The sequence below is a fragment of the Arachis hypogaea genome, chromosome 13 (assembly GCF_003086295.3).
Source record: "Arachis hypogaea cultivar Tifrunner chromosome 13, arahy.Tifrunner.gnm2.J5K5, whole genome shotgun sequence".
Classification (NCBI taxonomy): Eukaryota; Viridiplantae; Streptophyta; class Magnoliopsida; order Fabales; family Fabaceae; genus Arachis; species Arachis hypogaea.
In genome coordinates this window covers 137,146,439-137,290,617 of record NC_092048.1, presented here as the reverse complement: position 1 = coordinate 137,290,617, position 144,179 = coordinate 137,146,439, and the positions used below count along the sequence as shown (strand labels likewise).

Below are 144,179 nucleotides of genomic sequence, written 5' to 3'. Positions count from 1 at the left end.
TAAAATTTTTATTTTTCAAAATTATATTATTTTTTATTAATAAATTATATTAAAAATAATTTTTTATATGTATAAGTAATAATATTTATATTTGATAAAATAATTTTTAAAATTTAAAATATTATAATAAACGTAAATATAAGAATTAAATTTATAAATTAATTAATATATAAGAATATATTATAATTTTTAATTTTAATAAATATAAATTAATTTTTAAAAATATCTCTCTTTTAAAAACTGTGAGTACATATTTTATTTATAAATATAAATACAAAATAAACAACTTATACTTTCAAAAGTATAAACACTTTTTTAAAAATTTTATCAAAAAAAGTCTAAAATATGTTCAACAAACAACTATTTTAAAAATAAAAAAATAGTAAAAATAATAAATTTTTTATTTTTTTTACAAAATACTAAAAATAAAAAATATTAAAAATAAAAATACAAAACAAACACATGCTAACGTATCTAAATTAAACAAAGGATGTTACATAAATAATATTTAATATATATTATTATTTATGTTAATAATTTGGATTTATAAAAACAATTTATTATTCTATTTTTTAGACTCTAATATTTATAATAATAAAAATTTAAATAATATCACATATTAATTAAAATCTAAGTATTTAATTTAAAATATAAATATATAAAAATTTAAAACTTTAGAATTGCTTAAAATTTTTTTTATCCAAACAGGGATAAACTCATATAAGTATATAACATGAATTTAATTTTAACCCTTTTTTTCCCCTCCTTCTTCGTTAAATTTACCTAAAAAATCTAACTTAAACGCGCGCATGCAGTCTATATCCTGAATTGCCGAGGATATACAAGAAATCCAAAGCCCTAGTTATCCTATCTTGTTCACATCAGATAATGAATAAATAGATCCTAACAGTAGTTTCTCCTCATTCAAATAATTTTGTGAAAGAATTTAAGTGGCAATAATTAATGGCAACAAAAGAAGAAAGGTTGTTAATGGCTGAGTTCAAAGCCTTCTTGTTGGATCGCATAGCGCTGCTTTTAGCCCTCATCGTTATTACGACCACCTGCAATGCTTCTTCCTTTCCCAGCCTCTGGCAGATTTCTCTGACAACGGCCTTTGCCATGACACCGGCATTCTACTTGTATCGCTGGCTACACTCCACGACGACGTATCCGCCGCTGTGGATTGAGAGAAGCCTCTTCTTGGTTGAGCGGTTCTTGCTGTTTCTTAGCCTTGTTTTCGTTCCCATGAGGCCACTTTATACTCTTCTCACTTGGGTTTTTTTTGTGTTATTGTCTCTTTGCGTTGGTGGAGTGTACTTGGCAAGCTACCTCTACCGGGTTATTTATTCTCTCACTTGGGTCTGCAAGTTTGTAAGTACCTGAACCATGCTATTCAATTGTGTTTTCTAATTTCTTCTAGCATTTTATTAGGGTATTGCAATGTTTTAGTCAAGAGGAAGTATAGGAGCTAATGGAATATGTGTATAATGTATACAATGAAAGTTTAAGAAGGTTATTCTAGATAATATGAGTGTATTGTGTTTGAGAAATTAGTATTTTATCATAAATGACCCTCTAGCGGAATTCGTTACTTAATGTAACTTGTGACTATGTTTCAATCATACACATCCTGAAAGTAGTTCTTTTCTAGAGCTTGTTTTTAGATTTGAATTTTGCACTCACGAGGAACTTTTTTGTTGATTATTCAAGAAAATAAAAGGAATCTGGTTTCAATTATTTGATAATAGGTCCGCATCATTGGAGTAAAAAATGTTACCAAATTAATGGCCTGAGATTGAAATTAATTATCTGTGTATTATTGTTGGTAGGGTTATACTGATAACTATCTTGGTGCATATGCATATGGTGGCATAATAAGTAAAAAAGGAGAAGAAGTATACAATGAAGACAACGACATAGGCGAAGAAGAAGCGGAGAAAAATAATGACAACAATGACAAAGATGACGTTGTTCACATCAATAAAGAAGAAGAGGAAGAAGTGAGGGCAGAGTGTTTGAGAAACAATAGAAAAGAAGAATGCATGAGATGTTGTGAAAGTGAGGTAATGTTGCGCAAATGGGATTTGTACAAAGAAGAACTGAGAAAGTGGGAGGAAGAAGTAGTAGATTGGTACCAAAGAGAACGAAGAAAATGGGATGAAGAAAAGGCTCAACTTGTTGGAAAACTCTCAGCAGCAATAGCAACTGCTGAACTCTACCGAAACCTATTGCATGATGCCATGGTTATGCACTTCATGGAATAGTAACAATAATAATTTAGTGCAGAACATACAAAACTGCTACTTTCTTTTTTCTTTTACAGAAAACAATCTCCCTTGTATATTTTAATTTTTTTATTGATATTAACCAATATTTTAAACCAAATTTTTATTTTATATACTGTTAGAGTCTAGAATCTAGAATTTAAAATTTATAATTTAATATAAAAATATCTTTAATGGTCAATTATTAAAAATTTTATCAACAACCTAATAGGCTAATATTGCTCTTATCAAAATTGGCTTTTAAAAGGTATATACCTTAATTTCTGAAGCTGCATTGTAGTATTCATGTTTAGTAAAATCGTAGTAATTCTAATTGATGATAAAATAATTTTTAAAATTTAAAAACATCATAATCGACATAAATATAAGAATAATATTTTTAGATATTAATTAATATATAATATTAATTATATTTTTTACTTTTTAATAAACATGAGTAAATTTTTTTAAAAAAATTAGGTACTTTTAAAAATATCTTTTAATTTTTAAAAGCTATGAAAACAAACGCATAATATTTTTATTTACCAAACATACGATGAAAGGTTTGTGGAGACACCTTTCTGAAAATCTTATCAAACAAAGCCTATCTGATTATGAAAAATATTATATTATTTACTTTGTTGAAAAACATATAAAATAATGTCTATATAAATATACACATAACAAAGAAGCGGTGATTGATATAATGATAGATTTTTTTGTGTTTACGGAACTTTAAATTCTATACAACAAACAACTTTTTAATTTATATATTTAGATTTAATTTGAACAAAAAAAATTAGAAATAGTTTATCAAAACTGTTATTTAACAGATAACAATTTAAAAATTATAGTATTTATATTTGATAAATCAAAATAATAATGACTTTTAACAAATACAAATAATAATAATTATATTTGAAAAAATAAATTTTAAAATTTTTAAAAATTATAATAATATAATAATATATTTAAATATTTATTAATGTATAATGTTATAGATAAATACAAATTAATTTTAAAAAATTTATCTTTATGCACTTTTAAAAATATCTCTAACTATTAAAAACTCAAATTACGAGTACATAATTTTTTTTATTTACCAAAATATAAATACCTCTTCCAAAATTTTTAACAAACCAAACGAAATCTTAAGTCTTTCTAGAGATTTTAAAATCTTATATATCTCTTCTGAAAGATTATTCTATTTTTACTTTTTCATTCTTATCTTTTCTATTTGTAATTCTTTAAATTTAAACAAGTATTTGTAATTCTGAATTTATATGAAGAATAATAAACACGAAAAGGCACTGAGGTAGTAGGTTAAAATAAAAATATTATGTATATACAAAAAATTAATTATTAGATTAGTCATTATATTTTATTTGTGATATAATATATATATAGTCACATATTTTAATATTTATTTTATATTTTAATATGTATTTTATATAAATAATTAATTTAATTGTTATATGAGTATCCTTTTGTTACTAAAAAGTTCCATATATATATATATATATATATATATATATATATATATATATATATAGAATATTGTTTAAGTAAGAATAAAAATAATGTATGAATATAAAAAAAATTGATGGTGCTACATGATCAACTCATTTGAATTATTAAGGTTAATGAAATTGGTCTAATAATTTAGAGATTGATAATAAAAAGAATTAGTTGAAAAAAAAATAACATGAAAAAAAAACTTAGTTGAACTTGATTATTAAAATAACTTATTTTATCTAGCATTCTTCTAAAAAAAATTATGCAATAATGAATAAAATATATAATAGTATATGTGGTTTCGTTTGGATTGTGTCGCATTTGAAAAATTAGTTCCGAAACTTTAAATTCATTCAATTTGTTAAAATTTAAAAATGACATCTGATTTAATTTAAAATTTTAATTTTTAGTTTTCAACTTTTAGTTTGAGTTGAGTTGGATAACCAATTTTCCTTTACCGTTTTTTTTTTTTGTTTTAAGTTGATGGCCTTTTTGAAATTCAAGTGACTCTTTGATAAACTAGGATAAGATAACTCTACAAAAAATTTGGATAAGATAACTCTACCAAAAAAAAAGGATAAGATAAGCAGTTTTAATGTAGATATGATTGTTGAGATTATAAATAAGAGAGCAACAGAGCCTAATTGAGTGCTTCACCTTCTTTTACCCGGCGTAATAACCTTTGGTAAGCAGTGTCAAGAATGACAAACAGAATGAGAGAAAAAGAAAGGTTGGACGTTGAGTTCAAGGCTTTTTTGATCGAGCGCATTGCGCTGGTTTTCATCGCCATCGTCACTGCTTCAATATGGTGGCCATGTGCAGCACACACCGTAGTCGCTTGTCCTAGTACTGATGATCCTCACACGTGGTCGTTTATTTTTCTGGTGTTGTTTACCTACACTATCATGCCCGCATTCTATGTATTTCGGTGGTTCTATACCGTCGTGGCGAACACTGAGATGTCACCGTGGATAGAGAGAATCCTCTTCATTCTGGAGAGGTTGCTAGTGGTGGTTACGCCTGCTGCGGTTCCCCAAGAATCCATCTTTGTTAATCCAACTTTCTTAATGTATTTCTTGTCTCTTCTCGTTACTGGCGCATACTTCATCTGCTACCTCCATCGATTTTTATTCTTTGTAAGTAAATTATTTATGACTGCAAACATAATTCAATAGAAAATACATATTCTTTGTCATGTCATCGAAATTAATTAACTGCGTATTATTTTCAGGTTGAGTGTAATAGCTTCTGTTTTGATGAAACCGATATAAATTCAGCCAAAAAAGAAGAAGAGGAGGATCATGATAATGGGAAATACAACAAAGAGAAAGAGGAAGAAGAAGAAGAAGAGGTTCACACAAGTGATGATGAATTTAAAGAGGAAGAGGAAGAGGAAGAAGATGATGCCGAGTCTACAATTTCAGAGTGGTTAAGTAAGAAGAAAAATAAAGAATGTTCCAAGTGTGAGGCAATGTTAGGTGAATGGCACTTAGTATTTGAGAAGATGGAAAAATTGGCCACAATGATTATGGAAGATGCCATGACCGAAACAAAGAAAAGGCAACAACAATTAGAAGAATTTTATAAAAAAGAAAAATTAAAATTGGATCAAGAAATCCAAACTTTAAACCAAAAAGAACAGGAATTGCTCGATACAATAGAAGAAGCAGCCAAAGATTTGTACGAAAAAGAGAAAAAAGAGCGGGAGCAAGAGAAGCTTTTATCAGCAGTAAAAGAAGCCGAAAATTTTAGACAACAAATGCTGGTTGAACATTATCGGCCACACAATAGTTGTGCATGGAACTGTTATTGGTAGTTAGTTAGAATTAGTCCAAAATTAAACTCTTCTTTTAGAGAAAATAAATATTTAATTTGATTACTGAAGTTATTCTCAAATTTTAATATAGTCTTTAAAATTTCAATTGTCTTAATTTAATTTTGTAGTAATTTTTGTTTCAGAGTTAATTGAAAAATTTAGGAACAACTATAAATTGAGGCAATTGAAATTTTAATAACTAAATTAAAATTTAAATGTAATTTCAGGATCAAATTGAATATTTTTTTCTTCTTTTATTTTTAAATGCAACTAAAATTTTATAATTTACTGAATTTATGCATTAGGATATATTTTAATTTTTAATAAATTATTAGAATATGAAATTTATTTTATTATTTATTTATTTTTATTTTTTTTACTGTTCTCCTTTTTCTATCCTTCTTGTGTCATGCTTGTCACCACTCCCCGTTTTAGACTGTCATGATGATGATCTTGAAAATTGAATGACTACTTTTTATGCTAATTAAATAAAATTAAACTAATTTTAAAGGCATCTGCATTCAACCTTTTTCTATATGTTCCGATGATCCCACTATAAGAACATTTTAATCTTTTTTTTGGAGGGGAGGGTTATTGTAATTTTGTTGTATTTGGTTTCATGATACATCAATTATTTGGTGTAAAATCTATTTAGGAACTACAAAAAAGATTGAAGTAGAGTAGATTTGAATTAGGAAAAATAGTTTAACACTCAATCCTGACTTAAATCACAAATGACCTCCCAAAATTTTACTCTCGTTCATTTGATCTTATTTTGTATGTTTGTAGTCCTATAAGGTTCTTCCTAAAACGCTTATTATTAAATATGAAATATTGTACTCCATATTAATTAAATAAAATTTAGTTTTTTATTTATTATATTTCATATTTAAAATTTAAAATTTATAATTTATGATTTAAAATTTATAACTTAAAGCTAAGGGTTTAAATTTCTAATTTTAACAGTTAAATTTTAAAATTCAAAATTTAAAATTTAAAATTTAAAATATATGCTTTATAATTTAAATAGCATTGCACTTCTTATTTTTTTCGGAGCATATTAACATTTATGGTCCTGTAATAGTCTAGTTTTAAAACCAGCCCTATAGAAAACTATTAGAATAATGCTAGACTCTAGAGGAATTATCAAAATTTATTATTTTTAACCATTAGTTAATTATTAATATCTAAAATTATTAATATCTAAAAGTATGAGATATAAAGTATATTATTGAATAATTAAATTAAAAAAATAGACTAAAAGAATTGAGTTAATGATTAAATAATGACAAAAAAATAATAAATTCTGATGGCCATATAACATTTTTCAAATTATTATCCTTGACTCGAGATATTCACTTCTAAACTTTATTTGTTGACATTTTGCAGAAAATAAATAAGAAAAGGACAAATACATCCTTGACCTTTTGATCCGTGGACATTTAAGTTCTCGAAGATTTGAAAAACATTTAAGTCTTTAACTTTTTAAAACCTGGACATATCGATCCCTCATGTTCACTTGGTCTGTCAGACCTAATGAAAAAATCAAATGTGACTCCCGTTGAACTAATCTGATTGATACGGGTGCACACGTGAGAGAGTTTTTAAAATTGGACAAATTAGACTCAAGGATCGATGTGTCCAGATTTTGAAGAGGTCAAAGATGTAATACCCTCTTACCCTAAGTCTTCCCTCTCGCCGTAAAGTAAAAGATAACAAAGTGACACGACAGTTCCAAAGCTTATAATATATAATATATACTACAACAAATAAGGGTTTTCGCAACGGTCAAAAATCATTCCTAAAACCTTAAGCAACGGTTTTTGACCTGTGGCATATGCGACGGTAACAAAAAAACCGTCGCCATAGTTACTGGCATAGACAACGGTTTAAAACCGTTCTCGTTCATAATGTAACGGTTTAAAACCATAACTGAATAGGCAACGGTTTTAAACTATTGTCGTTTTATTATTCACAAAGCCAATAGTTTTAAAACGTTAACATTAGTGTCATTTTTTGGCAACGATTTTAATATCATTGCCATTTTGTAGTCGTCTTTAACAACAATTTTAACACACATTACCTTTTGTAACTTTTGACAACGGTTTTTTGTAATATATAATTCTTTATTTACAATAGTTTTCTCATGAATGAAATTTGTTCAACCTTTTTTTTTAGTATCAATAAATAACGTAAACTATTTGAATCAAATTATTAAAGAAAATTAATTGAACATTTACCATCAAATTTGATTTATAAAGTATTATGTAAGATCCACAATCACATTATATCATCATTGCAAATACCATAATACTAGTCTAAGTCATAACAACCTCGAACTATATCATCTAATTTTGCAAAAAAAAACAATAATAAAAGAGAGTTGAAATAGCTAAGTAACAAGTAGGTTTATCGTCATCATGTCTACAAATTTATGACTTTTACTCGCTAACATTTGCTCTTCAAAATTTGTGACTTAATTAAGTTTGTTTTCCCTTTCAACATGGTTTTCCTATAAACAAAGCAAAAAATAGCAAAAGTGTGAAGTATGAAGTAATCCAGCACACTACATCAAATTAAGGGTTAAAACATAAATCACCAAAATAGAAGTTTTGAAATAAAGAAATTTATTCAGATCAAGTTATCAACAAAAGACTTGACATAAAGTGAGTCATACTTAAAGTGAGCCTTCTTGTTCATTTTTTCTTCTTCATCAACTTTTTTGGTCTAGGAACACATACATATAGGGTGATCGAAGTCAAGTTACCTTTAAAGTGGGTAATGGGGAGTTCAAAGATGAATGAAGCAAGGGTAGATCCCCTGCATCTATGCATATTACTTCTCCAACAGGAAAATTTGACCCATATCTAGCTCTCCCTACAATAATATGCATTCAAAAACCCCAGAATAAAATAAGATTCAAATATCCAAGTTTCCAAATTTGAATAGAATATAAAAATATAATTTGATTAATTGAACATGCTTGCCTTAAGTCCTAATTAAAATATCAACTCAGAAAATCCTTAAGGGTTGGCATCCAAATACAATCCATTATAAATAACACTGGAAGCACAACTAATTTTGGCTAGCATGATATTTATTGTCAATTATTGACACACGTGAAGTTTTCGAAATAAGGAAACAAATAGCATAAATTTTTGTATGGAAAGAGAGAGTAAAACTTTAAATTGAAATATCAGATTTCCATGAAACAAGTGAAAGGCAACAGGGAAATTAAAACTTAGGTAAGAGCTCACACCTGCCTTATTTGAGTTTCTGGTGGCAGCGAGCCATATACTACTGAACAAAGATGCTTTCCTTAATTCTCAATTTTCTTCTAACCAATATGAATGCCAACTTTACCCAGTTAGTCCATTGTTTATATAAGACAAGCAAATGAAATATGCAAGTAAATTCACAAAAAAAAATATTATGATATAAAAATTGTAAGATCTCACCTTTAATTTGTAAATGTCTCGGCGCAAAAAGGTTACAATGCAATCACCATTTCTTATACTAGAATAGGATCCAAGAGGGACCTTCAACAACACTAAAGGTGATAACCTCTCAGATGGAAAATAAGTCCTTACCTGAAACATAATTCCAATAAAAGCCCACAACTTGAACTTGTGGCAGGGAACAGCAATGCAAAGCTACATTCAGACAAATGAGAATTATAAATGAAGGTGTTAACTTCAGGCAACTTTGGCAATTAACTTGAAAAGCTGTTGTATCCACATCCTATTTTTACTACGGAGAAACAAATGAAAGGCTTTATTGAAGACATAGTTCACATGCTACAGATGGTTTCTAATTTCAGCTCCGTCACAATGAAAACACTTGTTGGAAATTAGGAAGCAGAACAGTATTTGTTTGTGTCACATGAGAATTCATTTAGAAACTGCCAGGTACTTGAGGTTTTTGGTAACTAGAAATCTAGAAGTCAGTCACAAATTTGTGTCTTATATATCAATCCTTCCCCAATAGTCACACCACTTGTTAAGGGTAAAACGAGAAATAATACTTCAGATGTAATGACTACGACTGGGGCAACATCACCTTCCTTCAACTTCTCAAACCAGAACAAAGAAAATAATGGAAGTTCTTTCATTAGATAAAATAGCATTAGAGAGAGAGACACACCTCGTGAAACACGGCAGAAATCAGGAAAGCAATTAATACAGCAGCATCCTGTATGAAATTGTGAAGATCAAACACAGAATAATAACTGAATGCTAGGGCACAACCAGTCTACAAGCTACACAGAACACAATTTGAAAAAACGATTCACAATGAAAAATTGACTTGCCTGAGCTATAGGATTGTTACAGAGCAATAAGAGTTCAGAAATGGTGGTTCTGGTAGCTAGGGCACAACCAACTCACATGAGCGACGGCGGCGACCAGGAATTCCGACGGCGGCGGCGGCGGCAGAAGAACGGCTCCTCCTCTGTTGCGTCACTTTCTCACACGCGTCCCTTCCTTCCTCTCTGCGGCAGGATCAACAGCGACCTCCTATCCTTATTCGGTTCCTTCCAGCGACAGCGGCGGCTTCCAACAACGGCAGCGGCGGCAAGGCACGGCAGCGGTGGCAAGGCGCGGCGACGGCGGCAACGAAGACGATCTCCTTCTCTTCCTCGCGTCGCGCGTTCTGTGCGTCTCTCTCTCTCACTCTCGTTTTCCCCTCAAAGTCAGCGGCGACGGTGGCTGTGGTCACCACCGGCAGCGCCTCTCTCCCTTCCCCTCTCCTCTCATTTCCGTTCTCTGATCCCCCCCCCCTCGCCTCTCTCCCTTCCCCTCTCCTCTCCTTTCCGTTCTCTGATCCGCCCCTTCCCTCTTCGAGCTCCCCCCTCTCCCCCCCACCCTCTCCTTTCTGTATGTGACTGTATATGTTTACATAGGTTAAATTAGGAATTTATTTGGGAATTTAGTGTTAGATAAAATATAGGACAAAAAACCCTAATAAGCCAAGACAAGTTGCAAATTACCTAAATAAGCCAAAGTGAAATTCGTTTCATCAATGAGCCAAGTCCTATCTTTATATAATTCGAACCAGCATGGTTTGAAATACTCTTCTTAATAAATCGAACCAGGTTAGTTCGAATTAGGCTGACGAAACTTTGCATGTAATTCGAACCTACCTGGTTCGAACTTCAATCCAACGTAATTCGAACAAGCTTGGTTCGAACTATAGCCAAGTTTGCAACGTATGTAATTCGAACCAACCTGGTTCGAATTACCCTTAGCGTGGCTCCTTCATAATTCGAACCGACCTGGTTCGAATTACTAGTGATTCGGCTATATAATGAGTTTGAATCACCCTCATTCGAACCGTTCTTCCTTTTCCCTACCCCACCAAATCTCAGAGAAAACGACCCAGATTCTCTCCAACGAAGACCTGAACGGAATACTCTATTGATGGGGGACGATCCGGTACAGTTATATCGCCTAGACGGAGTTGCTCATATAGCCGGGATCATCAACGACGAGGTTAGTACGGAAATATTTTTTATGCTAGCGATATATGTGACTTAGTGGTTTTGATGCTAGCGGTATATGTGTCTCTTGGGGATTACTTCGTTGGTGTACCCGCCCATGACCAGCCTCAGCAGGAGGGTACCCCTTGGGTTATTCCGAGATCACAGTGGTCAGATTTCCTTGGCTCAGATACGCTTGATGCGGACTTCGGGGGTCCACAGTTTCTAGCGGACATTACCGCCATCATGCAGGAGGACGTGCCGGTCCGGAGGCGTGGTGAGACCTCAGGCACTAAGGCACCCTTAGACGTTGATCTGAACGAGCCTCCTATGGCATCTGTTGGTGATCATTTTGGTTTGGGAGGCACCCCACCATCCGCCTACGCTGCTGCATCAGAGTCTGTTGCCGGGCCGTCTGCGGCAGCCTCCCATTTTACGCCACCTGCACAGCCTGGCCCTGATAAGGACGCGGATGATATCGAGGATGAGGAGCCGTTTATCCGCAGGGGTCAGCGGGCACGGGTACCCCGTCGTTGCGGTACGGGCTCGCATCTGTTTAGATGAGTCATGTATCATGTATTTTGTTTCGTAGGGTTTATTCATGTATCACAGACATTGTACTTTTGTTGTTATTTTAGAGCGGTTTTCCTTTGTTGTTTGTTCATCGAATTGTACTTTGAAAACGGGTGTTTACCGGATTTATCAGTGACTATATATAATCATTGCATCATATAACAGTCTAATATGTACATTTATTTATTAAATTTTGAATTTAGGGTACTTGTAGCAAGACTCAAAGTGATACACAACATATTCATTACTTAACGCAGCATGCTGAATACATTAAAGTAAAAAAATCATTGGCATAAAACTTAACTAAAATAAGTACTACCGCTAAGAACATGGCTACTAATAGCCCCCAGTGTGAGACGATCCACTCAACTGTGGGCAACTCCGACGTGTGTGTCCGAGTTGGCGACATAGGCCACATCTCTTTGGACGGTTTGGATCTGCCTCGTCCATATTTGTTCGTATCCTGGTGGACCTTGGACGACCCTCTCTCGCACGCCTCTTGTCAGGGTCCGGTATCACAGTGGGCCCGTCGTATGGTGGCCAGAAACCCTCTGGAATCGGAGGGATGAATCTCATTCGATACACACTGAATACCGAACTAATCCTATACACGCTGTGAACAAAAGTGGTCCAGTTTACCCGTGAGTAGGCACAACATGCAAGTGCGTGCGGACATGGGAAATGAAGCGCCTGGAAGTACCCGCAGTCACATGTCCGAGCGACAAGCGATACTCTGTAGCTACCCAATGAGAAGGAACCAGTCGGAGTGGTTTCGGCAGCGGTGAACTCGGAATTATCCCTGTCATACAAAGTCACCATGAAGCACCTCGCTGTCTTCAAGTTGGCCTCAATACACTTGGCCAAGTGCTGACTGAATTATTGTCCGGTTCCCATCTGGGCCTCAACCTCTCTCCCCTTGCGAACAAAAAGTTCCGCAAGCCTTCCATATGTTGCCTTCACCAGCGAGGATACAGGTAGGTTTCTGACACCCTTCAGGATTGAGTTCACACACTCGGAGATATTCGTCGTCATGTGACCGAATCTCCGACCCTCGTCACGATGTTGAGTCCACAAGGAATAATCAATCCGGTTTGCCCACTCACACATCGTCGGGTCTTCAGACCGCAGAATATCAAACCAGTAATCAAACTCAACCTCGGTCTTGGCATACGCCGCATTCACAAGAAGCCTCCGTGCGTCTTTGCCCTTGAAGGTAAGGGCAAAGTTGGCAGCTACGTGTCGAATGCAGAATGCACGGTATGCAGATGGAGGTAACCAACCTCTATCAAGAGCCTCAAGCGCAGCCTTGATGCCGTTATGCCTGTCCGATATAACCAGCAGACCCGACTGCGGTGTCACGTGCAAACGAAGGTGGGAGAGAAAGAATGCCCAAGACTCAACATTCTCACCCTCTACTAGTGTGAATGCAACAGGTAGAATGTTGGAGTTCCCGTTCTGTGCAATTGCGATGAGCAACGTTCTCCTGTACTTGCCATACAGATGGGTGCCGTCAATGCTGACTAGCGGCTTGCAATGACGGAATGCCTCGATGCACAGTGGAAACGTCCAGAAAAGTCTGTGAAAATAAGCTTGAGACTCGTCTACCTGTCCTCCAACTCGAACGGGGCTAGTCTTTAGGACTGCAACAGTACCAGGCATCGTCAATTGGACTCCCAACACCCACCTGAGCAGCTCGTTGTATGACTCATTCCAGTCACCGTAGATGAGGGCAACAGCCTTCTGCTTTGCCATCCAGACCCTCCTGTAAGTCGGCCTAAACCCAAAGTGTGCTGCCATGGCATTCAGGAGCACCTTGATGCTGACGGATGCATCCGCTCTAACCATTGGCATAATGAACTCAGATATCACATGGTAATCCAAACTCATGTGGTCACTCGAGATGGAGGTGGCAAGACAAGTATGAGATCTATTGTATCGTTTGACCTCCTAAATGCCCTTGCGCTGCCGGAGACTCAGTCGAATCAACCATGTGCACCCATTCCCAAACTCAGAACACTTGCCCACATACCGGCGATAATCAGACTCGACTATCTTGTACTGTACCCCTCGTCGGATGCTGTAAGTCTTCACACTTAACAGGGCCTGATCTTTATTCTGAAATTGCTGACCAACCTGGAACTCTGTCAGACCAGCAGTCCCTTCCGCATCTCTAGCTCCGAATCCAATAGAGTGCCCAGAAACCCCCTCCTGCCTCATGGCATCCAAGTCCAAAGATGAAAAATGAGGTGGATACTGCTGTGTGCCAGAGCTAGAACCACCTACCGCCAATGCAGGCTCACTCGCTCCAATATCATCGCCGCTGTCATCGTCAATCATATCCGGCTCGACGTCATCCTCCTCTGCATCACCCAACAATCCGTCTCCAACGCCAACTGGTGCAACGCCCAGTAAAGCATCTGGCAGATTCTCCCTTGAACCAACCTCGTCGCCTACGCTGCCATTGAGATCAACAGCAAAAGACGGGGAGGCGACAGGTTGGACCACTGGCTGGTACATAGGGACGGAGGAAGAACCAAGGGCAGGCCGAGAATTAGAACCGGCTGCCGTGGCTAAAGTGGTGGTATTCCGGTTCGAACCCCCTAAGCTAGATACCACATCAACCAGCTTTGCCAACAACTCTGGTGTCCTCACCTCCGGAAACTACCGCCGACAAAGATACATTACTTGCAAGTCCTCGTCACCACTGATCATGAAACAATCATACTTCACGGTATCCTGGAGGACCGTCACTGGAATGCGATAGTAAAACTTCTTAACCCGCTTCGCACCTTCCTGACCAAGTTTCATCAGCACAGATCTAACAAGGTCATCATAGCTCGTCGAAGGACTCACGACAATACAGAGAGGATCCTTATCTGTGAATTTCACACCGGAACGAGTTTTCCTCTTAATGGATCCTCTGTGGTGAACCAAAACAACAAAACTCTCCTCACTAGCCATCTTACACCCTCTAATGAGAGCAACTCATGTTTACAACCATATATATACTGCTCTGTCTCCCACTAATTCGAACCAGCCTTCATCGAATTAGGAATTTTGTAATTCGAACCAGCCTGGTTCGAATTACTTGATGCAGCTTCTCTCTCTCTAATTCGAACTAGCTTGGTTCGAATTACGTGCGTTGCTAGTTCGAACCTACCTGGTTCGATTTACTTTGTTCGCTTTCCTTGTAATTCGAACTGCTCTGGTTCGAATTATTCATGGATGCAGTTCGAACCTGGCTGGTTCGATTTATATAAATATATGGGTTAGCTCATTACTGAAACGATTTTGGTTTTGACTTATATTCGTAAATCTGGCCTGCCATTGGAGGATTCTGGTTTTTTGCCTGAATAATAATTTAAAATTTAAATATAATATTGTAAAAATTATTTTTAAAATATAAAATTTTATTCATTAATATCAATGAATTTAAATAATTATTTTTAATTTTAAATTATAAAATAAATATATTAATCACATTTTATAAAATACTGTTTAAATTTAAAAATATTAATTATTTAAATTAAATAATATAATTTTTTATTTTTTTTATTATCAAACTTTTAATTTTAATTTATATAAAATAACTAATCATAATAAAAATTGTACATAAATATTAATTAACTTAAACTTAAAATATTTATAAAAATCAATTTAATTATTCTTAATAAATTAATTTTCAAAGAACTCAAATTAATAAAATAAATTATAATTTGTTCATAATAGAAATCACTTAAATTAAATCTTATATAGTTCTTCCGTTACTGAATTTTTAATTTCAAATTATGTGAAATAACCAATTATAAAAATTATACAAAAAATATTAGTTAACTTAATTTTAAATATTAATAAAACTAATTTAATTACTCTTAATTGATTAATTTCTAAAAATAAAGAGTTCATATTACGACGAATTGGAGCTCGGTGGTATAGTGAGGGTTGCGTGAAGTTATGCGATGATGGCTAATGTACGATGATGAATGGTGGGCTATGGTAGTGGGTTATGACTCACTAGTAAAGAGAGAAAAGATAATGAATAATGGGTTATGGTGGTGGGTTATGGGTCGCTAGAGGGATGGAAAAGAAATGAGTAGAAAGTTTACGTTAGGGTTCTGATTGTTTTTTTTTTAAGTGTAAAAAAATATTATATGTTAAATTTTATAGCAAAAATTGAATGGAACAAAAACTAATATATTTTTAAATTTATGCTTTCCATAAATAATATTTATTAAATTATTTGAATATTGAAAAATTATTTCTTAATAAAACAATTGATGTAATGGTAATAAATCGTTCTTTAAAATAGTCAAAAAGAACGATTTTATTTTGTTGCTATAACATAGTGAAAAATTGAACTTCGACAGCAATATTGTAAAAATTGTTCTTTAAGATCATCTAATAGAACGATTTTAAAGTGTTACAATATTGGCAACGGTTTTTATACGTATCCTTTGTACAAATATTTAAACAACAATAAAAAACCGTTGCCTAAAAACAAATCATTGTAATGATTATAAAACTGTTTTTTAAAATAGTAAAAAAAAAACGGTTTTATTTTGTTGCTATAACGTAATAAAAAATTGAACTTTTTTAGCAACAGTTTAAAAAACCATTCTCTAAAACATCTAAGAGAACGATTTTAAGATATTACAAATTTTGGCATTGCTAAAACCCATATTTGTGGTAGTAATTCAAGACTACTTTATATAATTAGAAGTACGATGAAGGAATAAAATCTTAAAATCTTATAAAAGAGAATTACAAAACACAAAGCATTTATACTCAAATTAATTTTACTTTTTATTTTTAAAATATCATTTTTATATTTTTAAATCTTTTTTGGACAGTATAAAATAATTTTATTAAAATAGTTATTTCGATTCTTATAAAGAATTTAAATATATTTTTAAATTTTAAAAAATTTAAATATTCGTGGACTAGTCAGGATTAATATGTCATTTTTTTTAAATTTTAAAAAATTGCATCTTTTAACTATGTAAAGGGTTGCGGGTTTACAAGTATATGTATATATGTAAAACTCTAGAAATTTGGTATTATTGTTTTTTACTCATATAACCTCAACCATAAGACAGTAGTTCAATTGGTTTTTTTAATTGACAATTTGATTGATTAATGTAAAAAGTAATTATTTTATTTTATTATGTGTCAATATATCTAATTAAATATCTATGTAAAATATATTGAAATTGACAAAGTATAAAAAATATTTTTTCTTAAAATATATAGCTGAGGTTTTAGGGATGTGTTTACATGCCATAATACATGCCAAATTATATACACATAGTAATGTTCATCAGTAGAATTTTTTCCTTGAACTAAAATAAAACAGCGGTTTACGTAAAGAAAAAATATGAGAAGTCAATAAATTTAGTGTATAAGGTATATAATACGAGTAAAATTAAAATTATATTAAATAATAATTAAATTAATTAATTTTAATCATTTTTAATTTAAAATTTAAAATAAATAAAAATTTGTAACAGTTACGTATACCGTAAAAACGGTTTCTCTCTTTTCAATGTGATGTAACTTCTTTCTCACTCAGTCTCCTTTTGTCTCATCGGTGTCGTGCCGTCATCGATAGTAGCCGCCGTCGTCCATAACTTTGGCAAACGCTGTCGTGCACACCGCGAACGTCAAACAACACCGTCGCGCAATTTGCATCATTCGCATAATCCCGCAGCGCGCCAGTTGTGTAGTCCCTCTCCCGTAGTCGGCCCAACACCGTCCAGCCGACGCCGCTAATAAATGGTGCAGAGAATGAATAGCTTTTCTTCAAAGTAGCAGGGCACAAACTTACGATGGTTGAAGGTAATGCCACATACATAAAACCAATCAACACAAACACCATTGTCATGGTACCCGGTCAGACCACAAATGTTCTTCTAAAACCCAACCTCGAGACCAAAAAATTCTTACTTACAGCCTCTCCTTTTATGGATGCCCCCATCCCCGTTGACAACAGAACCGTCATTGCCACGTTACATAACCAAGGTATTTTAGTTTTTAAATTTGATTAATACTATGGAGCAGATTCACAACCTCGCCTAGTCGAAGTTGTCGTTGCGCGGCTGCTCTATCACTGGATCTCCTCCCTTATCTTTATGTGTCGCCGTCGACTTTATCCACCCCACAAATGTGTTGAATGTTCAATTCACTAAGTATGTAGATGGTTATTTTAATTATTAATTAGATGGTTATTTTATTCGATTCAATTTACGTATATACAATTAACAAATGTTGGATGGTCATTTCACTAGGTAGTTAGATGGTTATTTTAATAATTACATGGATGGTTGTTTGATGACGATTCAGTAATGGTGATGGAAGAGGGGGCTACAAGGGTGAGCTAAGCCTCAAAGTGGTCCCTGAAGTTACACTCGTGCTTCATAGTAGTCCCTAAACTTATTAATTACCCAAATTGGTACCTGAAGTTAAACGCCGGGACTCAGTATTGTCCTTCCGGCACATTTCCTCCAGGTGGCGTGATCGGAAAGCTGATGTGGCTAATTTGGTGACATGCGGGCAAGGCTAAAACGACGTAGTTTTGATGGTGGCGCGTAAATGGCCGAAACGACGTCGTTTCACTCCAAAAGTTGGTTTTGAAGACTCCCCTATCAAACGTTAACGTAACGCATTCTCTTCCCTCCTTCAAAATACAACACAAACCCCTCCTCCCCTTCACTCATCAATGGCGGTGGGTGGATTGTGGTAACTGTTGCGATTTCTATGGAGCACGACTACTATATAGGATCGGATATCGTCATCTGCCTCAAACAAAGACTGTATCGAAGGCTTGTCTCTCTGAAAAAGGTAAGGAAAAAAGAAAAAATATAATGTGATATAAGGAATGCTCTGTTTTTTGTTAAGATTGTTAGTTTAATCTCTTCAGTAGTTAGAAACAATTTTTTAGAGTGTTATCTGTGGGTATGCATGTTTGTGTTTCGCAATATTTAGCTAGGGTTTGATCGCAACTAGTTTTCTGAGTGGTTAGGCTAATGAAAGTGTTGACTGTATGAGGGCTGTTTGTCATGGAGAAATGCTATTTCTTATCTTTTATGCTTTGCTGCATTTACAGTTAATGTGGTTTCCAACTTGTTAATATGGTTGAAGATGATGATGTTGATCATGAAATTTTGTTTTTAAATTGCAGATGGGAGATCCTTAGATTACCATCATATTTCACCATGGAGGGTTATTCGTCAGAGAGCGTGATGGAACTGTGAATTACAGTAGTGGACAGATATCTGAGTTGCCGAGAGTTGACGTAGACACGGTGGATGTATTTTTTCTCCGAGACTACTATAAGACACTTGGGTATGACAATGTGACTCACTGTTGGTGGCTGGTGCCTAATAGGCCATTGCAAAGTGGTCTTAGAACTTTGACACATGACAAAGAGCTCATGGAGATGTGTTATGCTGCTCAGACCAACAAGGGAATTGTCCATGTGTATTATGAACATGGGGTCTCTGAACCTGTGTTTGATGAGAAAACAGGACTACCATCATCCAAAGGCAAGGAGTTAATAGTGCTACCAGACCCTATTCCACATACATACCCCAGCATCAATGTCACAGCCAATACAATTTCCACCACATCACCACCAATTCCAACCTCAGAACCAATAAACACCGCAATTCCTACTCCAACAACAATCCCCCCAACTATGCCTACTGGTAAAGGTATTTCAGGACCAAAGCATAAGAGTCACACTACTGCATCTTCTGTTAGTCATTCCAAATCACCACCCAAAAAAATGGCAGCACCCACAGCTACTGCTCCCACTGTTAAGTCCACCCTACCACAAAAAATAATGGCCAAACCCACAGTTGCTACTACTTCTAAGCCCAACCCACGAACAAAAAGAATGGGCCAGTCCACTGCTGCTCCTACTACCAAGCCCCACCCACCACCAAAGTCAACAGCCCAGCCCACTTCAAAACCTGTAATAAGATCAGCATCACAAAAATCAAGGAGGTCTGATATACCAAAGAAAGGCCATCAAAAATTAAAGAATGCAGGATTACATGCTAGGAGGCCTTTAACAAGATCAACTGCAACTGGAACTTTTGGAAGAGCATCTGTTAAGGGAAAGGATCCTGAGACTGTGTTTGTTAGCTTGTCTAGTGAGGAAGAATCTTCAGACTCCTATGACAGTTATGACAGTGTAGAGGACGAACCATATATGCCTGCTACTGTTGATGTCTCTAGTGAGAAAGAAGAAGTGGTTGGGAAGAGATCAATTGGAAAGAAGACTGATGCTAAAAAGAGGGCTACAACAGATAATAAAGAAGTTAATGAGATGGTTGAGGATGATGAGATTGTGTGTGCAGAGTCAGGGTCTGAAGATGATGAATTCTTCTTTGGCCCGATTCCTAAGGTGTGTGAAACGGGAGCATATTATGATGCTCAAGATAAAGCTTATGATGAATCTGATGGTGGAGAGTCTTGGCACTCTGAGAAAATGAAGACTCCACCAAACTCTGAGGATGAGTTAGAGGAGGTTGAGTCAGATGAGGTGTTTCCGGTATTTAGGGAAGGAGGAAGGTTTGGTGAGCTTAAACTAAAGGTCGTTGGGATGAAATTTAATTCGAAGATGGAATTCAAGGAAGCTGTTCGTGAGTACTGTATCCAGGAGGGAAGGCGGATCTGGTGGAAGAAGAATGACAATTTAAGGATGAGGGCTGTTTGTAAGGGAGAGGAGTGTGGCTGGGTAGTATATGCTTCCAGGGACAGTGAGGGTAACTGCTGGCAGATCAAGACATTTATGGACGATCACACTTGTCCTAGAGAGACTAAGAACAGGCTAGCTAACAGGAAGTGGCTGGGTTGCAAACTGGTTAGGAAATTAAGAAAATATCCCAACCTTAGACATTGTGAAGCTGCCCAGTACTTTAAGAGCAAGTGCGACTTGGACCTCAACAAGTCTTCACTAACAAGGGCTCTAGGGGATGCTAGGGCCATAGTTTATGGAGATGCTGCTGCCCAGTATGGTATGGTTAGGTATTACGGGTTGACATTACTGAAAACTAATCCTGGCTCCACTGTTAGTGTTGGTGTTACACCTCATCCCAATCCTGATGAAGATCCAACTTTTGATAGGATGTATATTTGCCTTGATGGGTGTAAAAGAGGGTTTAAGGCTGGCTGTAGACCGCTTATAGGGTTGGATGGAGCATTTCTAAAAACAAAATATGGTGGTCAAATCCTCTCTGCAATTGGTCAAGACGCAAACAATCACATTTACGTGATTGCTTATGCAATAGTGTCCATCAAAAACATGGATAATTGGCGATGGTTTCTGGAATTGCTGCACCAAGACTTGGGTGACTACAAGCAACATGGTTGGTGTTTTATTTCAGACATGCAAAAGGTATGCATATCTATTGATAGTTATCCTAAATAATAGTAGTGATTCTTAGATATACCTGCTGCTGAGTAGTGAATAATAGTAGTATAAATTGAATAATTGTTGTGTAAATTAAATAATTGTTGAATTGAATATCTGCTGGTGTATAAACACAAATCTATTTACTCGGATTGAGTCATTGTTGTATGCTGCATAAATAATTGTTTAATTGAATAATTGTTGTGTAAATTAAATAATTGTTGAATTGAATACCTGCTGGTTTATGAACACAAATCTGTTTGTTCAGATTGAGTCATTGTTGTATGCTGCATAGTTGATGGTTGAATAATAGTAGTATAAATTGAATAATTGTTGTGTAAATTAAATAATTGTTGAATTGAATATCTGCTGGTGTATAAACACATATCTGTTTACTCAGATTGAGTCATTGTTGTATGCTGCATAAATAATTGTTTAATTGAATCATTGTTGTGTAAATTAAATAATTGTTGAATTGAATACCTGCTGGTTTATAAACACAAATCTGTTTATTCAGATTGAGTCATTGTTGTATGCTGTATAGTTGATGGTTGCAGTATAAGGGGTAGTATCTGTGTACTCAGCTAAGCTAAGGACCAAGTTGATGTCACTTACACAACTTGAGGGACCAGTACGAGTTCATTAAAATAACATTAGGGACCTTTTTGAGGCTCGATTTGAAACTTTGTGACTGGCTTGTTGGATTTGTAGGGTCTAATTCATGCAGTTCAAGATGTGTTCCCAAATGTCCATCACAGATTCTGTGTATGGCATTTATGGAGGAACTTCAACAAACAGTGGAAGGATAATCAGCTTAGAGGTTTACTTTGGGAGTGTGCAAGGTCTACGACTCAAGAGGAATTTGTCGAAAGGATGAAAAAATTGGAAAGGCTAAATAAGGATGCTTGGACTTATCTATGCAAATGGCCAAAGAATTCATGGAGCAGGGCATTCTTCAGCATTGCACCTAAAATGGACAACATCTGCAATAATGCATGTGAGGTTTTCAACTCACGGATCAAAGAACCTAGAGCCAAGCCTATTATCACACTGTTGGAGGAGGTCAGGATGTACATCATGAGATCTATAGCCAGAAACAAGGTGAAGTTGAGGAACAATGACGGGATTCTACCTCCAATACAGATAAGTAGGTTGGAAAAGATAAGAAAGGAATCAAAAAAATGGGTTCCCATGTGGTCTGGTGATGCAGATTACGAAATATTTGAAGTTCATGGGTGGCCTACAAATATGGTTGTGGACTTAGGCAAGAGATCATGCACTTGTGGTTTTTGGCAACCAAGTGGTATGGTTTTTTTATGCATATTTTTTAGTTTTTTTATTTTTGATTTCCAGTTCGAATTTTGTTTATGTATGGCTGTGATGTTCTTTGTAGGGATGCCATGTGTGCATGCATGTGCTTTGGCCAGGGCTGGTAGAAGGCCAGATGAATTCTGTCATAACTGGTTGACCATGGAAGCATACAACAACACCTATGGCTTCCATATAAATCTAATTCCTGGCCAGGCACTATGGGAGAAATCACCTTATAATAGACCTCAAGCACCAAAGTTCAAGAAGAAGCCAGGGCCAATCAAGAAGAAAAGAAGAAATGATGCTGATGAGGAGCCAAGTAAAGGCAAAAAGCAGAAGACCTCGATGAAAAGAGTTCATAAAAAAGGACATTGTCGCTATTGTGGTGAATCTGGTCACACAAAGAGGAACTGTCATAAGAGGGCCGTTGATGAAGAATCAGCTGTTGTGGCGGCTGCTACTGCTGCTAATTCTGATGCTAATGGAGGTGAGGTCAACAATTCTGCTCCAACTGCTGCTGTAAATGGTGGTGATGCCCCAGCTGTGTCACAGGATCAGGTTGAGATTCAGCTTGATCTTAGTCAGCATATTATGTCAGAAACTGACGACTCGCAACAGGTCGGTAATATTACTTACCCATATATATATAAATGTATTATGCGCATACATTAATTTTTCTTAGTCACATTAAATTTTTGGTGTTTCATACATAGGTGCAACCACCTCCTGTTCGGCCATCCAAACTGCCTCCTAAGAGAAAGTTGTCCACACCCACTGCTACCACCCAACCAACCAGCACCCCATCTGCAAGCACTCCATCTCCTCCATCTGCAAGCATTCCATCTGCAAGTACTCTCCCAACAAGCAGTCAGCCTGCAAGCACTGAAACAGCAATGAATCTACCAGCAATGCGATTTGTGCCTAATCCGGGATTTAAGCCACCCAGAACCAAGAATTACTGACTTAGTTTTTTATATTTAGGGACAATATGGTGTCTTTATTTGTCTGTTTTGCTGAAGTAATGTACTGTATATGCTTTCTTGCTTACAATTCCAGTGTTGGAGATTGAAAACTTATGACACTTATGTTTTGAAAACTCTGATATAGTTGGTGACTATTGTTCTGGCTTTATAATGCCTTATTTTGGTGACTATTGTTCTGGCTTTATAATGCCTTATTTTGGATGTAATCACTACAATATGAATTATGAATTATGACTTTATTGAAGATATCTGTGTCAGATTTTTTGTTTTATTTTGCACTTTCATATGCAATTAAGTTGCATTCCAAACACTGTCAACTCCTATTTTATTGACAACAATTATATTTTGGATGAATAAATTGTTAGTTCATCTTGTTTCTCCAAATTCTAACATATGCAAGCACACTAGTTTCAATCACTTTAATCACTTTAATTTTCATTTCTTTCAAACAAACTGACAGGTACAACTACAGCAACAACATGCATAATTCATTTGTTTCTTCCCAGATACAATTGTCCAAACTGCCTATCAAACTTTATGACAAGAATAGCTACTATAACCAGCAGCATAAATACAAAAACCAAAACTCCACCCACTTTTAGAATCCTAACTTCAGACTCTAATCTTCCAAGTTTCCAAGCAAACTTCATCTTCCATTCTTCATTGTCAATTGAAGGGCTTGCTCTACCATCACATGTGATCACATCTTCTTCAAGAATTTTATCCATCCACATAAACAAACCACACCACTTCTTGCCTACAGTCTGCACCAAGCTAAAAGAATCAACCAAATTTATATCCAAAATTACAGCAAACCACAACAACAACAACCACTTACATTGTAGTTTGGGCAACCCACGAAGGGTCTCCCTGGATTAGAATCCATCGTTGACCATCGCAGCACTGGTCTCAAACCGCATCTACACCATTCTGGCAAACGCAAATCCCTGTTCCTGTTCATTCTTCTCATGATGGAGCCAAACGATTGTGGGTTGTTCGAGCTTCCAGCAGCATTGCTCGCACTAGCCATTGTCGTTTGGGTATCAAGATGCTGCAGAGATACGAAGGGAAGAGACCAAAAGAGAAGAGAAGGGCACTGGAGGTTGATCTTCAGATTTGGAAATTAGGGATTTTAAACTTCGAATTAGGGACCAAATTGAGTCAATAAAATTCGTTCATCCACCTCAGCTAGCCGTTATGATTGCCCGCGTGTCACCAAATTAGCCACATCAGCTTTCCGATCACACCACCTGGAGAAAATGTGCCAGAAGGACAATACTGAGTCCCGGCGTTTAACTTCAGGTACCAATTTAGGTAATTAATAAGTTTAGGGACTACTATGAAGCACGAGAGTAACTTCAGGGACCACTCTGAGGCTTAGCTCCTACAAGGGTGGATAATGATGGTTGATGAGAAAATTTCTAACGCCGGAAAGGTAGGATGATTGATGAGAGTGGGAATGGCAGATGGCTTAGGAGGGAAGAGGATATTTGGGTGAATTTTTTTGATAAATTATAGTTAAAATGGTTAATTTTTTAAAATAATTTCTTAGATTTTTTTTTGTATTGAGCTAAATTCAAAATCCATTGTACACATTGTTAAGATTTTTCATGGTCTTCTTATTAGAATTCGTACGTAAAATATATAAAAACTCTATAAGTCAACGCGATTTATATAAATATGGAAGAGGACAATGTTATAACCAAATCTCAAATATTGTATTTGTATAATTTAGAGTATATGTTTCGTGAAGTATAAATAATTTTCAATAATTTTTTATTTTTTTAAAAAAAAAATTTTGTTTGTTTATTTAGGTCATTGTGAATTTTTTGTTTTATTTAATAAAATTTAAAGTTATTTAATTTAATTATCATAATTAGTTTATTGAGCTAAATCTAGATAAAAAGTATTTTTAAAATTTAAAAATAAAAATAGAAAATTATAGTTACTAAAAACTTATAAGACAATATTATACTCTTTAGTGTTAAAAAATAATTATAAATTGTTAATGAAAAATATTGCCCATCTTACTTTAGGCAATTTACACAAATAAAATGGTTGAAGGAAAACATAATGCAAATATAACATTGGCAAACTCCAGACGTAAATACAACAAAAACAATTGCATGTAATCCGCGACATCTTGTAGCGGAACCCAGATGCACGTAATCCGCTATACTCTCTCACAGATTATGTTGAAAGCATGCATAACATAAACCACTACACCCTTTAGCGGTTTATGACCAATTTTTTTGAGAGCATAATCCGCTACAACCTGTAGCGGATTATGAGGATAGTGGCTTATTATATAAACCGCGTGAAGCTATAGCGGAATTCATGTGAGGAAATTTGGAAAGAAAGTTAGAGAGAGAAAGTAGAGAGAAGGGAGAGAAAATTCTTGAGCATTGAAAGAATGGAGGATGAACGGCGGTTATGTTGTACCGGCTCGACGGCATTGCTCACGTAGCTAAAACCACCAATGAAGAGGTAAGTGTCTTTATTTTCTTTCAATATTTTAATAACTGTATATGTTATTAAATATTAAGGAAGTAATTTATTAATTAGAAAGATAGAGACTTGGTTTAGTTTTGTTTGAAAATCAAAATTTGAAATTTAAACTTTTACTTTTAACATTTAAAAATAAAGGTAGAGAAGTTAGATTTTTAGTTGTGGATGGTAAATTAGTAATTTTAAAACCCAAGTAGCTTAAGAATAGAAACATAAGCGATAGTTTGGTGATGTCATTGTTAGAAATTAAGTCGATGTTCTTTATTTCTGAATATGCAGCCAATCCGATGTGTGTATAGCGTCCGTAGGCAACAGAATATGCCGTTACATGATAGGACCATACCTTACTTGGAGAGGGATGGGTTGTACCACCTGGCTAGGCTGAACGCGCATTGGTTCTGGTTAGATGAGCCTCTGGTCAGCGCATTTATCGAGAGGTGGTGGCTTGAGACCCACACTTTCTATATGCCATTCAGAGAGTGTACTATCACGCTCCAGGATGTGGCATTCCAGCTGAGGATGCCCGTGGATGGGCAGGCTGTTTCCGGGTGCATGACTGACTTCCACCTGCACATCGAGGGGGCCAGACCGGCATGGGAGTGGTTCGAGTACTTATTTGGTGAGCTTCCGCCGTTGGATAAGAGAAAGTTATACACAGTCCACTTCACATGGTTCCATGAGCAGTTCAGGGTGTTACCAGCTGATGCTTCAGAGGAGACCGTGCGCATATATGCATGTGCGTATATTATGATGCTTCTGTCGACACAGCTGTTCATGGACAAGAGTGCTAATCGGGTCCACCTTCGCTGGTTGCCTTTTGTGGCGAGACTTGACGACATGGGCAGCTATAGTTGGGGAACCGCTGCGTTGGCGTGGCTGTACCGATGCATGTGTAGGGTGGCGAACAGAAACGTCACCAACTTGGCTAGACCCCTATAGTTTCTATAGTCATGGATCTTTTGGCGGTTTCCCCACTAAAGCCGCAGGGTTTTGACACTCTCTCTTTTCCATTGGCATCCGGGTATAATTTAATTCACGTATTCTTTCAAGTTCATAACGTTCTATATATGAAATTACATACTTATGTGCTATTTCTGCAACTCATATGGGCCACATATTTGCCCACTTCTGATGGGAAGGAACAACGGATTATTCAGTATTGTCTGGCATTGGATCGACTGACACATCGAGATGTAAGTAATTTGTTTTTGTTTTCATTATTTTATTAGTTCTTCCCCCACTTATATGTATAAATTGGTACAATGCTGACTTGCCTCCTGATAGAAGATTGTGTGGGAGCCTTATGGTTCTCTGGACATACTGCCAGTCATCCATCGAAAGATAATGACTGAGGAGCACAGCCGGTTATGGCGGGCCGTCACCAGTCTGATATACTTTGTAGTGATTGAGTGTCATCAGTTAGACAGGGTCTTCCCATAGCTAGGGAGCGTACAGCATCTGCTTGAGCCAGCCCTGAACATTGAGTATCTTCATAGTAAGGACGACAGGGGTGGAGATAGATGGTTCCCCACTTACTATAGGACATGGCATCAGTATTGGGACGAGCGAGTTCGCTCTGTGTTGAGTATCCAGAGAGTGGTTGATCTCGGTCCATCCGCTGAGTACTTGGACTGGTGGCACCGTGTTGCACATAGGATTCTGTCACCAGGATTGCTTTCGCCGACCCCAGGCCGACCCAGGTTCCGGACGATGCTATACTCAGAGGATCGTCGCAGGCGCCGACTAGAGTTCCAGCGTCGGATATGCCCGATAACAGATGTGTGGAGCGGAGACGACGCATTGGTACACGTGCCACTGATCGCGAGTGGCGCTGGCTCGACGACATGATGCATGAGGAGCAGGTTGGTGGTGATGACGGAGGCCGGATAGATCATCACCTTCGTCGATCTAGTGCTAGACGACGGGTTGCTCGTGCTGGATGAGCACCTCCAGTCCACCATGATGACGAGGCTGGATCGTCCCGTGGACACCCTACTGACACTTGGTGTGGAATTTATAACCCACACTTACTAACCGACAAGTGCACCGGGTCGTACCAAGTAATACCTTACGTGAGTAAGGGTCGATCACACGAGGATTGATGGATTAAGCAACAATAGTATTTGATAAGATTAGTTAGGCAAGCAGAAAAGAGTGTTTTGGTATTCAAAGAGCATTAAACACAGACAAATAAATAAGTTGGGAATAATATAACGAGAAGATAGTTAAGGTTTCAGAGTTATCTATTTTTCCGAATTAAATTTTTTTATTACTAACTAATTTATTCATTAACTGCCAATTCCTTGGTCAGTTAATTCCAATTAGAGGGTAAAAATCAATTTTCAGTTTATATGCCACAAAAATTCTAATTACCCAAAAATAAGGAGATTATATGTCACGTATTCCATTAAATCCAAATAATTAAAATTTAGGATAATATGTTTTCAAGATGTTGTTCAAGTAAAGAGCTTTTCTAAGTTTTACAAGAACTCAATTAGAACATGGGTCATACTTCCGTTCCACCCATATTCATAAAATAAAGAGCGAAAACAATTATTGAAATATAAATCAAAGCATGTAATAAATTAGAAAGATTAAACGAATTAATCCATTACAAATAGACAGAGCTCCTAACCTTAACAATGGAGGATTAGTCGCTCATGGTTCAGAAAAGAAAAATAAGGGTTCTCGTAACAAATTGGTAAAAAATGGTGCCTGTCTAAATATACCGAGTTTCTATTTATTACTAATCCTAATAGGTTTTAAAATCAAAATTAAAAATAATATCTTTTCCTCAAAGATAAGATTTGAATTTAAATTCGAATTAATTAACAGATTTTCAGTTGATGGTTGGGGACCACTTGCTTTGTCCATTCTACAGCTTCTAATATGTGTTTTCTGGGCTGGAAAGTGGGTCAAAACAGCCCAAAATTCGTAACCAGCGTCATTTGTAATTTTGCAGATCGCGCATGTGACGCGTCCGTGTCGTCCACGCGCTCGCGTCATTTATGCATATTCCAGTTCACGCGTTCGCGTCAGACACGTGATTGCGTCATTGCAATTTCTCCATTCCGCGCGGTCGCGTGAGCCATGCGTCCGCGTCGGTCTTCGCTGGGCATCTCTTTGGTTTCTTCTTCTTTTCTGCAGAAACTTCATCAAATCCATCCGAATGCTATCTAAAATAAATAAAATTGCACAAAACTCAAAATAGCATCCATAGTGGCTAAAATATAATTAATTCTCAATTAAACTCAACAATTTAGATGCAAATTCACTAGGAAAAGATAGATAAGATGCTCACGCATCACAACACCAAACTTAAACTGTTGCTTGTCCTCAAGCAACCAAAACTAATATAGGTTTAGGATGTGAATTTGCATGAGAATGAGAGTTCGATTAAGCTCATGTCTCTTTTTATAGTGGGGTTTATAACTGTAATCCTGAATAGGTTTGGCATCTCACTCTCCTTTGAATAGAAAATGTTATTGTTATTCGGAATTAGAATCCAGATAATATTATGAATTCTCTGATCTTTACATTTCAGTTTAATCCTTGAACACAGTAACATTTACTTTAATTTATTTTTCTTTGGTGCTTTGCACCTTGAGCCTAGCCGTGACTTTAAATGTTTTGTCTCAAGCTTTACTTGACACAGAAACACCACAAGCACTTAACTGGGGAACTCTCTTTGAGTTCTAGTTTTTCTTTTAATTACTCCCAGACAGTGGTGCTCAAAGCCTTTGGCATACTCTATTAAATGTAATTGATCTCAACTCTAGGTGTTCTGTCTCAAGGATTACTTGACACAATCACACCACAAGCATATGACTAGGGAAACAACTCTTTGAGCTTTTAATCATGTCTGACCTCCATAGTCATTGATGCTCAGAGCCTTGGACCTTGTTTTTATTTTTTTATTTTTTTCGCTGTTTCTTTTGCTTCAAGGATTAAATTTTTGTTTATTTCAGAGAAGTCATAATAATTCTCTAAATTCCTATTCCTTATACATCAACATCCCTTGATTCAAATTCAAATATGCACTGTTCATATCATGCATTTAAAAATCACAGAAAATACCACCACATTTAAGTAAATAAGACTATTCTTATAATTAAACTCAATTTCTCATACAATACATCACTTTTTTTCTTTTCTTTTTAGATTCAAGTTCAGTGAGTGGTACATGAAATATCTTTTCAGCATTAAAGAAATTTAAAAAAAAATCCTAGGATTCTAACTAATAAAAGATCATGCAACAGACAAAGTAAAATAGCAGAAAACCGGAACATAACATAGAAAAAGAAAGGAGGAATAAAAATGAAAGGAACTCAACCACCTTAGTTATCCTAGCGGTCGCTTTATTCTTCAGGTTGTGCTCCTTCGTGAAGATGATTCGCCTCTCTTTTGTGCCAGAAAACCAATAAGCGCAGCGTCAACACCAAACTTAAAGGTTTGCTTGTCCTCAAGCAAAGAAGAACTTTCCAAAACGACGCGGAAGCGTCAGGCACGCGATCGCGTGCCCTGGATTTTATGCTATTCGCGCGAAGCCAGCAGCGTGCCCGCGCGACTTTCTGTTCGCATGGCTTGGGATGCCTATTTTCATACGACGCGATCGCGTCGTTCACGCTAACGCGTGGATGGCCGTTTGTGCAATCGACGCGATCGCATCGGTCACGCGTCCGCGTGACCAATTCCGTGCGTTTAGCACAACTCTTGCCCCAAGCCAGCACAACTCTCTGCCCAAACACTCTTTTACGTCGATTTTGCAGGTCACGCGTCCGCGTCAGTGACGCGGCCGCGTGGATGGCGAAAAATCACAAGCGACGCGAACGCGTGGGGCACGCGATCGCATGGGCTTCTTTGTGCAAAAGGCTCCATTCTCGCGCCACTCCCGCGCAACTCTCTCTCAAATTTATTTTTCACACACATCCATCTGACGCGAACGCGTCAGCGATGCTTTCGCGTCGTGTGTGCGGTTTTTTTTTTGAAATATAGCTTGAGGTGTTCGGTTCCTGGGAGAACATAGCTGCATGATTAGAAAATTAGTAAGAACTCAATAAAAATAAAATAACTAAGAGAAATTACTACGAAAAATAGTGAAGGATACGAAATTATTGGGTTGCCTCCCGACAAGCGCTTCTTTAACGTCACTAGCTTGACGTTCAGTTCTGCTAGTTCAGCAGATGAGTGGACCTCTGGCGGTCAATCTCGCCTCCAAGATAGTGCTTCAACCTCTGGCCATTCATGGTAAATTTTCTGTCAAAATTTTCTTCTTGTATTTCCACATGACCATATGGTGAGGCTCTGGTAACCACAAACGGCCCTGACCACCGGGATTTCAGCTTCCTGGGAAAGAATTTGAGCCTTGAATTATATAGAAGCACTCTTTGTCCTGGCTCAAAGACTCTGATGGCGATCTTTTTGTCATGCAGTAACTTGGTTCTTTCCTTATAGAGCTTGGCATTCTCATAGGCTAAATATCTGAATTCATCAAGCTCATTCAACTGAAGCATCCGCTTAATTCCTGCAGCTTCTGAATCAAGATTCAGATACCTAACTGCCCAATAAGCCTTGTGCTCCAACTCAACTAGCAAGTGACAGGATTTTCCATAGACTAACTGATAAGGCGACATGCCAATTGGAGTCTTGTATGCTGTCCGGTATGCCAGAGAACATCATCAAGCTTCCTAGACCAGTCCTTTCTTGAAACACTGACGGTATTCTCCAGAATCCTCTTAAGCTCCCTGTTAGAAACTTCAACCTGTCCACTTGTATGAGGGTGATAGGGGGTTGCCACTTTATGACAGACTCCATATCTATGCAGAAGAGAGTCTAGCTGTCTGTTACAGAAGTGACTTCCTCCATCACTAATGAGTGTCCTTGGGACGCCAAACCGGCTAAAGATATACCTCTGAAGAAAGCCCATTACCACCTTGGCATCATTGGTGGGCAAAGCCACAACTTTCACCCATTTGGACACATAGTCCACTGCCACTAGGATATAGTTGTTTGAATGTGAGGGTGGAAAAGGTTCCATGAAATCAATACCCCACACATCAAACAACTCAACCTCAAGAAGTCCCTGCTGTGGCATTTCATGGTTGGCAGGGAGATTTGCAGCTTTTTCACATCTGCCACAGTGCTTTACAAATGCTCTAGAGTCCCTGAAGAGAGTCGGCCAGTAAAACCCGCTCTGAAGGACTTTTGTAGCTGTCCTCTCACCACCAAAGTGGCCTCCATAATCAGACCCGTGACAGTGCCAAAGAATCTGCTGCTTTTCCTCATCTGGGACACATCTCCGGATTATGCCATCTGAGCACCTTTTAAAAAGGTATGGTTCTTCCCAAATGTAGTACTTTGCATCAGTCAATAGCTTCTTCACTTGTTGCCTACTGTACTCTCTTGGGATAAAATTCATGGCTTTGTAATTTGCAATGTCTGCAAACCATGGTGCCTGCTGAATGAGGAACAATTGTTCATCTGGAAATGTCTCAGTCACAGCTGTGGGTGGTTGTTCTCCTGCTTCAGGCTCAATTCTGGAAAGATGGTCAGCTACTTGATTTTTTGACCTTTTCCTGTCTTTTATCTCAATATCAAACTCCTGAAGGAGTAACACCCATCTGATTAATCTGGGTTTAGAATCCTGTTTGGTTAGAAGGTACTTCAACGCAGCATGGTTAGTATAAACAATAACCTTAGAACCAAGTAAATAGGACCTAAACTTATCAACAGCATACACAACAGCTAATAATTCCTTTTCTGTAGTTGTGTAATTCTTTTGAGCATCATTTAACACACGACTGGCATAATAGATGACATGTACAAGCTTGCCATGCCTCTGTCCTAAAACGGCTCCTATAGCAAAGTCACTAGCATCACACATTAATTCAAATGGTAAATCCCAGTCAGGGGGAGCTATAGTGGGAGCAGAGGTAAGGTTTGCCTTCAGAGTTTCAAAAGCATGCAGACAATCAGAATTAAAGACAAAAGGAACATCAACAACCAACAAGTTGCTCAATGGTTTAGCAATTTTAGAAAAATCCTTTATAAATCTTCTATAAAATCCTGCATGACCCAAGAAACTCCTAATTGCCTTAACATTAGTTGGTGGTGGTAATTTTTCAATTACCTCCACCTTTGCTCTACCAACCTCAATCCCCTTACTTGAAATCCGGTGTCCAAGAACAATGCCTTCTGTAACCATAAAATGAAATTTTTTCCAATTTAAAACAAGGTTTGATTCTTGACACCGTTTCAAGACAAGAGATAAATGTTTAAGGCAGGATTCAAAAGAATTACCAAAAACAGAAAAGTCATCCATAAATATCTCAATAAACTTTTCAACCATATCAGAAAAAATTGAAAGCATACACCTCTGAAAAGTTGCTGGAGCATTGCAAAGTCCAAATGGCATTCTCCTGTAGGCAAATACTCCAAAGGGGCATGTGAATGCTGTCTTCTCTTGATCTTGAGGGTCCACTGCAATTTGATTATACCCAGAATATCCATCTAGAAAACAATAAAAGGCATGACCAGCTAACCTCTCAAGCATCTGATCAATGAAAGGGAGGGAAAATGATCCTTCCTTGTAGCAGTGTTGAGCCTCCTATAATCTATGCACATTCTCCATCCTGTGACTGTTCTTGTAGGAATAAGCTCATTCTTTTCATTCTTGATCACTGTCATCCCGCCTTTTTTGGGAACTACCTGCACAGAACTTACCCAAGGACTGTCAGAAATAGGGTAAATAATACCCGCTTCCCATAGTTTCATTACCTCTTTTTGGACCACCTCTTTTATAGTTGGATTGAGTCTCTTTTGTGGTTGTACAATTGGTTTGGCATCATCTTCAAGAAGAATCTTGTGCATACACTTAGTTGGACTAATCCCCTTCAAGTCACTAATGGTCCACCCAAGAGCTGTTTTATGACTCTTGAGTACTGAAACAAGCGCCTCTTCCTCTTCAGGTTTCAGAGAAGAGCTAATAATCACTGGATATGAATCATTTCCACCCAAGAATACATATTTCAGGGAAGGAGGTAAGGGTTTGAGCTCAAGCTTGGGGGCTTCCTCCTCCTTGCTTGGCGTGTTCATCAGCTTCTTTTGGGGTGGTGAATCATCAACTTCAACTAATTCATACTCAGAAATAGGATCCAGAACATCATCAAGTACATCAGATTCCAGTACTTCTTGAACAAGTGGTTTGATAACATATATTTTCATGCACCCCTCAGAATCATTAGGGTGCTTGAGAGCTTCAAAAACATTCAGGACCACCTGTTCTTCATTGACCCTCAGGGTTAATTCACCCTTTTGCACATCAATCAGAGCTCTACCTGTAGCTAAAAAGGGTCTACCAAGTATAATAGAGGGTTTTACCTCCTCTTCCATGTCTAATATAACAAAGTCAACAGGGAAGATAAATGGTCCTACTTTAACAAGTAAATCTTCAACCACACCCACAGGTAATTTAATAGAAAGATCAGCAAGTTGAAGAGAAATACGAGTAGGTTTTACCTACTCAATTTGAAGCTTTTTCATCACTGAAAGTGGCATGAGGTTGATGCTAGCTCCAAGATCACATAAAGCTCTCTGAATGCCGACTTCTCCAATGGTGCAAGGAATGACAAAGCTTCCTGGGTCTGGCATTTTCTCAGGAAGGGTGTGTTGAATAATTGCACTGCATTCCTTAGTTAATACCACGGTTTCTTGCTCCTTCCAATCCCTCTTGTGGGTCAACAATTCTTTCATAAATTTGGCATAGAGAGGCATTTGCTCCAGAGCCTCTGCAAAAGGGATGTTGATCTGCAGCTTCTTGAAGACATCTAAAAATTTAGAGAATTGCTTTTCCTTGGACGCTTTCTGAAGCCTCTGAGGATATGGCATTTTTGGCTTATATTCAGGAGCCTTTGGTAAGGCGGGATAGTTGTCAAAAGAGTCAGGAAACGGGTTGTCTGCACGCTTAGGAGGGGCGTGTTCTACCTCTTCCTTCTTCTCCTCTCGAGCTTCTCCTTCAACTGGATCTTCATTGACCTTGGTCTCAGAACCAGCTACCTTACCACTTCTCAATTGAATGGCCTTGCAATCTTCTCTTGGGTTCACCACTGTATCACCAGGGAATGTATTTGGAGACCTTTCAGGTAATTGCTTGCTCATTTGACCCATTTGCACCTCCAGGTTTCTAATGGAGGCCCTGGTTTCTTGCATGAAACTCATCATCATTTCCCATTTAGAATCTTCTTGGGATTTAGAATTTGCCTGCTAAGGTGGTTGTTGTTGCTGAGACTGAAATTGGCGGTTATTATAGTTGTTCTGTTGAAATCCGCCTTAAGGATTATTGTTGAAGTTTTTAGGTCTCTGAGGTTAATCTCTCCACCCAAAATTTGGGTGATTCCTCCACCCCTGATTGTATATCTTAGAATATGGATCACTGTTGGGATTTTTAGGACCACTCCCCATGTAATTCACCTGTTCAGAAGAAGATTGAGCATAATGATAATTATCATTTTGCATAAAATTACTTGCCATGTCATAAGAGACTTCCTGTGTTGGATTTTGGTTGTTGATAGCTGAGACTTGCATGCCACCCATCTGTTGAGTAAGTAGATTTATTTGCTGAGACATCAGCTTGTTCTGAGCAAGAAGAGCATTAACAGCTTCTACTTCCAACACGCCTCTCTTCTGAGGGGTCTCAGAGTTCACAGGATTCCTGTTAGATGAGTATAAATATTGGTTGCTTGTAACCAATTCAATCAGCTCAATAGTCTCCTCTGGTGTCTTCTTCTTGTGCAATGAACCGCCTACAGAAGTGTCTAGGCTCATCTTGGACATCTCACCCAAGCCTTCATAAAAGATATCCAGTTGGGTCCATTTGGAGAACATGTCTGGAGGGCATTGCCTAGTCAGTAGCTTGTATCTCTCCCAAGCTTCATACAGAGAAGGTCTGAACCTCCAACCTAAGATTAGTCAGCTTCTTAGGTGGAAAAAATTTTGTGAGAAACTCAGTAACAACCTTGTCCCAAGTATCCAAACTCTCCTTTGGTTGGGAATCTAGGTATAGCTTTGCTTTATCTCTCAGAGCAAACGAAAAAAGCATGAGTCTGTACACCTCTGGATTCACTCCATTTGTCTTCACAGTATCACATATCTGCAGAAAATCATATATGAACTGATTTGGATCTTCATGAGGAAGTACGTGATACTGGCAATTTTGTTGCACCAAGGTGACCAATTGTGGCTTCAACTCAAAGTTGTTTGCATTTATAGGAGGCACCACAATACTTTTTCCATAAAGATCTGCAGTAGGGGCAGAATAAGAGCCAAGTACTCTCCTCTGTTGATCATCCCCATTCGGATTTACCACATTGGCATTAGCATTATTATTTGCCGTAGTGGATTCTGCAGCCTTGCAAAGTCTTGCTTGTTGTAAACGCCGCCTGAAAGTCCTTTCAGGTTCAGGATCAAAGCCTAAGAGATGTTCTTTGTCTCTGTTCTTGTGCATAAACAAACAGAACACAAGAAAGAATGGGAATCTCTACGTCAGAGTGTAGAGAATTCCCAGTGAGGTAACCTGTGTAAAGAGATAAAAATATTGAATAAAATAAATAGAAGAATAATAAATAGGTAACACCAAACTTAATTTCAGAAATTAAGAGAAATATTGGTCCTATTTATTTATTTAAAATTTTTTTTTTTGAAGGTTAAAAATAGAAATAAAATAAAACTAATAAAATATAAGAAAATAACGGAAAGAAACAGAATGAAAATAAAAGAAAATAAAAATCAAAATCAAAATAAAAAAATGGACGCAGGTTTTAAAAACAAAATTCAAACGTTAAATGAAAAAAATTAAAATGGGGGATACGGGTGCTAACGAAAGACAAGGAAATTTTTAAAATATTTGTTTTTTTTTTGAAAAATAATAAAATAATTTTTAATTAAAATTGAAATTAAAACGCCTAATCTAAACAATCAAACAATTAATAGTTGTTAATCACAGTCAATCCCCGGCAACGGCGCCAAAAACTTGGTGTGGAATTTATAACCCACACTTACTAACCGGCAAGTGCACCAGGTCGTATCAAGTAATACCTTGTGTGAGTAAGGGTCGATCCCACGAGAATTGATGGATTAAGCAACAATAGTATTTGATAAGATTAGTTAGGCAAGCAGAAAAGAGTGTTTTGGTATTCAAAGAGCATTAAACACAGACAAATAAATAAGTTGGGAATAATATAACGAGAAGATAGTTAAGGTTTCAGAGTTACCTATTTTTCCGAATTAAATTTTTTTATTACTAACTAATTTAATCATGCAAGATATAATTTCATGGCAAACTATATGTGACTAGGCCCTAATTCCTTAGACCTTCCTAGTCTCCTCTAAAATTCATTAACTGCCAATTCCTTGGTCAGTTAATTCCAATTAGAGGGTAAAAATCAATTTTCAGTTTATATGCTACAAAAATTCGAATTACCCAAAAATAAGGGGATTATATGTCACGTGTCCCATTAAATCCAAATAATTAAAATTTAGGATAATATGTTTTCAAGCTGTTGTTCAAATAAAGAGTTTTTCCAAGTTTTACAAGAACTCAATTAGAACATGGGTCATACTTCCGTTCCACCCATATTCATAAAATAAAGAGCAAAAACAATTATTGAAATATAAATCAAAGCATGGAATAAATTAGAAAGATCAAACGAATTAATCCATTACAAATAGACAGAGCTCCTAACCTTAACAATGGAGGATTAGTTGCTCATGGTTCAGAGAAGAAAAATAAGGGTTCTCGTAACAAATTGGTAAAAAATGGTGCCTGTCTAAATGTACCGAGTTTCTATTTATTACTAATCCTAATAGGTTTTAAAATCAACAATTAAAAATAATATCTTTTCCTAAAAGATAAGATTTGAATTTAAATTCGAATTAATTAACAGATTTTTAGTTGATGGTTGGGGACAACTTACTTTGTCCATTCTGCAGCTTCTAATATGTGTTTTCTGGGCTGGAAAGTGGGTCAAAACAGCCCAAAATTCGTAACCAGCGTCATTTGTAATTTTGCAGATCGCGCTCGCGTCATTTGTGCATATTCCAGTTCACGCGTTTGCGTCAGGCACGCGATCGCGTCATTGCAATTTCTCCATTCCGCGCGGTCGCGTGAGCCATGCGTCCGCGTCGGTCTTCGCTGGGCATCTCTTTGGTTTCTTCTTCTTTTCTGCAGAAACTTCATCAAATCCATCCGAATGCTACCTAAAATAAATAAAATTGCACAAAACTCAAAATAGCATCCATAGTGGCTAAAATATAATTAATTCTCAATTAAACTCAACAATTTAGATGCAAATTCACTAGGAAAAGATAGATAAGATGCTCATGCATCAACACTCAGGTTGGTGGCACTGCAGAGGCTAGTATGGGTGGTACACCTTTTACTCACGATCTAGCTCTCAGGTACTGCATGAGTGTAGCACGCAGATGTTAGCTGATCTTGTTACCACTACTTTCACCATGGATTTGGACGATCAGCTGGCTGGACCCCAATTCTATGCGGATTTTGCTGAGATCATACGGGGTGACGACGTTCATCAGTACCAGAGTCCGATTCCAGGAGGTCCATCCGACTCTCTGGAGTATAGGCCACAGCCAGCAAATGTTCCATCCCAGGTTCCTGAGACCCAGCTCCCGGTCGACCTGAATGAGCCCGCAGGCAGCCTGTACGACACTTGGTTCGGCATGGTGGGGACGCCACCATCTGCATTTGGGGTTGGGCTACAGGAGGCTCCACCCGGAGATCAGCGAGCAGCCAGGGTTAGGCGTCCAACTCGATGTGGCACAGGCTCGCACCTACTTGGTTCATTCGCACCAGCAGTAGTGCCCATTGTCTTAGTTCCGACCGTTATCATTGTATGAATTATGACTTATTTATTTTATGTTAGGGTTAACAACTTGTGACACTTATATTTGTATGACTTATGTAGTTAACTTATTTTGTGTTTGTGTTAATGCCTGGTGGCTATTATTTTCATCCGACTTATTGCAAATGACGATTACATTTTGTATCAATTCGTACATTTTGCATCATAGATTGTTATTATTATACAGATTTATATAATGAGCCACTTTCCTCATAATCCACTACAGGGTGTAGCAGATTATGCTTTCAAAAAATTTAGTTATAAACCGCTATAGGGTATAGCGATTTATATTATGCATGCTCTCAACGTAATCCACAAGAAATATAACAAATTACATACATCTGAATTTTGCTACAGGATATCGCAAATTATATATAATTACTTTTATTGCATTTGTGTTTGGAGTTTGCTAATATTATATTTGCATAATATTTTTCTTTGATCATTTTATTTATTTATGTAAATTGCCCTATTACTTCCCTCAAATCAAGTTAGCAATAGCCATAGTCGAGAACCATGTTCACTTGTTTACCCTAAATCTCTGCTTTATTTTTTAATTTTTATACTATTCGTTACCGTGTCGGTGTCAAACAAAGCTGTGACAAACGAAAAGAAAATAATAATATTAGGAAAATTCTCCTGTGCTGAGTGAAGATCCATCGGCACCTGCTGAGGATGCATGTCGCTGAAACGCGTGTCTAAGGATGATGCCAACAAAAGTTATTGTGGGCCCCTCAGTTGACAGTGTCTGTGTAAGTTGTGGGTATTTAACAAATGGCTTAGGGATAATAATCAATGCAGTTAAGAATCATTTAATTGTTGTAATTAAGTATATTTTATATGAAATGAGATGGGCTGTAAAAGCTTTTTTGTTTGATAAAGTTGGGCTAACCAAATTGGGTAGTTACGTAGATGGGCCTTTTAAACCCTTTTTGTCTCTTTTAATAAAAAACATTTAAAAAAAATAAGAAATGATAGTTGAATACACTATCCTAAAACTGAAATAGTGAAACGAGATTTAAGAAAATGAATGATTAAATTAGATGGTTTTAATATTATACAGAAAAAATACAATATATTATTTTTCGACTTTAATACACAATAATATTAAAATAATTATTTAATATATTAATAACTTCAAAAGGTGGAAAATAAAATTGAGTAATTTTTGTAATGATATTATAGCAATTGTCATTATCGTATGTTAAATTAATCATTTGAGATTTGCTTGATGCATGTTGGATCAATATATGTAATTATACTAAATTATATGTATTATTGTGGAATAAATAAATAAAAAAGATAAAAAAATGTTGTATCAATATATGTAATAATTTTTGTTATTAATCATTTTAATGTTAGTCATTTTTATTTAAATTAAGTATATTTTTTTATTAGTCATGATTATTATTATGAATATAATTAAATATGTATGAATATAAAAAATCAATTATTTTAGTAAATAAGAATAAATTTTTTTAAGATTATATAACATATATTAATATCAATTTTCGATAAATACATATAATATGTAGTGTATAATAATATAATGAATATAAACTAATGAGTTAGTTAGTAAAAAAAATGTATTTTAATTTAAAATAAAATTAAAACTATGTTTTTATCAAAAAATACTAAAATGTTATATTGTTATTAAGTAGTATCTAGCTTATCAATTGTTGAGTAAAATTTGTTAAAATTTGAGTATGTTTAAAATGTCATGAAGAAGAATATTTATTGACGACATAAGCTAAACTTTTCTTAGTTCTGTTGGATTATTACTTTATACAGTAGTAAAGACCGCTGAAAATAGACATCAAATAAATACAACCAGACTAATACAATAGTAGTATAAATTTTTAAAGACATATTTTGTATTCCTGTAAAAAGGTGGTCATTGTCATCAACAGCACCCTAATTTAAATCTGTTTCCTGCAACGCTAGATTTGTATTTCAACGAAGAATACTTACTCAGTAGACCCACGGCGAGAGTTAAAAAAAGTGTTAGTTTATGTCAAGAGTCAGACGATGACAATGGTTAGTGTGTTTGGATATCCGCTAGGCAATAGTCGATTGTGAATCCTTTGTAGGTTGCAGAGTGTTTAGGGTATCTTCTGATTTGAACTTACTGATAGACCGAAGGTAGTTGATAAAAGGCCCTACGATTAGAAGAAAGTTAAACATTAATATGATGGTGGACTCCATAACTATCTTGACTCACACACGGTTAGTCTTCTATAATTTCGTAGTTGATGGAGTGTGTGACACAACCCTCTCTGAGACGTGAAAATTTACAATTTAGGATCTAAGGTCGAAAATTTAGATTGCGGAATTTAGAATTTAGGGTTTAGTAGAAAGGCTTTATGGTAGAGAGTTGGAGAAACATGGTTTAACTCTGACGGTGTAAGATTTAGGAATTACGTTTTAGGACTTATCGTTTTAGGGTTAGTAAGTTTTATAATTTACATTTTGGAATTTATAGTTTACAATATAGGATAATGACCGAAATAGAATATGAAATGATACATAAGTAGAAGTATGAATTTTTAAATCGTTACACAAACCTACATCGTGTGTTAATTATCTTTTTTTTTTCTCCGACTTTTACTTTAGAAAATACCTCTAAAAAAAAGTTGATACCCCTTTCATATTGTTATCTTGTTTCTTTTTTTTCAAACTTGTAGTGACTGCGAACAAATAATTTTTATCAAAATATTATAATCTTTCTGACATATGCAGGGACCAACTATTGAAGAAGAGATAAGAGTTTTTACAACACTATCCAAAAGGAGAGAGGCACGAATGAGTCCCTCTGAATAGAGACTTTCTCCTTTCAATAATAACTTGCGACATGAAAGTTATTATTAAAAGAAAATATTTATTTAGAAAATAAAAATAAATAAATAATTAAATTTGAAGTATGTTATTGATAATTATAATAATTAATTATATTTATATTGAATTAATAATTTATATTAATTATTTAAACAATAATTAATTTGAAAATTTAATTATATATTAAAAAAAGTAAATAACTTAGTTATGTTTAATTTATTAATAATTATAATAATTAATTATATTAAATAGTTATATTCATATTTGATTAATCATTTATGTTACTTCCTTATATTCAGTATTTAATTAATAAGTAAGAGCTAAATAATTATATTAAATCAACATAAGAAATTATTTTATTGTTAAGTTAAATTAAAAATAATTAAATAAAAATTCTTTCATATCCTTTGCAAAATAATTTAAAAAAATGGCTTAAAAAATGTTATGGGTACTATAAAAATTTGTAATATTCTAATAACTAAGGTAAATACATGTATGTACTAAAATTTTAAATAAAATACTCTACATAGTCAATAATAATTTGTTGACGAAAGAAAATATTTTATTCCATACAAAATAATTAAAAAATATATATTTTATTCTAATACAAAATAATTTTAAAAAAATGGCTTAAAAGATGTTATGAGTACTATAAAAGATTGTAATATTCTAGTGATTTAGGTAAATACATGATAAAAATATTTTTTTCATTAAGATCTAAATTATTATTAACTATGTAGAGTATTTCTTTAATGTCTTAAGTTATTATGATTTTACAAATTTTTAATGTCCTAAATTATATGGTGCCACCATATATTACAAATTCGAATCACCATATAATTTAGGACATTAAAGAATTACTCTACATAGTCAATAATAATTTAGATCTAGAAAAAAAAAATATTTTTATCATGTATTTACCTAGATCACTAGAATATTACAAATTTTTATAGTATTCATAACATCTTTTAAGCCATTTTTTAAAATTGTTTTGCATAGGATTTATGAAGCAATTTTCATTTTGGCTGATTCGTGTAAAATTTTGATCCCTTGACTTATTATTGTGATTTGTCCTTAAATAAATTTGCGATGTCATTCGTTACTAATCCCACGTCTAGTCCGAAGTAACAGGCGCCGAACCCTAAGTCCCTACAACGTCAACGTCTCATCATAGTAGGACTGAAGCAGACGACTCCTATTGACCGGTTAAAACTGCCTTTGTAACCAATCTGGTAAGATAGAGTTAGGATATATAATTTACTATTAAAAGAGGGGTATTCGTAGTGGGTCAGAGGAAGTGGTTCACATTTACCAGGATGATAAGACTACCTATATGGACTGGGCCCGCTCATCTTGAAGGCCCAATAAGAGATATCCAATTCCGGAACAAAAACATGAGGTCTGTGGGTTGTAGTCTTGATTAATTTTTCTCCCGCGTTACAAGCCTTCTGAAATTCTGCAGCTGCCAAGACACTCACACTTGCTACCATGGTGGAAAAAGATACGGACATAGCGAAAGGGGGTGATCCAGACCACACTGAAAGGTAACTATGTCTTCACGTGACTTGTCTACTAGATCATGATGCATTTCTAATTACACTGTTGCTATTTCATTGTTCAGCGAGGGAGGTAAAGCAACGGGAGGAGGCGAACGGTCTACTGTCGACGACCAAGTTTTGGTCTTCCTTAGCAAGATTAGCGACGTAATAGTTCATCCATTTGACAACTCTGCTTCCAGTTGCGTCGTGTATGTTTTGTGCTTAGTTTTTTTTAACCCTAACTTGTTTACTTTGGGTGAAGCATGTGTTGACGGAGAATGAAGCAACACGGGAGGTTCTGAGGACTATGTGTGTACAAATAAGATCCATCTGCGGGATGCTATCCGACCATGGAAACGCCATTCAGGCACTCATACGGCGCATTGACGATGGTGCCGGCGACACCCCAACTAAGCTGGCGGCCGAGGTGGGGAGTACGGTTAAGGATCCAGCCATAGATGTTAATGTCGAACACAACAGAAGAAGCAGGAAGTCAAGGACCAACTCCAAGGCTTGTTGCCCAGTGCGTCCTGCTCCGGCGGTAACACAAAAAGCAACTAAATGGAAGTCTAAGAGATCAACAATAGAACACAAGGGTGCTCGAAATAATCCAGGGAAATCCAGGAAGAAGTCCCCATCATTGAAGGTGAGGATATCATATCATATCAGTCGAACCCTCACCTGTAGTTCATTTTCCTCTTGTTCTTCGTTCGTTAACCTCACTGCGGCCTTTCTTGTAGAGAAAGCTGAACTTCGATCAGATAGATGAGGCCTCCTCCGAGTACAGTCAGGTTTGGCAGGGTGCAGCAAGGACCCCATTCACTTACCGCACACATGGCCACAACCATGTAGCAGAAAAATAACCAAAGCCAAAAACGAACCACGGGCATCTCTTCTGCTACATGGTTGTGGCCATGTGTGCGGTAAGTGAATGGGGTCCCTGCTGCACCCTGCCAAACCTGACTGTACTCGGAGGAGGCCTCATCTATCTGATCGAAGTTCAGCTTTCTCTACAAGAAAGGCCGCAGTGAGGTTAACGAACGAAGAACAAGAGGAAAATGAACTACAGGTGAGGGTTCGACTGATATGATATGATATCCTCACCTTCAATGATGGGGACTTCTTCCTGGATTTCCCTGGATTATTTCGAGCACCCTTGTGTTCTATTGTTGATCTCTTAGACTTCCATTTAGTTGCTTTTTGTGTTACCGCCGGAGCAGGACGCACTGGGCAACAAGCCTTGGAGTTGGTCCTTGACTTCCTGCTTCTTCTGTTGTGTTCGACATTAACATCTATGGCTGGATCCTTAACCGTACTCCCCACCTCGGCCGCCAGCTTAGTTGGGGTGTCGCCGGCACCATCGTCAATGCGCCGTATGAGTGCCTGAATGGCGTTTCCATGGTCGGATAGCATCCCGCAGATGGATCTTATTTGTACACACATAGTCCTCAGAACCTCCCGTGTTGCTTCATTCTCCGTCAACACATGCTTCACCCAAAGTAAACAAGTTAGGGTTAAAAAAAACTAAGCACAAAACATACACGACGCAACTGGAAGCAGAGTTGTCAAATGGATGAACTATTACGTCGCTAATCTTGCTAAGGAAGACCAAAACTTGGTCGTCGACAGTAGACCGTTCGCCTCCTCCCGTTGCTTTACCTCCCTCGCTGAACAATGAAATAGCAACAGTGTAATTAGAAATGCATCATGATCTAGTAGACAAGTCACGTGAAGACATAGTTACCTTTCAGTGTGGTCTGGATCACCCCCTTTCGCTATGTCCGTATCTTTTTCCACCATGGTAGCAAGTGTGAGTGTCTTGGCAGCTGCAGAATTTCAGAAGGCTTGTAACGCGGGAGAAAAATTAATCAAGACTACAACCCACAGACCTCATGTTTTTGTTCCGGAATTGGATATCTCTTATTGGGCCTTCAAGATGAGCGGGCCCAGTCCATATAGGTAGTCTTATCATCCTGGTAAATGTGAACCACTTCCTCTGACCCACTACGAATACCCCTCTTTTAATAGTAAATTATATATCCTAACTCTATCTTACCAGATTGGTTACAAAGGCAGTTTTAACCGGTCAATAGGAGTCGTCTGCTTCAGTCCTACTATGATGAGACGTTGACGTTGTAGGGACTTAGGGTTCGGCGCCTGTTACTTCGGACTAGACGTGGGATTAGTAACGAATGACATCGCAAATTTATTTAAGGACAAATCACAATAATAAGTCAAGGGATCAAAATTTTACACGAATCAGCCAAAATGAAAACTGCTTCATAAATCCTATGCAAAACAATTTTAAAAAATGGCTTAAAAGATGTTATGAATACTATAAAAATTTGTAATATTCTAGTGATCTAGGTAAATACATGATAAAAATATTTTTTTTTCAAGATCTAAATTATTATTGACTATGTAGAGTAATTCTTTAATGTCCTAAATTTTATGGTGATTCGAATTTGTAATATATGGTGGCACCATATAATTTAGGACATTAAAAATTTGTAAAATCATAATAACTTAAGACATTAAAGAAATACTCTACATAGTTAATAATAATTTAGATCTTAATGAAAAAAATATTTTTATCATGTATTTACCTAAATCACTAGAATATTACAATCTTTTATAGTACTCATAACATCTTTTAAGCCATTTTTTTAAAATTATTTTGTATTAGAATAAAATATATATTTTTTAATTATTTTGTATGGAATAAAATATTTTCTTTCGTCAACAAATTATTATTTACTATGTAGAGTATTTTATTTAAAATTTTAGTACATACATGTATTTACCTTAGTTATTAGAATATTACAAATTTTTATAGTACCCATAACATTTTTTAAGCCATTTTTTTAAATTATTTTGCAAAGGATATGAAAGAATTTTTATTTAATTATTTTTAATTTAACTTAACAATAAAATAATTTCTTATGTTGATTTAATATAATTATTTAGCTCTTACTTATTAATTAAATACTGAATATAAGGAAGTAACATAAATGATTAATCAAATATGAATATAACTATTTAATATAATTAATTATTATAATTATTAATAAATTAAACATAACTAAGTTATTTACTTTTTTTAATATATAATTAAATTTTCAAATTAATTATTGTTTAAATAATTAATATAAATTATTAATTCAATATAAATATAATTAATTATTATAATTATCAATAACATACTTCAAATTTAATTATTTATTTATTTTTATTTTCTAAATAAATATTTTCTTTTAATAATAACTTTCATGTCGCAAGTTATTATTGAAAGGAGAAAGTCTCTATTCAGAGGGACTCATTCGTGCCTCTCTCCTTTTGGATAGTGTTGTAAAAACTCTTATCTCTTCTTCAATAGTTGGTCCCTGCATATGTCAGAAAGATTATAATATTTTGATAAAAATTATTTGTTCGCAGTCACTACAAGTTTGAAAAAAAATAAACAAGATAACAATATGAAAGGGGTATCAACTTTTTTTTAGAGGTATTTTCTAAAGTAAAAGTCGGAGAAAAAAAAAAGATAATTAACACACGATGTAGGTTTGTGTAACGATTTAAAAATTCATACTTCTACTTATGTATCATTTCATATTCTATTTCGGTCATTATCCTATATTGTAAACTATAAATTCCAAAATGTAAATTATAAAACTTACTAACCCTAAAACGATAAGTCCTAAAACGTAATTCCTAAATCTTACACCGTCAGAGTTAAACCATGTTTCTCCAACTCTCTACCATAAAGCCTTTCTACTAAACCCTAAATTCTAAATTCCGCAATCTAAATTTTCGACCTTAGATCCTAAATTGTAAATTTTCACGTCTCAGAGAGGGTTGTGTCACACACTCCATCAATTACGAAATTATAGAAGACTAACCGTGTGTGAGTCAAGATAGTTATGGAGTCCACCATCATATTAATGTTTAACTTTCTTCTAATCGTAGGGCCTTTTATCAACTACCTTCGGTCTATCAGTAAGTTCAAATCAGAAGATACCCTAAACACTCTGCAACCTACAAAGGATTCACAATCGACTATTGCCTAGCGGATATCCAAACACACTAACCATTGTCATCGTCTGACTCTTGACATAAACTAACACTTTTTTTAACTCTCGCCGTGGGTCTACTGAGTAAGTATTCTTCGTTGAAATACAAATCTAGCGTTGCAGGAAACGGATTTAAATTAGGGTGCTGTTGATGACAATGACCACCTTTTTACATGAATACAAAATATGTCTTTAAAAATTTATACTACTATTGTATTAGTCTGGTTGTATTTTTTTGATGTCTATTTTCAGCGGTCTTTACTACTGTATAAAGTAATAATCCAACAGAACTAAGAAAAGTTTAGCTTATGTCGTCAATAAATATTCTTCTTCATGACATTTTAAACATACTCAAATTTTAACAAATTTTACTCAACAATTGATAAGCTAGATACTACTTAATAACAATATAACATTTTAGTATTTTTTGATAAAAACATAGTTTTAATTTTATTTTAAATTAAAATACATTTTTTTTACTAACTAACTCATTAGTTTATATTCATTATATTATTATACACTACATATTATATGTATTTATCGAAAATTGATATTAATATATGTTATATAATCTTAAAAAAATTTATTCTTATTTACTAAAATAATTGATTTTTTATATTCATACATATTTAATTATATTCATAATAATAATCATGACTAATAAAAAAATATACTTAATTTAAATAAAAATGACTAACATTAAAATGATTAATAACAAAAATTATTACATATATTGATACAACATTTTTTTTATCTTTTTTACTTATTTATTCCACAATAATACATATAATTTAGTATAATTACATATATTGATCCAACATGCATCAAGCAAATCTCAAATGATTAATTTAACATACGATAATGACAATTGCTATAATATCATTAAAAAATTACTCAATTTTATTTTCCACCTTTTGAAGTTATTAATATATTAAATAATTATTTTAATATTATTGTGTATTAAAGTCGAAAAATAATATATTGTATTTTTTCTGTATAATATTAAAACCATCTAATTTAATCATTCATTTTCTTAAATCTCGTTTCACTATTTCAGTTTTAGGATAGTGTATTCAACTATCATTTCTTATTTTTTTTTAAATGTTTTTTATTAAAAGAGACAAAAAGGGTTTAAAAGGCCCATCTACGTAACTACCCAATTTGGTTAGCCCAACTTTATCAAACAAAAAAGCTTTTACAGCCCATCCCATTTCATATAAAATATACTTAATTACAACAATTAAATGATTCTTAACTGCATTGATTATTATCCCTAAGCCATTTGTTAAATACCCACAACTTACACAGACACTGTCAACTGAGGGGCCCACAATAACTTTTGTCGGCATCATCCTTAGACACGCGTTTCAGCGACATGCATCCTCAGTAGGTGCCGATGGATCTTCACTCAGCACAGGAGAATTTTCCATAATATTAATACAAAAAGCAAAAGAGGAAGAAGAAGAAGAAAAAGGGGCCAGAAAGGATAGTAAGAACCTGTGAAAGAATCAAAGAAACCGTAATAAGAATAAAAATGGAAACTTTCTCATAATCAAAAGCTCGGATCGTGATATTTGGCAACACACGACCCACTAACAACTCACATGAAGAAAAGCCACTAAATACACACACCAGCTTCTGTGCTCCGCTGATGCATCACGCACCATAGATCCTCATCCCTCTGTCTGTTCCTCTGTTCGCTCACCCATTTGCTCAAAGAATCCGTTTTTGATGTTCATTCCACTGTTTGACTCTTGTTCCTTGCACAAAGATCTCACCTTGGGGAAGAATAAGATTCGCCTTTTCCTGCATTGCTCTTTTGGTTAATCCCTGTGAGTTGTAGCATTCTCATCTTTTCATTTCTCATTTTGGGTATGTTCTGGCTTTTCCAATTTCAATGGATAATCCAATTGGAAGCTATTTGTGGTTGGGCTTTCCTTGAATGTTTTCCCTTTCATGCCAGCTGCTTGTAGCTGTAGGAGCTAGAAGAATTGATTATCAAATTTGGGCTTGATATTTTACATGTGCTTGTTTTAATATTGATTTACTTTGGTAATAAGGCTGTCAAATTTAGTGCATGCATCAACATATAAGTTACTAAATATTAACTATTTCAAGGATTTAGCTATGCATGAATTTTGTGTGTTTGTTATGGATAGTTTATTGTTTGTGGAAACTTAAGAGGTGGAGACTTGTTTCCTATTTTCTTTAACAGATGAACCAGTCTATGTCTGAAACTTGGGAAGCGCTTTGGAATGGCTCTTTATAGAAACAATGGTGAACTGCTCACCGAGAGAAGGGGCATCATTGATGCGGTTGTCAATTCTCTTGGTAAAAGTGACCAGGGCTCGCGAATCTTGCGTCGTGGTAGAAGGCTTGGTCGGATTACCAAACACAGACTTTCGCGTTGGCTTCTCCTTCTTACTGCACTCTTTTCATTTTATTTCACAGTTTGTGGCCTGAAAATGTTTATTCACGGTGAGGCTTGAATATAGGCTTTTTTTTTTTTTTTCCATTTTTCTTTAAAGGTTATATGAATTTGTTGCAAGATGTGTCAAAGAAAAACTTCAACTTTCTGAATTTTCACTTATATTTCTCTTAGATGGTTCTATTACAGCTAAAATGGGATCTAGCCATCTAGGTTCCCAGCGACTCATAGTATACATGAAGGGATCAACCTACACAGTAGACATGAAGAGCTCAACCTTCAAGAAACTGTTCCATTATCTGAATTCGGAAAACCACCACCTAAAAGCAGGCGCAGGAAGCGTAAGATTTCTTGCCTTGAACTTCAGTTATTGTTACATTATGTTTAATGAATTAGAATAGGCACTTCATTTTCTTTTCCATAATGCATTGCTTCCTCATACATATAATTGAAGATTTGTTGATTAACATCTTTTAGAAAAGCAATACTGGACTATATGAAGTTGCAGAAATATAGTGAGCAGCTACTTAGATTGTTGCTGGTGAAAGCGTTAGGACCTGGAGACATCTAAGATGTCAGAAAGTTAGTGGAGCATTTCTTAGATAATGGCAGATGTAGTTTTGTTAGAATGAATTTATGTGGTTATGTCTTACAATCATATTTGATAAGCTACCAAACCGTATTATGCAAACATAGTTCTTGTCATAGTAACATATGTTGATTACTTCTAAAGTTCAAAGCGTATGAGATTTTTAACCTGGTTTTAATGTCACTTGATAGTGCTTGAGTTCTGTTGATTAAATCAGTATTATTTATTATCTATTAGCATAATTTTGTTGGACCTTCCTCAGTAAGCTAAGTCAGTGACTAAATTCAGTTTGCCGCAATAATTTCCTAGATATCTTTCTTTCAGATTTTCCTTGTGAAGTTGAATTTCTGAAGTCAGTAGATGGCCTTGCTGAACCCAAGAATTACATGAATTTCACTTGGTTTTCTCTAGATCATGTTAAACAAGAAGGAAAAACATCCGATAGTGGTTTGTTTGAACCTCGATTTGGAGGACATCAGACTCTTGAGGAGAGAGAAAAGTCATTTTATGCCAAAAACCAAATGGTTCATTGTGGTTTTGTCAAGGGATCACCAGGGTATTCAAGCACTGGATTTGATTTAGATGAAAAAGATAAGGCATACATGTCAAAGTGTAAGATTGCAGTTTCTTCTTGCATTTTTGGAAGCTCCAATTTTCTCTGGAGGCCTACAAGTAAACTGGTAATTATGTTACCTGTTTTTGAATATTTTGTTTGGTGTTTTGCAAATAATTCATTATGAAAACAGGCTTGCTGAAGATACCAAGTAATCATATCTCAGTTGAATAAATTGATAAAGATGTCATTCACCGGGGTGAGAAAAATATATGTACATAAAAAGATATTAAGTCAGAGCATAAATGTCCTATGTGTTCTTGTTTCATGTATAAACTCGGTAAAGCATTCACTTGTGTTAAGAATTAGAGTAATAAATATGGGAACATAAGAAAATAAAAAGAAACAGAACGAAGAGGAACATAAAAAAACTATTGCTTTTTTTGTTCTTGGCAATAATTGATGATTTTTTATTTTATTTTATTTATTTATTTCGTTTGGTCTAGCCACCTTAGCCATTCCTGGGACTCATGTACCATTTGTTGTTTTTTCACTTACTATGAAGTAATGGAACTTAAATATCAACCTTGATTAAGTCAATATTTTATTTGGTGGATACTCAGGTGCAGTCGACTTCACGTAAAGTTGATGGCTGAGAGTAGTTAGATGGAAATTTAGTCAAACCAGTCAAATTATCTAACCGCTCTCAGCTATCAAGTTCTCGTGAGGTCGACTGCACCTGAGTTTCTATCATTTTTATTTTATTGATAGTGAAATGTATTACGTCTTAGCTTTATAAAGCACCTGTTTATTATACAGAAAACATTATATATGTCCATTGCTGCAGATTAGTCAATATTCAAAGAACAATGTTTGTTTTGTGATGTTCTTGGATGAACAAACACTATCCAAACTTTCATCAGAAGGGAACAGTCCCGATGAAAGGGGGCATATTGGCCTATGGAAAGTAGTAGTTGTGAAAAACTTGCCATATGAAGACATGCGGAGGACTGGCAAAGTGCCTAAATTTTTAGCACACCGCCTCTTCCCAAATTCAAGGTAGTTCTTGAAATATTTCCTGCAATCCCAGTTTCTTGACCTTCTATTCCTCATTGTAATGTTGGTTGAACTTTGTAAACCGATGTTTGATAGGTATTCAATTTGGCTTGACAGCAAGATGAGACTCAATGCTGATCCTATGTTGATCATTGAATATTTTTTGTGGCGAAGGAATGCTGAATTTGCCATTTCAAATCATTATGATCGCCACTGTGTCTGGGATGAGGTACTCCAAAACAAACGCTTAAACAAGTACAACCACACGGCAATTGACCAACAGTTTAAAGTTTACCAATCTGATGGCCTAACCAAGTTTGATCCTTCAAACTCAGATAATCCTCTTCCAAGTTGTGCGTCATCTTCAAAACCTTGTTCATTTGGAGTTTTTATATTCCCAATTGTGCATAATATAGTTCCTACTGATGAGTCTTTCATTTTGCAGATGTTCCCGAGGGTTCCTTGATAATAAGGGCACATACATCAATGTCAAATTTATTTTCATGCCTTTGGTTCAATGAAGTTGATCGATTTACTTCTCGAGATCAACTAAGCTTTGCTTATACTTATTTGAAATTGAGGAGAATGAATCCGGAGAGACCATTGTTCAAGGTGAATTTTGACTCAAAATTTATAACATTGTACATAGTATTTTTGGTGTTCGGTACTTTTTCCTTTTCCTTTTTCTTTTTTTTTTTGTGTTTTAATTTGATAGCCTTTTTGAAATACAAGTGATTCTTTGATAAAATATGATAAGATAAGAATACAAAAAAAAAAGATAAGATAACTCTACCCAAAAAAAAAAAGGATAAGATAAATAAGTAGTTTTAATGTAGATATGATTGTTGAGATTATAAATAAGCGAGAAGAGCCTAATTGAGTGCTTCACCTTCTTTAATCTAATAACCTTTGTTAAGCAGTGTCAAGAATGGCAAACAGAATGACAGAAAAAGAAAGGTCAGATGTTGAGTTCAAGGTTTTGTTGATGGAGCGCATTACGTTGGTTTCCATCGCCATCGTCACTGGTTCAATATGGTGGTCATGTGCAGCACACAACGTGGCCACTTGCCCTAGCACTGATGATCCTCACACGTGGTCGTTTATTTATCTGGTGCTGTTTACCTACACCATCATGCCCGCATTCTACGTGTTCCGGTGGTTCTATACCGCGGTGGCCACCACTGAGATGTCACCGTGGGTAGGGAGAATTCTCTTCATTCTGGAGAGGTTGCTGGTGATGGTTATGCCTGCTGCGGTTCCCCAGGGATCCATCTTTGTTAATCCAACTCTCTTAATGTATTTCTTGTCTCTTCTTGTTACTGGCGCATACTTCCTCTGCTGCCTCCATCGATTTTTATTCTTTGTAAGTAAATTATTTATGACTGCAAACATAATTCCATAGAAAATACATATCCTTTGCCATGTGATCTGAATTAATTAACTGCGTGTTATTTTCAGGTTGACAGTAATAACTACTGTTCTGATAAAACCGGTATAAATTCCGCCAAAAGAGAAGAAGAAGAAAAGGATCATGATAATGGAAAATACCACGAAAAGGAAGAGGAAGAGGAAGAGGAAGAGGTTCACACAAGTGATGATGAATTCAAAGAGGAAGAGGAGGAGGAGGAGGAGGGGGAGGAGGTTCACACAAGTGATGATGAATTCAAAGAAGTAGAGGAAGAGGAAGAGGAAGAGGAAGAGGAAGAGGAGGATGCCGACTCTACGATTTCGGAGTGGCTAAGTAAGAAGACGAATAAAGAATGTTCCAAGTGTGAGGCAATGTTGGGTGAATGGCACTTAGCATTTGAGAAGATGGAAAAATTGGCCGCAATGTTTATGGAAGATGCCATGACGGAAGCAAAGAAAAGGCAACAACAATTGGAAGAATTTTATAAAAAAGAGAAATCAAAATTGGATCAAGAAATCCAAGCTTTGAACCAAGAAAAACAGGAATTGCTCGATATAATAGAAGAACTAACAAAGTCAGAGGAAGAAGCCAGAGATTTGTACGAAAAAGAGAAAAAAAGAGCGGGAGCAAGAAAAGCTTTCATCAGCAATAAAAGAAGCCGAAGATTTTAGACAACAATTGTTGGTTGAACATTATCGGGCACACAATAGTGTTGCATGGAATGGTCATTGTTAGTTAGTTAGAATTAGTCCAAAACTAAACTATTCTTTTAGAGAAAATATTGGATTTGGTCACTCAAGTTACACTTTAATATCTATTTAGTCCTTAAAATTTCAATGGCCTCAATGTAGTTAAACTTTTCAATTGATTCTATGATAAAAATAACGGTTAACGTCATTAAAATTTAAAAAGTTTAAGAACTAAATTGAGGCAATTGAAATTTCAAAAATTAAATCAAGATTCGAGTGTAACGGAATATTTTCTTCTTTTTCTATTTTTAAATGCAACTAGAATTTTATAGTTTACTAAATTTATGCATTATGATATATTTTAATTTTCAATAAATTATTAGAATATGGGATTTATTTATTTTTATATTTTTTACTGTTCTCCTTTATCCATCCTTCTTGTGTCACAATTGTCACCATTTTAGACTGTCATGATGATGATTTTGAAAATTGAATGACTATTTTTTATGCTAATTAAATTAAATTAAACTAATTTTAAAGGCATTTGCATTCAACCTTTTCCTATATGCTCCCATGATTTCACTAATTTACTTATGAACAATGACCTCCCAAAATTTTACTCTCTTATTCATTTGATACTATTTTGGTATGTTTGTAGTCCTATAAGGATCTTCCTTAAACGTTTATTATTAAATATGAAATATTATACTCCATATTAATTAAATAAATTTTAATTTTTTATTTATTATATTTTATATGAATAATGTTTTATATTTAAAATTTATGATTAATAATTTAAAATTTAAGATTTAGAATGTTTAAATTTTTAATTTTAACAGTTAAATTTTTTAATTCAAAATTTAAAATTTAAAATTTAAGATCTATGCTTTAAAATTTAAATAGTATTGCACTTTTTATTTTTTTGGGAGCATATTAACATTTATTGTCCTGTAATAATTTAACTTTAAAACAAAAACAAGCCTTATGAAAAACTGTTAGAGTAATGCAAGGAGTTATCAAAATTTATTATTTTTGTCATCAATTAATCATCAGTTTATTTGTTGACATTTTGCAGAAAATAAATTTTAAAAATTTGCATCTTTTAACTATGTAAAGGGTTGCGGGTTTACAAGTATATGTATATATGTAAAACTCTAGAAATTTGGTATTATTATTTTTTACTCATATAACTTCAACCATAAGACAATAGTTAAATTCGTTTTTAATTGACAATTTGATTGATTAGTATAGAAAGTAATTATTTTATGAGAAAGTTTAGGAATCAGCATTTTTATTGAAATCTGACCAGCACTTAACTATCAAAAGAAAAATGAATAATTCTACATCGTTAGATGTCATCTCACACCATTAAAAATGTTGATGATGGCTAATTGATAGCTATACATTACAAATTTTGCTGGCCCTAATATTTCTCTTATTTTATTTTATTATGCGTCAATATATATAATTAAATATCTATGTAAAATATATTGAAATTGACAAAGTATAAAAAATAGTTTTTCTTAAAATATATAGCTGAGGGTTTAGGGACGTGTTACATGCCATGAGACCTGTCAAATTATATATACATGGTAAATGTTCTGTAGAATTTTTCACTTGAACTAAAATAAAACAGCGGTTTACTTTAAAAAATGTAAAAATTCTATAAGTCAACGTGGTTTATATAAATATGAAAGATGACAATGATGTAACTAAATCTCAAATATTGCATTTGTATAATTTAGAGATTTATTTTATTCAATAACATCATTTACCCTAAAAAATAATTATAAATTGTTAATGAAAAATATTGCTCATCTTATTTTCCTCAAATCAGGGTTAGCAATAGTCATAGTCCAGATTCCAGAACCATGTTCACTTGTTTACCCAAAATCTCTGCTTTATTTTTTAATTTGTATACTATTCGTTACCGTGTCGGTGTCAAACAAAACTGTGACAAATGAAAAGAAAATAATAATATTAATATTAAAAAAAAGGAAGAGGAAGAAGAAGAAAAAGGGGTCCCAGAAAGGGAAGTAAGAACCTGTGAAAGAATCAAAGAAACCGTAATAAGAATAAAAATGGAAACTTTCTGATAATCAAAAGCTCGGATCGTGATATTTGGCAACACACGACCCACTAACAACTCACATGAAGAAAAGCCACTAAATACACACCAGCTTCTGTGCTCCGCTGATGCATCACGCACCATAGATCCTCATCCCTCTGTCTGTTCCTCTGTTCGCTCACCCATTTGCTCAAAGGATCCGTTTTTGGTGTTCATTCCACTGTTTGACTCTTGTTCCTTGCACAAAGATCTCACCTTGGGGAAGAAGAAGATTCGCCTTTTCCTGCATTGCTCTTTTGGCTAATCCCTGTGAGTTGTAGCATTCTCATCTTTTCATTTCTCATTTTGCGTATGTTCTGGCTTTTCCAATTTCAATGGATAATCCAATTGGAAGCTATTTGTGGTTGGGCTTTCCTTGAATGTTTTCCCTTTCATGCCAGCTGCTTGTAGCTGTAGGAGCTAGAAGAATTGATTATCAATTTTGGGCTTGATATTTTGCATGTGCTTGTTTTAATATTGATTCACTTTGGTAATAAGGCTGTCAAATTTAGTGCATGCATCAACATCTAAGTTACTAAATATTAACTATTTCAAGGATTTAACTATGCATGAATTTTGTGTGTTTGTAGAAATTTAAGAGGTGAAGACTTGTTTCCTATTTTCTTTAACAGATGAACCAGTCTATGTCTAAAACTTGGGAAGCGCTTTGGAATGGCTCTTTATAGAAACAATGGTGAATTGCTCACCGAGAGAAGGGGCATTATTGATGCGGTTGTCAATTCTCTTGGTAAAAGTGACCATGGCTCGCGAATCTTGCGTCGTGGTAGAAGGCTTGGTCGGATTACCAAACACAGACTTTCGCGTTGGCTTCTCCTTCTTACTGCACTCTTTTCAGTTTATTTCACAGTTTGTGGCCTGAAAATGTTTGTTCACGGTGAGGCTTGAATATAGGCTTTTTTTTCCAGCTTCATTTAAAGGTTATATGAATTTTGTAGCAAGATGTGTCAAAGAAAAACTTCAACTTTCTGAAATTTCACTTATATTTCTCTTAGATGGTTCTATTACAGCTAAAATGGAATCTAGGTTCCCAGCGACTCACAGTATACGGGAAGGGCTCAACCTACACAGTAAACATGAAGAGCTTAACCTACACAGTATACACAAAGAGCTCAACCTTCAAGAAACTGTTTCATTATCTGAATTTGGAAAACCACCACCTAAAAGCAAGCGCAGGAAGCGTAAGATTTCTTGCCTTGAACTTCAGTTATTGTTACATTATGTTTAATGAATTAGAATAGGCACTTCATTTTCTTTTCCGTTATGCATTGCTTCCTCATACACTGATACACCCTCTTTATAATTGAAGATTTGTTGATTAACACCTTTTAGAAAAGCAATACTGGACTATATGAAGTTGCTGAATATAGTGAGCAGCTACCTAGATTGTTGCTGGTGAAAGCGATAGGACCTGGATACATCTAAGGTGTCAGAAAGATAGTGGAGCATTTCTTAGATAATGGCAGATGTAGTTTTGTTAGAATGAATTTATGTGGTTGTTATGTCTTACAGTCATATTTGATAAGCTACCAAATCCTATCATGCAAATGTAATTCTTGTCATAGTAACATATGTTGATTACTTCCAAAGTTCAAAGCACATGAGATTTTTAACCTGGTTTTAATGTCACTTGATAGTGCTCGAGTTCTGTTGACTAAATCAGCATTGTTTATTATCTATTAGCATAATTTTGTTGGACCTTCCTCAGTAAGCTAAGTCAGTGACTAAATTCAGTTTGCCCCAATAATTTCCTCGATATCTTTCTTTCAGATTTTCCTTGTGAAGTTGAATTTCTGAAGTCAGCAGATGGCCTTGCTGAACCCAAGAATTACATGAATTTCACTTGGTTTTCCCTAGATTATGTTAAACAAGAAGGAAAAACATCCGATAGTGGTTTGTTTGAACCTCGATTTGGAGGACATCAGACTCTTGAGGAGAGAGAAAAGTCATTTTATGCCAAAAACCAAATGGTTCATTGTGGTTTTGTCAAGGGATCACCAGGGTATTCAAGCACTGGATTTGATTTAGATGAAAAAGATAAGGCATACATGTCAAAGTGTAAGATTGCAGTTTCTTCTTGCATTTTTGGAAGCTCCGATTTTCTTCGGAGGCCTACAAGTAGACTGGTAATTATGTTACCTGTTTTTGAATATTTTGTTTGGTGTTTTGCAAATAATTCATTATGAAAACAGGCTTGCTGAAGATACCTAGTAATCATATGTCAGTTCAATAAATTGATAAAGATGTCATTCATCGGGGCGAGAAAAATATATGTACATAAAAGATATTAAGTCAGAGCATAAATGTCATATGTGTTGTTGTTTCATGTATGAACTCGGTAAAGCATTCACTTGTGTAAAGAATTAGAGTAATAAATATGGGAACATAAGAAAATAAAAAGAAACAGAAGGAAAAGGAACATAAAAAGCTATTGCTTTTTTTGTTCTTGGCAATAATTGATGATTTTTTATTTTATTTATTTATTTCGTTTGGTCTAGCCGCCTTAGCCTTTCCTGGGACTCATGTATCATTTGTTCTTTTTACACTTACTATGAAGTAATGTAACTTAAATATCAACCTTGATTCCGTCAATATTTTATTGATAGTGAAATGTATTGCATCTTAGCTTTATAAAGCACCTGTTTATCATACAGAAAACATTATATATGTCCATTGCTGCAGATTAGTCAATATTCAAAGAACAATGTTTGTTTTGTGATGTTCTTGGATGAACAAACACTATCCAAACTTTCATCAGAAGGGAACAGTCCCGATGAAAGAGGGCATATTGGCCTATGGAAAGTAGTAGTTGTGAAAAACTTGCCATACAAAGACATGCGGAGGACTGGCAAGGTGCCAAAATTTTTAGCTCACCGCCTCTTCCCAAATTCTAGGTAGTTCTTGAAATATTTCCTGCAATCCGAGTTGCTTGACCTTCTATTCCTCATTGTAATGTTGGTTGAACTTTGTAAACCGTTGTTTGATAGGTATTCAATTTGGCTTGACAGCAAGATGAGACTCAATGCTGATCCTATGTTGATCATTGAATATTTTTTGTGGCGAAGGAATGCTGAATTTGCCATTTCAAATCATTATGATCGCCACTGTGTCTGGGATGAGGTACTCCAAAACAAACGCTTAAACAAGTACAACCACACGGCAATTGACCAACAGTTTAAAGTTTACCAATCTGATGGCCTAACCAAGTTTGATCCTTCAAACCCAAATAATCCTCTTCCAAGTTGTGCGTCATCTTCAAAACCTTGTTCATTTGGAGTTTTTATATTCCCAATTGTGCATATTATAATTCCTACTGATGAGTCTTTCATTTTGCAGATGTTCCTGAGGGTTCCTTGATAATAAGGGCACATACACCAATGTCAAATTTATTTTCATGCCTTTGGTTCAATGAAGTTGATCGATTTACTTCTCGAGATCAACTAAGCTTTGCTTATACTTATTTGAAATTGAGGAGAATGAATCCAGAGAGACCATTTCAGTTGTATATGTTCAAGGTGAATTTTTACTCAAAATTTATAACATTCATAGTATTTTTGGTGTTCAGTACTTACTTTTCATTGCATGTATTATGTGATCTTCATCGTACTGCTTATTAGTCAATGGAATCTTTCTTTTTATTTAGTTTGCACAGAAATATCTGTCTTGGTTGGTATTACTTAATAATTTACCCTAGCTCTCAGTAAATACAAGTATTGTTCATTATTGTGAAACGTTTACTTCATTAATCTTTTTTATTCTATTATTTAAGCCTCTGCTAATTGTCTGTTTCTGAATCTTAGATACCTACTATACCCACTATTCATGTTATTAGCCACTTCCCTCTTATATTAAGTTGGCCAAAACTTTATCTTGGTCAATTATTATTTCTGACCCTTTTGATGATTGTTGCTTCAAAGAGATTAATGTAGTCCGCAAGCTGAAAAATGCACATTTACCGTTAATCTATGCAGGATTGTGAGCGCAGAGCATTAGTTAAACTATTCCAGCATAGGACAATTCCTTCTCCACCATAGACTGCTTGATCAGTTCCAGCTTTTTAAGGTGCCTTTTGATATCACTTCATTTAATACTGCTAGATTTTGTTTTCTTCTGCTTTTTCATTTTTTCAATGCCAACTTAAGAATATGATTCAAATAACTAGCTGTCCATTGTTTTGACTTGAGAAACTATCTCCATGAATTTGGTAAATGAGAATATGAGATAATTAGGTGTTTGAAGTTGTATTTGTTGCTTGAATTTCAAATACTTTTTTCATCAACCGTAGAATGTTTAGTATAGCTGCAACTGGGAAAATGGAACTTGAAATAGTTGAACACTACTATCTGACACCTGGCTCGGTGCAACAAAATTGAGAAAATGGGTTTACCTTCCAAATTCCGTTCTCTCTACTTTCCACCTTCTCCCTAACCACACTCTTGCTCTTCATTCTTATCCAAGCATCTAACTAGAATATGTTATATGTGAAGGGATGCACACTGGAAATGAAGTTTATCATAGACTAGTCTCGAACTTGATGTTTATTTTGAGCCGGATTAACGAGAGGCAAAGTCAGTTGCTTCTGGCGGAGAAAATAGTTATTCGTCATGTAGCTGTACCAAAAGGTGAATTATTGTGGGCAAGCTTTTCACTTAAGGATGGGGTTCAACCGTTCAAGTGGATGTTGTTGATGAGAGAAGGCAAGTTGATCAAGGTTTTAGTTTGTTCAGCTTCCTTTTTTGTTTTTTAATTTAATGTGAGGGAAGAGGTGATTTTGGCATTTTTCTAACATGTAATTTTAATCTTTCTTTTTTGTGTAACTAACAAGTAACAAGTAGCAGTCTTCCATCCTCTCCCACACAAAAGTAGAGGATTATGGTTGAATGGCAAAACGAGAAAACTGTAAATGTCTCTTCATCTGTTTGGTGAAATAGGATACATTTTTTACTCTTATTTGTAAATGTCCCTTTTTAGTTGCAGTGATGTCTATAAATTAATTTTTTCTTACTCTTTTTTTGAAAATACTTTATTAACAAACTTGCACTCTTCACAGGTGTGTTATTTCTTTAATTTGTTATAGATCATCACAAAATATAATCATATTATAGACACAAATATTTGAACATACATCAGGACAGGGATAAGTATACAGAGTACATGACAGGAATATAGGTATCAGACATGGTTCTTGATGGAGGAGCTGTAGCCACTCTGAACATCATAGTACCTGGACCACAGCATAACGCCACCATATTTAGCAGAACCCTTGATTGCTGGAAGTACACTGGAAGTAAGGGCAGTTGCAGGGATGAAGCCACTGCCTGCAGCTGTTGGGGCAGCCGGTAGGCCGAGGAATATCTTGTTGGCAGGGATACTTGATGTCCACTGCTTCCATGCAGCTACAAGATTTCCAATTCCTCCAGCAGTGTATTGGCATGGAGGGTTGTTGTAGAATTGGACCCAAACATAGTCGAAGAGTCCCGATTTGAGGGCGTTTCCTATCCAAGCATCAGGAAATGGACATTGAGGCGCGGCAGTTATCAACACCTTCTTGTCGTACCCTTTAAGAAACCGGGCAAGGTCGTCCCAGTGCTGGTTTGATCCTCCTTCGATGTCAAAGTCAATGCCATCGAGCACTGCAGGACCGAGAGGGCGGGAGGATGAAGTTCCCCCCAAGAAGTTGTTCCAAAGGTATGTAGCCACGTTATGCGCGTCCTGGACAGACGCAATTGAGTAGCTTCCGGCGCCACCTCCCAAAGACAACAAGACTTTGATGCCTTTGGCCTGGCATGATTTGATATCAGAGCTTAAGCCGGTGCAACCATTACTGTAAGGATCACAATGACCAGCCAGGTTTATCATGGGGGTTTGGCCATTGCCGAAGGTTGGCAAGAAGGCTATGATGACGAATTCGTAGTTTCCTGCGGCACAAGCCTCGGCCAACGTGCCCTCGTTACCGTTCTGGCCCCAATAGACTGAAATGCTACCTGCATTAGAACCATTTGCAAGTGCTAAGAGCAATAAAGAGAAGAATGTGAGTGAGACTGGCAAGTTGAATGCCATTGTCAAGAAGGCTATGTCTATTGAACTCTTCGAGTGTTAACCAATCTATGCTTTTGATATATGCCACACAGTGCTGGTGAGAGTGCCTTTTATAACGCTAAGATAACTAACTACACACAATTTTTTAGCTTTGCCTCAAAAGTGCGTGGCTTGGCAGCTACTTTGTCTCGCGCTTCATGCTTAGAAAGCAGTCACTGATGTTGATCTCATTCATTTAAGTCGTGTAGAATACAGCACAATAATAAGCTAAGGCAAGGGTCAATTTATAATTTTCAACTTATAATTATTATGTCATGATAGTATCTTCATATAATAGCATCTTCTGATAACAGAAATGAATGATTTTAATATGTATTTTACACTAATAAATAATTTTGATAATTGAATTAAATGTACAGCTAACAAATTCTTGTACTCTTAAACTACTACAAAAGTTTTCGATTACGGTATTACCATTGAAAACAAAATAATAAAGACGGAGGGTAATTTTAAAAAGAATTATACAAAAAAGTAACAATATCACACTCCAAAAATGAATTGGTCCCAAATCGACAAATTATAGAGTAAATACCCATAAGTCGTTCCTGAGATTCATGCAAATAACCAATATAATTCTTAAGATCCCGATTTTTTCATTGTAGTTCTCCAGATAGAGTTTCGAGCACTCAAAGTGGTCACTGAGCATATTTCTGGTGATGAGTCATCACCAGAGTGCTGACGTGGACTCGGTTTGCCACGCTGGAGGGGTCAAACGGCTAGCTGAGCTGGCTAATTTTCAATTTGTACCCACGTTGGTCCCTCCTATTATATGTAACCCTAAATCCCCAAATTTTCATACACTTCATCTCTTCTTTTTCATACACTTCCGTCTGGAGCCGCTACTCATGTCAATGATGGGTGGTGGTAGCACTGCAGGTAGAAGCTCTGTTCGTTCCCATCTAGCTGGAATCAGATGAGAACGCAAATGAAGAGTAGAAGATCGGGCCCGCCAAAATGGTGCGGCTGTGGTTGCCGACCGGTTCTCAGATGGTTTGGCACAGATTCGAATCCGAACAAACCGTTTTATGGCTGCCCCAATTATAATGTGGGTTAGAATAATTACTTGTGTTGTTATGATTGTTCTCTCCTCACTGTTCTTCTGTTGTTCCTCTTTGAACTTTGATTGTTTGTTGGTTACAGACAAGTGCGAAGAGATGGTGCGGGCTTTTTGTGTGGGCAAATTCTGTGAATGAGGAACAGGTTGATAAGTCAGAATCTTGTGGTGATGATTATGAAGTGAAGATGAACTTTGATTGGAGGCTTCGGAGGTTGGAGGAAGATGTCCATATGCAAAAAGTGATTACCCAGTTGTTAGTGTTAGCTGTGTTTGTATTGATAGTGTTGTTGGTGATCCTGTATTGTAAATGATGAATGAGTTGGTGGTTTAGGGTTCCCTGTTAGCAACAGATGTAAAAAAACTGCTTGTTGATGGAATGAAAATGTTGTTAACTATGAAACTGTTGTTATTTATGTTTGTGAATGAAATGAACCGTAATCAGTAAAGGCCGAATAAGGCAAGAAAAGTGATTGGTAAACCACAAAGGATAGTGTATTAAGATAAATTCCATTGTTTATCAAAAAACAACAAAAGACAAAGATAAAAGGTAGCCAAGAAACATGAATGCTGCTATCTGTAGTTTCATCAAAAGAAAGGCATCTCAAAATGGCCTTTGGATCACAATTCACCATCTAGTCATTGTACGAGGGAAAAGACTAATTACACAAAACATAAACTCCTAAGTAGATTTATCTAAAGTCTTCAGTTCTTCTTTCTTGGTGGCTTAAATCCTGGCATTGGGATGAACTTCATCAAGTTGACAAACTTTGTAGCTATTGCTGAAGATGTACCCTGCAAGGATTTCACTGTTGGTGAGGTTGGCGGCAGAGAGGATCTTCTTCTTGGTGACAGCTTCGAAGGTCTTTTCAGTCCAGGATTCTATATGAGAAAAAGTTGGCATTAAGTATAATTGATCCACGAAAATAATAAAAGTCTAAAGATATAAAATTTTAGTTATCTTTTGAGAATCCTCTTACTCATAAGCAATAGGCTGAGTTATCTCGATTTCTACGGGATTGCTTTTTACATTTGCTTGGCGACAACCGTCTTGGGGCTACTCAATAGGCTGCTCAGGCACAGGATATCTTGATCCTTTTTCTTCTTCTTAGCCGCCTCGATAGCAGCGGCAGCATCAGCATCCCTTTTCTTTTTACAGCCTCTCTTCGTATGTCCCTTTTCACCACAGAAACTGCATGTAAAGGTCTCCAGCTGTCCTTGACACTGGTGGTGGCTGTGTGACTTCAAATGTAGTGTAAACTGTGGTTTTGGAGTGTGATGGTACAACCTTTGGGGTGGAAGCAACTATGAGTGCATGAGTCTCAATCAGTTGGGGACTAACATCAGTATCTTTAGCATTACACCACTCTCCACCATCTTCATCCAAGTACACAACTGTGTTACCTCCCTCTAACACCTCCGACACTGATACTCCATACTCGAAATATACATCAATCATTTTTTCATTTGTCCTAGCACAATTCACCATCTCTCTTATCTCTTTGTCACTGTTTACATTTCTCAACACATTATCCAAGCCTTTTTCAGGAACATGCCACCAGCAATGCTTTTTGTCATTGTACCCAAACTCCTTATGGTAGTTCCGTATGAAGAAGACATCTAGAGTGTTAGTGTCTAGATAACCTAAACATGCCTTGTTGTCCGGAGAATAAATCATAATCCCTTCTACATTCTTTTTGAAGTCACTCCCATTATGAAATATGATGTCCAACCTCTCTTCCATATGCAAGAAATTTAAAGTTTTTACTTAATACAGGCAGAATTTGAAAGCCTACTAATGCATTATAAAAAAAATAACATCAACACCTCAAGAACACATTTTGAACCATTCCTGCATACATCATTTACGATATCCCTGTTTCATTCGGGTTAAATAGAGCAATCCTACAAACCCCGGCCAACCTTCAAATCCTAGACACTACAACGACACCAAAACTCCCGAGCCTCAAACACATTAACAACTTGCATATCATCAACCAACACTGAATCAAAAATGCAAAGTAAAAAAAAAAGGGAGGAGAATTCTGATCATAAAGTCGGAGCCTCTTGCTTCTGGTGACGAAGGGAAAGAACGAAAACCTCTTGCTTCTTCTTCTCTCAACTTTTTCAACCAAGTGATTAGAACCTTACGGTTACACCATTGATGAGGAGACGAAGATGAAGACTGAGGGTGGAAGAAGAAGAGACGAATGAAGTTTGTATTGGAGAGAAAACTATTTTTCATGCTAAATAACATCAAAATGGCATCGTTTTTGGCTATCAAGGGCGTCAAACCAAAACGACGACGTTTGGGACCCCTCCAGCGTGGCAAACCGAGTCCACATCAGCACTCCAATGATGACTCATCACCAGAAATATGCCCAGGGACCACTTTAGGGGCTCGAAGCTCTATCTAGAGGACTATAATGAAAAAATCGGGATCTTAAGAATTACATTGAGTATTTGCACGAATCTTAAGGACTACTATGAATATTTACTCACAAATTATGATGGCAGGACAAAATGTGAGCCGTGCTTTTTTTTTCCCCAATGTTAGACTGGAATCTCATATTTCTAGATGAAATTGGGAGATTATTATACTATTTGATCCATATCTTAGACAAATTATTTGAATCATTCATATTATTTTATTCTATTTATTTATAACGAATGCTAGAAAATGATTAGAATTTATTATTTTTAACCATTAGTCAGCTATCGATGTTTTAAAGTATATGATAAAATATATTATTGGACTAAACTAAACGAATTAGATTAAAAAAATTGAGTTGATGATTAAATAATAGCCAAAAACAATAAATTTTAATAACTTTCTAATATTTATCTTTATTTATTGGATTTAGTTAACATCTATTTTTAAGATAAAAAGATAAATGTTACGATTATCAATTAAATTTTTTTATAAAAATATAAAAATTTTAAATTTTTAATATATTTATTAAAACAATTCTTAATTTAATCTCTTTAAATCTTTATCATTATCATGACTTGTGTCAAGCAACAAAGTTTCTTCATGAACGAGGAAAATCCATTAAACTAAATTCAACAATTGCGGGTAGCTAAAGCAAGGAGGAATTTTAGTTGCTTGTTAAGCCTCATTATGTTACAGCTAAGCAGAAATATGAATCTCAATTGCTTGCTTAACTATGTTTAGTGAGTCATGGAATAGATTCATTGTTAGAGGCAGAACATGTTTTAGCCTTTACATGTCCTACGGAAATTATTTCGTTTGCTTAGTGTTACATAGCAATCGGTCCTCTCAATTTTTTTTAATATTTGATAAAATATGATTTCTCATTTTATATTTTTTAAATAAAATAAAAAAAGATATAAAAAAAGATATTTAATAAAAAATTGGAAAGGTACAATTCCATACTTCATGTCATTAGCTACTTAATCATGAACACCGGCTACTCTTTGTGCATTTATTAATTAGACATCACAAATATAGATTCAAATTCAATTATCAGTAATCTAGTTATAAGGAAAAAGTTTGGAACCAAATTTAGGACCAAAATCAGCTAAAATTTTCCGTTTTTAACTTTATTTAATGAGATGAATAAAATTTAATTGTAATCCTTTCACCCGCGCCTATGTTTTTTTATTGTAATATTTAATGTATATAAAAGCATTAATGGCATATCTTAAATAACATATTATAAATACATATATTTATTAATTTATATTTTTATTAAATGAATACACATCATTTATATTTATGGTAGTTAATTTATATTATAATAACAAAAACACATTTTTTATTTATTATATAACATCTATATATTCATACACATAATTTTTATAACTAATATATTTTTACGATTAATATTATTTAATTTTAAACTATATTTTATTATATATTTTAAATTATTTTATATATATACTAATAAATTATGATTCAAAATATTTTAATATTTTTTTTGAAGACATTATACATTTAAATCAACGTATAATTTTTTAAATCACCGTCTTCGATAATTTAAAAATTTGTTTCATGTTTTTCAATGTGAAAATGATTTATTTTTATTCATATATATTTTCAAATTTTACTATAATTAAATTTGAAAAAAAAAATGTCAAATACCTAAATTAATTTATTCAATTTATAAATTTATTCATAACATCCAGAAATTCAGACACATAATATTCATAATTAGGTAAAATATACATAATATTCAAAATTTTATATTATAACATCCATAATTTTATACTCATAACATTCATAATTTCATATATATATAGTATTCATAATTAACAAATTTTTATAATTAATATTACTAAATTTTAAACTACGTGTCTTGTTATATATTTTAGATTATCTTACATGTACACCAAAGGGTCATAATTTAATATTTTTTATTTACTATTCATACGTATGCTTATTTATTGATTTTAATATGACGAGTTAATAATTACTTTTAAAATTTTATTTCTTACTTTTTGTTTATATTTTATTTTTTATTTTTTTAATTTATAATAGTCTATATGTAAAATATGAGTTGTATAACAGAAATTGTTAAATTCTCTAATTTAACATCCGTATTTTTATACGTATAATATTTATAATTATATATAATATTCATAATCAATAAATTGATGTTAATTTATTATCATTTATTATTTTATTCTGTAAGTCATGAACCAATAATTTTAGATTTTTTAATTTTCAACAAAATAAAAATTTATCAGATTTAAGATGTTTTTTATTTTTTATAAAATATGTTGAGGTGATTTAAGATTTTTTTAAAATTAAAAATATAAAAATTTAAAATTTTTATTTGAGAGAAAAAATGATCAAATTATAAATGTATATAATAATAATGAGAGAGAAATTTTTGAGATCTGATTTCTATTAAATTTAGAATTAACTTTTAGTATAATTAAATAAAAAAATAATTAATTATAAAAGAAATTAATTATATTAACTAAATTAAAAAAATAATTCATTATAAAAGAAATTAATTATATTAACTAAATTAAAAAAATAATTCACACTCTCTTATAAACGTAAATATTATTAATTATATATCTTTATTTATTATCTATAATATTTTAACTCGGTAGTATTACTCAATTATAAATTGTCACGTATACGAGTTTTATGCTTTATCTTTGCTAGTTTACTACTTAAGAGGTTATACATTGATCGAACGATGAAAAATGATACGATTCAAAGTATGAGCATTTTTCTTAATAGTTTTTTAATGTAATAAATATATGGAAACTTATATTACATATATACTAGTGCATTATTTAGTAGTAAAGTGTTTATTAATTCACTCGTTTATTTATTGTATATAAAATGAATAAAAAAAATTAGTTGAAATGACAAGTGATCTATAACTTAATTGAAAGGTGTTGGATTTAAGTATTGAAAGTAACAAAAATGTATATATAATAACAAATATTTAAAAATAAAAATTAGACACCAATCCTTCCTACATTCTTATTATATATACAAAATATAAGTATAGATATATTTTTTGATTGTTGAATATAAGTGTCTTAAAAATACTATTTAAAGATACTTAACAAAAAAATTATTAAAAATACTTTCTTTTTATTTTTTACTTTCTTAATTATTCCTCTTAAAACAGTGTTTAATAAAATTTATATTTTTAATACAAATTCCCATTTGTAAACCAAGTAAAATTCTCTTGCACAATTACTAGCAATATTTTTAGGAACAAAAAATGAGAATTGCTTAGAATGTAATGCTGCCAAGTGAATCACTAGTAGTATTAGTGAATTAAGTATTAACACACACAACACAAGAATAATATAAGTGTAACGCGAAACTCCCAGAAGAAACGTTTCGTTTCGTTTTAGGTCGTTTCGCCATTATAAACCACAATTTCGAGAAACAACAGCACCCAAGCCCAAGGGTCCCATCATCAGCATCATCATCATCTTCTTCATCTCCGACACACACCCGAAAAAAAAAGTCCAATCATTCAAAGTTTCCAAAATCAATTTATTATTAAATCCTGCCAAATGATTCATCAACATCCATAAATTTCTCTTTAAAGAGAGACAGAGAAAAAGAATCCAATTTTTCTTTTTGACCCGATTTCTTTGCATGCTCATTTCTGGTGCAACCTCATCGATCTCGGGGTTTGAGTAAATCTGAAGAGGGAAGGGTTTTGGGTCGCAGGAAAGGTTCGATTTTTGGGGTGGAAGTGGGAGAAGATGAGTAACCAGAGGAAGAGAAATTTTCAGATAGAAGCTTTCAAGCATAGGGTTGTCATAGATCCGAAATATGCCGACAAGACATGGAAGATTCTCGAACATGCTATTCATGAGATTTACAATCACAACGCCAGTGGTCTCAGCTTTGAAGAGCTTTACAGGTTTTCTCCCCAATTTCTTCCCTTTCCCCTTAAAAATAATTTTGGTTTCTTTTTTTATTATTATGTATGCCTTAAATGATTGATGCGTATTATGTAGATAAGGTACTGAGTTCCTCTTGATGATTATATGATTCTAGTTATTATTATTATGTATAAAAGAAAAAAACAAAACTAGAGGAGATTGGGGATTAGGGATGTTGCTCATAGAGGTGTTGTTCATGTTTAGATTAAGGTATTGTCTATTGCCTGTTCACATACTCAGCATTAGGAATGTTTATCAAACGATGATTTACCTTAGAAATAAATTCATTGTTTTTTGTTCTATTTATGCATGTAGTGCTATGATATGCCGATTTCGCTCTCAAACATTTAGTTGTTGAGGGTGAGCTACATAGATGTTGATATATGTTGTTATTACAATTCACTAATCATGACTTTGGCTGTGCCCTTTAGTCAGTACCTGTAGTTAGACTCGTTGTCTTTGCCCTTTCTTATTTTCTTTTTTTGTAGTTTTGATAGCTCATCAAATGGTAGTTTTGAAAATCCAAGTGATGTCACATGGTGATTAAGCATGGATTCTGTATTGCCTAAGTAGTAACTCTCTTGGGCGTAGTAAAGTGTACAGCATGTTTGTGTATGACAAATATGGGTTGGATTTTTTATCATGTATTGGAGGGACTAAAAATGTGTTTATATCTTTTTGGTTTTCATAAGGAAAATCGATAGTTCTTTTAATATCACCCTTCTATTTGTGTGTGGATTTAGAAATGCATACAATATGGTGCTTCACAAATTCGGTGAGAAGCTGTATTCAGGACTGGTTGCTACCATGACTGGACATCTAAAAGAAATAGCCAAATCTGTTGAAGCTGCTCAAGGAGGTTCCTTTCTGGAAGAACTGAACAGAAAATGGAATGATCATAATAAGGCATTGCAAATGATTAGAGACATACTTATGTACATGGACAGGACTTATATACCAAGCACCCAGAAGACCCCTGTTCATGAACTCGGCTTGAACCTTTGGAGAGAAATCGTTATTTATTCCAATCAGATCAGGAATCGGTTACTGAACACACTTCTGGAATTAGTACATAGTGAACGCACTGGGGATGTTATTGATAGAGGGATAATGAGAAATATAACAAAGATGCTCGTGGATTTGGGTCCTTCTGTTTATGTGCATGAATTTGAACTGCATTTTCTTCATGTTTCAGCTGAGTTCTACCGGGTAGAATCCCAGAAATTCATTGAGTGTTGCGATTGTGGTGATTATTTGAAGAAAGCTGAGAGGCGTCTGAATGAAGAAATAGATAGAGTGAGCCATTACTTGGATCCCAGGACTGAAAAGAAGATCACTAATGTGGTGGAGAAGGAGATGATTGAAAATCACATGCTTAGATTAATCCATATGGAGAATTCTGGATTGGTACACATGTTTTCTGATGATAAATATGATGATTTGGGTAGAATGTATAATTTGTTCCGTCGTGTTCCCGATGGTCTCTCAAAAATTCGAGAAGTCATGACTGAACACATCAAAGAAACCGGCAAGCAGCTTGTTAATGATCCTGAAAGGTTGAAGGATCCTGTAGAATTCGTGCAGAGGCTCTTAGATGAGAAGGACAAATATGACAAGATTATCAACTTTGCATTTAACAATGACAAATCTTTCCAGAATGCTTTGAATTCCTCCTTTGAATATTTCATTAACTTGAACCCTCGATCTCCAGAGTTTATTTCGCTGTTTGTTGATGATAAACTTCGTAAAGGTCTGAAAGGGGTTAGTGAGGATGATGTAGAGGTTACCCTTGACAAGGTGATGATGCTATTCCGTTACTTGCAAGAAAAGGATGTTTTTGAGAAGTATTACAAACAGCATCTGGCAAAGCGACTTCTGTCAGGAAAAACCGTTTCTGATGATGCAGAGAGAAGTCTCATAGTTAAGCTCAAGACGGAATGTGGTTACCAGTTTACATCCAAATTAGAGGGCATGTTTACAGACATGAAAACCTCCCAGGACACTATGCAGGGCTTTTATGCCAGCCACCCCGAACTTGTTGATGGTCCTACACTTACTGTACAGGTCCTGACAACTGGGTCGTGGCCAACTCAGTCCAGTGTTACGTGCAACCTGCCAGCCGAAATGTCTGCCCTTTGTGAGAAGTTTCGATCATATTACCTCGGAACCCACACCGGCCGGAGATTGTCCTGGCAAACTAATATGGGCACTGCAGACTTAAAAGCAACCTTTGGGAAAGGTCAGAAGCATGAACTAAACGTATCCACTTACCAAATGTGTGTTCTTATGCTTTTTAATAATGCGGACAGACTTAGCTACAAGGAGATTGAGCAAGCGACTGAGATTCCTGCTTCAGATCTTAAGAGATGCCTGCAATCGTTGGCTTTAGTTAAAGGAAGAAATGTCCTTAGGAAAGAGCCTATGAGTAAAGATGTTGGGGAGGATGATGCATTCTTTGTTAATGACAAGTTCAGTAGCAAACTATACAAGGTGAAAATAGGAACTGTAGTTGCACAAAAGGAATCGGAGCCTGAGAAACAGGAAACTCGACAGAGAGTGGAGGAGGACCGGAAGCCACAGATTGAAGCAGCCATAGTGAGGATCATGAAATCTAGGAAGCAACTTGATCATAATAACCTTATAGCCGAGGTCACAAAGCAGTTGCAATCACGATTTCTTGCGAACCCAACCGAGGTAAAGAAACGGATAGAGTCCCTGATTGAACGGGACTTTTTGGAGAGGGATGAAAATGACAGAAAACTGTATCGGTATCTTGCCTAGAATTGGTGAACTCTTTTGTTTTAGTTTGAGTTACAGTGACCCAGATGTTGTATCTTTATAAACTAGGTGAGAAACTTGCCCTTTAATAGCTCCATTGATTTTCAATGTATATTGATTTGTTTTTCCCCCTCCAGGTGCTGTTTCTTCATTGTTATCTGCATCACAATTCGGACAAATGTCTTTGGGTGTGAGGAAGTTCTAACATGTTTTTCGGATTAAGTTTTTACTTCTTGTTACTGATAGCATCCAATGAAAGTGGGGGAACCATGCCCTATTATCACTAAAATTTTGGATCAAAGTCCAATTTATGTGCTTTAATTTTGTTATATTATCAAAGAATTTGACTTAAATGGCCATCATTCAAATTTGATACCTAAAGCCTTCAATCAGATGGTTTGGTTGTCTGACAATGTTGCAGATGCTGCTCAACAAGATATAGGTCCTGTTTGTCAAGGGAGCCGATTCATGATGTTCTCTTGTTAGTTAGATTCAAGTATTATGAAAGATAATGACTTCTTTGTGCATGGATCACAGTTTTGTTTTTGTCTGTCGGTCATTATTTGTGTGAAGTGGCACGCTGCTTAGTTTTTACTTCTTAGCCTAAGAATCTTAGGCATCTTGTTATATTATTCTCTTTGCTTTGTTGTTGCTCTTCTATTTTAATTCGAGTTAATAGTCAAAATGGTCCTGAAAGATACCTCGACTTCTATTTTTGTCTCTGAAAGATAAAATTAATAAAATTCGTCTCTGAAAGATAACCATCTTGATCGCGTTAGTCCTTCCGTCATCTCCTGCGCTGAGGTGGTTAACGCTCGCTTACATGGCCTGTTAACTACCAGCATGGCACTCGCTTAGTGTACCCTCTTATTACTGATAAGATAAATTTATTAGTCAATTTAAATCAGTCCCTAAGTCCATGGACCCTAATCCCAAATTCAATCATTGGTTGCTTTGGTATTCTTGTCCCCCTTCCTCAAGATTTTGAGTTTTTGTACAGATCTGGCTCAAATCTAGAATCTATAGATGATGGTTAATATGCATTTGTGGAATTTATATGTGAAAATATGGTGTCACTAGGCGCTTCTAACTTGCAAAGTATTGTTGGAGATAGCAGCATACTTCCTTTCTATCTTGAACAGGTAGTTAGTTATTAGTTATAAAATATTGGATTAGATGTTCAGTTGGTTTCTCTTTGACAAATTTGTCATATATTCTTGTTTTTAATCTTAACATCATTCATACATCTGTTTGACTTTAGTTCTTGTGAAACTTTACTGAAAGGATAATTGCATCTTAACAGAATATCCTGGCTTTCTAATACATTTACAAAATTTCATATAATCTTAAGTTGAAAGTGCTCTGATGTCCAGAGCATAGTTTGGGAGATCTAGTGTGTTTATTTACTCTTGCAATGTTATATGCAGGGCATTGCCAATACCATTGGATGTTTGCAAAGGGAAGGTTGTTTGCTTCGAGGAGAGCATAATCTTCTAGGTGAAGCTTTTCTTGTGATGGCTTCTGTTGCTGGGTAATAATCGGATATAACAGATAATTCTATCAATATTCCTTTCATTTTGGTGTAAAGTCAGTCAAGATATCAATTAACATTTTCTTGTTATTCCTTAATTGCACAGGATTCAACAGCAGCAAGAAGTTTTAGCATGGTTATTGGAACCTTTGAGCCAAGAGTGGACACATTCGGAATGGCAGGATAAGCACACATACATATTTACAAGAAAGGGAGAAATTTTTTTTTTTTCATTAGAATTCATAATTTATGAGGAAAGACTTCAATGGTATTCCCCCTTTATTGTGTTGTTTTTGCAATAAGTGTCTAAAAAGACCAAAACATAAAAATTTCCTGGTGAATAGAAGAAAGTTCTATATCTCAGACTATGACGTCTTTCTTTTGAGGAAGTTTTTGAATTGCTTCAATGGTTGAATTTGGGATTAGAGTTCATCGATTTAGGAAGTGATTTGAATTAATCTAATAAACTTATCTTATTATTAACAAGAGGGTACACTAAGCTGCCATACTGGCAGTTAAAAGCCATGTCAGCGAGCGTTGGCCACCTCAACGCAGGAGATAACGGAAGGACTAATGCGATTAGGTTGGTTATCTTTTGGGGACGAATTTGATTAATTTTATCTTTTGAGGACGAAAATGGAGATCGAAATATCTTTTAGAGACGATTTTGACTATTAACTCTTTTTAATTCTTTGGTAGAGAGATAAATTCTTAATTATTCTATGGTATTAAAATGTCTCTTTTTTTCTGGCTTGTGAGGTATAAAATGTGTCTATCATGGGTAGTCGGGTAGAGATAATATTCTCAATATGTTTTTTTTTTTTTTTCTTTCGGGTGAATAATATTCTCAGTATATATATATATATTTGGTAAAATATTCTCAATATTACTAGCACGGTAGCACCCTTATTGTGTTGAATCTTGAATGGTTGTTGATTTTGTTATATAGATCCTTGAATTATTGGATACCAGTTACAAGAAATCCGGGCCTTAGGTTCTACTGTAGCCCACTAATTGAATTGAGTCAGTTGCCTCTCAACAATTTTCTTTGTGGGCCAAAATTCAAATAAAATATCGTCAAACAGAAAAGTATGTGTTGTCGTCGGCTAATGTAAAACAACTTTCCCGGTCCAAAAAAAAAAAAATCAACAACTTTGAAGGGACTAATTTGAACAAACATAGGTCCAGAAGTGTGTGTAACTATGTATAGAATTTGGTTGCAATTCTAAGAGTTGAGTTTAAGCAAAAGTTCGGGTACAAGAATGAAATATGGTATTATATGTACCTAAATACCTATACAGGGATTAAAGGGTATGCCCCTATGCCACTATGCCCTGCATGCTTTTTGATGATTTATAATAATCTGTAGTGTTGTGATATTGAACTTATAATTGTTTGTACTTGTAATTTTCATTAATGAAATTCTATTTTTCTGTCTCAAGAAAAACGTTCTGAGGAAATCAACAAAACATTTCAACCAGGAGAGCACATTAGATAAAAATAGATAAATAATTAGAGAGAAATATCTAAAAGAAATAAAGAATTATGAATAATGCGATAAAAAAAAAAACTAAACACAAATATGTTTAAAGAAAAATTTGTTTATTGCAAACATCAGACATAATAAAGCAAAATAAAATCATTGGTTGTTTTTAAAAGGGGAATGAATAGGAAAACCAGTAACAATATACGTTTGATAAGTCAGGGATCTGAAACCAGTAATCCCAATGGCCATGGACCAATTCCAAAGACTAGTATACCGCAATCTCAAATAAATATCTGCTAAGTTTCTTCCACATTAAGACTTCGAATGTACTAAGTATTGGAAATAGTCAAATACTACAGCATCATTGGATATTCTTGAGCATTTGTTTCTATTAAATAAAGGTGTGTAGTTGATTAGTTGCCCAAATTTATGGAAATGACCACTCCATCGTTTACGAATACTTATCTTATCACGTTAACAAGTGGGAATCTATCTTAATTTGCATTGCCCTTACTGTTCTTATTATTGTATTTGTCTTCTTGTGTAGAATTAGCAAAACCCGCCACTTTTTTTCACTTTCTTCTAACTAACTACATTCATAAAAGGAAAAGATTTTATTATTGAATGAATCATCGCTCATAATTTGATACATTCCCGATAGACGTATAATCCTAATCTCACTCCAATTGCCCAATTCAGAAAACAAGGGGCAAATAAAACTAACACCACAAGGTGTTTGATAATATGCTCCAGAGAAGTCACAATTGTCAACTATGCTGTCTTCAACCATGAGTGTGGAAAGCCTCCCATAGCAAATTCTGGGGAGGGATAGTGTGGTCCCTGGCTTGCAATGCAGCAGTTCTTAGGGTCTTTAGAGTCCATAGATTGGCCTCAAAGAAAGATAAACTCCTATAAGGCAAATTATGCTTCTTGCAAAGATCAATCACCAATGGTGAAACTTTCCTCAATTGTGCCCTTGGCAATCTTGGAAATAAATGGTGCTCAAGCTGGAACTGCAACCCACCAAAGAACCAATCCATCCAAGATGAGCAAGAGATATCCAGTGTCCCACTCGTCTGCTTCTCGAACCAATCATTCCCACTCGGCGGGCCAACATACACATTTGCCGCAAAATGGTTGAGGCAAAATTGGAGGTGCTGAATTGAGCATGCAGCCATACTTGCAACCACAAACATCACTCTCTCCGGCCAATTTGGCAAGCATGAAACAAGGAGTGGGAACCAAGTCCAGAACACAAGGATTCCAGTTATGTTGTAAGCTCTATCCGGGACATTACGCTGCCTCGAGAACAATAGCAGAAATGTCTGAAGGTAAAGGTTTACCCTTGCAAAGCACAACACCGGGTAGAAAGTCCAGTGCTGGTAACTCACCAAGAACCTAGACAGAGCATCAAACTTGAGGTATCTACCATAGAAGTAAGATTTCATAGAGCTGAAGAACCGTGAAGACACGGCAAAAACCGGAATGTGTTGTAGATCAGGATCATAGTCAAGACTATTGCAAGCAATGTGGTGTGCATTGTGAGTCCACTTCCACCATGCAATGCTTATTCCAGTCAAGCAATTCCCACAAAGGATCTGTGCAAACTTGTTGTATTGGCGGCTTGACATAACTTCATAGTGACCAGAATCATGTCCAACATATGTGCTCTGCATCCAAAGCAAACCAAGCAAAAGGGCAGATCCCAGATGAGCCCAGACGCTAGTGCAGCTCAAGACACCGTAGATCACAATGGCAAACATGACAACAACTGAAGACAGTGTGTATAGAGTAACATGTTCCTTCTTCTCAAATAGCCCCATCTTCACAAACTCGACCCAGAGTTTCCTGTAATCCTTGGAGACCTCAGAGACATTGAAGTCTTTGAGGTGGTAGCCGGTGAAGAACTTGTCGAGATATTGCCACGCTGTGCCAGGATGATAAGCGATGAACGCATCGGTTACGTCCTGGCCAGCAAGGTTTGTAATGGGAACATCACCGCCAGGGTGATCCTTGGCCCAATCTGTGACGTTGTAGACTTTCCCCTGGATCGAAATCCACAAGTCCCCTGGCTTGTTATGCTCCTTCAGCTCCTCCGGGGTGATGTACTTCTTCTCAACAACCTGCATGATCTTGATCCTAATATTGATATTGATTATGATGATGATGAAGCCAAAACTATGCCCATGGTACTCTCCTGCCACAGTATCATGTAAATAAATAAATAAACTTGCGCTAAAGATCGGCATTCAAAGTGATATATATATATCCATAACGCATGTTTCAAATATAAGCATAAGCAGTTTCGTAATCATGATAACATCAGCATCCTAATTCTTAACAAATATAACAGCCTCCTCCTAATTAATAGCAAATTTCAGTTTGAGAATCAGAATAACTGAAATAACAACGAAACCGAATTCAATGTACCTGAAGTTCTAAAGTGGAGAAGATGGATCAGATCAGCAGGGAGTCGAGAAAGCGAACAGAGAACAGAGAAGAAAGGAGGTGTAGCGGTGAATGAGATTGAGTGTGCGGCGGCAAGGCAGAGAATGAGAAAGAAAGGGGGCGGCAGGAACGCCGAATCTGAACCTAAAACCCCGTTTTTCTCTCTCTCTCTCTCTCGGGGGGAAAATGCTTGGGATCTCCTAGGTAGATTTATTTATAACTTGTATATTAAATTAAACGATTTAGAAAGTAACCACCCAAGGTGGAAAGGATATGCTTAAGAAGCAAAACACCAGCGAAGAATGAGGGTGTGAATGGGTGGGTGGGGCACAGGCTAGTTATGGTAAAGCGCGTTGCAACGTATTGAGAGTGGGTTAAAGTCGATGCTGAGATATTTTGGGGAACGGAGAATGTGATGCTCTCACCTCTCAGTCTCGCTCTCACACATCACATGCGGAAGCTGACACTACCATGCTCATGCTGTGCCAGCCTGCACTTTCATTAATTTATTATTATACACACATTAACACCAATATAATAACATCACAAATCAAATTGCATACATGATAAACTACTCATCTCTAATATAACATGTAAAATATCCAAATATTACATTTTTATTTTTAAAGAATGAAATGTATTTTAAAAAATTAAATATTATTTTTAATTTATTTTTACATTTTAATATATATTTTATATTAATAATTAATTTTAACCATTAATTTTAGTATACATCTATCATATATTATTATTTAAATACAATAACGGAATAAGTCTTCCATCCGGTCCTACAAGACTAGAAGTATAGTTATGGTACCGCATGAAAAATATCAATCTTTATCGCTATAATTTATAGGAAGAATTTTAAATGTATCAAAAATATCCATATTTTAGTTATTTTAATCGTTTATTAATTTTAATTATAAAAAATATATATAATACATGTTAATTAAAATTAACGGTTAAAATAATTAAAATACTAATATTTTTAATACACTTAAAATTTTTTCTAAAATATAAACATAGATGCTACTTTCGAGAAAAGTCTCTTCTTGAGCCTAGACGATGGAGTCTGCTATGTATATATTTTGTAATGTAATTTAATTGAATATCCAACCCATTCTCTAATAATTTTTTTAAGGATTATAACATTTTTAAATAAAAAGATATTTCTTTTAATTTTTGATATTTAATTTTCATAAAGTTGGTTAGTTCTATCATTATCTTTTTAAAATATATTTATGCGATATATTCAATGTAATAAACTCGTAGTTTTTACTTTAACTCGGTCGACTATGATAAAATCGTAATTCGTAAAATCGTAAAACGAAACGTAAACATAACTCGTAAATTATAAAAAAATATAAAAAAGATTAACGAATAAAACAAATTTTATAACTAATTCTCAAATTAATTTTAACAAAAAATAATTTAATAATTCATAATTATATCATATGTATATGCCATAAGCCCAAAACACCATTTGGACAAAAAAAAAATTGGCTAAGCTCGTCTAACTAAAAGCAATAAAGTAAATAATAAATAAAGGATATAAAAAAAATCAATAAGAGATATTCTAGGGCCGTCAAAATGGGCTAAATCCATCGGACCAGCCCGTTTATCCGTTTAAATGGGCGGACTTTGCCCCTAAAATTAAACCCGTTTAAATTTCGGGCTAAACGGGCTGAACCCGATTAACCCGAAAAAAATGACGGGTTAAACGGGCTAGCCCGCGGGCTAAACGGGTAGCCCATTTAATTTTTTTTTTCATTTTTTAAAAAAAAGTAACACTTTTAGCTAATATTTTTTCCGATCCGACCCGAAAATCCGACCCATCAACTAAAAAAAAAAAATTTAAATGGTTTTTGACCTAAAAGTGGTATTTTTTGTCAAAATATTTTTCAAAAAATAAAATAAAATGATAAACGGGCTGGCCCGTTTAACCCATCGGGCTGACTATAAACGGTCCGGGCTAAAAAATTTTGGCCCGCGAACAAAGCGGGCTTAAATGAACCAGCCCGTTTAACCCATGAACTTAATGGGCTGGGCCTAAATGGACCGGGCTAGCCCGTTTGACAGCCCTAAGATATTCATTAAAAAAAATTGACTTCAAAAAGAAAAGAATAAAGAAAAAAGTTTAAAGTTTTCAAAAGAAAAATAAAATAAAAATAAACCAGATTTATTAATCATTTCAGGTCCATCGCCACTCTCTTCTCAATTGCCCTCTGTCATCTTTACTTTTCTTCAAAATTTTCATTTCTCACACCACCATTTCAACTCTTTACTTCTTTTTATTGTTTTTGTTCAAAATAATAATTTTTTTCCCAGACATATCCTTATCTCTCTTCTAATAGAATAACCCCTATTGAAATAATGAAATAGAAAAAAAAGGCATAGTGGGTTACACACATCAGAAGCAATTGAGAGGAAAAAATAGAGGAAAATTGAAGGTTCTAACACCTTCTCAGCACATTATGCTTGGGATTCAAGTGGGTTCTGTATTGCACAGCAAAACCAAGTTTTGGTCCAACTTTTTTTTCCAACCGTAGATTGCCTGCAAAACCGCGATTCTGACGACTCTGCGATTTTTTTCGGCGTTTCTATTCATAACCAACTTCAGTGACTCGAGTAGTAGAAGCGCAACGGAAAGAGAGAGTAGAAACGTAAACTCGTACGTTTCCGCGAATCAACTCGCGATTCTATCTACCTTGGATATATTAATTACTAATATATTTTTATAAAAATAATTTAAAAATTATTAATATTTTTTAGTTTTACATAATAAATTTAGCTAATGTATTTAAAAAAATTAATAAAAAATAAAATAAAAAATTAAATAGTCTTGACCATTATTATTAAAAGATAATGAGATTTTCAACAGAAAAAAATATTAGTCTTGATTGATTTTTAATGGATAAATCAACAATTTAACATTTTATGTAACTTTATTCAATTTTATTAATACATAGAGAAAATATTGACAGAAAGATTAATCAGTCTCATAAAAATAAAGATTAAAGATCAAATTTTTTTTAAGGTCTCATTGTTTTTTGAGATCATCGTGAGTCGCATTTAGGATTTTTTTATTTAATTTGATGGGTTAATTTAAAAAAATATATAGTATTAGGTTTTTTAAAGGGATAAGTATTGTTTTGGTCCCTCACGTTGAGGGTTGGAATCGAGCCCGTCCCTGATGTATATTTTGATTTAAAATCATCCTTAACGTGTTTTTTTTGTATTAAAATCGTCCTTTGTTAAAAAATTTTTAATTTTATTACAAAAATACCCTCTATTTTAATAATAAAAAAATTTATAAAATTATAAAAAAAAAGAAAAGAACACGTTGGGGGGGAGAGGAAACGCGTTTTTGGGGGGTGGGGGCTGAAAGGAAATGCGAAGGGGGGAGGGGAGGGAGAGGGGGAAGGGGAAGGGGGGGAGAGGGGACGGCGCCGGCGAAGCTTGGAGCTGCCGTTGCCGTCGCCGGAAGAAAGAAGAAAGGAGAGGGGTTGCAACGGGGGAGAAGAGAAGAGGGGAAAGAGAGAGGGAGCGCCGGGAAGAGGGGGTTCTGGGCAGCTCTGGTGGCAGAATCCCTATTCACAGTACCGCCTCACGCGTTCTCCCTCACAGGCAGCGGTGACCACCGGCGTCTTCAGTGACGATGGAGGCACGGCAACGGTGCCCCCTCCTCCGATACAACTTGACGGCGACCCTGTGGCAGTTGACCGTGACGGATTTGGCAGCACAGGCGGCGATGGGCAGAGCAGTTCCCTCCTTTGCAGCCCTCTCTCACCTCATTCTTGGTTCGCAGAAGAGATGGCTTTTCGGACAGCAGCAGCGGTGGTTTTGCATCTGCTTCTTCTGCTGCATCTGCTTCTGCAGCTTCGACTTCTACATCAGCATCTTCTTCTTCTGCATCTGCTTCTGCTTGAATGCATCTTCTTCTTTTGCATCTGCTTCTGCTTGAGTTTCTGTTTCTGATTCTATGACTGTCTCTGCTTCTGTATTTGTGATTGCCTGCTTCTGATTTTGATTTGTTATTTTTTGATTTGGTTGTTGAATTCGTTGAATTTGGGTTGATTTGTTGAATTTTTTATTTCTGGATTTGTTAAATTTGTGTTGATTTGTTGAATTTCTGATTTTTGGATTTGTTGAATTTGTGTTGATTGTATTGATGTTGTTTTTCTTGGTGGTGGAGGTAAAGGTGATGGTGGGAGTAAAAGTGGTGGTGGTGATGGAGGTAAAGGTGCTTATGGTAGTGGAGGGTATTTTTGTCTAAAAAAATTTAAAAGGACGATTTTAATACAAAAAATATGTTAAGAACGATTTTAAATCCAAAATTACAAGAGGGACGATTTTGATTCTGACCCTCAACGTTAGGACCAAAATCGTATTTATCCTTTTTTAAACGAATAAAACAATAGATCATTATTTAAGTATATGTCGTTATAATAGGTATTGTTCCTAGGATTCAATTGATAGACCATCAAAGTCATACAATTTTGTTTATTTTATTCTAATTTGTTATTTAGTTGACATTTAATATCTTCTTTACTTATTAATTAAATACTTAAATATTATAAATGGATACATGAGTTTTATTAACAAATGTCTATTTATTTTTCAAATGTTGTTTTGTTTCATACTTTTATGTGTAATAAAGAGATAATATTTTTAATTATTTTTATAAAATTTAACTATTATATATTATTCCATGTATATAAAGTTATAAACTAACTCAAAATCGCATTACTTTATATTATTCCATAGGTATTTATTTGTTGGTGCTTTTATTATGAATCACGTTGGATTAAAAGTTTAAATTAGAGTTGAGTAATTTACAAGTAGCGTACAAGTATTATACTGATATATTAAATAATTGGGTTTAGCTATTTTTTTTTAAGAAGCAAAAGTAGTTAACTGCTGTCACTAATTATTAAATATACGAACCTTCTATATATAAGAGGGTGTGTTTTCTAAGCCGATTTTGATCGATATTTTGTTTACTTCTTTGTTAGTTTTTGAACCTTTCCAATATTTGACTTGGACTAATTGCCAGGAAAGTAACTGAGTGGAGTTTTATCCCCACCTAGAAAAAGAGACACGGTGAGGGACCTGAATATAATGTTTTTCCAATTTTTCAGAATAAATATATATATTTATTGTCGACATGATTTTGTTTGGGTGATAAAATGGAGATGAAAAAAAATTGTGAATTTGAGTCTCAAATCTTATAAGTTAGACTCTAGAAGACAAAAAGTTTTGTATATTGTAAGTAATATGTATTGGAATAAATTTAATATCTCATATAGACAAAAGAAATGTGTGTGAGTATATATATATTTGCATGGTTTGTGTAACATTTTCGAGTTTCATATTTATTTAGATAATAACTCGGTAATGCCAGGCATGTTACGCTAGCTTAGCTGTATTAAGAAATTTTTCTTTTGTTTATATGGATATGAATATATGATGATACGATTTACTATTCTTAGATTTACAATAATAGACAAATTAAAAACTTAATAATAATAATATGCAAGTTTGTTTATGAAAAAAGATTTGATATTCAATTGTCGAAAAAAAATTAATTTTAATTTAAAATATAAAAATTAAATTATTTAAAATTTATTATAAAAAAATAAATTAAACAAAAATTTAGACTCTAAACACAGTATAACTGGTATTACTTTTATTATAAACATCGCAAAACGTGATTCAACATGGCCAACGTTTGTGGCCACCAGATTTAAGAAAATAAGCAAAGTGGTTCTGATTTGGTCGACACACGATGTGCTCAATGTCTGCTTGTATTTTAAGTTACTAACTCTGGAAATGATGAAAGATAACACAGCTCATAGAGATTTTTACCAGAGGAATGATTTATTCTCATAAATGCATGTTATTATTTTAATTATTCCTTTAATTTTAATTTTAAAAAAGTAGTCAACATTTTCTGTATTTTAAAACATGTAATATATCTAAATAATTTTGAAAGAAATAATTGAAAGTTAAGAAAATACATCATTATAAAATTTAGTTGTACATTGTCTTTTTTCTTACTTCACAAATAAGTATATTTTTATAGAGAAATACAGATATGTATAGCCTATGAAGATAAGCAAATTAAATTTATGTGCTATTAAAAACTAAAATTATAGATATTTAGTATCTGAAAATATAAATATGGAAAACTTCTAGAAATAAAATAAAAAAATTTTATGACCTTGCTATTTTTCTTTTCTTATGGAAATATTTATTTTTATACATAAGTCATATCATGATTACTCTTTTCAGGTGTGTGTTAATAATATGCTTCCCTTTAAAGGACAATAAAATTACAAAGCAAGGTTTTATTATGATTACAGAAGCAGGACGATGAAATAGAGGAGGAGATTATTTGGAGCCTAAGAAAGAATGACATATTGACGGTGGGATCGATGATGTCCTGAACTTTTGGCGAACAAATGGGGTCTCTTAATTCATTTTGATTTGACGTGCTTAGCTATTAAACCACCAATCAAATCTATGGTTGCTACTAAACTAATAATCGTAATAAATAATAAGTTAATAACAGGAAGGACAGAATTAGTATGAGCAAATAGAATCTGTCTATTGACATTATCAGACTAAAGAGTAAAGAGGCAATGTTAATTAGATTTAAATATCGCAATTGGCTGATCCATGGCCCCATGCCACGTGACACGTTAATTAAGTCCTCCACCTATCAAGGATTGCTAACCATGTGATATGTCAATAAAAGTGGCTCATGTCTGGCCTTTTTTTTTTTCTTCTATCCGAAAAAGAGGTATATGTATTGTTATTTTTTTATACTAAAAATAATATAAACGTTATTTTTAATTTCTTGAAAAAAAAAACGAAACAACTCGCTGGCAGGCAGTTTAGGCTCACTTTCCTTCATATTGTTTCACATTGCCCGTGTGCCTCATGTGTGATTCATATGAACCTTTTGAAATGGAGATAGTCAGATACACCCAAATTGTAATTTCGGTTGCCCATAATTCGAGTCACGTTAATTATACACTAAAATTAGTCACTAATATAAAATATATATTAAAATATAAATACACATTAAAAATAAATTAAATTACATATATATTTATATACAAATATATTAGTAGCTGATTTTGATATATAAATAATATTTTTGAATTTGTATAGTATAACATTTTATACAGGACTGAGTATCTATTTGGATTCTTTTTCTAGTAGTAAGAACGGAGTTTATATTATTCTTTTTAGTGATTAATATTTTTTTTGTGACTTAGTATATATTTGGTATTTTGTATACACATAATATGATTATCAATTAAATAAATTAAAATTCAATTTATTGTAGATCGAAATTTTATTTAGAGATTCGATATTGGAGATTTAATATTTATTAGCCAACGGTTCATCTTTAAATAAAATTTAGATCTACAATGAATTAGTTTTTAGTCTATCTAAGTTAAAAGATATTTTAGAAAACTAAAAAAAATTGTTGTTGGCCAATAAATTAATGCATGCATTATAAAAGACTAAAAAACTCTCGATATTTATTTAAACGAAAAAGTTTAGAGAACCAATTACAACATAAGTCACCAATGAACTATAATTCAAATAACATAATTTTTTTATATTCATCTAAAAATTGTAGATTTGAATCTCCTATTTTTTAATTAATTGACTTTAATTAACTACACTTCTAAATAATTTCTTAACAAAATTATATTTAAATAAATAAATAAAGTAATCACTTGACTAATTTAAATCGTTAAATTCATATAACTTTAATTATCATGTGTAATTCACATCGAAGTTTTGGCACTCATGATTCTTGTACCCCTTTTGGATTTTAGTAACTATTAAGCACGACACCCACACCCACAGACCTTCTATTCGATCAGCTCAATTGATGAATGAATTCATTCACTGTTTTCAACCTGCAACTACGTTCACAGTTATTTCCCAAGTTTTTTTTTTCTTAATTATTGTTAGTATTTGTTGTCGTTGTTGTTGTGTCTATATACAGTGAAATGAAAGAATTGAAGTAACAATAATGTGTCAATGTGAGCCTACCAAATTTCAAACCAGAGATAAGGTTACAACTATAATAATCCTTGTACATAAAAAATCAGGAGGAGTTTTAACATTAAAAACTAACTAATTAAAGACTAAAATTAACTACCTAAATTGATGCATAACTCATGTCTTTAATTTATGTGATACTAGTGTATGCATCTCTATGATATATAAAAAATATTTATTTCTTTATATTTATGTCTTAAATATACTTCTAAAATAAGTTATTCATGAATATATTTATCTTATACGAAATAACTTTATATATTTGTTTGTTATTTATACTAATACCAAACAATTTATAAAATAAAAAAATTTACAAAATATTTATATTTAATAAAAAAAAGTATAGTATACAATAAACAAATAACTCAATGTCTATAAGAAAAAATGAACTAAAATATTTAAAATAAATTAATAATAATAATAAAATTGATTAAATGTTGATTAAATATTCATTAAATGTTGTCAAATTAATATAATAATAAAATATTGATTTGAATAGTAAAAAATAATAATATACTATTAAAAATATTAACAAATAATTCTCCAATTATTCAGATAAATTAAATAGACAAAAATAAAAATATACTATATTCAAAATATTGTATAAAAAATTATTTAAAAGATATATATATATATATAATGTTCATAGATATAATAAATAATTAAGGTAATTATTAAAAAGATATGATATAGATGATTATAATTATTGATAATTGTTTTCGTAATTAAGAATTAAAGGTGGAGGAGAAGAAACAAAAAAAAAATCAAATGAAAAAAGAAGAATAAGAAGGGAGAGGAAAAAGAAGGATTTTTATAAATAAATTCATTATAATAATTATCGAAATAAATAATTTAAAAAATATTTATCGAAATAAATATTTCTCTTATCTTGTTTACACGGCAAATAAGATAATTCTGCATACCGTAAACGAGGTAAGACAGATGGACGTGAAAACGAGATATATGTATTTTTTTAAAAAATAAAAAAATAAAAAATATTAATATTATTAATAATCCAAACTTTTAGCATACAATTAGTACATAAAAAGATTGGTAAAAGAGATTAAAATGGATATGTTTGATCAATTAGTACTCAAAAAGGTTGACGGGATAGTAAAAAGAGAATTAAAACTATATTGTGAGAGATAACGGTTTCAATTCTCTCTCTACTATCCCATCAATCTCTCTTAACAATTGGGTAAACGGTTATTTTTATTTTTTAAATTTAAATCAATCCAATTGGATCATAATTTAATTTATAATTTTTTAAAATGGATATGTTTGATCAATTAATACTAAAAAAGAGTACATAAAAAATTTTAGTTTAAATTATGATTCAATAATTGGATTGATTTAAATTTGAAAAATAAAAATAACCGTTTACCAATTGTTAGGAGAAATTGATGGGATAGTATATCTCATCAACTTTTTAGTATTAATTGATCAAACATATTCATTTTATTCTTTACTATTAACCTTTTTATGTACTAATTAAATGCTAAAAGTTTGGATTATTGATAATATTAATATTTTTCATTATTTTCAATTTTTTCTAACGAAAATACATGTATTTTATTTACACTGTAAATGATATCAGAAATGTTTGGTAACCAAAGAAAATGAGTCAAAAACAGTCATAACTTGTCTTATTTAGCATTCATTAATTGCTGCAACAATTAATAAATGTTAAATAAGATAAGTTTTGGCTGTTTTTTTTTTTGTCTCTCTAGCATTGTCCAAATGATATATACACGTTTTACGTTTACCTGTCTTATCTCGTTTATATTGTAAACGAGATACATACAAAATTATTATGTAAACGAGATAAAAGAAAAATATTTATTTTGGTAAATATTTTTTAAATTATTTATTTTAGTAATTATTATAATTAATTTATTTATTAAAATAAAAAACCCGAAAAAAGAAAGAGAAGGAGAAATGAAACGAGAGAAAAAGAACCCCCAAAACGAAGAAAAAGAAGTATTATGATTTGGTTGGACTTAGTAAAATAAGTTTAGGCAGCTAGTATTTTTGTTTTGCAAAATTAAGTTTGAAAATTTAATTTTAATTTTGAAAAAGCAGAAGTGTAGCAAATAAGAGGAGATATTCATATAATCCCGATAGATACATAAGACTAATGTTACTTGCATGCAATGTGCAGCAATTTAACATCATTTCCAGAAGAAAACTGTACAAGAATACCATTTAGCTTATTGAGATATACATAGAACATGAACAAATAAAACTAACACCATAAGGTGTATGATAATCTGCTTGAGAGAAACCTCAATTGTCAACTATATATGCTGTGTTCAACCATGAGTGTGGAAAGCCTCCCATAGCAGATTCTGGGGAGGGATAGTGTGGTCCCTGGCTTGCAATGCAGCAGTTCTTAGGGTCTTGAGGGTCCATATATTGGCCTCTATGAAAGACAAACTCCTGTAAGGTAAACCATGCTTCTTGCAAAGATCAATCACCAAGGGAGAAACCTTCCTCAATTGCGCCCTTGGCAATCTTGGAAACAGATGGTGCTCAAGCTGGAACTGCAACCCACCAAAGAACCAATCCATCCAAGATGAACAAGAGATGTCCAGTGTCCCACTCGTCTGCTTCTCGAACCAATCGTTCCCACTTGGCGGCCCAACATACACATTGGCTGAGAAATGGTTCAGGCAAAATTGGAGGTGCTGAATGGAGCATGCAGCCATACTTGCAACCACAAACATCACCCTCTCCGGCCAATTTGGCAGGCATGAAACAAGGAGTGGGAACCAAGTCCAGAACACAAGGATCCCAGCAATGTTGTAAGCTCTATCCGGGACATTGCGCCGCCACGAAAACAATAGCAGAAAGGTCTGAAGATAAAGGTTTAGCCTTGCAAAGCACAATACAGGGTAGAATGTCCAGTGCTGGTAACTCACCAAGAATCTAGACAGAGCATCAAACTTGAGGCATCTATCATAGAAGTAAGATTTCATTGAGGTGAAGAACCGTGAAGACACTGCAAAAACCGGAATGTGTTGTAGATCGGGATCATAGTCAAGACTATTACAAGCAATGTGGTGTGCATTGTGAGTCCACTTCCACCATGCAATGCTTATCCCTGTCAAGCAATTCCCACAAAGAATCTGTGCAAACTTGTTGTATTGCCGGCTCGACATAACTTCATAGTGGCCGGAATCATGTCCAACATATGTGCTCTGCATCCAAAGCAAACCAAGCAAAAGGGCCGATCCCAGATGAGCCCAGACGCTTGTGCATTTCAAGACACCGTAGACCACCATGGCAAACATGGCAGCAACCGAAGACAGTGTGTATAGAGTAACATGCTCCTTCTTCTCGAATAGCCCCATTTTCGCAAACTCGAAACAGAGTTTTCTGTAATCCTTGGAAACCTCGGAGACATTGTAGTCTTTGAGGTGGTAGCCGGTGAAGAACTTGTCGAGATATTGCCATGCTGTGCCGGGATGGTAAGCGATGAATGCGTCGGTTACATCCTGGCCTGCAAGGTTTAGAATGGGAACATCACCGCCAGGGTGATCCTTGGCCCAATCTGTGACATTGTAGACTTTCCCTTGAATTGAAATCCACAAATCCCCTGCCTTGTTATGCTTCTTCAGCTCCTCAGGGGTTATGTACTTCTTCTCAACCCCCTGCATGTTCTTGATCCTTATCTTGATCTTGATCTTGATTATGATATCAAAACTATGTATATGTGTATCTATATCAACCAAGGGATAATAATAACAAAAAATGGAAGTATATAACTATATTATTCTTGATTCATTCACAGAAAGATATCTAGAAAGATGATGAAGTATCTGATTCTACGAATAATATATTAGATCAGAGAATCCCTTTGATGAAGGGACCTGGATTGATATTGAGGGAACCTAAAACCCCTTCTTTTTCTCGGTTTGTTTCCTTTTTTTGGTTTTTGTGTTAGGTTTAGATGCTTGTTTCTCCAAGGTAGGAAGATTTATAAGTTCTATATTAACAGAATTGTAAGGTTTTAAGTTAGGTGGATACTACAATGAAGATGGCAAAAATATCTTCTCATGAAGATGCTTTGGTTAAAAGTGTGGTTTATTTATTTAGCCACACTTTAAACAAAAACAACACTTTTATAAATATCAAAATCTAACCATACAATCCATCATCCAAAGGTCAAAAAGAAATATACTCATATGAAGACAATTATGCCATCTTCATTGTAGTATCCACCTTTAAGTTATAGCCGTTAAGGCAGTTAACCACACATGGGAAAAAATAAGTCTTTTTTGTTATGTTGTTAACGCTTAATGAGCAAGGCAGCGGGTTGTTAAGGTACCAGCAAGGCAGCAAACGTGTGCTCGAACACGTTTATCAACACAATTATTTTCAATATAAAATAAGTTAACCATATATTATTAAGTCTCATTTAGAAGCAATAGAAGGAAAATGTTGGTTATATACTTATATTTTATTATGTTATTCTTTTTATGTATAAAACTAAAATTTTATTAAAAAATAATAAAAAAATCTAGAACCAGCATTTAATCAGTAAAAAAATGAATAATTTTATACTATTAGATGTAATTTCACACTATTAAAAATATTATTGATGATTAATTGATGGTTACAAATTATAAAAATTATTGGCCTTCTAGCGTTCCTCAAAATTAATTATATATCTAATAATTTTTATTTTAAAATATTATTTTTTAATTATTTTCAATTTTTATTTTAGTTTGTGAGAAAATAAATTAACCGACAAGAAACCATACGTACGTATATAATGGAAGTTGCTGGGCTGGTGACCTTAATTATAAGCGTACGTATAAAACCGAAAACATTATTGCCACTTATTTATCTTTTATCTTTTGCATTTTTTTTTCTGGCCACATACAGTGCCACACCTACTCAAACCCTATTTACCACCTCCTTTCTGTGTTAGTATTATTAAATTAGATGAAATAAGTTCTAATAATATCATATGTATTATATATGTTAACAAAATTGAGTGTTCTTATTTCTTAACCATGAAGTAAAGATACTTTATTAAATTAGGGTATTTATTTGTTGAACATATTTTGAACATAATATTTATTCAACATTTATTTAATATATATTTTTATATTTAAATACATTTAGACATATTAAAATATTATTATGTATTGACATATTTAATTTTATTTTTAACATATATTTTTAAAATAAATTTTAAATTAACATATAATATTATTTATTAAAATAAATTATTTTACATACTTTATATAATTAAAAAAGATATTAAAAATATTTAATAATATTAGCTTGTATTTTAATATAAAAAAATATAAAAAATTATTATAATTTTAAAAAAATATTTTATTATATATCTCATATTCTATATTTTACAAAAAATTAAAATTAATATCTCTATATATTTTATATTATATCGTATTTTATATCAATATTCATAATTTATAAATTCTTAACCAAATTTTAATAAACATCATCTTAAAATGTAAAAATTATTTTAACAAAAATATTATATATTAAAAATTAATCGCTAACTAAATCACAAATAACTAATTTGATAATTAATGTATTATACACACACATCATAGGTGAGATACGTACTACGGAGAACTCCAAACTTGACCCCTTATTGGGGATGGTAGTTTTTGGAGTGATTCATGCAAGCCTAGTAGCTAGTGGCAATTTAGTACTAATCTATTGGGTGCTCGTCATTTAATAACGGGACCATGTCTCAATTTGGTTTTGTTTCTTTTCATTATTTCCATTATTTGACTTAGACTATCTCCACCTTTTTTTGTTAAGCGAGGAAGGCCTAAAAACTGTTATCAATATGCGTAGAGTTATCTCCATTCTTTTATTAATAGACTTTTGTAATACCTTTCCTTATTATTATTATTATTATTATTGCACAGAAATTGAGTGATGATGTGCCGATATCAATTGAGTTTAGCTTTCATTTCCTTTTCCATTTATTTAACTGTATCACCCAAAAATAAATATCTGCATGGCATAGTGACCTTGTTGACCATTTATGATAAATTAAAAGCAAAAGTTAACTGCTCTCATTAATTGTTAAATATACGAATAACCTTCTATATATTTTCTTTAATTTCCATTCTTGACTTGAACCAGTTATGCCAGGGAATCAAGTTTGAGTTGATCGAGTAGAGTTTTTTCCCATCTAGAAAAAGTGACATGGTCAGGGACTTAATTAGTATAGTATATATGAGATTAATCAGTCTTTATAATCTCGACCCAAAATGGAGAGATCATAAATGAAACACCTTATGAAAATTAATTGCTTTCCTTTCACATTGTTATCAAGGAATAAATAGTTTCTAAAAAAATTCAAAATCAAACATGCACCATGTAGTATAATATATCTCCTATTACGTCATCACGATATTATTACATTCCCTTACATCACCGCCCCGTTACTATATCAACTTCATTATTGTTGATATATATTAAATAAAAAAAGGTTTTCTATGTTTTTTTTTTTCGAATATAGTTGTTGCCATCGAAATTTGACTTGGGTGACAAAATAAGACTGATGAATAGAGAATTTTAATGAAAATGTCTTGAATTCGAGTAAATATATTTGTTTGTCCAAAAATTTTCAAGTTTATATTAATTTAGATAATAAAAGATAAACATCGTCCATTAATTTAGTTTTAAGTTTTAACAAACACTGATGAATTTTGACACTAATTTCACTATTCGTCAATCATCAGTAAGACTTTCCCTTGTTAGTAGCTAGTATCTTAGTTCTTAAGTATATATGTTACTTACTTGTCTCTTCCTTGAACGATATTCAATAAGCAATTTTTATCTCCTTAAAATAATTGCATTCAATATATCATCTGACCAATCAATTACAAAATATTATTTCTTCAATTTTCAATTAGTGATGTAAACTAAAAATTGTTTAGTCTATATAATAATATAAATAAGAACAAACATTAAATGATATTATAAAATTATTTCTCTCAAAAACTGAGCTAATAAAAAAAAGTATATTCCGCCAAAAAGTTATAACTCAAATGGCATAATTTTTTTATATTCATTTAAAAGTTTTAGATTCGAGTCTTATTATCTTTGATATAAAAAAAACGTATATCCCTACATAAATCATATATCTCTGAGAGATCGAACCTCAATTCTTCCCTCACGGTCAATGCCTATTACGTTAATGTAGCTGTGCACTAAAAAAGTTTTCTTTTCTTTATCTTATGATACAGTTTACTTTTCGTAGATTTGCAATAATAGACAAATTAAAAACTTATTAACTAATGTTCAAGTTTGTTTATAATTATTATAGACCCCGCAATACGTGATGCAACATGGCAATGGTTTGTGACTTTAATTTGTGGCCACCAGAAAATCACTTTCGGCAGAGTTAAGAAAATAAGCAAAGTGCTTCTGATCTGCTTCACATACAATGTGCTCAATGTCTGTTTGTTAATTGGGAGCCAACTACTACTTCCTAATCCAAAATCATCTTTCAGTTGATAGAAGTTGAGCATAAAATTTACTATAATACTATATATATGCCTGCTACTTTTAAAAACCAAACTTCAAACATGACACTTAAACTCAAATAATGACCACTTATATTAGACCTCATGATTGCTTATAGTTTAAGTTACTAACTCGAACACTGATGATGAAAATTTATAAAATAGAATTATTATTTATTCTCCTAAAACGTTATTATTATTATTATTATTATTATTATTATATACAAAAAAGTCAAGTTTTTTATTTTTTTACATGTTAAATATATTTAAATTTTTTTATTGAAATTAAGAAATAATTCAAAAATTTTATATATGCTGTCTTTATTGTATACATCTTTTATTTATTTTCTATCAAACAGACTCTATAAAAAAATAAAGATTTAAAAGTTATAAAAATAGATAATTTTTTTATTATTATTAAAAAAACTAAATAAAAAAGTGCACAAATAAATTGGTGCTCATTGCGTTATTACTCTCTTTAAATGTGTTGTAATATGCTTCCCTTTAAAGGACAACAAAATTACAAAGCAAACTTTTTATTGATGCAGGAGCAAGACGATGAAATATAGAGGAGAAGATTTAATTTGTTTGAAGGCTAAGAAAGAATGACACATTGATGTTGGCATGGATGGTGCCCTCAACTTTTGGCAAACAAATGGGGTACTTTAATTTCCCTTAATCCATTTTTGATTGGACGTGCTTAATTATTAAACCACCAATTAAATCTAAGGTTGTTGGTAACATAATCATAATAGTAATACATTAATAAGAGCATAAGGACAGAATTAGTTTGAGAAATGAGCACGCATAATTATGGAATCTGACTATTGACATTAATTATCAGATCAAAGAGGCAATGATGGTTCAATTTAGATATCGCATTTGGCTGAATTGCAATGCTGCCACCATTGGAACCTTTTGCAAGGAGTCCAGTGAGTTCAATTAACTTGAGAGATAAGAAACCTCTTTAATTTAACTGAACGATTCTGGTGAATAAGGGCTTTTTATAGGCTTCATATGTCTCAAACCGGTTTTACTCATCAAGTGATGAGTGGATGAATATGTATATTTATAGTACAATGATGATCATGGATGTTGATTTCATTCATGGAAGTTATTTGTTCTTTCTTCGGTGTGTTAAAATTTCTTCCACTATAACTATAATGCTCCACTTATTGTAAGAATGGTGCAATTAAAACAGCAGAGAGGATGGTGATGGAAGAAGGTTTGGGGATTTGGTCTACATCGCAAGGAATAGATAGGGATAAAATAGTTTTTGGATAAAGTATTATTCTCAGAGTTAATACTCAAAATCGTTCTTGAAATATATTATGATCTCCATTTTAGTTCTCGAAAGATAAAAATTAATCAAAATCGTCCCCGAAAGTTATTCACATTGATCGAGTTTGTCCTTCCCTCATATCAGTTGGTGATGTGGCTAACGTTTGCTGAGCTGAAACGTTAAGTGCCAGTATGGTAGACTTGGTTTCTTTGTGGGTTGGGTAGAAAATTTCGTGGACTGAAAAGACAATTTTAAAGGCTGAGAAGATAATCTGCTACCATCAACTGATGCCTTCATGGATTCAGAGCATGCTTTTTGGTAGGATGGTAACTTGGTGGGTTGAGAGTGATGTCTCTTGGTTTGGGTTGGCTTAATTTTTGGCACATCTTCTTCCTGCTCATCAACCACACATGGCTCTGAAACACCATGCGCGAAATACAGGTTGATCAAGTTGAAGTTCCTCCTGCAATCCTTCATCATTGCAATTAAATCATGATCTGTGGCTAGCCTCCTCAGCCCATATTCAAGGGGAACTCCTGGAGATTTCCACCAACACTCCCTAGCCTCAGCATATTCCAGTTCTACATAGTATCCCTTCACAAAGAACACGTCGAGTGTGTCACCTTCAACTCCCGTTAACACCTCTGTGTGATCCGGCTCATAGTACAGATTTTCACCCTCATCCTTTTTAAACTTCCCACCATGGTAAAATACAAACGTCATAAGAGGACCCTCCATCTACAAGTGCAAAAATAAATAAATGTAGTCAACAACAAAATCTGAAACAACTACAGCCTTACAACTGCATATAAACACACAGCAAACAACATAATCATAACCATCGCAAACCCTCCATTCTCCAGAAAAATCCATCGTATAACGCCTAGGAAAGCCCTAACGGCAAATGCATACAGAACATGTTCTTCCTAATCCAAACCCTAGTCTCACTAGATGGTTCTTACAGCTAACTCAACCTAAACCAATGCACACCAACATTGCAAAATAAACAGAAATTATAAAAAAAATTAAATCTTACCCTATGACAGTTACTGTTCCTTCCTCCAACAGCGAAACTCCTCCGCGAGCTCCTCCAACTATCCACCATAGTAGAGCCAAGTCCTCTACAAACCTCGACACGCACAGGAATCGTCAATAACGCAACGAGGTTCTGATCAAAGGATCCTTGGGCAGAGTACCAGAGTAGAGAGAAGACGAGGGGTTTTGGAGCGAAAGTTGAAGATGGTTGTTATGAGAGGAGAGATGGAAGAATGTTTGAATATCCCACTCTGGACCATAAACGACGTCGTTCAATTGATTTGGGGGTGGAGGGAAGAAACTACGTCGTTTTGGAGTCTACCACGCTGGCACTTAACGTTCCAGCTCAGCAAACGTTAGCCACATCACCACGGAAGGACAAACTCGATCAACGTGAATAACTTTCGGGGACGATTTTGATTAATTTTATCTTTTGGAGACTAAAATTGAGATCGGAATATCTTTCAAGGACGATTTTGAGTATTAACTCATTATTCTCATCCTAACGTTTAGATGAAATTCTAATTTTATTTTTAATATTTTAAATGTGACGTTTAATAATATTATTAGTTAGTAGTTAAGTCATATCTTTTTTTTATATGTCATAATAATATAACTAAAATTTTTTTGTAACACTTCTACTCAAAATTAAATATTATTGGTTCTTTAATATACAAATTATTTGTATCAAATTTAATTGTAACACAATATCAAACCTATTTAAAAAAAAATTTAGAATTAAAATAGAATATTTAAAAATTTTTAAACTAAAATAAAATGTTTAAAACATTAGAACCAAATTAAAATTCAAGCCTAAGATTTATAAACCAAAATAATATTTTAGCCGCAGTTTCTTTTACGTCTCTAAATTTGTCTTTTCATCTTTTCCTCCTCTTTTCTTTAACTGTAATGGCAACTGACGACAGTGACACCACCCCTTTTTTGAGTTTTTTGTTTCTATTTTCGTTCTTCTTTTTTTATTTTTTTTAATTTTTGAAGGATATAAATATCATTTTTTTAAATTTCTGTTGTTGATTTTAGATCTAAAGTTACAGTTGATGATTGCTGAATTGTTGCTTAATCTAAAATTTCTGTCAATTTATTTTGTGGATGTTGCTATTAATTTATTTTGTGGTTGTTTCTATTGCTGAAAGAAAAAGGTTGGGGATAATTTGTGGGTGGGTGATAGTAATTTAGGATGATGGACGGGTAATAGAAAGAAAAAAGATGTGATAGTTATAATGACAGTGGTAATGGTTATAGTGGCAATGGTGATGGCGATAAGAAAAAGGAGAAGGAGAGAGACGTGTAACGGCAATGATGATGATGCAGAAGTTAATAGCGAGGGCGAGGAGGATTTTTTTATTTTTGTTTTAAGGGTAAAATTGTCTGAAAAATATCGTTTATGAATAAAAAAATTATTTTATAACATTTTGTAACGTTGATGATGATTTTAATACGAAAAAAAAAGTAAAAAATAATTTTATTTTGACCTCAAATTTTAGAGATGAAAAAAATACTTAAGCCTAAATTAATTAAGATGTAAGCATTTCCTAGTTGAATCACAATCAAATCATTTTCTCTCGAGTACCAATGGCAATGGAAAAAAAAAAGTTAAGAAATTATTTCATTTCAATTGAATTGATTTATGAATCAAATGATTTCATTAAAATTATAATAAAATTAATTTGATTTTATCATTTTACATTTAAAAAAAAACGTGTATTTAGTAATTAGTAAAGGCAAAATACTGTGATATTTTTAGATATCAAATCCAAGCATTTCCAAGCAAAACTTATCTACAATGGTAGGATTTCAAAATACAAACAAACAATAGTGGAAGTCTTCTTAATTCCAAACATAACATTTTATTCACAAATTGATTCAATTCCAATAATTGTGCATTCCCAACATACTCAGAGTAATTTCTCTTACCACCTTACCAGTGTCACTGTTACCGTTTCCTGAACAAAATCCGAGAATTAAGATATCCGATCCCCGTAATAAAACCTTCCTTCTAATAATTTAATTACATCATCATGAAATCCTCATCATCACTGTCAGAAATTTACTACTAAAAAACATTCCTTTCTTGAAGAGCCAATCTAACACATAAATCATGGCATTCATCATGTTCTTCCTTTCTATTATTACTTTTATTTTTATAAAAGAAAGAAGCAAATGAATGAATCAATTAAGTTGAAAAAAATGATTATATTTTTCTTTATATACCTATTTTCTGGGCAAGCACATAAAGTCAATACAAAGTTTCTCATTCATATTGTTCCATTTGTCCCTTTATCCTTTTGTGGTTATCATTGTTTTGTCATTATAACCAACCAACACCATATATTAATATCAACTTTTGCAGCATATAAGTTTTCTTTATTCATCATTATTGCCAAATCATTGCAATATCATGGAATCTTCATTGACTCTAGCCACTGAGAGCTTCTCATATAGTTGGTTATCATCATCAGCCTGCAAATCTACTACTACAACACCATTAGACCCAAATTGCCACAACTTCAACTTTGATATCTCTTTTTTAACTAATCCATCACCTAATTCTTCTTCTTGTGTTGTTGCTTATGCTGATGAACTCTTCTCTGCTGGTACCATCAAACCTCTGTTTGTTCTTCACCCTAATAACACCAAACTAGTAGATTCCTTGGACAAAACCATTAATAAGCCTACTACTTCTTCATCTTCCAATTCAAGAGATCTTAGGTCTCCAATTCATCATCATAATCATGATGAATTGTTCACAAGGTGGAAGGCATCAACAAGGAGAACATTCAAGAACATATCGAGGCGTATCGGCCGGTTAAGCCGGAAAGTTGTGTGTTCAGGGAAGATTGTTAGTGTTATTGATGATGATATTGATATTGATAATCACAATAACAAGAACAAAGAAAGGCAAGTTAAAAGATCATCAATTACAGTTCATCCTGTTATTGGTGCTTTCCATGATTCTCATCTTGAGAATTCAATTCATGAAGCTGTTCTTCATTGCAAAAGATCAGTAGGTACATTTTTATTCATGCTTTTCTAAAATTTGTTAATCATCTTTTATATATATATATATGCAAATTATTTTTTTCTAAAGATAATAGTAGTATTTTATTTAATAGAAAAATAAATACAATGTCTAAAAATTAGGACAAAAAATAAAAAAAAATTTAAATATTTACGAACAGGTAAAATTGTAAAAAAAAAATTAATATAAAAAATAGATAAAAAAACCTTAAAACGCTATCCATAAGGCATATTATTACTTCCTTGTTAATCTTCTTTTTCATATTTCAGAAAATTGAAGAGAAGAAAAATTGGACAGGCTTTAATTTGCTAGAGACATGCCAAGCTGAGGGATTTATACATGATATATTAAGTTAAGGGAATGTTGGAATATATTAGTGGATCCTATGTTCCTGATGTTAATATATGTAATAATTCATTTTAATATATATATGTTCTTTATTTTAAAATTCCTCTTTATATTATTAATCACTCTACATGTCAATGAAATTCTTGCTTTCATAGCAAAGTAGTGTTTCATTATAGTAGAGTGAATACCTCGAGATATCTTTAATCGATTTGGTTGAAATCCCTAATCAATTGTCTTCAACTTATGTTTGTGTTCTTCACTCTATCACATTCTTATTATTCCAATTCTCTTGGAAAAAATCCGTCAATAATTTCGAAAATATCTAGTTATGAAAAAGCAAGAAAGAAAATATACACATTTTTATGACTTGATTAGTTAATTTTTCAAGGTATCAAAAATAAAGTATATCATTAGACAAATAGTTGCTAAATTAAACACTAGGGTGCGTGTCATATTTTTACCTTTGTGTGAAGTACGTATTATATATATATATATATATATATATATATATATACTTTGAGTTTGTTTGATATTTTATTTATTTAAAAATAAATTAATGTATGTAAAAAAATTATTTAAAGTACTTTTTTTTAATTTAGTTGTACAATATATATTTAATTTAATTTTAAAAGTTATTCGCTATTGTTGGTTGTAGTTATCTATGTGGTACACCAAAAAAGTATCTCTTTCTTTTCCACAACCTTACAAGTGCAACCAACAACCTCCACAAGGTTAGCTTGTCAATTTAAAAAGGATACGTTATTCTCGCAGATGTGAATAAAATAGCTAAGAGCAATGTTTTGCATAATGTAGAAAGCAAATTCTCCTGGCAGAATCTTCTACTCCGGACAATTATTCCTGCAACTTTATGAAACCTAGTGTAGTTTTCCATAATTGATGCAGAAATAATAATGTTTTCACAAATAGGAATGAATGCAATAATTTTAATTAGAATAATGCTGAGGCTCATCAGAATTTATTTTTTTAGCTATCACTTAGTCATCAACTCAATTCTTTTAGTTTAATTTCTTAAATTTAGTAATCTAATAATATTCTGCGACTATATTTTTAAACATAGTTGATGGATAACTATAAAAAAAAATAATAAATTCTGATAGTTATCTCTATTTCTCTTTTAATTAATATATATTGCCTGTAATTGTGTGGTAATAAATTGATTATTAAAAAGAGTAGGTTTTCAATCAAGATCTAATTGTATCATTGTTATGAACATTTAGGAAAGTAAATATCATAGATAAGTGGAATTCCCAATTGAGAAATGTTATGTGTCATCTAAGATTATGCTTCAAAGTTAAATGTTATGTGTCATCTAATTTCTAAGTGGCACACCAAGAGAGGTTCACTTTTTTTTTAACCTTTTTTGTAAAAGAAATATTCTTGTTCGTTTAAAGCAGTGCAAGAGAAGTAGGGCAGGAAGGGACAGATAGTGTTGGAGAAAAATCCAAACCTGATTCTGTCACTTTATAACTCCTGCGCATTTATTTTCTTCATTATTCTTTGTTCTCTTGTTCCGTGGTGTTGCCTCCTTATCTATCATGATTGATGAACCACCGGAAAGTGACCGTTATCCCTTACTCTTACTTGCCATTTTATGTTATATACCAAATTAATACAAACGCATTATTGATGGTTAGGTCTTTAATTTTCTCATTATTACATTTTCTTCAACTGGATTCTAACGACATGAGATCCTATCCTAGCTATTTAAATTCGGCGGTTTTTGCCTGCCTATTTTTTATTTAAGCCAAACTTCAATAATGAAGAAAAATATTAAAAATAAGAAATTAAGAAAAAACTATATCAAGTTGTTAATTATATGTAATAACTACCTCAATAAAAAAGGCAATAGATAAATAAATGAATAACATTATTTTCTTATCTCCAATTTCTTATAACGTTGCCTTAATATGTGAGGACAAAATCTGTCGGTGCACTACTTGCATGTAGTAATTGTGCCAACTAATAAACATGATATTCAATATTCATGAAGGTGGGCACGCATGTCGTAGCCATGGTTTTGAAAATTGGATCGAATTGATCGATGGAACCAATTCAATCGAGAACCGACGATAAAAATAGTTTAGTTTATTATTTATAATCGCTGAAGAGAGAATTATTTGAAAATTATAGAAGTGACCGAGAACCGATCGATTAGACTGAATCAGTAACCAGCAAATTCGAATAAAATGACGACGTTTTGTTTATTTGTAGAAAAAAAATAAAAGCCAAAACCATTCGTGAACCAACTCTCCTTTTCTTCCCTCAATCATTCGTACACTCTCTAGTATGGATAGCAATGGAACAGATAGGGGCGGGTTTTTGCCCTACTCGACCCCATTCACCATCCTATTACTCATGTACTATTCGCCCTATCATTATCCATGGGTAGTAAATTGCAGTACCCGAACTTGCCCCTGCGAGTATCCGTCATTAAAAAAATTAAATAACATTTTAACTTTTTTATATTCATATATAAATTAAGACAAAAAGTTAAAATTCATAGATAAAATAAAATACAAACATAAAATTCATACAATGTCATTAGTTCAAATAACTTGAAAAAAAAAGCTAGTGTTAGATCACTACAAATTTAACACCATAATAAATAAATTACAATATTAGATATAAAAAAGTCTTCAATTCTTATTCTTGATCACTTTCAACATCTTCATCATTATTAAAAGTTTGCAAATCAAGATTTAAACTTGAAAATCAAAAGCGATAACAATTAACAAATTAATTGGTACTGCTATGTAAAAAATTAACATAAATGAAGATTAAACAATATATCATCTTTACTTCCTAAAGGTGCCCACAATCAACTTTGGCAACACATCAAAGCTTCAATTATGTCTTGTTTGAGCTTTGCACGATGAGGAGAAATTACACGACCACTTATATTAAAAACAGATTCAGAGGCAACAATGGATACTAGAATAGCATATATATCCTAGCTATTTTTGTAAGAACTTTAAATTTCACCTTATTATTCTTTCACCATTTCAAAACATTAAAATTAATGACAACATCTTTTCAAATTGCAAACTGACAAATCATAAAACACATTTTCCACAATGAAAGTAATTTCTTTAGTCATATATCTCACCAGTCACCAACAAAAAAATAAAGAACCAACTTGTATTTCCTCTCTTGCTTTAATTTTATAGTTTAATACATGATTGATGCCACAAAACGTATATCTAAAATCAAATTTACTCTACTATAATCTAAAATAAATAACTGCCAAGTATTAGAATAAACATGATGTTTGACAAAATTGAAAATATCAAAATTTTCAGAACTCAGAATACAACTCGTCACCAAAACACAATTCAATGACTCAACCAAGTAACCAACTCAAACAAGACTCAACATAAACTAAGTATTACTTTGATCATAAGTTTAAAATTAGGACAAAAGTGTTACTAAAATTAAAATTAGGGAACATTGCAAACCCTAAAAAAATTACCAAAAAAAGTAGTGATTCGCAGCGAACTCACAGCGAGACTCACAGGGTATGGCGACGGACTCACAGCGATGGCGACAAACTCACGGCGATGAAGAACGGAGGACGGAGGCTAAGTTCTATGCTCAGACGGAGGATGATCGCGGCGAAGCTCTGCTCAGCTGCTCTTGGACAGAGGGTACAGCGACGGCAACAGACTCATGGCGACGAAGGACGGAGGACGAAGGCTAAGTTCTACGCTCGGACAGAGGACGATGGCGGCAAGCGCTGCTCAGCTGCTCTCGGACGGAGGATGGAGGAAAGAACGACGACAGCCGGCGAATAGGTGTTGGAGAAGAAGAAGGCAAGAAGCTCGATGCTCTATTGCTCTCAGCCTCAGCCTCTCACTAGTTTCTGGAATCTGGAGAAGAGAAGAATAATTTTAAAGCCTCAGCCTCTCACTAGTTTTTGGAATCTAGAGAAGAGAAGAATAATTTTAAAGTTTCAATGTTGCATCTGAGAGTGAGGCTGAGGCACACCCATATTCCACACAAAAATTGTTTATATATTTTTTATATTTAATAATATTTATTACTTAATTTTTACATATTTATATTATATGTTTTATTTCGTATTATAATATATACTCCAGGGCAGATTCACCCTAACCCCAACCCCGCCCCGCCCCGATGTGGGCGGTAATAAGCCGCCTGCATCCGGGGCGGGTAATAACCCGCCCCGACTGAGTAGGTGCCGAGCGGGTACTCCTGCCACCTCTACTCCCTGGAGACCTCTGAAGTAAAGCAAAACCTTAGCCCTTCATTGCCGCCGCTTTCCCAAGGTACTCAGCGCCGCCGCCGCCCCCAGGTCCTTAGCGCTGCCGCTTCTTCTTCTTTCCCGTTTTTCAGAACCCAGGTAGCTCGGCATGTCGTCTTCATCTTCGGTGACTTCTCTGTTCGTGGCTTGGAGCAGCTCGCCGTCAAGTCGCCGCTTACTATCGTCTCGCCTATCGCCTCGTCTCGCCGGTTGCCGTCCGTGTCTCCGTCGAAGGTTAGTGGTCTCCGCTTCTTCCTCTTAATTCTGAATGTTCGGTCTTCTTCTTCGTTTGAAATTCTGAAATTGTTATTCAATTTTTGTTCTATTTTTCTTGTAATATTTTGACATTATCTGTTGTTGATAGATCTGTCTTGTATTCGCTGGTTGGTGATGACTGTAAATTTTTTTTTCAAATTTACTGATGGCTCGATGGCTCTGTTAGTCTATTTTAGTTTTTTACTGTTTTGTAATTGTTGGATAGTAATGGCTCTGAAATTTTTGTTCAAATTTATTGATGGCTCTGTTTTGTAATTACTAGTTGTTGATGTCACTTAATTTTTTTGTTCAAATTTACTGATGGTTTTGTTTTGTAATTACTGGTTTTGCTGGGCGAAGGTTTAGTGTTTTGGAATGTTTTATAATGTGCTAATGTTTGTAATTGTTGGCTTTCTTTGTAATTGATTGGTGAAAGTTTAGTGTTTTGTGATTATTGGTTAATATTTTGGTTTGTTTGTTGCTGAATACTGTAGGTGGAATTCAGATATGGTCGTGTTGATAATTTTTTTTATTTCTCATTGTGATGCGACTGTTTTTAATTTCGTATCTATTTTATTAATTTTAGTTTTGGATAATAGTATTAATCAAGAAGCAATTACTAATAACAATGCATCTTTGAATAATAACTTGCTTGTCAATCCTTCTATCTCGAATGATGCTGCTAATCCTAATCCCCATAGTACTAACGATAGTCAGTCACAAGGTTCTTCTAATTTACGAGGAAAAATAGATTTAGCTTGGAAGTATGTTGCTCTACAAATAGTGAATGGAAAATCATATATAATATCAATGTTTATTTTGTCTACAAGTTTTCAATGGAGGCAAAATTCACAAGATGAAGGAACATCTAGCAAAGATTACTGAACACGTGAAAAAATGTCCTAAAGTTCTATATGATGTGGAAAAACAGATGAAAAGATTATTAAAAGAAATTCAGACCAACAAAAATAAAAGAAAAGTAAGTTTTAGTGAAGAGGGTGGTGATGAGGTAGAGGATGCAGTTGATGAAGCAATAGTATGTTATAATTTTATAATTGGTAGATGAATGGTGGAGGTTATTCGATAATTCTGCTCCATGTTTACAAAGGATAGCTATTTGCATTCTTAGCCAAGCATCTGCTTCTTCTGGGTGTGTGAGAAATTGGAGTTTTTTTTACCAGATTCATACAAAAAGAAAAAATAGATTGGAGCATGATAGATTGAATGATATTGTTTCTGTTACTTATAATTTGTGTCTTAAATTCAGGTAATATATGTTTCATGCAATAACATATTATTTCATACGTAATTTTTATCATAACAAATTCGTAAATTATTAATTCTTCATATATTGTATTTAACTTTTTAGGTAGAAAAAAGAAAAAAGAAAGCAAAAGATATAATATGATCCAATTGATTATGAAAGTATCAATTTAGTTGACTTTTGGGTGACGGAAGAGGTTGTAGACAAAACACCTGATCTTCCTAGTAATGTGGATGACTTATTACGTGAGTATTATAGTTTATTTTCTAATGATGTATTAAAATGTTGTTTATAATATAATGATAACATGTGTATTTTGTTAGGTGATATTGATGCTGTTTTATATCAAAGTGGCGGTGGTAGTGGAAATGAAGGTGAAGATAATCCCACTGAAATAAATTTGCAACAAGTTCTTGTGAATTTTGATGATTGATAAATTATAATATTAAAAAATATTTTATGTAGTGTTTTAAATTTCGAAAATATTAAATTATAATTATATTTTAGAGTGTTTATTTATAATTATTTATTATTCTATTCTAAAACAATTTTTTCGATTAAATCACCAATTAAATCAATTAAACTAATAAATCAATAAATTAATAATTAAAATAATTTGACGACTGTTCATACTACTGACTACAGAGAGAGTAGTAGAATTTCTCTCTAAATACAAACACTACGATGAATCAATTCTTTAAAGATTATTGTCATTATGTGTGATTTGCACAACAAAAATCTCAATAACAAAAAATTAATCACTACATTCATTATATATATATATATATATATATATATATATATATATATATATATATATATATATATATATATATATATATATATATATATATAATGAATGTGTGTGTGTTTGTCATTTTATATATTCTGTATGTAAAACAAACTACAGTAATCTATCAATAAAATAGTCAAATATCTTATAATAAAAGAATGAAACTATTGCAAATCTTTTCATCAATATCAAATATATATTATCATAATTTAATTTTAATTTATTTTTAATATAAAATAATTTTATATATGTAATTAATTACATAACATCATATTAATATAAATAATTATTTTTTATATAGACTGTATAAATAATTATAAAAAAACAGTTATAGTTGGAGGTTAATATAAAACATTTTTTCACCAGGATCAAAATTAAATTATGTTATTATACTATCTTTTTTTTATGTCCATAAAGCACAACATGTTCTCCCAAAAAATCCAAGATAACTATTATTTCATATCAGAAAAATAAAGATCATATACATGTTTTAGATTTTTTCGAAAATTTTAATTGTATGGCTCTATAGTCATATTTGACTCACTTACCAACAAAGTTGATCCATTAGAAAAGCCATGCCATACATACATAGGGACAAGCACAGGTGCTGCCATTGTAATGTGAAATTCCAGTAATCCACGTGAATTACACGTGCATTATTAGCAAAGTTGTGTTGTATGTGTGCATGCAATTTCAAAACAAAAGGTAGTATTATTAATTAGTGAATAAAATATTTTTTTTTTCAATGCATGGATGGACCCCAAGACCTTATGAATAAGATCCTGAATTGAAAAAGACCGTAACACATTGGGGACCAGTTACACCAATAAGATAATTAGGCTTAAACTTGGAAGAATATAGCTCTGCGGCCACAAAGAGAAAATGAAATCATATTCATAGTTCACCAAAAAAATTACGTTTGAGTATACGACAAACAAACTTGAAAGGAATGTTCGTTTTGGCTTATAAGGTCGCTGATCGAATGTCCTAGAATTCTAACAACAATTTCTGTCTTCTTATTACATTCATCCCAAATGAAAAAAAACAAAAAACACCACTTGCTTTAAAACGAAAAAACCAATAATCTTATATTATATTAATTTTTCGGAAATATTAGCTAGGCAGTTAAACATTTTTTTAACGAAATCATATATTTACGCATGCGCACTTTCGTTTGATTTTTTTCCTTTCTTTTTTCATCATCTTTTTTTATATGTTCAACAAAATTATTAAACACATATCGCATAACATAAAGATTTTGTAATGAATAATACACAAATTTTTAAAAGACTATAAACTCAGATTATCGACTAACTCAACCAATAAAATGTATTCAATATATTAAATATTATTAGAACTCAACACAAAATTATTAGATAAAAATATTAATATAGAAAGGACAGAAAAAAGCAACAATGGAAGTAATTTTTGAGCTGTGTAGTAAAATTATTGAGGACAAAAATTTTAGAGTCGAGCACAAAAACTTTATAATAACCAACACATAAATTTTTTTATATCAATTTAATAACTTTATTTTTTATGAACTTTGATGTAACATGAATCACTACTTATTAATTTTCGAATTCTTTAGGATGAGGGAGTTTGAATAACTTTTTTATCACTTTAGTTATTTAGTATGAAGTATCAGGATTTTGTTTTACCTGCTAAAGAAGAATAAAAATAAGAAACAGAGAAAAAAATAAAACGAAACAGAAAAAAAAAACTCTGCAATAACTCCAAGAGCAAGAAGGGAAAGAAAAAAAAATATAGTAACAACAAAAATAAAAAATATTTTATTTACTCGTATATTATGTAAGTGATTTTTATTGGGTTTTGTACCAATTTTACAAAACTTAGTTACTAAATGCTTGTATGTGTATGAAAAACGTTAATTTTTTAAAAGATAATAGAAATATAGACATGGTGAATAAAAAAATTCGGAAAAGCAGATTTTTAAAGCTAACGAGTAACTACTAGTCTCTAACTAGAAAGATAGATTTTGATGGTAGTTATCTGTTTTTTTTTTTTTTTTTGGTCAGGTGGTATTTTATTTTTTAAATAGCCTTTTTCATATCCTTTTTTTTCTTTATTTATTTATTTTTTTTTTTGGGTCAGACAACTCACGCACACATTCACACTCGACATACACTTTATTAAGGGTTCATCCACTGTCTCTAGTGTGACTTGAACCCAGATTCATCACATTTGAGGCATTGATGATGGACCACTAAGCTAAAGCCTCAGTTGCTGGTATTGGTTTTCATCTCTCTTTATCCGACTCTTATTGGGCTTCTGAATCTCATTCCATTCTTGATCAGGCTATATTAGTTACAAAATGGGCTTTCGACCCAGCAAAATATATGGATTTGACCTTGAACAGGTTATAGTTTGAAGTCCAAAAATACTAGAGGTTATAGTTTCACATGAAACCCAAATGGAATAAGGTTAGATAGATCTAAAAGACAAAGATTAAAGTAATAATTGTCAGAAGTGGGATTTGAACCCACGCCCTCTTTCGAAGACCAGAACTTGAGTCTGGCGCCTTAGACCACTCGGCCATCCTGACGTTGTTGTACTTGATTTGGAGTTTTATAATAACATATTTATTTTACTAGCCATGTATTATGGAATAATCACATTATTGTATAAAACCTTATACTGTTGGGAGAGATAAATCATAAAATCCTATCTTTTGCTGTCAAGGAATTGCCATCATAGATAAATATCGTATCACCTTGAAGAAAATGAACGACCATAGATTTTTCTTTTTTTCTTTTTTTAGTAATGAATGAACGGCCATAGATTATTAGATATATCAAATATCATGCTTCTTGGTTAGAAATTATTGCTCCTTTTTATTTGGGCCAGTAGTCCTAGAAGCTGGCCCATATTGAATTTGAATATTTTATGTCTCTTATTGTCATCTCTCCATATGTATGTGGTTACTGTTGACCGAAAACCAAAATGTTATGAACTGTTAGAATTGAGATGTCAATTCTAGTATTTGTAATTGTTGTGTGTGGTATAACTAATATGCAAGAACAACAACTGTATATGATGATTTTTTTTTTGGTATTAGTATGTGATGATGTATTAACTTGCTTCAATTAACCATGCGGACTATTGGTCAAAAAATATTTCACCCATTACTAATTGTACTTAACAACACGAAATTGTTGATTATTAAAGTTACGAATGTATTGATAAATTTGGAGTTAAACGTCTATGTCTCTATGGTGCCTAAAGTTTCAGCTGTGATACATTTCTTGGAAATTCAATCTGGCATCCAGAGTCAAAAAACGCGTATCCAATTTATATGTTGCCCAAAAACGCGTATCCATACAACAAAGCTTTCAAACACATCTTTAATTTTGGTACCAAATAAATTGCAGTGTACAAAAGTCTTTTACAATGTGACTTTTCTTTTGAAATTCACGAACACCATATGTATTATTTTCAATTTTTCATTGCTATCACTGTCATCATAGTTTCATTCTTGTTAATTACTAGTAGATATGCATGCACCCTGAGAGGTTTTACTTTGATTTGATTTTGAAGCATAAAAAGTTTTGAACATAGTTGAAAGAATCAAATCGATGATCGAATTCATTAGGTGGTTATTAGTCCATTGATTTATTGATTCAACTAATAAGTTATTGGTTAAATCGATAAAACTGATTCTACGTAAATAAAAATATAAAATAGTCAAAAGTCTATAAAATTAAAAGTTAAAATAGATATCTTCACTAATATTTTAAAAACAATCAAACTTCAACAAATTATAATCAATAAGTTATAATTCATTTATCATTAAATAAATATATAAAATTTTAATATCTTTTTATAATAAAGTTTTTTAATTTCATTTTCATACTAAAGTAACTATTTTTTATTTCAATAACTAACTAATTAGTTTGTATTTAGTATATTATTTTTATTAAAAAATAATATTTAATAAATATCATATAAAATCATAAAAAGAATAATGGTGTTGTAATTAATAAAAATATTTGATATTTTTATTTATATATTTAATAATATTTATATTAATAATTTTTATAATAAAAATATAATTAATTTAAATATAAGTGAGTATAAAATTAAAATAATATTAATAAAATTATTGTATATTTTTATTATATAATTAATAATTAATATATAAAATCACAAGGAATAATATAATTTAGTGACAAAGGGAGCATAAAATAACAAGGAAGACTGAGGACCCAAGTTTAAATAACATCAACAATTTTAAATTTTTTTCAATGGCTCGGTTAGATTGATTTTGACCGGTTTTTATTGGTTTTGAACGATTTTCATCGGTTCTAATCATTAAACGATTATATTATTAAACCGAACCGATTGAGAATTCAGTTCACTAATTTTCTAGTTAAACTGATAAGTCCAATTTAATTCTTATAACACTAATAACATACAAATAAAAATGTTATTCCTATACCAAATCACTAAAATTAATTATCAATACATTACAACTTTAATAGTTGATTTTAGTATATATCTAACATAGTGACATACAAATCATTCATGTAAACGAACAATATATTATTCAAGAAAATTGATGCTGAAGGGATGGATATATATGATAGTATCATAGTATCGTAGTATCTTGTGCAATTAGTTGGCGCTAATCATTCCAACTAAGTGGCGAATTTTGTCACTTCCATAACTTCCCTTTCAAACTGAAAGAGACGGATTGGAAAAAGGGATTTTCTCTTTTTTTTTTTTTTTACAAAAAAAAATCTGTTTGCAAGATATAACTTTTTTCAATCCTCAGTTTATTTTTTTTAAATAACTTTCGATTAACATGAAATTTAGAAAAATAATTTTTAAGATATAAGTTTTCAATTTAATGGTGAATTAATTTTTAAAATTTATGCAAATAATTTTTTTTTGTAATTTAAGAATTATATCTAGAGTCAAAATTACACTGATATCAATTGATCATCTAATGATACTGCAATAATAATCTAACCACAACGCATAGGTATGAAAGCTTCATAAATTCATTCCGTTAAAGCACTACAATAAGCATGGGATTTACCGACGATTTTTTTAAGAATTTATAATGGTTTTAAATGATCGCAAAACAAATAGTCAGCATTTAGATGATGGCCATCTTTTATTAGCGGCAGTTGTCAGCAATTATTTTATTTTTGGAAGTAAAATGTTTTAATTATTAATCTTAGTTTTTGTATGTGTAATTTTTAAAGTAGTATTTATTTTTAGAAACTATGACTGAAACTGAGAATTGAGATTTATTATTGTATTTAATAACTAAAAATTGAGACTAAAATTTTAGGTATGAGATACAAAATTTAAATAATTTATTCCGTATCTCAAAAAAGTAAAAAAAAATAGGCAACTAAAATTTTTAAGAACGAAGACTGTTTAAATAATATTTTTTTAAATATTATTATTTAATTTTTTAAATTCTAAATTTACTATTCAATCTTCATATTTATCTTAAATTAAATATAATACAGAAATATAACTTAGTATAAATATATTTTTACCAAATATATAGAGCATCAACTTCGAGAAGTCTAACTTGATACCAGTGAACTACAGTCAGGAGTAGGTCAATCGGATGTGTCAGCTATTAGATTGTCAGAGACAGCTCTGCCGGTGCGGTATCTTGGCATTAACCTAGGAGCGAATTCGCGGTTGGTAAAAACTTAGAAGCCGGTGATCGATAAGGTGGAAGAGAAATTCAGCTTGTGAAAAGCAAAGGTTCTTAGCAAGGCCGGAAAGCTGGTACTTATCAAGTCAGTTATCAACAGCCTGCCTATTTATTACTTGAGTTTGTACAAGATGCCAAATGCGGTTGCACGAAGAATTATCTCTTTGCAGAGAAATTTTTTTTGGGAAAAGGATGATGGAAGACCGGGTATGGCACTAGTGAAATGGAAGATGATCTAGGCACCTAAGAAGTTAGGAGGGTTGGGGGTGGATGATGCGGTGGTCCGAAATACGACATTATTGTTTAAATGGTGGTGGCGGTTCTCCAAGAAAGATTGTCCCCTGTAGAAGAGGATTGTATGCTCTTGCAATAGCTTGAACCCAAATCACTTGTTGTCAACTCAGATATTACCAAAGAGGGGAGGACTGTGGAAAGACATATGTCAAGTGCAAATAAAGGAGCAACATATCAGGTAAAAGATGATTGATGAGCTTGCTATGGAAGTAGGAGATGGTAGATCCACCAGGTTCTGGGAGGATACATGGCTCCAAGTGGGAAAGCTGAAAGACAACTTTCTGAGACTCTTCTTGATTTCAAACAAAAAAGGACCAGTTATTGGAGATTGTGAGTTCTGGAATGGGATAGAGTGGGTGTGACACTTCCAATGGAGGAGGAAACTACGACAATGGGAGACAAATGTACTGAACCAGTTGCTGCATGTCCTGCAATCTGTTAGATTGGTAACAGATGTGCAAGATAGAGTGGTGTAAAAATTTAACAAGGAAGGCGTTTATTCAACTAATTCATTTGTGCAGGTTTTGTAGGAAGAGACTTTGGATGAGGAGCTACTGAGCTACAATTCACAAAAGAAATTTGGAAATGCCTACTTCCGCCACGAGTGGAATTGTTCTCCTGATTTGTTTTGGTAGGCAGAGTCAACACTAAGGATCGGCTGAGTAGACTGGAAATCCTACAACAGAATGATACTATGTGCATGTTATGTAAGAAAGATGCTGAAAATATACAACATCTGTTTATTACCTGTGAGTACTCTTGGCAGGTGTGGTGTGCTTGGGTCTCGACGTTTGGACAGAAGTAGATTATCCCCGGTACTGTAAAAGAGCAATTTGAGAGTTGGAGATCTGTGTCAATGAAAAAATAGATACGTAAAGAATTCATGTTGTTGATAACAATATCAAAGATGACATAGAAGTTGTATGACTATTATGTTTTGTTTGTCTGTAATGCTCCACATGTGTGTTGAGCTCTTTCTTTTTAAAAAAAAAATACAAAAACTTAATTTAATCTTTATCTTTTAATTTTTATCTCTTAATTATAGTCTTTCAATCTCAATTTCTCTCTTCTAAACGTAAGCTAATTGTTCAAGTTCTTATTAGGCTACCTTCTATAACAAAGTTTATTAAATGATTCTACCAGATGTAGCTGCTAGTAGTCAGCAGTGCTACTATATTACCATTGTTTGAGTCCTTTAATAAATAAATAACGCATAGTATGTGTCGGTTATTAGAACATGTATATGACAATTTGCTTGCTATAATAATGCAGGGAATGGTTCGTTGCCATGGTCAACAAGCAAAGTCTGATGATATCTGTAGAACGCATTAAATTAAATTAAAGAAGGACCAAATTGAAAACTAGTGTTCAAGACAATGTTGCTTCTACCAATTGCAGCCAGCCACCTGGCCTGTAGTGTTATAACATATTGAATATGTTACATTCAAAACAAAAGATACAAATTTTCCGTCGTGTTGGGAAAAGCATCGAAATTAAATCAATTAATAAAAATTTTATACATTTAAAATTAAAAATTATGCATTCAAAATATAAAAACTAAACCTCTAAAATGATATTGACTGATTTTCTTTATTTATCTTAAAAAGTATCCATATTCAATAATGATGATGTATAAGAATTATTTCGATTGAAACAATTATGGAATATAACTTACTCATCGCCCTAATAAGTAACTATTTGACTTGTGCCACTTATTTTCTTGAATAACCTAATCTCTTGCATTGTGTGTGTGAAATATAAACGTCACCAAACATAATACACAAAATTAAAGAAACGTTGGACACCGTCCATTACAAACTGTCACCACTCACTATACACTATACATTGCACTCTACATATATGTTATATCAATTAATTCAATTTGGTTACTACGTATTACATACACACAACTGTTTTTTACGTAAACAAATGTAACCCCACCAATGCTGCAATGCACATGTGATGTTACAACATACATGCATTAGGTTTAGTGGTAATTAACTTCACGTGAAATTAATAATTAAGTGTCGTTAGATAAAAATTTTATCAAATCAAACAAATTATTTAATTACTATTAATTTTTTATTTTACGTAAAATTAACTGTAACTAAATTTTTAATATATATATATATAAAGTAATGTAGTGACAAAATATACAAATTAAAAATTAACTAATAAATTAACTATTATTATAAAATATGTGTTAAAATATAAAATATAAAATATATATTAAAATAAATTAAATAATATATGTTTATATATAAATATATAAACTTAGTAATTAATTTTTTATATACATATATTTTTATTTAAATTGAATTAGATACTTTTAATATCTGATCTAACTAGTTTTTATAATCTATTATTTATTGTGTTTAGGAATTTGTTATTCTTACCTCCTTTTATAATCTACATATTTTGTTTTCTCACCACGTGTTATTATACTCTTGGTGAATATTACGATGATTTTTTGACTTATGCTAACAGTATTGGTGTAAAGAATTATATAATTTTAATTTCTTGTAACAATGGTTTAAAAATTTATATTCATAATTTTTTTTAAATTCAAACAAAAATACATGAACAGAATAATATTATTCTAGATTCAGCACAACAACACCAACAGAATGTGAAACACAAATTCAAACGGCGAAGATCCAAAAACAAAAGAAAATTCCCACACACCGAATTCTTCATCCTGGCCTCCAATATTTCCCCGTTTTTTCTTTTCTCAATCTCCAATTTGTTTTCGTCCTTTTCTCTTGTGATTTCTCATTTGGGTATCCCCAAAGTTATAATCTTTTCCTTTTGTAGAACACTGAGGGCAGGGAAAGGGAACGAAGAAGAGGAATTCGGTTCTTCTAAGAAACAAGACCCTTCCTTTGTTCCTAATAACACCAAGAAAGGTAACCCCCTTTTAATCTTTTGAAACATAACATGTTAGGGCCTTGGTCTTATGTTAGCCTTGTTAGATCTAATTGTGTGAACTATGAAATAGGTGGTGGTGGGATTAAGAAGACAGAGCAGAAGAACATGGAACAATGGAAATATTAATTTTGCAAATTAGTCTCACTTTAAAAAAATAAAAAATAAATAAAAATTTATAAGATAAAAATTTATTAATTTATTACTTGAGTTGGATATAATATTTTTTATTTTATTATCACTCTTGCCCAGCAAGAAAGAGCGCCGGACCAACCCTTCAACCAAAGACCATTAGCACCCCTATAGTTAAGAAAGTTGTTACCTAATTTCCTCTTTCATAATGATCCGGTTCCCTCTTTGCTTCAATATTTCATTATTATATTTATTTATTCCTATTTTAAAATCCACCACAAAAAGAAGGGTAATTTTATCAAAAAAAATAAAAAATAAATAATTTTAATACTAAACTAAATGTTAAGAGTGATTTTGAATAAAAAAAATACTAAGAATGATTTTAATTTTCATTCTGAATTTTAAAAACTAAAATAATACTTATTTCATAATAATAATAATTTGATTTGATGATTAATAATTAATAAAAATTGAAGTTAGCTAGATAGATATGCAGCTTTGGAAATGATGAGGTATCTGGCTTGACCAAAAATTGGAGGAAAATGATTAATTTGATGGCCTTGGTAACCACCAACATTCCGACAAAATTGTTATGTATGATTGATTATAAGCTCGTATGTGTAAAAATGGATGGTAAGCCATCTTCATCATCATCATCATCCCTCTGCACATATAGCTAACAAATCACGTGATATTGTGAATTTTTGTGATCATCATGCATCATCGCCATTATATTCACCAACAATGGCCTTTTGATAAATTAAATGAGTAGCCAAGTAGGCCATGTTTTTACTGTGCTATTATTCACTCTTCCTCAAGCTGCCTAGTATCTATATGTCACATTCGAAAAGCAAAACAAAATTCATATTCTTTCTATCTTTGTGCTACTATTGGGGTGTCATTTAACCTATTACATTAATAAATTTTGACATTATCAACAAAAAAAGTGACGAAATGACTAACATAACTAATTTAAAATCTTTAAAAAAAATTTGATGAAAAAAATTTTCTAAACCAATTTTGAGAACAAATGATCTTTCATAGACTAATTTGACCATTAATTCGTTATAAATAATACTAATATTATAAAATTTGAAGGAAAGATGGTATAGAATAGGGAGAATTTCTAGGTGCTGAAAGTGATCCCAGAGTAAATATGAATGTGGTGAGGATATTTTTTCTATTATCTACTAAAAGAAAAATTGAGTACCATTGAATTTACTGTCAGATTAATCGAATAAATCCGTTGGTAATTAGTTTACCGTCGAATTTACCATTATTGACACTGAAAATTATTTACTGGCGGATTTTCTATCGGTATTTTCAATGAATTTGCTGAGACTGAGTTGATATCTGACGGTAGTATTTTTTTTATTTTTTTGGCATAGTTAACCCACAAGTAGTAGTCGAATTAGAACTCTTGTTAACAGAATTGTTAGCAGAAATCATCAAATTATTTTATTAAAAATAAATGGTCAAAATACAATAAAATATCACAAAAGTATATAACACAATGAAGTAGACAAACAAAGAAAAATAAAATCATAATCCCTACATATCTCGATAATTGTCATCGTCATTGTCGTGGTCCCCTGCTGAGGAGGCGGTGTAAGAGTTGACGTTGGAGCCCTACCAGCAACGTTGCCGCAGAAACTAGCAATGTCGCTGCATCCAGTGCCGCTGGCTCCAATGCGTATCTGCTGATTGTACTGCTCCATCTACTCTCGCAACCGATCGAGCTACTCCAACTTCTCCGTCAGGTCCGAGATGATGGCAACCGCTCATCCCATGCGTGCAAGAAGGTCGTTGTACCTTTGCTCGAACTGCTCTGCTTGCTTGTGAAGCTCATGTGTTAGCTTCTGCACCTCCTCCCTCAAATGGACAACTTTCTGGGGATCGGCAAGGCTGATGGCAAAGGCAGAGGCAAAGGAAGCCACCAGTATGGAAGAGCGGAGGCCACTGACGAAGAATGACCCCAACCCGAAGCGGCAATTCTTGTAGGGTTTAGAGGTGGTCTTGCGCCAAACTCTATCAGGATCTACCACTAAGGTCTCAGAGCCAGCTTAATCGTCCCCACTAGGTGGCTTAGATTGCTAGGCCGCGGCCTCCATCCTTTGCATATACTCCTCCTGTGTCACACACGTCGTACTTAGGATAACAGTTAAATAAATGACTTATTAAAACCAAATCAATTTAAAACTTAGGATTAATTTAAACTCACATAATGGGCCGCTGACTGCTCGTCAGCAAATCTCCCTTTGTTGTTGGCCTTCAAAGTATGGTATACATGAAGGTCTCTACCGGTGTCACCTCACAGTCCAACAATTTAGACTGCAAATTAATTTATCAACCATTAAAAAAATGAACAAATTAAACAACTAATTCAAGTAGCAACTAAAATATTAAACAATGACAAAAAATCTACCAGTCTGCTCTTCGTCTTCATGAAAGTTGTTGTCTCACCCGTGTATACTTTGACGATCTGGGCGAAGTCTTGTTAGCGACGTTCGTCAGATGGCGATGGTTGAACCCCTTATCATTAGCAAAATAGGCCTTCAGTTCCTTTTTTATGGTTGGACGGATCCACGATGTTAGGTGGTCGGCCGTTCGTCATCTGCTGAAGTCGTTTGGCTGTTCGGTGGTCGTATATCTTCCGGATCATGAGATTATGCTCTGCATCCCATATGAATTTTAATTGCACAAAGTGATTCGCGATTGCAAAAATTAGTCGGAATAAGATACAGTTCAAATATAGTTAATTAATTCAACATTATTGGCTTCTTACTGCCTACTTTTGAAACCATCTATCTCTGGTCTCAGCTAGAATCTGTGTGTAGGTCGGCCACGGTTGGTCGTACATCATCGGTGATCTCCTGTGTGCAAACGTTGGGGTGCAAACCTAACAAAGAAAAAAATAGCATTCATAAACACAAAGAAATGCATACTAAACTTAACATTAACAAACACATAGAAACGTATAATAAACACATAGAAATACATAATAAACTTAAAAAATTGTATATACTCACGACTGCATGCCATCGAGCCAAATCTTTAGCCAAATGATAGGCGATGGTGGAGGAGCATCCTGCTGGAGGCATTGAAGGTATCACATACTGCGGGATCTGTTGTTGCTGGATCTACAAGGGGCGTAGCAAAAGGAGGCACTGATAAACCACTATTTTATGGGTTATATTGTGTTTAATTGTGTGGTTTTATCATGATCCTTACCCACTTATTCATTAATTTAGCATGCATTTATATTTCCTTCCTGAAATTATTACATGATTGAAAACTGCTTCCTAGAGACTTTTAATTATGCATTTTAATTCTTCTTTATTCCATTCGATGCCGTAATCTGTGTGTTAAGTGTTTCAGGCTTTATAAGGCATGAATGAGTTGGAGATTGGAAAGGAAGCTAGCAAAAATGGAAGGAACACAAGAAATTGAGGAGATAACCAGCGAGAAGTGACGCGGCCGCATGGCTCACGCGTTCATGCGAAAGAGGAGAAATCGCAGCGACGCGGCCGCATGGCTCACGCGACCGCACGGATTGGAAAAGCACAAGTGACGCGGAAGCGTGGACGACGCGAACGCGTGGCAGACAAAAATGCGAATGACGCGTCCGCATGAATGACGCGATCGCGTGACGTGTGCGATCTGCATAATCTGCAGAATTCGTTGGGGGCAATTTTGGACCCTATTTTGACCCAGTTTTCGGCCCGGAACAGCAGACTAGAGCCAGAGAACATGCAGAAACCAGAGACAACATTCATTCTACACATTTTTAGTTTTAGATCTAGTTTTTACTCCTCCTCTAGGTTTTTCTCTCTACACATTCATAGTTCTTAGGATTTTATTTTTCTACCACTTTTTGCATTGGGATACTGAGAAGAGTTATTACCTCATCAAGACTTCGTCATTCTAGTTCGTTTTCTTTACTTGGCTTTACTCTTCCATGTCCTTTGCTTTGTTTAATTTTACCATTGGAATATTTTTAGGATTATTTAATACAAGGATTACTTTTATTTTTAATTGATTATTTTGATTTTTATTTACAATGTCTTTCTTTAATTCCTTTTCATATGTTATGAATTTTACATTCACAATGAGCGAGTAGTTCCCTAACTTAATGGGGAGTTGATTGAAAGGAACTCTTGAGTTGGAAAGCTTAAAAAATAGATTGTAATTAGGTTTATTGTTGGATTGCCCTCTAGTCACTAACACCAATCCCTTTTAATTAAGTGGGTTGCAACTTGTGAACGGACGTAGCATTCCAACTTGTTTGGCTTTCCCTTACCTAGTAAGAGATAACTAAACAGGATAACCTTTAATTATCAATTAATCTAGAAAGTAATCCAACAATAATGGGCTTCCAACTAATCAACTCCCAGTCAGGGCTTTTATTTACATTATTCAAATTCTCCAATTTAATTTCCTATTTACTCAACTAAAACCTTTTTGAAAACATCTGATTAATAAAATAGCACACTTTTCTGCAACTCGTTGGGAGACGACCTGGGATTCATACTCCCAGTATTTTAATTTTAAATTTCTGTGACACCTTTCTAAATTGATAATTGGATTTCTGGCGAGTTAAGAACTATACTTGCAACGTATATATTTTAATAATTTTTAATTCACCAATTTCTGCCCGCATCAGGCATGTAATTTGGGTTTGGAAAAATTACTAGTCCGCTAGACCCACCTGTGACGTCACAAGGGTCGACGAGGTAGTCAAGGTAGAGGCGATGACTAGGCATTTGTTGGAAATTCGGTGGAAGTCTGCCCTCTACCACGACCACATGACGCACTCGCCCTACCTCCTCTACTTGTCGTCACGTCTGCACAGCGGATATATTACTATTAGTAATCAGCATATATAAATGGTATGGGAACTCTGCTGATAATAATAAACTAACAAGCTAAGATACACTAATTCCAAAAACTCTGGCCCATCTTACGTCACTCTTCTTTCAAATCAACACACATTCACAACAATCCAAATCATAGTCCCCTCAAGAGGAGTATGCTTCCATATATCTAAGGCTAATTACATTAATGGAATTATAAAGCTTAATCTGGCCCATTTATATATATTCTATGATTCATTACCTTTAAGTTTTTTCAAATTGGTATTGCACTGCAATTACTGCTATTGCATGAAACTGAAGATGCAATGCAACAAATACACATTCAAAATAGCAATGTTGTGGCCAGATTTCACATTTCAACATACATTAAAAGCAAAATAACTCCCGAATGTGATGAGGTTGAAAAAGTGTATGCAAAATTAATGCAAAGTTGATGCGCTCAATTAGCAATTGACAAGCGATAATTTCAAAACATGGATTAATCAAGTTATGGCTAGTCACAACTAGCAACAACGAAGCATAATGCAGACAAGTCTAGTAGCAAATTTTTAGCAAAAATGACCTTAACGCATTGAATGAAGGCAATCAAAATTATCCAAACAATTCCAGTATCAAAATCAGCAATAAAACAGCAACTCTATAGTCAAGCATTTTCTAAACAATTCAGCATGGTGAATCAGCAAATAGCTCAATAATTCAACACTTTTCACCAATCTCATAACCTAATCTAACCTATCCTAACCACCTAAATCCAATAAATCATAAAATTAAACTAACTAAATTCTACAAACTAATTAATTAACTTGAAGTAATAGAATTTGAAACAAACATAAAACCTTGAATGTAGAATACGGGTGGAGGTGCAGTGGCGGAAGAAGTGGAAGCAACAGAAGGTTTGCAGCAGCAACAGGGGCGAAGGTTGACGGAGATGCATGAGAGATGAGAAGGTTAAAGAGAGAGTGTGGGAGGATGAGTGGTTATAGAGAGAGAGAGAGAGAGAGAGAAGAAGAAGAAGAAGGTTAGAGGTTAGAGAGAGAAAGAAAATACGAAATGAAGGGAGAGGGAGTTCATGATTCACTTTTAGAGCACGATTACTGTTGAATTTATCGGCAAATATTTTAGACGGTAACGCGGTGCAGATCACCAAAACGCAGCGTTCCGTTAAAAGTGTCTACCATCGAAAAAATCTGATGGTAACTTCGATGCTAAGTTTGGTGTCTATTTGGCTTGTTTTCCAGCCAAAGATTATTGGCGACTTTACCATCAGAAGAGGCTATCCGCCGGTAATTATTTGACACGATGAATCTCACAACAAAACCATCGCTAAAGCTGTGGGTAAAGCCGACAGTGTGTGACGCTAAATCCGATGGTACTCAACATTTTTCTTGTAGTGATTAAAAAGCATAAATCAACATCTAATATTCGGCAAGGAATTCAACGAGTGTGGAAGAATTTTTTGAATAATCTGATTTGGAAGGTTGGTTCGGGAAATAATGTTAATTTTTAGTCAAACCATTGGATTTTGGGTATTTATAAACTTGTGGGCTTTGCTCAGTTTAAAGAGGATATGCTATAGAAAAAGGTTTGTGATTATGTTACTGATGGAAAATGGGATTATGAGCATATTATAGTGATGTTGGGTGAGGATTGGCACCCTATTTTTGGTTTTTTGAAACCACCGGAACTAAAATTTGAAGATGATAAGTTAGCGTAGCTACCAGTAGCTAACGACTTATTTTCAATTAAAGCTTTCTGTGTTTTATTTCTGAATCACACTGAGGAGGAAAATACTTTTCTCTTCACCAAAATCTGAAAATTAGAGATCCTATATAGAGGCTACATACTTTTGCTGGCTTGTTGCAAACGAGGCCCTCTTAACAAATGAGAGACGTAGTACATGACATATGACAATGAATGATAGTTGTGGTATTTGTAATGATTCTCCTGAGTCTTTGCTCCATGTCCTCTGAGATTGTAGAGTTGCGAGAAGAACGTGGATGACCATTAACAACAATTTGGGTAATGATAAATTTTTTTCAACACTCCTATTTTATCTTGGCTGGTTGAAAATTTATCTCCTAAAACTCCCTCTAAAGGCCATACGTGGCCTTTCCTCGTTGTTACTACGATGAACTCCTTGTAGTATCGGCACAATAAGACGATTTTTTATGCTGCTGAGGTTATTGAGGAAGATAAAATTGCTACTCTTTCCTTCATCTCGCAAAAGATTTTCATCATGTGCAGAATGAAGTTGACAAAGTGAGGAAGAAAGTTGGAACCTTCCTTGAGAAGCAGATTTAATGGATACCTTTATATCCACTTTTTGTCAAATTGAACACAAATGGGTCTATCTTGAATAATGCAAAATTAAAGTAGCTTGTGGGGGTATTCTTAGAAATAGCGATGAAAAATTTATTGTTTGTTTTGTTGTGAACTTAGCTTTTGGTTCTATTACCTCATTCGAATTCTGGGATGTACTTATGGGTATTGATTTGGCACTCAGTCTTAGCTATGAGAATTTTACTCTTGAGATAGATTCAATTGTTGTTGTTAGCCTTTGTCTCCAAGAAGGGATAGATTGGCATTCTTCAAGGGCCCTTATTTTGGCTATCGGAGAGAGGTGTGACAGGTTAAACAACTGTGCGATGAAACATCAGTTCAGAGAAGTAAATTCTTACGCGCATGGGCTCGCTAACTATGGCTATAGTTTGCAGTTTGGTTGTCATATATTTTTTTACGTTATCGTCTTGTTTTCTTTTTTATTTTATAGGCACCTCCTTTTCTAAAGTAGTTGTCATTTAGTATGTTTCTTTTTTAGCGTTAAGCCCCATTGTTTATAATATATATTCTATTTTTTATTTATTTTATATTAAAATTTTACTTTTTGAGTTCCAATAAACATCAAATTCCAAATTTTTTGTCACAAACTTTAATACAATATCATAAAATGATTTATTTTTGTAAGGTACCAGAAACTGTGAAGAAACAAAGAGAAAAGAGAGTTGAAGAAGAGAGGGATTGAAGAATATATTAGATCTGAAATTTTCACATTCAACCACAACTAAAGATCGTTTAGGTTACAGAGTATTTATACTCAACTTCTAGACTTGATGAGCTAGAGAGTTAGTTACTAACAACAAGTTTCTACACTCTTCTGATCTCTAATTGCCTTTTTGTTTCAGGATGCTGAGTCAGCTTCTATATTTCTCTAACTGCACTTACATCAACCCTGCTACTTCATGGGTTTGCTACATTGGTTTCTTTCAGCTATCCGGAGTTTGGCTCTGAACTGCAAAAACTATGGCGCTGAGAGGGGCTTGGTTAGTGTGTCAGCAATCTGATCTTGAGCTGGGATATGCTGGATGGTGATCTTCTTCTGGGTGACATAATTTCTAACAAGATGGAGGTTCAATTCGAAGTGTTTACTCTTGTTATGCAGCACAGGATTGGCAGTTAGTAGTACTGCACTTTGGCTGTCACAGTAAAGACTTGGTATGGCTGTACATACAACATGCATATCAGCAAGGAGATTTTGGATCCATATAATTTCTGTGAGCCCTACAGTAAGACCTCGGTACTCTGCTTCTGTTGAGCTCTTGGAGACTGTTGTTTGCTTTCAACTAGACCAAGAGACAAGATTTGGTCCTAGGTAGTGGTACACACAAAATCCACTAGTTGATTTTCTATCATCCACATCAATTTCCCAGTCTGAGTCACAAAAATCATTCCGATTTCTGGAAGCGAAGACCATGTTGGATTGTCCCAACAAGATAGCGTAAAATCTGCTTTACTGCCTTCTAATGGATTTCAAGAGAACAATGCATAAACTGAGAGACCTTGTTAACGACGTAGGAAATCTCAGGACGTGTGCTTGTAGCATACTGGAGCCCACCAACAGAAGATTGATACATGGTCGGCTTAGAGAAGGGTTCCCCTCCATGGGCTGAGAGTTTTAAACCAGAGGTCATGGGAGTAGGCATCGGTTTTACATTGGACATTTTAGCCTTGTGGAGAAGGTCTGTGACATATTTGGTTTGGGAAGGTGAATTTCAGCATCATGGTGTCTCACCACTTCAATGCCCAAAAAATGGCTCATCTCACCAAGGTCTTTGAAATAGAAGGTAGAGTGTAATTGCTTGACCAGATCATGAATTTCAGAGTCCGAGGAGCTAGTGATTAAGATGTCATCAACATACACGAGGATGAACGTAGCCGAGGTGGCAGCGAACTTAGTAAAGAGAGTAGTGTCGGATCTGGTCTTTTGAAAACCAAAAGAGTGAAGAATATGTTTAAGTTTTGTGAACCAGGATCTTGGAGCCTGCTTCAGGCCATAAAGAGATCGTTGGAGGTGACAGACATGGTGAGGGTTGTAGTGTTTGAGGAAGGGGTATCATGTACAGCCAAACAGCTTAAGGAATAAGTAGTCAGGTTTCCGGTTAGTGAGAAGTTCCAATGGGGACTTACGGTAGAGGGTAGGGCTGGGTAGTCGGTTAATGAGGTAAGTGGCAGTGAGGGTAGCGTCTCGCCAAAAAGATAAGGGTAAGGAAGCCTGGGCTAGTAGTGTAAGGATGGTTTTAGTGATGTGGCGATGTTTTCTTTCAACAGTCCCATTTTGTTGATGGAAATAGGGATAGGTTAGCCTGTGATGAATTCCATTAGAAGCAAGGTAGGCTTTGAATGCATTTGAGAGATATTCCTTTGCATTATCTGTTTGGATGGATTTAATCTTTAAACCTGTTTTGTTTTCAATGAGTGCTTTAAACTTCACAAATGCGTCAAAGGCTTGGCCCTTTGATTCTAACAAATAGGTGCAGGTATACCTAGTGCTCGCATCAATAAAGTAGATGTAGTATCTGTGGCTTAGTCTATTGTAAACAGGGGCTGGACCCTAAATATCTGAGAACACAAAGTCTAGAAGTTTGTCGATTATGAGAGACTCAGGGTGGGGTAACTAATGCAGTTTACTGATGCAGCATGCATGACACAAAGTAGGAATAGAATTTTCTTTATTTATTGATACATGAGGGATATTACATTCTTTCATGATCAAGAGAGTAGCAGAAGAGAGAAAAGATAGTAGCAGAAGAGAGGGGATAAAGAATATATTAGCTCTGAAATTTTCACATTCAACAACAACTAGAGATCTTTTAGGTTACAAAATATCTATACTCAACTTTTAGACTTGATGAACTGGAGAGTTAGTTACTAATAACAAGTTTTTATACTCTTCTAATCTCTAATTGCCTTTCTGCTTCAGAATGCTTAGTCAGCTTTCATATTTCTTTAATTGCACTTACAATTTAAAAAATTTAAATTAATAAAAGATATACTTAAATGATTCTATTACTAGAAATTCTTCGGTGGCCCTCCTATTCTTTTAGTGACTATATAACATGAAATTTTTTCAAATTTAATTTCCAGGCTAATAATAAGTCTCATAATTCACCAATGTAAGAAAATATATTAAATTTGTAACATATCAAAATTTCATAGTAACAAATCTTTTAAAATTTAGAGTAAAGTATCGTTTTTGTCCCAACGTTTAGGGTAAATTCTATTTGTGTCCCTAACGTTTAAATCGTCCTATTTGTATTCCTAACGTTTGTAAAAGTGGTCCAATATTATCATGCCGTCAATTACACATTATAAACGCTTTAGTTTGAGTTTTAAAAATCTCTTCTTGAAGTTAGAATACAAATGTTTGGGATAGAATCGATAATTCACTCCGAAAAATAGCTCATCAAAAGTTAAAATTAATTCCTATAAAATTTACATAATTCACTTTTCTAGGGACATAATTGAATTTAAACACAAATAGTGGGTATAATATTAAAATCAAATACATCTAAGTGAGACATAATTGAGAATGAATACATCCAAGTGAGAATAATTGAAAAATATAATCTGATTTGTTAGTATAATTGATAGTAGGATAACATTGAATCACTTTTATAAACGTTATGTTGGGAATAAGACACAATTCCCCCTTGAGAAAACACCTTTGACAGAGAAATAAAATAGACACAATCACAACACAAGAATTTAACGTGGAAACTCCAATTACCGGAGAAAAAACCACGGCCGTTGTCAAATGACAACCAGAGAATATCACTATGTGAAAATTGTTACAACACATAGACTTCTTTCTCTCACCGGCACCCCAGTACACCCACACTCTTTCAAAGCAAATATCTAACTACACCTCACAACACTCTCTAATCAAAGAGTACAGAGGAAAAGAAAAATCAGATACAAGCTTAAAGTGTTTCTGACTGGTGCAAAAACAAATGAAGAACTTAGCCTCATATTTATAGCCTAGGCCACCCACTCCATTTGCTATCCTAAGCAATGTAGGACTAATTCAACCAAATCCTAACAATCTCCACCTTGATTGAAATAGTCACACATCTTCAGCTTCCATTGTCAACACCGACAATTCTTTGCTGCCATTGTCTATACCGACAATCATAGTTCAGAGAACTATCATACTCCACCATGAAAGTATACTCACTTGGAATTAGACCACTCCAAGAATTTCGCCTTGGTACAGATCGAAACCTTGCTGAAAATTCATGGTGCAACTTCCAAATTGGCTTTTCCTGGAAGTTCTTCAGCCATCGACCTAACTCCGCCACACACCTTGCATCTCAACGCCAACCAATGCCCGTGTGCAATTGTGGACCCGATTGCCACAACTTATCCTTATCCATGGCAGTGCGGTAATACCATGAGGATACTTCTTGTCTTCTAGAGAACATCATCTTCTCTCATAGAGAGAGCAACCAGAGATCTTCTCCTTCAACGCCTTGTGCAAACCTGATTGTATCAACACATCCTTGACTTGTATTTGCCACAAGCCAAAATTGATTCTTCCATCAAATTTCTCTATTTCAAGCTTCACAGCACTTGAATATCCTGACATTGTTGCAACCGTATACTGGAATAGTATAACTCAACTGTAGACCGTGCACTAGGAAGGGTCCCCAGGAAAGAGAGGTGGGTCACAATGGACACACTTAAATACCAAGTCTTTCCTTAGCCAGAACCTTTTCCAAACTGCACTCTCACAGAGTCACACTGCCTTCCAGCAACAACAACAGCAACCAAAGATCAACCTCAAGCCACAGGACAAAATTCTTTTCTGATGTGGAAGGTCAGACTAGGCTGCAACCACAGAGCATACTAAGAATAAATCCCACCGAACCGAAGCTCTGATACCACTTGTTGGGAATAAGACACAATTCCCCCTTGAGAAAACACCTTTGACAGAGAAATAAAATAGACACAATCACAACACAAGAATTTAACGTGGAAACTCCAATTACCGGAGAAAAAACCACGGCCGTTGTCAAATGACAACCAGAGAATATCACTATGTGAAAATTGTTACAACACATAGACTTCTTTCTCTCACCGGCACCCCAGTACACCCACACTCTTTCAAAGCAAATATCTAACTACACCTCACAACACTCTCTAATCAAAGAGTACAGAGGAAAAGAAAAATCAGATACAAGCTTAAAGTGTTTCTGACTGGTGCAAAAACAAATGAAGAACTTAGCCTCATATTTATAGCCTAGGCCACCCACTCCATTTGCTATCCTAAGCAATGTAGGACTAATTCAACCAAATCCTAACACGTTAGAGATACAAATAGGACGATTTAAACGTTAGGAATACAAATAGAACTTACCCCAAACGTTGGGACAAAAACGATAATTTACTCTAAAACTTATAAAATGATAAATACCCTACAATAAAGTGTGGTTCATCAGTAGTCACTACCTGAACATGATTGAAGATGGCTGTTACGCGGACATAATAATGATAAGCTCCCTTAGGTTACTGAGCCCAACGTGATTATGTCGTTAGCTACAGTGTCAATCCATGAGAACCCCACAATGTACTATATTGATTCCTACCTATATGTTGGTATATACATGTGAAATCAACAACACTCAAATTCGTTATCTTTGCCCTACCTTTATCTTCTCAATTTTAATTATGAATTACAACGTTATCTGAATAACTAAAAACAAATATTAATTTATGAGTATTAGAAATATGGTTAGTGTCTTACTTAGCACTTCAAATGTTTTGAAATAATTTTATAAATATAATGTCAAAAGTTTTATAATTAAAAGATATCAAATTTGATCTTTATTAATTTAAAAATATAAAAGAAATTGTATTTCAAATCCAAAAAAGACTCATATAAAAGATTTCCGTAGAGATAAAACCATAAAAACAAATTAAAATGAGGAATGATATATATGATACTCGCTAATGCATGCATGGAATAATTATTGACTTAGAGTAGAGGTTTTTTTGCTCTAAGAAAATTTGAATTATTGATATGTTGGAGGTTTCTACCACAATTGCAAGATGGAGGACAGAAATCGTTAGACGATCGATCGCGAAAAATAGTCAAACTAGAATTATCCCGGGCCGATACTAATTATAGTGAAATTTGCAATAATGTTTTGCATCTTAATTATCCAAACTTTTCTAATTAAACACCATAGTACAGAGTGTATATCCATCATTTTTGATTAGGTTAGGTATATGTTGGTCGTTGCAGTGTGTTATGTTTATATATAGCTTCTGTCTTATCATTTCATCACTAGCTACTTTTGTTTCCTTTTAAGTTACACTTGGGGTCTTTTGTTCACATGGTGTGACACATGCCATGCTTCAAGAATCAAGATACACACTCTTGTGCCCAAAAAGAATAAAATTAAAGACTCTCATTTTTATTTTGGGAAAATTCCACTCCCCTCTCCTACGAGATGCTAAAATGACACTTTTCTCCCCTCTATTTTATAAATGTACATTCTTCTCCTTTCTAACTTTTAAAAAACCTTCTCTTTAATCCATTTTAAATTTTTTGTGTTAACTAAAATTAACTTTATCCATTTTATAAAAAAAAATTATTTTTTAAAAAAATATCCATTAGCAAAAATTTTATTTTTTATCATTAAATTTTGCTTACCAAAATACTTTTAAAAAAATTAATAATTAAATTATTTTTTTCTAAGATACCTACCCTTCAATAATTTTTTAATTATTAAATTGTGATTTTACCAAAATTTTTGTTAACAATTATTTTCATATTTTACTATTAGTTTTTCGATATCAATATATATTATTTTAACATTAAATAAAATAATCTTACCACTGTTAATATGTATAACAATTAATATATATTGATATTGAAAAATAATCTTACTAAAATTTTGTATTTAATGTTAAAATAATATATATAGATATCGAAAAATTAATAGTAAAATATAAAAAAATTGTTAACGAAAATTTTGGCAAAAATATAATTTAATAATTAAAAAATTATTGAAGGGTATTTTAGAAAAAATAATATAATTATTAATTTTTTTTAAAAATACAATTTAATCAATAAAAGAATAATTTATTAAAGGGTACTTTGGTAAGTAAAATTTAATGTAAAAAATAAAATTTTTGCTAATAGATTTTTTTTTTAAAAATAATTTATTTTTTTAAAAAAATGGATAAAATTAACATTAGTTAACACAAAAAGTTTAAAATAGATTAAAGAAGAATTTTTTAAAAGTTAAAAGGGAGGGAAATGTACATTTATAAAATAGAGGGGAGGGGAACGTCATTTTAGCATATCGCAGGGGAGGGGAGTGGAATTTTCTCTTTTATTTTTAAAAATGTTTTATTTTTTATATAATACAAAAATTCATTAAAAAATATAATGTGAAATGTATATGTTTCTCTAGGTGTTTTTTTATTTAAATAAAAAATTTATTATTCACATATTTAAATTAGAATGCAGAAATTTACTAATTTGTATATTTAAATATATTTTCGAAGTCATCAAAATCGAAAAAAGTTTGTTACATTTTCGAACATGTAGCCTGTGAGAACAAGGAAAATTTATACAATTTTTGGACCTTGAGATTACAAAAATGAGACATAAAATAATCACATATTTTCGATCATGGAACTAGTGAAAATGAGCCTCAAAATTCGAATGTAGCATACCAAAAAAAAAATTATACAATTTTTAGACCTTGAGATTGCAAAAATGTACAAAGCAACCACATATTTTCGATCATGAAACTAGTAAAAATGAACCTGAAATTTCGAATGTAACATTTCATTCTGTTTTATTTTTGCTGCCTATGGAAGTAAACATAGTTTATTTTTTCAGTTTATTTTCATGGTCTCTACCTACAAAAATACAGAAGAAATTTATATTTTCAAAGCTTCGGAAAATATAAATTTGTTAGAAACTAAAATATTTAATCTAAAACCTTTTGGAACTAATTTGAGTATTCATCTTTTTCTCAATCCCCATTTTTCACAATATATGTATCACAAGTTAATTTTAATTTTGAATACTATTAACACTATATGTAAATTTTGTTTTTTTTTTTTTTACAGAATATGTAAATTATGTTTGAAGTAGCAATAAACCAAAAGAAAAAAAATTAGTAGTTAAATTTGAATATACGGATGACATGTATCTTTAAATTTCAGATACTAATACATATAAAACACATAGGAAAAGAAATTACATAGACATACCGCTTAAGATGAAAATTCAGCTGCAGTCAACTTCATGTGAAATTGATACCTTAAAGCCATTAGATGATTTGATTAATTTGACTAAATTTGCATCTAACAGTTTTCAAATATCAACTTTACGTGAAGTCAACTTCACCTGAATTTTTTTCTTTGCTTGATTAGTGTACCGGTGTTTTAAAGATAAGTTACAATCTTAATATTAGTTTTATTGTTACGCCCTATTAATAATGAAATAATTTTTCAAATTAAACTAAATTAGACTCATTTAATATTAGTAATTAAATATTATTATCTTTATTATTTGGACAAATTTATTTAGCAATTGGGGTGTAATCTTCAATTCCCACAGTTAGCAGTTAACCTCAATGTAATTATTAGCAATGAAATGAAAATTCTTTGTGACGTGAACCATGATGACTTTAAAGAATAGGTAGATCCTAATTAATTAAAATTTTTTACGTTTGGAAAGCAAAAGTCACACCTCACAAGTCACAAGGACCGCACCCATTGAAACCTAGCTTAACTTGGCCACTAATAATGTCTCTGCCACAAGATTTGACCATCATTATATTAATTAGTACAACCGTCTTGCAAGAGGAGGATTAGACTTTGATTTATTACTAATAACTACTAATAAATTATATGTACTATATATGTACGTAGTCCGGTATATATATAGCTGTTTAAAGTCCGGCTATATCAAATTATCAATTAGAAATTTTATATTTTTTATTTTCAAAATACTTGACCAAACTATATTACTTAATAATTTTAATTTTAATTTGTGTATCCCTTTAATATTAAAGCACTCCATATAATAAAATAGGGAGCATATCATAATTTTTAGAAAATAATATAAATAAAAAATAAGTTATGTGGGCTTTAATTTTTGAAAAAATTAATATTGTAATTTATTTAAAAAAAAGTTAAAGAATAAGGTTAACCTGATTAGTAGAATATTTTTTCAAATTCCAATTATTTATATAAAAATATAAAAAATTAAAAATTAAATTTTTTTTAATTAATTAAAAATATGACACTTATTATTTAATAAAAATATTTAAGAATAAACTTTTTCAACAAAAAAGAAAGTTAAAATAGTCGATGGATAGTTAAAAGAATGAGCAATGTATAGTAGTTGGTTTTCTATGGTTACAAGAAAAATTATTTTTAGAGATAATTTATTTGTTTCAACAGCAACAAAAATAATTATTAACACATTATAAATATTAGTTATTTTATATTTTGTCACTAAAATATTTTAGTAATAATTATTGATAACTTTTTTGGTAGTTAAATTTTTATAACTTATCATTATAACATATAATAATAATAAATATATAATTACTATAAAAAACTAAATTAACTAACAAAAATAATAAGTATAATACTATTAGCACTAAAAAGTTTGCACTAAAACTTTTCTTTTTCTGCTTGCCAATAATCCCAAGAAAGGGCATAAATATATCCAGGTTGTCATCAAAAGCTAGTGGTGCGTATAGGACAAAATACTGTAAAAGTCTTACAGATGAGACGACCTAACTTATTAATTAAGAATTCATTTCATTACACTTCCGTCTTATATATACTAATGTGACAAAATCACCCCTAACATAAAAAGATAACGTCACAGTGAATGGAAAATACTAATGTGACCGTTGGAAGAGAACTCCGACGGTGGCAGAGAGCTCCGACGATGTTAAAAAACACCACCAACCCCTCCTCCTTTTCCTTTTCCCCACCACCAACCCATTCTTCTTCTTCTTCTTCTTCTTCGGTGCCGGCGAGGGAGAATGCACGCGAGAGCTGGTCGAACCGGCACCTTCTTAACCGCGATGCTAGAGAGTGTAGGGTGCAAGATAGCAAAGGCGGGAGACTTCGGGGTCACCGTAGATTCTAGCAACGCCGCACTCATCACATGGTTTTTTGTCGTCATCAGAAAAGGAGAAGAGAGACAACTGTTGGTGTTGTTGTGGCTTGGGGATTGGAGACTTGTGGATGTGGGAACTAGCGTCACATGTTGTAGCGGTGGCAGTGGGTTTAGTGCGGCTTTTTGTTGTGGAAGAGAGGGAAAGATAATGGTGTGGAGATATAGTTGGTGGTGGTGGAGGTGGCGCGCGGCAATTGATGCGAGAGGAGAACAGAGATTCAAAAGTGAAGCAGCGGCCATGAGAAAACGTGTCGCCCTCCTCTATTACGGCACAGTGGATCGTACTCTCTTGCGTCGTCGTCGCAAGCGTCCTGCCTCCCTCGCCAATGCCGGAGAAGAAGAAGAAGAAGAAGACGCTGAAAAGAAGAATGGGTTGGTGGTGGGAAGAAGAAGGAAGAGGAAGAGGAGGGATTATTGGTGGTGGTTTTAACGTTGCCAGAGCTCTCTTCTGACAGTCACAATAGGATTTTCCATGCACTATGACATCATCTTTTCATGTTAGGGGTAATTTTGTCAAGTTTTAAATTTTTTTGGGGACTATTTTGTCAATAACAAAGTCAGGTACCATTTTGTCAGCGCAAGAAACTTTCGAGTACGGATTTGATATTTACCTCATATATATATATATAGGGGCGAGCTACACATCCATGTAACCATGTAACTAAGTTGGCCCAAGTCCAAATAGAGTCACGCGCATTAATGACGAGTGAAAACACGCGTCCGAAAACCCTTCGTTATTTCGCGCTCATTATGAAAAAACATTACTTCTTCCTCAACACGAAACCACTCCATCTCTTCGAAACTCTCTCAAAATCACTCAAACACGTTCTCTGCGAAAATCACTACTGGAGAAGAATCGTGAGAAGATTTGGCAAGGAACAACCAGAAATGAACGAAAACAGCAACAGAGATTCGCCTTCCTCCTCCTCCTCATTCTCCTCCTTCTTTTTCGTGTTCCTTCTTCTTCACGTGTTTTCTTCTTATCTTCATTCTTTTGTTGTTATTGCTGTTGTATTTTTTTTTGTCTTTTCCTCTTTCTCTCCCTGGTGAAAAAGCAGTAGAAGGTGAGGAAGAATATTTTTGAATTGTGCAGAACAGAAATAAACCGAAATGGCCAACTCCACTGAACAGAATATCATTCATGTGCTGAATAAAATGTCATAAACATTTAATCATAAAAAAATATTTCTACATGCACAAGGACTCAATTGAACATACTAACAATCAAGTAAATCAAAATGAGCAACTCCACTGAATCGACATTCATGTGCTGAATAAAACGTCATAAACATTCAATCATCAAGAATAGCATTTTATTCCATGCAAAAGAAGTTAATTGAACACATAACAATCAGGTGAACTGAAATAGTCAACACCACTGAACCGAATACCAATCATGTGCTGAATAAACGTGATAAGCATTCAATTAGTAAGAAAAACATTTCTGCATGTACAAGGACTCAAATGAACACATTCTCAATCAAGTGAATCAAAATGAGCAACTCCACTTAATCGAGCAAAATGTTGGTGTTGTTGGTGATGATTATAATGAAAGAAGAACATACGTGCGCGAATTTGAAAGAAGAAGGAGGAGGAGGAAGAGGAGGAGAAATATTATTCTTGTTGATTAAAAGTTGATCACCATTTATTCACCACATGCACATTGTTCGGTTCGGTGGCCTTTGTGATTTTGATTCACCGGATGAATGTTGTTCGGTTCGGTGGACTCCTTTAACTTTGTTCAGTGTTTAAGATTATTGTGATAGCATGCAGCAATCATTTCCTAACTGTCTCAACGTAATAATCTTATTCAACTGATTTGAAGTTGAATCATTCATTGTTTCCATCTTATTACGTTGAATTCAATGCAGATCAATAATGAAGAATGCGAGCAGAGAAGAAAAACGCGAACAAAGGAGAATGACGAATTTTATTAGGTTGAAGAAGAACGCAAACAGAGAAGACGAAGAAGGAAAACGCGAGAAGAGAACAAGGTTTACGTTGAAAAAGGTTTATCACGCAGCAGAAGGTTTACGTTATATACGTTATATGAGGCGCGTGTATAACAAACGCATAATGGGGTTGGGGAGGCGCGTCTGATTGAAGTTACTTCGATAGCTTGGATGAAAAAATTACATGGCTGTAGAGCTTTTCCCTATATATATATATATATATATATATATATATATATATATATATATATATATATATATATATATATATATATATATATATTGTGTGTGTGTGTCATGGTCCGAAAATCAGACTAGACTGGTCACTCCGATTGGTCTAACTGTGAACCGTCAGTAATCACAGTCCAGTTAGTTTTTTAAAATTGTTGTTCAAAAATTGAAAACTGCCGATTCAGTCGAAAACTGACTAGTTCACTACTAAAAACAAGGGGTTTAGCTACGGAAAAATTCGTGGCTAAACTCCAAAAAATTGTGATAATTATACTTTTTCAACAAATGAATATTCGTGACTAAAGAAGGCGACACGTTTTCAATTAGTCACGCTTTTTACTCCAATAGCCACAGTTTTAACGTCTGTGGAGACATTTTGTTAGCCACAACTTTGATACGTTTAGACATGCTCTTTTTCGTGGCAAAATAAAATGATACACAATGAAAAAATTATTTCTGCCACACTTTTTTTCGTGACTAATGATAAAAGTTAAATTAAAAAAATATCATAATAAAAATGCTCCTTAATATAAAATTATATCATATAATATTTAAAAAATAATTATATTCCTATACGTATTATCCATAGTATAAAAATATGAAATTAACTAATACTTAGTATTGAAAAACAAATATCCTATATTAAATGAGTTTAATGTTAAAAAAATATCCAAATGAAACTATTATAAAATAAATATCAGATTTTGCTAAAATGATACAGAAAACTTAAAAACTGAAAGTACCAAGACAAAATGAATTTCTCAAGCTCTGCATTTTTTGTTAAACATACAACTCAGATGCAAAAATATTTTCAGGTAAATAGCAAAAATGACACATAATTTCAGCCACAAAATTATACACCTGGTAGATACTCGAGTTGCTTTTGTATGCTCCAATAAAATCTGCTAAGCAAGACAGAGATCAGGAATTAAGCTAAGAAATTAATAGTCCATGATTTGACTTCTTCGAGGATGATCAGAAAAAATTAAGCTACAACACTTACTTTTCGGATGTAATTTGCAATTGCTTTGCAGCCTTCAATTGCCAATTACATAACATTTTTCAAAATATTAATTAGTAATTTAGAATCTATTTACAGCTAGCAACAAAAGAAAGAATGCATATTGGGATAACAAAAAAGAAATATCTAAAATTAACTTACATTATTGACTAAAAAAATATAAAAAAACAAAATAATGCTATAAAAATTAACCTGAAGAAGTGTCACTTTATCCAACTTTGACAGAATTCTAACAGTAACATCAAGACCTTCAGCATTATCTTCTAGATAATACATAATTTATTATGAATAAAAAATATAATTAGTCAATTTTTTTATAATTAAGGCAATTAATCATATTCATATAAATTAATAAAAGATTAAAAAATTAATAGACATGACTTCCGAGGAGCATGCTTTTTTGTCTTTAAAGTTAATATCTACTATAACATTTAACAATTTAAAACAGATGTAAATTTAAAAAAAAACATAAAAAAATATTAATTTTAATTCACTTCACCTACCTAATTCAAATCGTCTTCCCTATTAAAATAAAAGTTAATACTGAAATTAATTGGTTGATCTGCGAAACTGTAAAACCGGGAATAATAGATTAAAAGTAAAAGATAAATACAAAATAGACATAAATATATTACTTCTAACTATTAGACCTACATGAATTTAATTATTAATTAGTAATTAAATTAGTTAATATTCTAATTAACCATAGTTAGTAGTTTATAGAATTAGTTAGAACTATAAACATATACTCTTTTTATACTATTCAAATTAATGCGTATTGTGAATTAAGCATTGGAACTGCATTTTGACAGGAAGACTATAGACAAAAATAGAACTATAAACATGTACTCTTTTTATACTATTTCAACTAATGCATACCTTATCAATTGAAGATGGCAGTGCTAAAAAGGAGAGAGAAAAAATCAACTATCGACAAACTAGGTAAACCTGCACCTGAAAATTTGAATTTATTATTAGAATTTAAATTTGGAAAAAGTAGAAACTGCTTATAAAACTTTTGAAAGGGATGGAGGAAACAAGAATGTGGAAAACCTCCACACAATTTGGAGGTGAAAAGGTTTGATTTTGCCACGGTGAGCATTGGGTTCGTGGCAATTGAGAGAGTCCAGGTCAAATTTGCTACGAACAAACAAGAATGTAGAAAATTTTCGCACAATTTTAGCCACAGATATGTAAGACATTGCAAGTGATTACCACAGTCATGCAGATTTGCCGAGTTAAACCCTAAAATGGTCTCTGAGATTGGCGTTTTGCACTAAAATCATCCCTAAGATTCCAATTGCACCAATTACGTCCCTGAGATTGAAAAAAATGCACCATATTAGTCTCTGACCTATTTTCCATTAACGACGTGATGACATGGCATGATGATGTGGACTGTAAGTGACACGTGTCACTTCATGATTTGTCCATGTGTAATGGTATGATGATATGGTGACCAGTGACACGTGGCATGCTGACGTGAATGGTTGTGCCACGTGTCACAATGTTATTTTGCCACGTGTAGCAACAGTATTCGTCCACATGTCATCCATTATGCCATCGTTGTATATACACCAAATTACTCCCTCACTTTGCATTAAGTGACTCATTTTAGTCCCTAAAATTGAATGTCGTGCACCAAATTAGTCTCTTCACCAGTTTTTTCTCATTTTTCTCTATAAATTCAAAATTCTCAATATTTTTTAATGCATTAATTTCAATTCTATTTTTTTCATATGTTTTTCAAAAAAAAGTGTTTTTATAAAATATTTTTCCTCTTATGAATACCCTAATCGCCGACTTGGAGTTGACGTGAAGGCTTTTCAAACACCTTCACTACCATCTCCAACCTCTTTCAGTACTTTTATAAAATATTTTTTTTTCTTACGGATACCTCTAATAGCCGCCGTCTTGAAGTTGACGTGAAGGCATTTCAAGCTTCTCTCATTACTATCTCCGAGCTCTTTCGTCTAGATTGCAGAGGTCAAAGGTGGTAGTGAAGGTGCTTGAAGTTCCTTCAATCTAGCTCATTTATACATAACGAAAACATGTATTTCATAAGAAAAAATATTTATTTTAATTATTAATTTCTTGTTAAAAACACATGTTTTTTTAGAAAAAAAATGTGTCTAATCAATCATATAATTATTTTTTTATAATAACATACTTATATATTAGGTTTAATTACTCTGCTGGTCCTTATAGTTTCGTGAAATTTTCAATTAGGTCCCTATACTTTTTTTTAATTGGGTCCCTGTACCCTTTTTTTTTCAATTAAGTCCCTCTTAGTAGTAATTGGCTTAATTTTATAGGGACCCAACTAAAAAAAAGAATTGGTACAGGGACCTAAATTAGAGGAAAAAAAAGTGTAGGGACCCAATTAAAAATAAAATTTGGTGCAAGGACTTAATTAAAAAGAAAAAAAGTATAGGGACCTAATTGAAAATTTTGCGAAACTATAGGGACCAGCAGAGTAATTAAACCTATATATTACAAAATTTACCAATGTTAAATTATTAAAAAAATTATATAATTAAAACTACAATCTTAAAATTTTTTATAAAAGTACTTGTATTTAAACGATATATGAAAAAATAGAATTGAAATTTGTGTATCCAAGATATTAAAATTTTAAATTTTAAAAAAATGAGAAAAAATTGGTGAAGGGACTAGTTTGGAGCATGACATTCAATTTCAGGGACTAAAATGAATCACTTAATGTAAAGTGAGGGACTAATTTGGTGCATACACAACGATGGCATAATGGATGACACGTGGACGAATATTGTTGTGACACGTGGCACAACCGGAGACGTGGCCAAATCATGAAGTGACACGTGTCACTTACAGTCCACGTCATTATGCCATGTCATCACGTCGTTACTAAAAAATAGGTCAGGGACTAATATAGTGCATTTTTTCAATCTCAGGGACGTAATTGGTAATTGGAATCTCATAGACGATTTTAGTGCAAAACGCCAATCTCAGGGACCATTTTAGGGTTTAACTCAGATTTGCCACTACTTCACATTCACGGGTATCTTCCCGGGGTAAACTCCCATGTTTCTGGTAGTGGTTGGACTAGACCGAAAACTGACCGAATTGAAAAAAACAGTGTCATTTTGGCAAATTTGGCTTATTTAACCTGCTTCTCACTCTCACTCTTATTCAGTCATTCCTCTCACTCTCAACCTCACTCCTGCTTCTTTAACCCTAGCCTCTCTTTGAGTCACTATTGTCGCCCATCCGTCGAGTTACTGCCGTCGTCCGTCTGTGAATCACAAAACTCAGAGCCCTTTCTCCCGAGCCCCTCTCTCCCTTTCTTTCTTTCATTGACATAACCAAAAAACCCTAGCCATCTAAGCCTACACCACCGCGGCAAGGAGTGGCATACTGCCGTCATCCGTCACACTCAAAGTTCGTCGTCCATCGGTCCATCTAGCTTCCCTCGTGCTCCAAGTCCCCAACCCCTGTTCGCTATCCCTGATCGCAGCTGCTTCCTCGAGCTCGGCCACCATTTCCTCATTCACCAATGGTGTGGTCGTCGCCTGTTCTTCACCTACTCGTCGTCATCTAGTCGTCCTCTTGCTCACCGTCGTCTGGTCGCCATCGTCTATCATGCTCAATCGCTCTCCATCATATTCTGCCTGCTTAGATCATAGGTTAGTGCTCTTCATTTTTTTGATGCTCTATTCAGAAATCATATTGATTATTGAATGATTATTGAATGTTGTGTGTTTCTATTGAATGACTATTTGATTATTGATTAGCTCTGGATGTTCTGCGGTGCTACTATTTTGTGATTTTTTTTTGCATATTTATGTGTTGCTGGTTTGTGTTTTACTGTTTTGTGATTTAATTAGTTAATTATGCTTAGATTGTTCTATTCAGAAATCATATTGATTATTGAATATTTTGTATTTTTATTGATTGATTATTTTATTATTGATTAGCTTTGGATGCTCTGCTAAACTGCTATTTTGTGATTTTTTTTTGCATACTGATGTGTTAGTTTGTGTTTTACTGTTTTGTGACTTAATTAGTTAATTATACTCGGATTTAATTATGCTCAGATTGTTCTATTCAAAAATCATATTGATTATTGAACATTTTGTATTTTTATTGAATAATTATTTGATTATTGATAGCTCTGAATGCTCTGCGAAACTACTGTTTTGTGATTTTTTTTTTTTTTTGCATACGGATGTGCTGTTAATTTGTGTTTTACTGTTTTGTGACTTAATTAGTTAATTATACTTAGATTATTCTATTCAAAAATCATATTAATTATTGAATATTTTGTGTTTTTATTGAATAATTATTTATTAGCTCTGGATGCTTTACTGTGCTGCTATTTTTGTTATTTTTTTGCATACTGCTGTGCTGTCCGTTTGTATTTTACTATTTTGTGACTTAATTAGTTAATTATGTTTAGATTGTGGCTCTAGGCCTATTGGGTCTCAAAGATTTGAACGAGTGTCAAACTCCACAGCCACAAAAGAATACTCATCTGGATGAGGGTGGCAAGGATTCAAGAGACCAAGCCTTCCACCAATTATACCATCTTTCTTAAGTGGCAACATATGGCTTGCTATAAAGAGTGCCAAATCTTCTCCGTGATAAGTCTTGTTTGAGATAACCAAAAAAAAAAAATTGGTAATGAAATCATATCTTTGTTTTGAATTATTTTTCATAAGATGTATAAGTTTAGTTGTGATTCTTTCAAATCTCTTGGCATTATCTGTTTTTCCTGTGAGCTGAATATGATCGAAAGATCATAAGTAAGTTGCATTTTCATCAGAGTTTAGCTCATGAAATTGAGCTGGGTTAAAGTTTTTGTTGAAGTTAAAAGATCGTATATGAGCATTTGCAACATATATTATTATTATTATTACAAGTAGCACAACAAAATGAAAATCACAATGGAACTATTGTAAAATTTAGGTAACCGAAACAGGATAAAATAAAAGCAAAAATATATAAAGACTTATTAAAAAGAGACAGTAAAATACTACTTCTGGTACATTTTTATTTGATGACATTTTTGTTAGGTCTATATACAACCACTAATTTAACATTGTCATTACATTATGATGAATGTACCTCTGCTATAAAAAAGAAATACTGTCGAGCTTTTGACATTGTCATTTTATGTCATGCATTAAATTTAAATTTGAAAGTTATTTAAGATTTATATTATATTATAATTATGTTTTAGAATGTTTATTTATAATTTGTTTATTATTTTATTATAAATAATTTTTTCAAATGAACTACGGTTGGACTAGTAAACTAGTGATTATAACGGTTCGGAGAGAGAGAGAGTAATATATGAAATATAGTGGCAAAATACTGTATAAAGGTACGAAATATCAAATGAATCAGTTCAACGGTCATATCTCTATATGCACCATACATATATATATATATATAATTTAATAAATAAGATCAATTAATCTTCATATAATAAAAATTATTATATAAATATTTATCTATCCAAATTATTAATGTTTTTTTAATAATTCTATAGCAAAAAAAGTTTAAATTAAATTAAAAAAGATTTATCTTTTATTATTATGATCACTATCATAATAATAAATTTCTAAATTTAATTAAGAATCTTATTGTAATAATTTTTTAATTAAATAATATATATAATAATAATAACAAATTATTTGATATATGATAAATTAAATTGTGGTTATATTATTTATTTTCAATAATTTAAAGAAAATAATATTTCCAGAAGAAAATGTCTCTTTTTATGCATGAAATAATATGATATAGTTCTTATAACAGAGTAAATATACTGATGCTTACGTCATTTGATGAAGTCCAGCATTCATTCAATCCATGGATTTTGATCTATTTGAACGGTTCTTCAATTAGATTAATGATTTTAATTCATGTATATTTTCCTTTTTATATTTTTTTATATAATTTAATAAGGTATCCTCCTTGAATATACTCTATCTAAAAAATAGGACATTATTTATTCAGTGTGTGTTTTTTAAAAAGAATTTTAATTTATTTTGAAATTATTGTTCATGAAAAATATATTATTTTATTTTCAAGAATAATTTATTTCTGAATATTTTTTGCCAAAAATATAAAGTTTTATTTTTTTTTGAAATAAAAAATGCTCAACACATCAAGGGTGGAGTAGAGGTCTAGTAGTAAAAGGATCCTGTAATTATTTTCAGCATTATCATCAACAACCAAAGGTTGACCACCAAACCACTCGTCCAATAACATAAACGACCTATTCATAATTTCTGCCACACCTGAGACTTGATTATTGAAGACTCTATCATTCCTTTTTAGTCAAATTGTCCAAAGGACAGTAAAGAATCCGACAAACCATCTCTTCATCTCATTCTTTCTCTGTGAAGCATTCGTCCAGCTCTCAAAATGCTATTTTAGTGTACCTGGCATAGTCCATGTCCTTCCAAAGCGAAAAGCGAAAAAATAACTTGTAGTTATTTCTCTTTATAGATTTTGAAAAAAAAAAAAAAGAAATAACTTGCAGTTCAAGAAATTATTTTCTTGACAAGTAGTTATAGTTATGTTTTATTCTTTGTTTACTTTCTAACTCCAACAACAACAATCAATCAGTTTGTTCATATATAACTAATATAACCCTTTCATTGTATCGTGTTTGAAGAGAGAAGACGAGTGAGGTGCAAACATTATTTGGCGCACAATGAAGTATATTTTTATTTTTGTATGTGTAAATTAAAGGATTAAGCTTTATTTTAATTTGAAAGAAAAAGTGAGAGGAAGAAGGCATATGAAGGGAAATTGAAAGGAGAAATAAATAAAGGTGTAAAGGAGATGAGAGGATAGAGAAGATAGAAGGGACAATGATGAGTTGAATGAAATGGGATCCACATCCACTACTACTCAGTCTCAGGCCACCACACCACTCTCTCTTCTCATTATGATCAACCATCAACCACAGCCACCACCGCACGTGCTTTCTCAATCAACATCTTCAACGTTTTTTATTTATTTATTGATTTATTATTTATTTCTATTTCAAATACCAAAACTGACTCAATATTATTTTGATTAAAAAACCTAATGAAAGACAATATATATCTTTTCAAATTCTAATTTTTTATACAATTTATTCGAGAAAAGCTTAGTTCAGTTAACTTGGAAAAAACAAGTGAATTGAGCTAGTAAAAATATTAATAATTTAAAAATTAGAATAAATAATTTACCCGATTCAAGTTAAATAACGCGTAAATTAAATGACTTCGAGCTAAAATAGAGTATGAGTTGATTCGTTTAGTTTTTTTTAATATATGAATAATTAAACAATAAACACTAAACACATTATTTACATTTACACACATTAAATGAAGAAAGTTATGCATGATGCTGGTTTAATAATAATATAAGACACAGTTTAATTACTCATTATTCTTGTTATAATAGATTTTAAGATTTGTTATTGTAATTTGTTCTTGAGGCTTTTATTAGGTTTTAGTTAGTTTAATATAGAAATATATAAATGAAATATTGTACGAATATCTAGGTACTAAAATCTTAAAACTATCTAGTACTTTAAAAATACAATTTAAAAAATAAAAACGTTTTTATAACTCGTCGGTTTAAATGAACAAGTCGAACTGACATTTTTTTTTACTCCTAAAAAAAGTAAGTCAACTCATTTTTTCAATTTTACCTTGCTTTCGAGACGAGTTATCTCAAATTCGCTCATTTGATCATTTTGATGACTTTAACGTGGATGTGAAAAAAGAACAAGATATTATGAATCTTTTATTAGTTAATTGTTTTTTAATCTTCTGTTTCTAATGTATTATTTTCAAATTTATTTACAATGGTAATAGCATAAAAGCTTGCTATATGAACATTTACCATATATATCATTACCTTCATTATTAATTTCTTTATTGAGTATTAAGAATGGATAACGTGATTCACTTTTAAAATGTTAAAAGTTATTACAAGACACAAATATAACAAAATAAATAAAAAAAAAAGAGAAAGAAACAACATTTATAATATATAACACCAAATATTTGAGAAAAGAAAAGATTTAACCTTTATTATGTTTATACTGATTCTTGATAAACTACTACTAAGTGTACCTTTTTATTATAAAAGTAGATAATTCTTATATCATCTTAATTATTTTATCAACCACTTTTAATACTAAAAAAATGCTTAAATTTTAGTGATGCATATTACATTCTCATGTTATTTCTCTCCCTCAATTTCAACAAAAAAAAAAAGCTATTACCTTCTTCCTCATGATTTACTAATAGGTTAAAATGATGGTTTATATATGCATATATATTGTTGAAGGTTAAATTTGTGTATAGAATTGATAGGTATGAAAAGAAAGAGATAGTGGGGATATTATTGGTAGTGAATATGATTATATTGTTGCTTAAAGGTTGCAATGGTTGGGCTTCTTATCTCTCTCTCCTTTATCCTGTGTCAGTGTATAGAGTGAGAGAAAGAGAGGAACAAGTCATATCTCAAAGGAATTCCATCCCCATGCCATGCTCCACTTTCATCTCCGCTGCTTATTAACATAACCTATTCCTTTTCTTTCTTCTTTTCTAATTTATTTATATTAAAAAAAGAAGAAAGAAAGAAAGGTAAACCCCACACATATTTTATTTTATTTTTCTTTTTTTCATAATATGAGTGAGAAAACGATCATGGAGCCTGACCACCATCAAAATGGGATCCGCACCAGACCTAATTTTCCACTCCAACTCTTAGACAATAAGAAAGATGATCT

The 144,179-nt window shown here is 33.3% G+C and overlaps 10 protein-coding genes, 1 long non-coding RNA gene and 1 other non-coding gene across 27 annotated transcripts in view; 7 read left to right on the top strand and 5 right to left on the bottom strand.

The window, feature by feature from the left end:
* The first annotated feature begins 4,358 nt into the window (after positions 1–4,358).
* LOC140178030 (uncharacterized) lies at positions 4,359–5,710 on the top strand. Its single transcript, XM_072212754.1, has 2 exons — positions 4,359–4,915; positions 5,011–5,710. The coding sequence occupies exons 1-2, from the start codon at positions 4,481–4,483 to the stop codon at positions 5,593–5,595; spliced, it is 1,020 nt and encodes a 339-aa protein (XP_072068855.1). The 5' UTR covers positions 4,359–4,480; the 3' UTR covers positions 5,596–5,710.
* Positions 5,711–7,830: 2,120 nt separating this feature from the next.
* LOC112791927 (uncharacterized) lies at positions 7,831–10,503 on the bottom strand. Of its 3 annotated transcripts, none has more exons than XR_003197300.2 (6): positions 9,905–10,503; positions 9,739–9,786; positions 9,054–9,248; positions 8,855–8,932; positions 8,363–8,472; positions 7,831–8,107 (listed from the first exon to the last, which is right to left on the bottom strand). It is a non-coding gene; the product is annotated as an uncharacterized lncRNA (long non-coding RNA). The 3 variants fall into 3 exon arrangements; XR_003197301.2 differs by having other exon boundaries at positions 8,855–8,929; XR_003197302.2 differs by having other exon boundaries at positions 9,186–9,248; positions 9,905–10,493.
* A 15,283-nt stretch (positions 10,504–25,786) lies between these two features.
* Positions 25,787–26,800, top strand: LOC140177772 (serine/threonine-protein phosphatase 7 long form homolog). The gene is made up of 2 exons (XM_072210936.1): positions 25,787–25,840; positions 26,141–26,800. Exons 1-2 carry the CDS (start codon positions 25,787–25,789, stop codon positions 26,798–26,800), a joined length of 714 nt encoding a protein of 237 aa, XP_072067037.1.
* Positions 26,801–48,593: 21,793 nt separating this feature from the next.
* Positions 48,594–54,341, top strand: LOC112791926 (probable hexosyltransferase MUCI70). Of its 7 annotated transcripts, XM_072212752.1 has the most exons (10): positions 48,594–49,050; positions 49,434–49,696; positions 49,821–49,987; positions 50,560–50,915; positions 51,636–51,847; positions 51,941–52,197; positions 52,290–52,456; positions 52,765–53,207; positions 53,303–53,425; positions 53,486–54,341. In XM_072212752.1, exons 4-8 carry the CDS (start codon positions 50,622–50,624, stop codon positions 52,786–52,788), a joined length of 954 nt encoding a protein of 317 aa, XP_072068853.1. In that variant the 5' UTR covers positions 48,594–49,050; positions 49,434–49,696; positions 49,821–49,987; positions 50,560–50,621; the 3' UTR covers positions 52,789–53,207; positions 53,303–53,425; positions 53,486–54,341. The 7 variants fall into 7 exon arrangements, with proteins under 7 accessions (XP_072068853.1, XP_025690752.1, XP_025690753.1 ...); XM_025834967.3 differs by having other exon boundaries at positions 53,303–54,341; XM_025834968.3 differs by having other exon boundaries at positions 48,629–49,050; positions 49,836–49,987; positions 53,303–54,341.
* Positions 54,342–55,788: 1,447 nt separating this feature from the next.
* LOC112791924 (probable hexosyltransferase MUCI70) lies at positions 55,789–61,070 on the top strand. Of its 4 annotated transcripts, none has more exons than XM_025834962.3 (9): positions 55,789–56,318; positions 56,681–56,943; positions 57,062–57,247; positions 57,837–58,192; positions 58,749–58,960; positions 59,054–59,310; positions 59,403–59,581; positions 60,038–60,128; positions 60,554–61,070. In XM_025834962.3, exons 2-8 carry the CDS (start codon positions 56,721–56,723, stop codon positions 60,098–60,100), a joined length of 1,476 nt encoding a protein of 491 aa, XP_025690747.1. In that variant the 5' UTR covers positions 55,789–56,318; positions 56,681–56,720; the 3' UTR covers positions 60,101–60,128; positions 60,554–61,070. The 4 variants fall into 4 exon arrangements, with proteins under 4 accessions (XP_025690747.1, XP_025690750.1, XP_072068850.1 ...); XM_025834965.3 differs by having other exon boundaries at positions 55,827–56,318; positions 57,077–57,247; XM_072212749.1 differs by having other exon boundaries at positions 55,951–56,318; positions 56,639–56,943; positions 57,077–57,247.
* LOC112791925 (acidic endochitinase) lies at positions 60,551–62,126 on the bottom strand. Its single transcript, XM_025834966.3, has one exon. The coding sequence runs from the start codon at positions 62,124–62,126 to the stop codon at positions 61,239–61,241; it is 888 nt and encodes a 295-aa protein (XP_025690751.1). The 3' UTR covers positions 60,551–61,238.
* Positions 62,127–69,003: 6,877 nt separating this feature from the next.
* Positions 69,004–74,284, top strand: LOC112791922 (cullin-3A). Of its 3 annotated transcripts, XR_003197298.3 has the most exons (4): positions 69,013–69,590; positions 70,356–72,459; positions 73,818–73,921; positions 74,028–74,284. XR_003197298.3 is itself a non-coding variant. In XM_025834960.3 (2 exons), exons 1-2 carry the CDS (start codon positions 69,430–69,432, stop codon positions 72,391–72,393), a joined length of 2,199 nt encoding a protein of 732 aa, XP_025690745.1. In that variant the 5' UTR covers positions 69,004–69,429; the 3' UTR covers positions 72,394–72,612. The 3 variants fall into 3 exon arrangements, 1 of the variants encoding a protein (XP_025690745.1); XR_003197297.3 differs by lacking the exons at positions 73,818–73,921; positions 74,028–74,284 and adding an exon at positions 72,528–72,612 and having other exon boundaries at positions 69,008–69,590; XM_025834960.3 differs by lacking the exons at positions 73,818–73,921; positions 74,028–74,284 and having other exon boundaries at positions 69,004–69,590; positions 70,356–72,612.
* A 1,718-nt stretch (positions 74,285–76,002) lies between these two features.
* Positions 76,003–78,407, bottom strand: LOC112791923 (delta(8)-fatty-acid desaturase 2). The gene is made up of 2 exons (XM_025834961.3): positions 77,838–78,407; positions 76,003–77,604 (listed from the first exon to the last, which is right to left on the bottom strand). The coding sequence occupies exon 2, from the start codon at positions 77,534–77,536 to the stop codon at positions 76,190–76,192; it is 1,347 nt and encodes a 448-aa protein (XP_025690746.1). The 5' UTR covers positions 77,537–77,604; positions 77,838–78,407; the 3' UTR covers positions 76,003–76,189.
* A 9,621-nt stretch (positions 78,408–88,028) lies between these two features.
* LOC112791921 (delta(8)-fatty-acid desaturase 1-like) lies at positions 88,029–89,957 on the bottom strand. The gene has a single exon (XM_025834959.2). The coding sequence runs from the start codon at positions 89,600–89,602 to the stop codon at positions 88,256–88,258; it is 1,347 nt and encodes a 448-aa protein (XP_025690744.1). The 5' UTR covers positions 89,603–89,957; the 3' UTR covers positions 88,029–88,255.
* An 8,022-nt stretch (positions 89,958–97,979) lies between these two features.
* On the top strand, positions 97,980–99,411 carry LOC112791920 (uncharacterized). Of its 2 annotated transcripts, none has more exons than XM_072212747.1 (2): positions 97,980–98,808; positions 99,093–99,411. In XM_072212747.1, exons 1-2 carry the CDS (start codon positions 98,203–98,205, stop codon positions 99,177–99,179), a joined length of 693 nt encoding a protein of 230 aa, XP_072068848.1. In that variant the 5' UTR covers positions 97,980–98,202; the 3' UTR covers positions 99,180–99,411. The 2 variants fall into 2 exon arrangements, with proteins under 2 accessions (XP_072068848.1, XP_025690743.1); XM_025834958.3 differs by having other exon boundaries at positions 98,000–98,812.
* An 8,836-nt stretch (positions 99,412–108,247) lies between these two features.
* Positions 108,248–108,331, bottom strand: TRNAL-CAA (transfer RNA leucine (anticodon CAA)). Its single transcript has one exon. It is a non-coding gene; the product is annotated as a tRNA-Leu (tRNA).
* Positions 108,332–143,743: 35,412 nt separating this feature from the next.
* The window catches only part of LOC112791919 (transcription factor TCP15), a 1,853-nt gene continuing 1,417 nt past the window's right edge, over positions 143,744–144,179 (top strand). Inside the window, exon 1 of one of the 2 annotated variants that reach the window (XM_025834954.3) lies at positions 143,744–144,179. This exon is cut by the window's right edge and continues 1,107 nt beyond it. In XM_025834954.3, coding sequence (XP_025690739.1) covers positions 144,079–144,179 — 101 coding nt within the window. In that variant the 5' untranslated portion in view covers positions 143,744–144,078. The other variant, XM_025834955.3, reaches the window with a different exon arrangement.

Excerpts from the sequence above, each read along its gene's own strand:
- LOC112791923 (XM_025834961.3), bottom strand. The coding sequence starts at position 77,536 with ATGCAGGTTGTTGAGAAGAAGTACATCACCCCGGAGGAGCTGAAGGAG.
- LOC112791922 (XM_025834960.3), top strand. The coding sequence starts at position 69,430 with ATGAGTAACCAGAGGAAGAGAAATTTTCAGATAGAAGCTTTCAAGCAT. Across the intron at positions 69,591-70,355 it reads AGCTTTGAAGAGCTTTACAG|AAATGCATACAATATGGTGC; the intron begins GTTTTCTCCCCA and ends GTGTGGATTTAG.
- LOC112791926 (XM_029297258.2), top strand. The coding sequence starts at position 52,785 with ATGACAGAAAAAGAAAGGTCAGATGTTGAGTTCAAGGTTTTGTTGATG. Across the intron at positions 53,208-53,302 it reads TCCATCGATTTTTATTCTTT|GTTGACAGTAATAACTACTG; the intron begins GTAAGTAAATTA and ends TGTTATTTTCAG.
- LOC112791924 (XM_025834962.3), top strand. The coding sequence starts at position 56,721 with ATGGCTCTTTATAGAAACAATGGTGAATTGCTCACCGAGAGAAGGGGC. Across the intron at positions 56,944-57,061 it reads CCTGAAAATGTTTGTTCACG|ATGGTTCTATTACAGCTAAA; the intron begins GTGAGGCTTGAA and ends TATTTCTCTTAG. Across the intron at positions 57,248-57,836 it reads TAAAAGCAAGCGCAGGAAGC|ATTTTCCTTGTGAAGTTGAA; the intron begins GTAAGATTTCTT and ends TCTTTCTTTCAG.
- LOC112791925 (XM_025834966.3), bottom strand. The coding sequence starts at position 62,126 with ATGGCATTCAACTTGCCAGTCTCACTCACATTCTTCTCTTTATTGCTC.
- LOC140177772 (XM_072210936.1), top strand. The coding sequence starts at position 25,787 with ATGTTGTACCGGCTCGACGGCATTGCTCACGTAGCTAAAACCACCAAT. Across the intron at positions 25,841-26,140 it reads CTAAAACCACCAATGAAGAG|CCAATCCGATGTGTGTATAG; the intron begins GTAAGTGTCTTT and ends CTGAATATGCAG.
- LOC112791920 (XM_072212747.1), top strand. The coding sequence starts at position 98,203 with ATGGAATCTTCATTGACTCTAGCCACTGAGAGCTTCTCATATAGTTGG. Across the intron at positions 98,809-99,092 it reads TTCTTCATTGCAAAAGATCA|AAAATTGAAGAGAAGAAAAA; the intron begins GTAGGTACATTT and ends TTCATATTTCAG.
- LOC112791921 (XM_025834959.2), bottom strand. The coding sequence starts at position 89,602 with ATGCAGGGGGTTGAGAAGAAGTACATAACCCCTGAGGAGCTGAAGAAG.
- LOC140178030 (XM_072212754.1), top strand. The coding sequence starts at position 4,481 with ATGACAAACAGAATGAGAGAAAAAGAAAGGTTGGACGTTGAGTTCAAG. Across the intron at positions 4,916-5,010 it reads TCCATCGATTTTTATTCTTT|GTTGAGTGTAATAGCTTCTG; the intron begins GTAAGTAAATTA and ends TATTATTTTCAG.